Source organism: Ornithorhynchus anatinus, chromosome 11 (genome assembly GCF_004115215.2).
Source record: "Ornithorhynchus anatinus isolate Pmale09 chromosome 11, mOrnAna1.pri.v4, whole genome shotgun sequence".
Lineage (NCBI taxonomy): Eukaryota > Metazoa > Chordata > Mammalia > Monotremata > Ornithorhynchidae > Ornithorhynchus > Ornithorhynchus anatinus.
The window spans coordinates 53,893,162-54,025,382 of record NC_041738.1 but is presented as its reverse complement, the minus strand read 5'-3'; the positions used below and the strand labels follow the sequence as shown (position 1 = coordinate 54,025,382).

Below are 132,221 nucleotides of genomic sequence, written 5' to 3'. Positions count from 1 at the left end.
CCTGACTCTGTGACCCTTAGGGCAGGGTTGGGGGATGGGCCGCCAGGAGGGAGTCTTGGCTGTGGAATTAGACCCCGTCCCACCGTGCCCGTGTCCCCGGCAGGTGCTCCTGGCGGCTGCGGTCTGCACAAAGGCCGGCAAGGCCATCGTCTCGCGGCAGTTTGTGGAGATGACCCGGACCCGGATCGAGGGGCTGCTGGCTGCTTTTCCGAAGCTGATGAACACTGGAAAGCAGCACACGTTCGTGGAGACGGAGAGCGTGCGATACGTATACCAGCCCATGGAGAAACTGTACATGGTCCTGATCACCACCAAGAACAGTAACATCCTGGAAGACCTGGAGACCCTCCGGCTCTTCTCCAGAGTGGTAAGCCCCCGCCCACCCCCAAGGGGGTGAATTAAGGGGTCTCCTGCTCTCTGAGGGGGTGGTGGAAGAGAGTGGGGCCGGGTAAACCAGCCGATATACCAGATCCGCTTCGTGATTTATTTATTTTTTAAGCGGTATGGTATTTTTTAAGCACTTATTGCGTGCCTGGCACTGTACTAAGCGCTGGGGTAGGTAAAAGCTAATAAGGTTGGACACAGTCCCTCTCCCTCATGGAGCTCACAGTGTTAATCACCATGTTACAGATGAGGTAACTGAAGTACAGAGAAGTGAAGTGTGACTTACCCAGAGTCACACAGCAGACAAGTGGTCGATCTGGGATTAGGCACCAGGTTCTCCTGACTCCCTGGCCCGGGCTCTACCCACCAAGCCACACTGCTTCTCATCCTTGACATCTGACTGCGATTTGTAGGGTGGTGCTCCAAGGCTGTAATTTCTTCCTGGGCTGGACGGGATTTTGTCTGTGAAGTCATCTGTGGAGCAAAAACCCAGCTGTAATAACGTCAGCCGATTAAGTGCCAGAGCTTGGGGTTTCGGAGTTTTTTTGTGGTTTTTTTTTTTTAATCTTGGTCTCGGCTCTCGCTGCCTGCACAATCCATACAGCCAGGGGTTCCAGGAAAATTTCTCTGGCTGTCCCTTAAATGATCTTACCTGGCAATTGTATTAGCAGTCATCAGAACCCGCTCAGCCCTGTGAGGGCCTCGACCACTCGTATCACCCCGACTATTTCTTAACGTCGGCCCTGGGCCTGCAGTCTTCCAAGAGCAAGTGATAACTTGCCAGGCGGTTGGACCAGTAGTGAGCCAGAGCAATCCTGATGGAAAGCAGAGGGAGCCGACCGGGACCGGTCCCTGCCCCTTACTGTGTGCCCCTGCTGTTCGGACCCAGATCCCGGAGTACTGCCGGGCCCTGGAGGAGAATGAGATCTCCGAACACTGCTTCGACCTGATCTTTGCCTTTGACGAGATCGTGGCCCTGGGCTACCGGGAAAACGTCAACCTGGCGCAGATCCGCACATTCACCGAGATGGACAGTCACGAGGAGAAGGTGTTCCGGGCAGTCCGAGAGGTGAGTTAGGCGGGAGGGCCATCCTGTCAGGCGGGGGGACTGGGGCCAGCCCCGTCGGTGTTGCCCCTGGGCGTTTCCGGGGACGATCTGGCATCGGTTTCTGTCTCCCGCAGACTCAAGAACGAGAGGCCAAGGCCGAGATGCGGCGCAAGGCCAAGGAGTTGCAGCAGGCCCGGAGAGATGCCGAGAGACAGGGCAAGAAAGCCCCAGGCTTTGGGGGATTCGGAAGCTCGGCCGTCTCCGGCGGGAGCACAGCAGCCCTCATCACGGAGACCATCATCGAGACGGAAAAGCCCAAGGTGGCTCCTGCACCATCCAGGTAAGAGCCCTCTGAGAGCCCAGCAGGCCGAGAGAGACCGAAGCAGAGGCTGCCGAGGGGGCCTGGCTTCTAGCTCAAAGCAGTGACAAGGTAGGTGAGGGACAGAATAAAAGCCATGCCCCAGCCGGGCAGAGGGGCCAGAGGAGAGTCCGGAGAGCCAGTCAGGCCTGGTGGAGAACGAGCTGGAGGCAGTCGGGACGATGAGGTGGTGGCGCCTTTATAAAGCCACCGTGGGGTAGTCACTTCTGGACAGTAGAGCTCGGGCACAGGAGGCATCTTCTCCGAAAGAGGTGGTTCCTCTATCGATTAGAGGGATGGGCCTGCCCCGATCTCCCCCCAAAGGTGGCTGCTGCTCCTGTGGCCCACCAGAGAAATCTCAGGGTCCACGTAGGGGCCGGCTGGATTCGTGGAATGCTCCCCACCTGTGTCTTTTCCTTTTGTTGGGGGGTTGGTCTCCCATCCTGGAGCCCTTGCCCAAGTGTCAGGCACCCCTGGAGGGTTTGAGTGGAGGAAGCGTGCTGAGATCCCCCGAGTGGGTGCTGCTGGGATGGCAGAGCTGCAACCAAGTTCCACCCAGATGTTGCTGCTGCTTTTCTCTCTCTCTCTCTCTATCTCACTCTCTCTCACTCTGTCTCTCCCGATCCCTCATTTTCTTCCCCTCAGGCCTTCAGGCCCCAGTAAGGCCCTGAAGCTCGGCGCCAAAGGGAAAGAAGTGGACAACTTTGTGGACAAGCTGAAATCTGAAGGCGAAACCGTCATGTCGTCAGCAGTAGGCAAGCGGGTGTCCGAAGCAGCCAGAGTTTTAGCTCCTCCTATTAACACGGAGAGGTGGGTATTGGGTATGTAAATCTGAAACACATAAGTGGTAAGCGTTGACTCATGGCAGCTGTCATTCAGCATCATTAATACTAAATTGGGTGACTACTATTGGCCCAGTAGAAAAAGCCTGGCTTGGGGAATCAGGGCTCTCGTCCCAGTTCCACCTGCTGGGGCGGTGCCAAAGTTTCTAACCGAAGGACCACCCAGGGCCTTCTGGGGAGATGGACAGGCCCTGTAGGAATCCCGAGAAACAGCCGACTGATGTGCTACGGCCGAGACTGCGCCTGCTTCCTGGCGCGTCGGCTCTAGGCCGCAATCAGCTTGGCCGCCACTGGCCTTAGCAGAATCATTTGGCAGTGGTCTCAGCAATCAGTGGTATTTACTGAGTCCTTACTGTGTGCAGAGCACCATACTAAGTGCTCACTCGCTAAGCTTTACTCACACCGTACCCTCATGCCCCCCAGGAGCACAGTTGGCTGCAGGGCCGGGAGAGCATGAGTGGAATCATTCCATCCAGCCAGCGCTCTCTCATTAGTTCCTGCGCCGTGAAAGTCTCAGGGCTGACTCCATCTTGTTGGCTGGGGGAAGAAATCTTAAAATGTCTCCCCCTGAATTCCAGAGTAGCACATGGAGTCATTCCCCCCCCCCCCCCGACACCTCCATCCCATCAGCCCTTTCACATCTGGGAGAGCCAAAGTGACTTCAGAACCTTAATTTTCCTGGCAGGCGGGTTGCCTGTCTGGTGGGGGCCGACTCTCGATGGGTCGAGGGCTGACCGAGGGGCCCGGTGGATCTGGCGGCCCTGGGGTGGAGGGGCTTACGGCCTCCTGCTGTTCTCGGCTGACTGGCGGAAAACCTCTACTCCATCCAGAGTTCAAAATTACCCAGAGCTCAGATTCCAGGCATTCGGTTTACTTGTGAAGTTTTGCACTGAAGGGAAAATACTTTGATCGGTCTGCTCCCAAAGCTGGCTGGACAAACTATGACATACAGATAGAGTCCACACGTTCACGGCTCAGATTTCTCGTGTTCCAGCCCAGAGCCTCTCACCATTTGAGGTCAAGTGAAAGAGGAGACTCGGGGACATTCTTTTGGTGCGCGGGAGGCAAGCCGGGGTCCAATCCTTGAGGTTCTGCTCTGGAGGAAGGAGAGCAAGGACAGAGCCAGGTGGGGCACTGGACTCGCCCATCTGGTGACCAGCTGAAGGAGATTAATAATAATAACTCTGGTATTTGCTAATCACTTACTATGTGCCAAACACTGTAACTAAACCCTGAGGTAGATGCAAGATAATCAGATCCCACATTCATTCATTCATTCAATAGTATTTATTGAGCGCTTGCTATGTGCTGAGCACTGTACTAAGCACTTGGAATGGACAGTTTGGCAACAGAGACAATCCCTCCCCAGTGATGGGCACATGGGGCTCACAGCCTAAATAAATAGGAGGGAGAACAGGTATTGACTGAGCCCCCATTTTGCAGATGAGGGAACTGAGGCACAGAGAATTTAAATGACTTGGCCAAGATCACCCATCAGATAAGTGGCAGAACCAGAATTAGAACCCAGTTCCTCTGACTCCCAGGCCCAGTCCCCTTCCACTAGGCCACATTGCTTTTCAAGAAGTTTCCCTCTTGCCTTAGAAGCCCATTCTGGGTGAGGCTTTCCAGGCCCACGGTTGTCGAGGTACAGCGGGGCGCTCCTTGGTTGGGGCAACGACCAGGTGTCATTGAGCATCTGGGGGAACGGAGAGGAGGGGAAAACTGACCCAGCCTTCGGGTCTGGAGAGCTTGGGACCGAATCAGGCATCCTCTCCTTAGCCAAGACCACCTGCTCGGCACCACTCAGATCTCCTTCCCATCGGCATCAGTCAGCTGCCCTCAAACTTGAACGCCTCATCTTTTATCCCCTGACTCAGTCCTGCCTCTTCCGCTGCAGTACACTCTGCCCTCTCCTCCTTCAAATTGCAATTCAGGGCCCCCTCCTCCAGGTAGCCTTCCCCGATGAACTCCACCCACGGTCCAACCTGTCAGCCCAATCCACTCCCTCCTCCTGCTGCCGGCTCGTGTTTACAGGTCCGGTGGCAAGTTAACACGCCACCGGTGACCTGCAGGACGCCAACCTTGTTCATGGAAGTTGGATAGCGGGGGTTGGGGCAAGGACGGAAGTCCAGCATAAAGGCATAAAGGCGTGGGTGCAGTTGGTTAAGGGAAGTTAAGGTAGAATTTTTCCCGGAAGTATCACCATTCCACATCGGCCTTCTTTCCCCCCCCGGCATTCTATGACACCTCTTACTGGAGTTAAAAATAATAATAATTGTAGTATTTGGTAAGCGCTTACTATGTGTGAGAAGCAGTGTGATTTGGATTCAGAAGGACCTGGGTTCTAATCCCAGCTCTGCCCCTTGTCTGCTGCCTGACTTTGGGCTAAGTACTTCAACTGTTACCTCAACTGCAAGATGGGGATTAAGACCGCGAGCCCCGTGTGGGGCAGGGACTGTGTCTAACCTGCTTAGCTTGTATTTTAGAACAGGGCTTGGCACGCAGTAAGTGCTTAACACCATTTTAAGCGCTTCCCTGAGATATTCTCGAGAACAGACGGGCAGTTTTGGACATGGGTGGTGGCCTATTGACCTTGACTCCCAGAAGCTTAAGCCCCCCAAGATCAGGGACCATCGCTAGTGGTGACCAAGACCGCAAGCTCGTTTTGGGGAAGGAATGTATGTGTTCTACTGTCCTCTCCCGAGCGCCCAGGACAGTTCTCTGCACACAGTAAGTGCTCAGTAAATACGATTGACTGACTGGCCTGACGGACGGTCGGGGAGGGGAGCGCTCGGGAGTGACGGTGCTCTCCTCTGCAGCGTGCACATGAAGATCGAGGAGAAGATCACGCTGACCTGTGGACGGGACGGGGGGCTGCAGACCATGGAGCTGCACGGCATGATCATGCTGAGGATCTCCGACGAGAAGTTCGGCCGCATCCGCCTGCACGTCGAGAACGAAGACAAGAAGGGAGTGCAACTCCAGGTGAGAGGGTGGGCCGGCTGGAGAGAGGTCTCCGGTTCAGGGCATCACAGAAGATTGCATTTCCCAAATCCCCCTCCACGGCAATCCACCGAACCGGCAAAACCGCTGCAGGCAGAAAAGCGGGATCAGTCAGTTGGTGGTATTGACTGAGCACTTTTGCCCTGAGCAGAGCACTGCACTGTGGCTTGGGAGAGTACAGTAGAGTTGGTCGATCCCATCCCTGCCCTCCAGAAGCTTACCATCTAGCGGGGCACACAGATCTCAGGATCACTTGTGTGTGTTTATTATTATAGAATAAACAAAGAACAGAGAAGCAGCGTGGCTCAGTGGCAAGAACACAGGCTGGGGAGTCAGAGATCATGGGTTCAAATCCTGGCTCTGCTGCTTGTCTGCTGTGTGACTTTGGGCAAGTCACTTAACCTCTCTGGGTCTCAGCTACTTCATCTGTAAAATGGGCATTAAGACTGTGAGCCCCATGTGGGACAACCTGATCACCTTGTATCCTCCCCAGCACTTAGAACAGTGCTTTGCACATAGTAAGCGCTTAACAAATGCCATCATTATTATTATTATAGTGTACTCTCCCAAGCGCTTAGTACAGTGTTCTGCACACAGAGAAACAGTGTGGCTTAATGGGTAGAGCCCGGACCCGGGAGTCAGAAAGACGTGCGTTCTAATCCTGGTTCCACCACTTGTCTGCTTTGTGACCTTGGGCAAGTCACTTAACTTCTCTGGACTTCAGTTGCTTCATCTGTAAAATGATTAAGAGTGTGAGCCCTGTGTAGGACAGGGTCTGCGTCCAACGTGATTAACTCGTATCAACCCCAGCGCTTAGAACAGTGCTTGGCACATACTAAGCGCTTAACAGGTACCATAATCATCATTATTACAGTAAGCACTCAGTAAATACCATTGAATGAATCAATCGCCCTTTCCCATTAGGACCCCATATTTAGGGCATTAATAGGGTGGAGAGAGGCATGTCCAGCCAGCTGTTGGTCATTCCAGTTACCCCTGGTCGTTGTCCCACAGAGCCTAGGGCCTGTTGCACTGTGATTTTACTGTGATTAAAGCCCGATCCTGCTTATTGTGTGAGCACCACCTCTACAAGAAAGAGGGTATTGTCCCCAGCTGTGGCTTCTCAGCCCAGGGGAATGTAAATTGTCCCCAGCCATCTGTCCCTCCCCTACCGCCAGTCAAGATGCCCACTCAGCAGCCCCAGCTGCCCACCAGAGCATCTATCTGAGCTCTCCTGTAGCATGGCAGGGAGTTTCTCTCATCGGGGCCCACGAACCTTGCCGGTGCCTCTGCGGTGCCGGTGTTGCCCTGTCCCTCCCTTCCTCCTCCAATCGTCGGGCCATGCCCCCCTGACCCAAATTGCCAGGCTAAGCCAGACCCTCCTCCCATTTGGTGGTTTGGGCCTGCCGCGAGACGGCGCTCAGAAAAATCCACCTTGGAAAGGTCTGCGGCCCTGTGGCCATCGGTCTTTCCCTTCTTTGTACATTTTTTTTCCACCCACGCTACGTCGCCCGTCTGGAGGTCGGCCAGTCCTGTTTCTGGGAGGGGCCGGAAGAGGAGGGGCAGCAACAGAAGAAGTTGCGGAGCCGGGAAGCTTCTGTCCCAGTTGGGAGGGGATTCAAGTCCGGGATTTTCTCTCACTCCTTTGTGGGACGTGGCCCGTGGAAGTCCAGGGCCCAAAGGGGATGTTCCTCCTGCCACCCCTCCTCCTTGCCCTGCTGCGGTGGTCTGGATCTTAGGGTCTCCCTCTCTCTCTCTCCCCCCATTCCCTGCTGTTTCAGACCCACCCGAATGTCGACAAGAAACTTTTCACCGCTGATTCTCTAATTGGCCTGAAGAACCCCGAGAAGTCGTTCCCGGTGAATAGTGACGTCGGGGTGCTGAAGTGGCGGCTACAGACCACGGAGGAGTCTTTCATTCCCCTGACCAGTGAGTGCGGCTGCCAGCTAGAGACCCCAACTCGGGTGGGAGGAGAGCTGGAGTAGGACCCCAGAGTCCAAGCTCCAGGCCCCCTGATCCACCTCCTTAAACCCGACAGTGTGATCTAGAAAATGGGCGGGCCTTAGAATGAGCTTTTAGGCAGGATGGAGTAGCCACGGCTGCCCTGTGAAACTGGAAAGGGATCAAAAGGGAAGCCCAAATGTTGTCCACCCGTGTCCCCGTGACCTTTTCCCCTTTCTCCTTCCATTTCTCCCTCCTTCCCTCCATCTGTCTCCCCCCTCGCCACACCTCCAGCATTCTACCCCAAATTTAAAATGAAGCATTTCTAGCAGTATCATCCGCCGGAAAGTGGCTGACGTTGGACAGGGCCTGTGAGGGCTGACTGATCCAGTCAGTTATGATTGCCATCCCAAGATCCCCCAGTCCTGACGCGCCAGTGTGCCCTGCTTGTGTGCCCCCAGTTAACTGCTGGCCGTCGGAGAGTGGAAACGGTTGTGACGTCAACATAGAGTATGAGCTGCAGGAGGAGAGCCTGGAGCTGAACGACGTGGTCATCACCATCCCACTCCCGTACGTGCCACCCCGCCCCTTCCCTCCCCCAGTCCTCATCCCTGCCTCCCTGCCCAAAGTAGTCCTCCGTAGTAGGATCCGGGGTTGACTTCAGAGACACGGCTCTGGGCCCACCCCCCGGAGAGCCGGCCTCGAGGGGGCGAGTCAAGAGGCTCGCCATTGCCATGGCATTCTTCCAGCCGACGGGGTTGGACTCTGCTGCTGTTGGGAAGGGGGAGCCCCCGTTGACCCCTCTCCACCATCCCACCCCCCAACAACCTGGGTCCTCTTCCTCCTTTTTGCCTTTGGTCTTCCAAGCACCAGGGATGAGCAGTGCTGCAGGGGGAGGACCCGTCACCCGCCAGCCTCTCTCACCAGCCAGGGTTTCGGTGGGCTTAGATGGGGCCATGTCTCCAGGGGTTCCTTGCCAAGGAGATATCTCCAAGACCCTCCAACCACGCTCTGCGGGGCGCGGAGGGGCAGGGGCCGCCTGTCCGGGACCATACGTTGTTTCCCAGCCCCAGCAAACACTAGTCTCCGCCAGATGGCGTGGATACCGAGGGACCCTGCGGTGGCGGATCAGGGGGTGGAGGGAGGTGTCTCCCTGACAGCTGTCACCACTGGAAACCTTCCCAGCCGCTCGGCGTGAGTCCTTCTGACTTCACCCCTCCACCTTTGAGAAGTTCAGCTCTCCGCTGCCCGAATGGAGCTTCCCACTGCCCACGGCCGTGTACTCGGGGCCTCCGTTTCCCACCCTGCTCTGCCCCCTGAGCCTCAGCCCCAGCCTCCCTCTGACGTGTCCCCATCATCCGTGTTCTGCTCGGCCTGTTTACTGCCTCCTAGGGAACAATAGGTGGCTGCCTTGAGCCAGTGCGGACTGGGGCCGGAGTGATGGGTGTGGGTTTTTGTTTGTCAAGATTTACTTTACTGGACTATTTTTAGGATGCCCTGGGTTTTTTTTTTTTCAGTCTCCCGGTCTGCCCTGCAATTGTGGTTCTAGTGGTTTTCTGTGTCTTAAATCAGTTTTGCAATTGTCTCCGCCAGAGACCCTCACGCCCTCCCCTTTACTCCTCTCCTAGAGCGGCTGGGGTCCCGGTCGGTCCTCAGGGGGTCCTTGGGTTTGGGGCTGTCGGCGAGGGAGGTGGCTTGTCGAGAGTGTCGTATGTTGCCCTTGAGGGTGATGGTTGAGTTTGCCCCATCTCCCCCACATTTGCTGCCCCTAATAAGCACTGGGTCCCTCAGAGGGAGGCAGAGGGTCAATTTAGAGGCCAGAGGAGCAGATGCACCCAGGAACGGGGATAGGCAGAGGAGGCCCAGCTAGCTGTTGTCGATTTGCTTGAAAATTAAGGGCAACTAAATAGCTTCTCATGGTCCCCTCCCCAGTCCCCAGGGTAGTGGGGCGCGGCGATCTTGGTGACCAGTAGCCAAGAGGAGCCCTCGTCCCAGAGTGGACATTCCTGGCTCTCCGGCCACGTTCACCTGCGCGAAACTCAAAGGGGCCAGCTCGGCCAGGGCGGGAGGCGGGTGAGTTGATACCAGGGATCTGTTGGCTGGCGCAGATCGGGCGTGGGCGCCCCTGTGATCGGCGAGATCGACGGCGAGTACCGCCACGACAGCCGGCGAAATACTCTGGAGTGGTGCCTGCCGGTGATAGATGCCAAAAACAAGAGCGGCAGCCTGGAGTTCAGCATCGCCGGTCAGCCCAACGATTTCTTCCCGGTGCAAGTCACCTTCGTCTCCAAAAAGAACTATTGCAACATACAGGTATCCGACTCGTGGTCCGAGGGGCAGTTGGGAGCCTGGGGATGGGCCCGGACCGGGGTTCAGGTCGGAAGGAGGCGAGGCCGGCTTCCCACCCCGCAGCTTCCAGCACTCTGGTTGACCTTGACCAGATCCTTCCCCCTCTCTGGACTTGTCTTCCCCTGCAGGATGGGGGGACCATCAGACCCCATTTTTGCCACCACCCCCGAGGTTGAGGGTGAGCTTGATGCCAGGGGCCGGAGCTCTGTGTTTTTCAGTGGTCAACAGGCTGACTCTGATGCCTCGGTCGGTCCTTCCTTGCAAGACCCTGGGAACCAGCTAGGGCAGGAGGTCAAAGAGACGGGCTGTACTTCTAGGACAGAGCCTAAACTTCCCGACTTCCTGCCTGGGCAGCTGGGCCACAGGGACTAGGTCACGCAGTGGTGTCTCGCTCTTACTTCCCTTCCATTAGCCGTCTGTCTTGGCAGCCTTCCGCTCTCCGCTCCCCCCTCCCAAACTGGAATCCATCTCATGAGAGAAGTGGTTGGGAAGTTCCAGTTTCCTGTGCTGGTCATTCCCTAGGAGTAGTCCCCTTGGCGGGACTCCTTGTTATCACTGACCAACTCCATCTCTGGCAAGCGTGCTGCCAGCCTGCTTGCCAACCAGGAGTAGTTCCCACTCGACTCACTACCCGGCCTGGGTCGTAGGGGCTACAAAACCTGGGGATGGTCCCAGACCCGGGAACAGCTCTGCTGGGTCTCAGGCCCCAAACAGCTGGAAGTATCCCAGGACACTTCGGGCAAGAAAGGTCAATGGTCCAGAGTGACGCATTCTGGACAACCAGACAGGAGAAAGCAGAGGGGGAATAAGGAGGCTGGCTGGAAGGCTGCCCACCAGCTGGGATGGGCTCCCCCTGCCATGCGAGCTCCTCCCAACCAGATCATCGCGCTGCCTCCCCCATTCCCACCCAGCCGGCTGGAGGTTGGGTGGAACATTCATCGACCTCTGCCTTTTCACCCGGACGTGAGGGAGGCTGGGCAGCAAGGGAAGTGGAGGAGATGGGTGTGGAATGAGGACGGGGACCGCAGCAGCAGGGCTTACTTATCCTTCTGGATTCCTCCACGGCTCGGAGACACCATCCTGAGATGCCAGGCGGTGGGAGAGAAGTGGATCCCGTGAGGGCAGGACCCTGACCTCATGGGCCGTCCCCCGACCCCTGAAACGAATTGGAGTGATGCCCTTGCCCTCACCCGTCCTCGTCCTTGTCTCCTCAGGTTACCAAAGTGACCCAGGTGGAGGGGAACAGCCCGGTGAGGTTTTCCACAGAGACCACTTTCCTCGTGGAGAAGTACGAAATCCTGTAAGGCTGGAAGAGGGGACCCAGGTGGAGATTTTGCAATGAATGAAAGAGAAGCCCATCAGGACCGAAGATTTCTCCCAAATCTCCAGGCCACCCAAGACCTTTTTTTTCTGACGATGCTGTATGCTCAAGGACCCCACCCTTCACCCCTGTGGTCCAGGGTCCCGACGCCTCATTCTTTGGCAAAGAATTGACAAACGGTGAAGGGAAGGGCAGCTCCCTTCTTTGGCAGATCCTCTCAGTGGCAGAGAGGCCCCCGGTTTCCCTCCCGCCCCCGCCCCGACTTCACCCCAGCCACCATCGCACCTCCTTGTTCCCTCCTGATTTTAAAACAGTTTGCTCCGCTGAAGGTGGCTTCGGTTTCGGTTGGGTTTCCCCTTGCCTCTCCGGTCTTCAGCTTCGCCAACTTGGACGGGCGACAGGAGCCCCTCCGGCATAGGCATTTAGTTTGGCACTCCCGGACCCACCCCGAGAAGCAGATCACACCGGGGATCTGGCCTTGATTTTAAAGGAATATGAATGGGGTGTGGGAGCTAGGGCTCTTTTTTTTAAGAGGGGAGGGTGTCTGGGATCCCCATCTCCTCCCCCTTTCCCCACCCCATCCTTGCCCACCCCCCCTTGTCCCTCAGTCTGTCCCCTAGAGTGGCTCCTTGGCCCAGAATGACGGGCACTTGGGGACCAGCTCCAGGTGCAACAGGATAACGATTGTGTGACGGTTGGGGCCAGTCCACCAGCATAATCATGTCCACCTACCCTCCTGCACCTGCCCTCAACTAAAATCCGATCAATCCAGGTTCCTAATTACTCCTTCCTGTCGGCCCTGGATATCCCGCACCCTTCCCAGCGGCTTCCTGCCGGGCAGGGAAGGTGGCCCCGGGTAGGTGGGCCCTTGACCCATGTACCAAGAAGGAGGCCGCCTAGTCACCTCTGAGATCCAGGGCCCAACCAGGCCAGGGAAGAGTTTTAGAGTTGGCCCCAAAGGGACAGGTACCAGGGACCCTGTCTGGTCTGGGTTAAGACCTGAGCTGCCTCATCTCTCCAGTCCCCCACACTCTCCCCCAGTCCCCAGCCCTGATTGCCCATCACACCACCACACCTGAGAGGAGACCCCAGCTGGCCCAATGTCTACTCTGTGACCTTTGAACTTTTCCAGGGCTGGCAGTGGGCATCCTCTTCTCAGCTGGCATCATCCCAGGTGGCAGCTGAAGGGAAAAGTGATTCCCGTGGCTGCTGTCAACAAGGAAACAGCCCTTTCTGTACACCAAGGGCAATGGGAGCGGCTGCCAAGAAAGTGACTGGCTTTTTCCTTTTTTCACAGAGACCTTGTGGCATCATTCCCTCAGGCCTGGTTCCCCCAGGAGGGCCTGTATGGGAGGAGAGTGGGGACAGACCCCTCGTCATGTAGTTATATAGGCAAGAAAACCTATTAATCCAGTTTTGTTCGAGAAATGCTTGTCCATACGATTTTTTAATGGAGTCAGGTTTAGTTCCAAACATCAACAGGAGCCCTTTTTTTTTTCCTGAAATTACTTCTGGGGTAATATTTAAAATGAGAGAAGTTTTGTAACCCTGTAAATTAATTACATAGGGAATATGACATTCCAGTGTACACACAGAATACGAATTCTTTAATCAAATAAAAGAGTATTGTAAAATTGAGCCACCGGAGAGTTTGCCACGTCGACTGCCTGGTACTCTCATCTTTCCCCACGGCCTGGGGGAACCTGATGAAGGTGAGCAAAGAGCCACGGCTGTGGGACTTTGATTTGAACTCTGGGCAGAAGGTGGAGTGGATTGGCTGCTCTGAGTCTCACTCGGGCTGGGGGTCCCGGAGGCTGAGTGGAAGGCTTTGTCGGTCCGTGAGTCGGCGGGGAAAAAGCAGCCTCCGGTCCCGTGGGAGCGGCTCCAATCTGAGGGAAAGCTGGGACCAGGTGGATCCCAGCTGCTCCTGGTTTTCATTTTTTCATTCTCTTGTATTTGAGTGCTTATGGTGTGCAGAGCACTGTACTAAGTGCTTGGGAAAGTAGAACTACTATAAACAGGGACATTCCCTGCCCACAGTGAGGTCACAGTTTGGGAAGGGGCCAAGGGGAGATAGCGGTACAAAGAAATAAAAAGATATGTACATAAATGCTGTGGGACTGGGGGGAAGAGCAAGAGGAGCAGCAAGTGAGGGTGACACAGAAGGGAGTGGGAGATGAGAAAAAGTGGGACTTAGTCTGGGAAGGCCTCTTGGAGGAGATATGCCTTCAGTAAGGCTTTGAATTCGGGGAGAGTGAGTGTCGGGTGTGAGGAGGAAGGGCACTCCAGGCCAATGGGAGGACTTGGGCCAGGGGTCGGTGGCAGGATGGGCGAGATGGGGGCACAGTGAGAAGGTTAGCACCAGAAATGTGTGGGCTGAGTTGGAGAGAAGGGAGGTGAGGTAGGAAGGTACCAGGTGATGGACTGCTTTAAAGCTAATGGTGAGGAGTTTCTGTTTAATACACAGATGGGTGGGTAACCACTGGAGTCTTTTGAGGACTGGAGTGGGGAGAGACGGGAGGTTGGGTGGTCGTCAGTTAGGAGGCTGATGCAGTAATTCAGGCCGGGTAGGACGAATGATTGTATTAACGTGATAGCAGTTTGGATGGAGAGGAAAGGGAGGATTTTAGCAATGCCGTGAAGGTGAGAATGTCGGGATTTAGTGAAGGATTGACTCTTGACAGGAGTCATGGCTAACACCAAGGTTACAGGCTCGTTAGACACGAAGGATGGTGGTGCCGTCTATAATGAGGGGAAAGACAGGTTTTGGGTGGGAAAAAGAGCTCTGTTTTGGACACGTTAGGTTTTAGGGGACGTTAGAACATCCAAGTGGGAATGTCTTGAAGGCAGGAGGAGATGCGAGACTGGAGAGACAGAGATCAGGGCTGGGGATGTAGATTTGGGTGTCATCCTCAGAGAGGTGGTAGTTGAAGCCATGGGAGCGAATGAGTTCTCCAAGGGAGTGGGTGTAGGTGGGGAATAGAAGAGGACCCAGGACAGAACCGTTATGGACCCCCACAGGTTAGGGAATGGGAGGCAGAGGAGAAGCCCGTGAAGGAGACTGAGAATGAACGGTCAGAGAGATACGAAGAGAAGCAGGAGAGGACAGGATCAGTGAAGCCAAAGTTGGATAACGTTTGCTAGGAGAAGGGAGCTAAGAGGTCGAGGGGGATTAGGCTGGAGTAGAGGCTGTTGGATTTGGCAAGATCATCGGCGACCTTTGAGAGGGCAGTTTCTGTGCAGTGAAAGGGGCAGAAGCCAGATTGGAGGTGGTCAAGGAGAGTATTGGAGGAGAGGAATTTGAGACAGCAGGTGTAGACAACTCGCTCAAGGAGTTTGGAGAGGAATGGTAAAACAGAGATGGGGCGATAACTGGAGGGAGCCGTGGGGGTAAGGGAGGGTTTTTTTTTAGGATGGGGGAAGCATGGGCATGTTTGAAAGCAGTGGACTTCCCATCACTGTAGTTAGCAGCGCCCATCCTCCATCTCGCAAGACCATAACCTTGGCAACATCCTCCTTGACTCATCCCTTGTTCCACCCACGTATTCAGTCTCACCAAATCCTGTCTGCTCTACCCTCACACCACTAAAATCTGTCGTTTCCATCCGATCGACTACCACCTTGATATCCTATCCCGCTTTCTCCTTATCCACTCATCCTAGCCCACCTTGACTACTATCAGCCTCCTTTCTGAACTCCCTGCCTCCTGTCTCTCCCGGCTTTAGTTCGTAGTTCACTCTGCTGCTCAGAGAAGCAGCGTGGCGCAGTGGAAAGAGCACGGGCTTTGGAGTCAGGGCTCATGAGTTCGAATCCCAGCTCTGCCACTTGTCAGCTGTGTGACTGTGGGCAAGTCACTTAACTTATCTGTGCCTCAGTTCCCTCATCTGTAAAATGAGGAATAAGACTGTGAGCCCCATGTGGGACAGACAACCTGATTCCCCTGTGTTTACCCCAGCGCTTAGAACAGTGCTCTGCACATAGTAAGCGCTTAACAAATACCAACATTATTATTATTAATTCAGTGTTTCCCCTCCTCAAAAGCCCATCCACCTCTGTATCAAACAGAAACTCCTTACCGTTGGCTTTGAAGCACTTAATCAGCTTGTCCCCTCCTCTCTTACCTCCCTGATTTCCTACTACGACCTAGCACCCTCACTTCACTCTTCTAGCTACTCACACTCTGACCCCTCACCGACACCCTTCTCTGGCCTGGAACTCCCTCTTCATAACCGAAAGATATCCCCATCTTCAAAGCCTCATAAAAATCCCATCTCTAAGAGGTCTTTCCTGACTAAATCCTCATTTCCCCTTCCCCCTCTCCTTTCTGAGTCACTCTTGTACTTGGATTGGATTTGTACGCTTTATTCACCTCATCCTCAGCCCCAGAGCACATATGTTAATATCCATTATTTGTATTTGTGTCTATCCTCCCCCAGACTGTAAATTCTTTGTGGGCAGGGAACAGGTATACCAATTGTTATCCTCTCCCAATTGCTTAGTACAGTACTCCGCACGCAGTAAATGCTCAATAAATAAGATTGATTAATTGATTGAAGCGGCAGGGCCAGCTTTAGAAGCCAGATCCTTTGACTCCGGAGCTCTTTCCACTAGTCCACGTTGCTTCTCTCTCTCTGGCTTTGGATAGAGCTGGCACAGCCTCGTCTGTCTGCGAGTCTTTCTCGGATGGGTCCGGTTTCCCCTCTGGGAGTGTGGCTCTGTTCCTTCAGAGAGGGATGGCTCTGAACCCTGTGGGCCCTTCTGCCCAGCTGCCCAAGTGGCCACTGAATAAGTTTTGACCAGTCCCTCTATGAAAACGGGATGGGGTTTAGACTTGTGCTGGGGTGATGCATCTGGCCCTGAGCGGCTTTGTGGGGGGCCGACCGTGATCCCCCTTGCCTCCGGAGGCCCGGGAGTAGAAAAGCATCACCCCAGGGTCCCGCACCAGGCCCTGAGGGGGTGCTGCTCTGGACCCGGGGCAGGTACGGGCCTGGCATGGGGCAGGCCGACCGGGGCCCCAGACCCGCAGGCCTGACGTGCCCTGGCTCTCTCCTGGCAACCGCCTCAGGCCAGAGCCAGAGGCGGAGCAGCTGAGCTGGAACTCTTTCCGAGTTGGCAGGCCGAGAAGGGTGGCAGAGCCAGGGTGGCAGAGGAGGGGGGGAGGCCCGGAGCTGCCTTAGGCCGCCGGCTGGGGCCGCCCCTCATCCCAGCCGGGGCTGAAGGCCGGACAGGAGTTGGGCGGTTTCTCCGGACGTCTCTGGGGGCTCCCCTCTCTCTCCCCCCGCCGTTCTTCCGCTTCGGAAAGTCTGAAGTGTCTGGAGAGCGGCAGCCCCCCGCCCCCGGGCCCGGCCCGCCCCCCGCCCCCAGTCTCCCCAGCTGCGCGGCCTCTTGTGCAATTCCAGTGACGGCTCCAGATGTGGGGCTTGGCAGGGGTGAGGAGGAAGAGGAGGGGGGCGGCTCCCACTGTGGGAACCAGGAGCCTCGGCCCTGCGTGGGAGAGGGGAGGGGGTCCTGAGGGAAGAGGGTCTTTGGGGGGCAGGCCCTGGTCGGTCCCCACCACCCCAAATCAGACCCGGGAGGGGAGGTTGGGGTGGGAACTGCTTCGATTTCCCTGGGGGGGGCTATGTGTGGCACTGCCCCCCGCCCTCCCTTCTGTGAGCCCCCACCGGCTCCACCCTCCTCGTCACCCCTGCATCGACTGGGGCTCGATCTTCTGGGTTCTCTCTGTCGGGCGGGAGATCGCAGTGGAGGGCCAAGTCGCAGTTTTGAAGCCGGGGGGCGTGAGCGATTGGGTTCGGCCTAATAATAATAATGATAATGATATTTGTTAAGTGCTTACTGTGTGCCAGGCACTGTACCAAGCGCTGGGGTGGACACAAGCAAATTAGGTTGGATACAGTCCCTGTCCCGTGTGGGGTTCACATTCTTAATCCCCAGTGGGAGCAACCTCCCCCAACCCCAACCCTCCGCCTCCCCAAGACAGCCAGGCTGTGGGGGAGGAGCAGTGAGTTCCTCAGGGGAGAGTCCCCTCCCTGTCTGGGCATGGCACGGTGGGCACGGGCCCCGATGTTTGGCCGTGGTGCGGGGAGGACGGCTTCTCTGTTCGGTTCAATCAATCAATCAATTCATCAATCGTATTTATCGAGTGCTTACTGTGTGCAGAAAACTATGCTAAGCACTCTGGAAAGTAGCGTAACATTCCCTGCCCACGATAGGCTTAGAGTCTAGAGGGAGCGACAGACATTAATATAGTTTAATATTGATGAGCAGCGTAGCCTCATGAGTAATAATGATACTGTTGGTATTTGTTAAGCGCTTACTATATGCCAAGCACTGTTCTAAGCGCTGGGGTAGATACAAGGTCATCAGGTTGTCCCACGTAGGGCTCACAGTTTTCATCCCCATTTTACAGATGAGGTAACTGAGGCGCAGAGAAGTTAGGTGACTTGCCCAAGGTCACACAGCTGACAGGTGGCAGAGCGGAATTAGAACCCATGACCTCTGACTCCAAAGCCCGGGCTCTTTCCAATGAGCCACGCCGAGTAGAGCGCGGACCTGGAAGTCGGAAGGATATGGATTCTAATCCCGGCTCTGCCACTTGTCTGCTCCGTGATATTAGTTCATTCATTCATTCAATTGTGTTTATTGAGCGCTTACTCTGTGCAGAGCACTGTACTAAGCGCTTGGAATGTACAATTCGGCAACAGATAGAGACAATCCCTACGCAACAATGGGCTCGTGGTCTAGAAGGGTGAGACAGACAACAAAACAAAGCAAGTAGATAGGCATCAATAGCATCAAAGTAGATAAATAGAATTATAGATCTATACACATCATTAATAAAATAAGTAGAATAATAAATATGTACAAATATACACAAGTGCTGTGGGGCGGGGAAGGGGGTAGAGCAGAGGGAGGGAGTCGGGGCGATGGGGAGGGGAGGAGGAGCAGAGGAAAAGGGGGGCTCAGTCTGGGAAGGCCTCCTGGAGGAGGTAAGCTCTCAAGTCACTTCTCTGTGCCTCAGTTCCCTCATCTGTAAAATGGGGGTTAAGACGGTGAGCCCCATGTGGGACAGGGACTGTGTCCAACTCGATTAACTCGTATCTGCCCCAGCGCTTAGCAGAGTGCCTGGCTCGTTGTAAGCCCTTATCAAATACCCTAAAAATCTTAAAGAAATAAGTGACGGATATGGACCTAAGTGCTGCGGGGCTGAGGGAGGGGTGAATAAAGGGAGCAAATTCAAGTGCAGCTTCGGTCAGCTTGGGCCCAGCGAGGTCCCCTTGCTGCCCAGCTGCCCCTGGCCCTGTCAATGAGTGACCAGGAGCCCGGCCAGCTGACCCGCCTCTCCTGGCTGGAGGAGATGGAGGCACAGGCCCGGAACGATGACCCGAACGCACCGAGGATTCTCAAGGACTCCCTGACCCTCTCTCTTCTACCGGTCCTTCCTGCCCCCGCCCCCCCCCAGGGAAGGGACAAAGTCTTCGCCCCGACCCCACTCCCCGAGGGGGCCCGAGGGCCCTCGGGGTAGGAGAGGAAACTGAGGCACGAAGGAGGTCTTCCCGAAGCAGGAAGCTCCCGGTTGAGCCGGGGAGCCGGGAGTGGACTCTGGAGTTTCTGGCCCCGGAGCCCACCTCGTGCCCAGACCCAGTGCCCGCAGCTCCGGGGCAAGTAACGGTGGCATCTGTCGAGCCCTTACTTAGTGCCAAGCTCCGTACTAAGCGCTGGGGTGGGTACAAGCAACTGAGGCTGGGCACAATCCCTGTCCCACATGGGGCTTCCAGTCTCGATCCCCACTTTCCAGATGGGGGAACTGAGGCCCCGAGTAGCGAAGAGACTGGCCCGAGGTCACCCAGTAGACAAGTGGCAGAGTCGGGATTGGAACCCATGACCTCAGCCCCAGGCCCGGGCTCCACCCGCTAGGCCGTGCTGATAAAGCGAGGCCGTGGGGCTTCGACACGGGGCCGGGGTTCAGTTGGGTCGCGGGAGAGGGTCCACAGGGGACTCGGGAGTCCGGGGGGCTTCGCAGCCCCGATCACCTGGAGGGAGGGGACGGGGGACGAGGCAGCTGCGGAGGGGAACAATGCAGCGCTGTGAGCGAGGTGGAGGAGGAGGAGGGGGAGACCAGGTCCTTCACCAAGGGCGGCTTCAGTGGCGGGCCGGGGGGCGGGGTCCAGCTCAGACCCTCCCCTTCCCCTCCCTCGGCCGGCTCCGGGGGTGGGGGGGAGGCCCAGCCGGGTGGGTCATCTAGGAGCGGACCCGGCGGCCACGGAGGGAAGGGGCAGCCGCCCCCCGAGGTAAAGACCTGGCTCCGGGGGCAGGGGGGGCAGGGGGCTCAGGGGGCTCAGGGGGCTCAGGGGGCAGGGGGCTCCGGGTGGCAGGAAGCAGGAGGAGGGGGCTTCCCGGGGGAGAAGGTTATCTCAACCCCCTCATAGTGGGGTTAGGTGGGCGGGAGGGGGCTCGATGTCCTGCAGCCGACTGGGGTCCCTGGGGTCAGAGAGCCTGTAGGCCCAGGGCCCCGGGGGAGGACCCCCAGAGGAGACCTCCGAGGGGCGGCCACTCCTCTCACCCCGGACCCCGGGGGCTCTGGGGAGGGGGGCCCCGGGCAGAGGGGAAGGGTCGTGGAAGTTGACCCCCCTCCCCGACCCTCTCGCCGGGGCCGGGCGACCAGAAGAACCCCCGGAGCCCCCGGCTGGGGAACCGGGCAGCGCTGGACTTTCCGACGTGCGGGGCCTCAGCCCCGGGAGTCAGGAGCGCCCGATCCTGGGTTCGAGTCCTGCCCGCGGCCCCCCTCCCCGGAGCGGGGGAAGCCGGGCCGGGCCGGGGGCGGCCCCTGGAGCTGGGCCAGGTTGACTCACCCGGGGCTCCCCTGAGGAAGGGGTCGAGGGGACGAGGGCCGCGGAACAGGGAGCCCAGAGGGATTCTGCGACTGCCGGGGGGAGGGCAGAGGGTTCTCTGTATGTCTCTGTGTGTGTCCGTGTCTGTGTGTGTGTCTGTGTGTCTGTGCTTGTCTGTGTGTCTGCGTGTACGTGTCTGTGAGTGTTGGCTGTGTTTGTGCTTGTGTGTCTGCGTGTGCGTGCGTGTGTGTGTGTTGTGTCTGTGTGTGTACCTGTGTGTCTGAGTGTGGATGTATGTGTGTGTCTGTGTACGTGTGTGTGCATGTGTGCGTCGGGGAAGTGAGCGCTCCGCTACTTTCCGACGTGGCCCGGGGGCGGGGACCGGATTGAAGGTGCGGGAGGGGAGCGGGTGTGGGTGTGGGTGTGTGGGTGTCCCCGCCGCCGGGGCCCGCCTGTCCCTTCTCCCGCTGCGGGGCCAGGAATGCGGGGGCCGTGCGGGACCGCGGCCGGAGCCGTCCCAGGCGGGGGTCAGCGAAGCGGGGGCCGGGCCGGGCCCGGCGGGGAGGGGCCGCATTCTGGCCCCGTTAGATCAGCGGTTCCGATGACTCACGGAGGGAGGGAGGGAGGGAGGGACACAGACACAAACACTCACATACACTCTCTAGGTTTACACACGGTGTCACACGTACAGCATCACGCATGAGACAAGGACTGGGTCCAACCCAATTTGCTCGTATCCACCTCAGTGCTCAGTACAGCGCCCGGAGCATAGTAAAGGCCTAACATATGCTACAATTATTATTACTCGTACACGCGGTCACGTCTACACACACTCCACACATACACTCAACATCACACGTTCAGCATCATTCATCCACACGATCACACCTGCACACAGTCTACCACCCCATATCACGCCAACAGCATCAAACCTACACAAGGTCACACGTACACGTCGTCACGTACGCCGAGCGACACGTTTAGACCATCACCCGTGCCCTCACAGTACACCTAATGTCCCACGCACTCACCCCCACCCAATCACTCGGCACACCCACCCAAGCGGGGCTCCACATTGCCACGCACACCGAGTCACCCACCACACAGAGCGGCCCAGATCGCCCTTTCCCACCCCCAGGGCGTGAGACAGGCCAACCCCGAGGCCGTGGGGTCACTTTCCCTCTGGGATTCGCTCTGGATGACCCTTCTGGGAAGCAGCCTGGCCTAGTAGCAAGAGCACGGTCTTGGGAGTCCGAGGATGTGGGTTCTAATCCCGACTCCGCCATTTGTCTGCTGGGTGACCTTGGGTAAGTCACCTCGCTTCCCTGGGCCTCCTCTGTAAAATGAGGGTGAAGACTGTGAGCCCCGCTTAGGACAACCCTGCATCCACCCCAGCTTTTAGAACAGTGCTTGACACATAGTAACGGATATCATTGTTATTATTATTATTTTGTAGACTTGGTGAGACTCTGGCAGCGTGTGTGTGGGTGTGTGCGCGCTGTAGCGGTCTTCCCGCAGGGGGAGTCTCTTGGGACCCCTCTTCCCCGGCCCCCGGCGTCCCCGCCCTCCCGCCCTCGGCCCGAACAAGCGGCTCCTTCTCCGGCCCGGCCCGACCCGAAGAAAGGACACTTGTCCGCCGGGAGGGAGGGGCCGGGGAGCTGAGGCTGCCGCTCCAACACAGAGGCCTTGTCCGGCTGGGAAGGAGGGCGGGGGGCGACAGGGGAGGAGGAGGGGGCACTCCCCAACTCTAGAATCCCTCCTCCAAATCTGGACTCCCCTCCTGCTGCCTCAGTGTCCCCCCCACTCCCGCCCTCTTCCTCCGTCTCCTCCTCTGAGTCCCATCCCTCCCCCCGCAACTCCCCAAGGCCTCAGTTTCCTTCCTCCCGGGCAAGGCCGGACCTTGGCGGGCGGGGGAGCGGATGTGTCCTGGGATTGCGGGTCCAGCTGCAGGATTGAAGGGCTGGTGAGAGGCGGGAGACCCCGGGGAGCAGAGAGACCCGAGCTCGGAGCTGGAGGGGGACCCATCTCTCTCCTCCCCCGCTTCCCGGCCTCCTCCTCCAGCCTCAGTTTCTCCAGAGGCCGGGATGCTTGGAGATCTAAGGGGCCGGCGCCGAGCCGTGGGTCATTACCGTGGCCAGTCGCGGGTGGGGAGGAGGGACGGACGTCTCCCTGTGTGATCTTCGTTGGGTTTTGAGCTTTGATCTTTACTGAGTGTTATCTTGAGGTTTGGGGGTCTGGATTTTGGGGATCCCAAACCAATGGCTCTTTCAGGGTCTTTCTGGGGTCTTCCCGGCTCAGACCCCCAGATCCTCTCTCCCATCTTCCACCACCACCACCCCCGCGTCCCCTCGACTCTCTCCCTTTGCTCTCCCCCATCCCTCCCCACAGCACTTATGTATATATGTTTATATTAATAATTCTGTTTATTTCTATTGATGCCTATTTACTTGTTTTGCTGTCTACCTCCCCCTCTCTAGACTGTAAGCCCATTGCGGACAGGGATTGTCTCTCTTTATGGCTGAATTCTACTTTCCAAGCACTTAGTACAGTGCTCTGCACACAGTAAGCGCTCAGTAAATACGATTGAATGAATAAATGGAAGGATGAATAGGCAGTGAGCGACCTCTCCTGAGACCGAAGGGGTGACAGACCCGGTGGGTCCCTCGTCCTTCCTCTCCCATTCACCCCCTTGACCTGAGTCACCCGGTTTGAGGGAGGAACCTGGAATGATTGAGATGGAGGTGAGAGTAGGTGTAGGGGGTGGTCTTCTCCTGCTTGCTGGGAACCCCACCCCTTTCCCCCCCTTCCCCGCTTCAAATGGAATCCCCAGTCTCCCGGTCCCAGGAGAGAAAATCGCGACCCCAATTAAGCCCCCTTTTCCCCAGCTCCATCTCCCTTCCACGTGCTCTAGGCATTTCATTCTGTGTGATTTTGGGCCACTTTTTTTTTTTAATGGTATTTGCTTTATGGTATTTTTTATGGTATTTGTAAGTAACGCTTATTATGTTCCAGGCACTATTCTCAGTGCTGGGGTAGAAACAAGACCATCAGGTTGGAAACAGTCCCTTGTCCCACATGGGGCTCACAATCTTAATCCCCATTTTACAGATGAGGTAACTGAGGCACAGAGAAATCAAGTGGTTTGCCCAAGGTTACTCAGCAGACAAGTGGGGCCAGGATTAGAACCCAGGTCCTTCCGACTCCCAGCCCCGTGCTCTATCCACTAGTCCATGCTGCTTCTCTACTACTCGCCCCACCCCTAACCGCACAGTATTTATGTACGTATCTTTAAATTATATATTATAAATCATTCATTCATATTAATGTCTCCCCTCTAGATTATAAACTCGTTATGGGCAAAGGATGTTCCTGCTAATTCTGTTGTATTGCCCTTTCTCAAGTGCTTAGTACAGCTCTCTGCACATAGTAAGTGCTTAATAAATATGATTGATTGACCTTGGTTCCCCTGTCACCTCTGGGAGACCCGGTTTCCTATCCACCAGGCCACACTGCTTCTCTATTGCTTGTTCCGTTCCTAGCCTGACAGCATTTATATACGTATCTTTAAAATATATATTATAAATTATTTATTCATAGTAATGCGTCTCCCCCTCTAGATTGAATACTCATTATAGGCAAAGAAAGTGTCCGCTAATTCCGTAGTGCTGTCCTCTCTCAAGCGCTTAGTACAGTGCTCTGCACATAGTAAGCGCTTAATAAACATGATTGATTGACCCTGGTTCCCCTCTCGCCTCTGGGAGATCCAGTTTCCTCAACTGAGGAGCAACGAGGAAGCAAGCCTAGACTCGCTCCCCTATCCTCTCCTCATCTCAAATCCCACTGACTGCCTTGCACACAGTAAGCGCTCAATAAATACCATTGATCGATTGATTGATGGATGGATCTGCCTAACGGGCCTCTTTATCTCTCTCCCCATCTCCCTCTTTCCTCTCCACAACCTTTATCTTCCTCTTAATTTTCACCAGGCCTCTCCTCTCACCCTCTCCACTCTCCCTTATCTCTCTCTCTCTCTCAAGCTCCTTATCGCTCTCCTTTTACACCTCTCTCCATCTCTCCTTTCTCTCCCTCTCTTTGCCTCCTGCCCCAGAAGCTGGTGCTCTGCCCACTGGGCTCTGAGGCCTGGCACCTTCCCCGAGGCCGGCCTACCTGGGGCCCACGGCGTCGCTCTGGGCACTTCCGGTCAGCTGAGGGTGGGAGAGAGGCCAGAGCGAGGGCTCCACTCCAGGCCGGAAGGGCGGGAACTGAGATCTGGAGTAAAATTAGTAACACCACCGATTCCACTCAGACTCCACTCCCTGCTGGCCGGTCCGTTGCCCACCAGAGTCCTGGATCCCGCCCCTGTTTCCTCTCAGAATCAGCAGGAACGAAGGGGAGGTCTCTGAAACCGGCACCCGTGGCGACTCAGAGACCCCTGAGGTGTGGGGGCTAGGGGGTTCCTGCAGGAAAAGAGGTTCCATCTGGTCCTAACTTGGGTCCCGAGTGCAGGTGTTAGCACGCGTGGGTGCACTCGGCAGGACAGTGGACCCCGTGACTTTTTTTTTAATGGTATTTGTTCAGCACTTTATGCCGGGCGCAGTACTAAGTGTTAGGGTAGATACAAGATTATCGGTTTGGACCCAGTCCCTTTCCCACATGGTGCTCACTGTCTTAATCCTCACTTTAAAGATGAGGGAACTGAGGCACTAAGAAGGGAAAGTGACTTGCCCAGGGTCATACAGCAGGTAAATAGCAGAGCTGGAATTAGAACCCAAGTCCTTCTGACTCCCAGGCCCGTCCTCTATCTACTAGACCATACTCAAAGGTGTGTGCAGCTGTGGTGTTCTTGGAGGAAAGTGGGCTCCCCTTCCCCTAGGGTCTTGGTCCCTAGAGCCCCTCCCTCACTAAATCCCACAGCTGATGAAGAGGAGAAAATGGAATAGTGGGGAGGGGGGACAGGAGGCAGGAGAAACAGAACCCAGTCTAGTCTGGTTTAAGAGAAGCAGCATGACTTAGTAGATAGAGCGTGGGTCTGGGAGTCAGAAGGATCTGGGTTCTAATCCCAGATCCACCACATATCTGCTGTGTGACCTTGAGCCAATCACTTTACTTCTCTGGACCTCAGTTACATCATCTGTCAAATGGGGATTGGGACTGTGAATCCCACGTGCAAAAGAGACTGCAAAAGAGACTGTGTCCAACCTGATATGCTTGATCCACTCCAGCGCTTAGTAGTGCCTGGCACATAGTAAGTGCTTAACAAATACCATCTTGATTATTATTACATAATAATAATAAAATCCCAGGGAGAGGAGGGGAAGTTAGTTGGGGGCTGGGAATCCAATGGGCTGTCCCAGCTCTGCCAACCACCCTGGCACCCTCTATCTTCCAGGATTTCTTGACCCCTCCTCCCCCAGGAAGCTGGGCCATGGCTGTTGGGCACATCAGCGGGCACTGGGCAGACTTTCCCTGTCCATGAAGCTGCGTGGCCTAGTGGAAAAAGCACAGACCTTTGAGTCAGAAGACCTGGATTCTAATTTTGGCTCTGCCATTTGCCTGCTGTGTGCAACCTTGGGTAAATCACCTACCTTCTCTGGGCCTCAGTTTCCTCATCTGTAAAATGGGCATTCAATACCATTCCCTTCTACCTGAACTGTGAGCCTCAAGTGGAACAGGGACCGTGTCCAACTTGATTATCTTACATTTACCCCAGAACTTGGTATTAATGTTTGGCACATAGTAATCACTTAACAAATATAATAATAATAATAATAATAATAATAATAATGAAAAAAATAGCTTGTCTGGGCAGGAGGGGACACAAGGAAGGGACAAGGTGTCCAGGCTGCAGATTTCCCACTAGGGCCTCTACACCCAGTCTAGAGTAGCAACTTTGCAGGAAAAAAAACCTCTAAAATATATTCTATGCACAATCCCAACACCTTGTATGTGTATTTTCAGTTGTGCTTGGAACTCTGCCTGCCTTTTGAACCCATTTCACCCTCTGACTAAGGTGAGCCACTGGAGCAAAATAGCAGGTTCTCAGAAGGAAATACCAAGTGCCCCAAAGACAGAAATGTCCCTGCTACTCAGGTGGAGAGGAACAGAGGGGCAGCCTGTACCCTGGGCTGTCGGTTTGGCTCTGCCCATTTGCCCTCTGGAGGTGGTCACCCCTGAATCTGTCCTATCCATAGAGGTGAGAGGATGGACACCCCCTCTAGACTGTAAGCTTTACCCTCTAGGCTGTAAGCTCGTCGTGGGCAGGGAATGTATCTGTTTGTTGTTATATTGTACTCTCCCAAGCACAGAGTAAGCGCTCGATAAATACAACTGAATGAATGAATGAATGGGCATGGGGCAAGGCTGTCTGAAATGTCTTGGTTACTTCATCATTCCCAGAGGTGGGCAGTGGGCATTAAGCCCCACTCCTGCCTTTACCGTCCAGCCCTGACCTCCTCCTCCTCCACTTCCTCCTGTTCCCTCCCCAGGAACTCCAGGGCCCCAAGACTATGGAGGCTTTCAACAGGAATATGGCAGGTTCTGGACGCAAGATTCAGGCCATCATCCAGGTGAGCTGTGCCCAGCGCCGGGCATAAGGCGCAGGTGGCAGGCTCTTCTCCTTTCCTCGGTCCCTGTCTCCTCCTTGCCTCCAGGAGCGACAGTTGACTCAGCAATCACCTCTTCTCCATCCCATCCAATCCCATTAGCAAAGGTTCCTCAATCCAATTAGACTAATGGGTTCTCTTCGGAATCCTGTTCAAAAGTTCTGGGGCTCTGTTCCTCTATACCTGGGGCGGTCCCAGGTGGGAGAACTGGGCCTGGAGTTTCCACCGCCCAGGTCATGCCCCCTAGTGACCCAGACCCGTTGGACTCAGTCTCACCTTCCCCTCTAAACTGTAAACTCAATGGGGACTGGGAATGTGTCTGTTGTTCTATCATCCTCTCCCGAGTGCTTAGTCCAGTGCTCTGCACACAGTAAGCACTCAATAAATATGACTGACTTATGGCACCAATGAGTTGATTCCTTGGAAAGGCACCCCTAACCGGCCATCCCCTCAGCCCCCTGACCCCTCCCCCCCTTTACCCGATGCTGCCACAGAAGGGGCCCCTGGACCTGATCGAGACGGGGAAAGGGCTGAAAGTCCAGACGGACAAGCCCCACCTGGTGAGCCTGGGCAGTGGACGGCTCAGCACAGCGATCACCCTGCTGCCCCTGGAGGAAGGTGAGTTGAGCCCTCTCTGGGGTCAGAGGACTGTCCACCCTCTGTAGACACCTAGCAGGTCTTTCCTATGCCCTAGATGAATGGGCAAGATCTGGGCTCTCGGGGGAACCTGGGTTCCCACAATCTGACCAGAGGTGGGTGATACCCACCCCTGCCACTCTCTCTCCCTCTCTCCTCATCCCTTCCCCTTCCCTTTAGAAAGGTCTGTCCCCACCCCCTTGACTCCCCTTCCCTCCCAGGGAGCTGATCCAGACTCCGGCCTGCCCTGGCTGGATTAGAGATGAGATTAGAACGGGAGGGAAGCTGAGGGGAGAAGGGGAGGCGGGAGTGGAAGGGAGGCAGAAGGCGAGAACCGAGAGCCGAGGGGAAAAGGACCAGGGGGGTGGGGGGAGAAGGCTTCGTTGCTCTTGGCAACCAGTTTGTGCCCCTAGTCTGGAAGGAGGAGTGGAGGCGGGGGTGAGGGAGGAAGAGGTCTAGCCCCAGCAGTGACACCAGCTGGGTACCCAGGGAACGGGCTAAGGCAGCGGGGATCCCCGAGGTGAGTTCCCTCACCCCGTGCCCCTCTCCCCATGCCCCTCGCCCCCTCAACCCATCCCTCCCGCGGCACTGGCTGGCTTGAGGAGTCGCATTCCTGGCATTCTCCAGATACCAGCCCTGAGGCTCTGCCAGGGTTGGGGAGGCGGAAATGGAGAAGGGGAGGGAGAAGGTGGAGGGATAGGATGAAAGGGGACGAAGTAGCCAGAAGCCCTTGCCTTGGGTCTCAGTTTCCCCTCCTGCTAGAGAGTGTCTCACTGGGGAGGGTCAGGAACAGCTCTGGGCCCCCCGCATTGCCAGTTGTAGCCCAATGCAGGTTATGGGCCCACCGGCTCTCTCCCCTCTCAAGGGATGAAATGGTGAGGTTCGGAGGGCAGGTGTCTCTGCTTCTTGTTGCTCCCTGAGCTTGGGCCAGGCCACTGCCCCTTGACCTCTCCTCTCTGCCCATCCGCTGACCTTTACTCTTTGTCCACCCCCCCCAGGGAGGACGGTGATCGGTTCGGCCGCCAAGGACATCTCGCTGCAGGGCCCTGGCCTGGAGGGGGAACACTGCTACATTGAGAACGTGCAGGGTACACTCACCCTGCACCCTTGTGGCAACCCCTGTGCCATCGACGGTCTTCCAGTCCGACAGCCCACCCGCCTCACACAAGGTATTATTATTATTATTATTATTATTATTCATTCAATAGTATTACTATTATTAATAGTAATGGTATTTATTAAGTGCTTATTATGTGCCAAGCACTGTTCTAAGTGTTGGGGTAGATATGAGATAATCAGGTTGGACACAGTCCCTGTCCCACATAGGGTTCACAGACTGAATCCCCATTTTATAGATGAGGGAACTGAGGCCCAGAGAAGTTAAGCGACTTGCCCAAGGTCACACAGCAAGCAAGTGGTGGAGCCGGGCTTAGAACCCAGGTCCTTCTGACTCCCAAGCCTATGCTCTATCCACTAGACCACCCTGCCCCGCTCCGAGGCCCCTCATGTCAGAGACTGGTGGTCCCAAGCATCATGGCCCACCCTCCTAGTTCTCATGGTAACCACCCGAAAAGCCATATTGGCCAGGCAACAGGGTGCAGTCATCTTTCCCCGTTTGTGTACGTGCATGTGTGGTGTGTAGACACATGTACATGTGGACACGCAAGTTCCTCCATGCTGGCCCTATGAGGGGAGAATCGCTCTCCCCCCGTGAGCCCCGGAGAAGATTACACCACCAGCTCTCAAAGGGCATCGCGGGGCAGTGGCGTGACAGCTGTGGCGGGAGGTGGCGGGAGGCCGAGGGAGGCCAGGAACAATGGGGCTGTTTGTGTGAGGCAGGGAACTGGGGGAGCTGGCCGCTTAGAAACACGCAGAGCTGGGATCCTGGGTCCTCCCTGATCCCAGGAGGGGAGGTGGGGGTGGCCAAGGGGAGTTTTAGTCTTGGGAGGGGTGCCTGGGAGGAGGGAAGGGAGGAGAAGGAGGGAAGGAAGGAGGGAGAGGGAGAAGAAGCCAGGGAAAGACGGACAGAAAGTGTGAGGAGAGGGAGGGAGGGAGGGAAAAAGGGAGGGACAAACTGAGGGATAGAGAATGTGTGTCTGTGTGTGAGAGGGAGGGAGTTGCCATGGCAATATTCCCATCACAGTGTTGTAGAACCATCTGGGCCAAAGTGCCTTGGTTGTTGTGGCAACAGGCCCCCAGCCTGCTCTTAAGGTAGCTGTTCAAGTTGCCGTGGAGACAGACAGGGCGGGAACTGGGCCTAGTGGTTATAGGGTGAAACGTCCTCGGTGCCAGGTCCCCTGGTTGCTATGGAAATGCCTCTCCTCACCCCACATTTCAAGCACAAGCTCGGGAGAGCTTGTCCCTAGAGCTGTGAACCAGGTTTGGTAGCTGTGGGAACGGGGGTCCGGCTGTCACTCCTGGGCTGGCAGAGCGACTGCATCCTGTCTGTGGAAGGGAGCCAGCTCTGGGGGAGGAGGAGAAGGAGGGCACGAGGTGGCAATGCCAGACCTGGGGCAGGAGCTCCACATCACCCCACCCCGAGGCTCCAGCCCGCAGGAACCCCACCCACTCCCTCAGTCTCCGCTTGCTCTGACACCCATGCTCCCCTTCCTCTCACGCCCAAGGTGGGATCACCGATGATATCACTTTAAGATTTCCAAGGGACGACTAGGAGGGAGGGCCTGGGTGGTGACATACAAGTGTGCCCTTCTTTCATCTCCCAGGCCCATTGTGAAAGGAATCCAAGAGGTATCCGAAGCCTGGCAGAAGGGTGTTGTCACGAGGAGCCTGGGCATGCTGGAGTCAAGTGGGCGACCAAATGTCCAGGGAATTGGGGGAGTACCTCATGGTTTCCCCTCTGTGGCTCCCCAGGAGGGGACATCTACAGAACCCGCTCCTCCTGCCCTCCGCCCGCTCACACGTGCGAAACCAGATGAAGCCAGGGTTCCTCCGGCCCCCGAGACCACGTACAATGCCCCCATTCAGCCGCCCTCCTGGGTGTTTCGCCCCATTAATTAGGTCTCGTTAGGTATTTCCTGAGTTCCTAGAGCTCCGTACCCTTCTCAAGCCCCCAGCGGCCCCCACCCCCGGACCAACCTCGGTCCCGGACCCAGATGCCCCCGACACGCTCCCTGTTCAGGCCCATCCACCTCCGGGGAGCTCGGCAGTCTGCGTGGGTGGGAAGGAGAGACACAAAGGAGCCGTGTTCTCCCTCCACCCTCTCGGCCCCTTTTCTCCTGCTCCTCCCTGGGGGCTCTGGGAGCTGAGGATCTTGTCTCGTCGCTCCAGCAAGGCAATCGAGCTGGACATTCTTGGAGTATGTCTCCATGGAGACTGCACGTGTGAGTGAATGTGTGTGCATGTGCTTGTGTGTCGGAGTGTTTACCCTCCTGTGTCTGTGAGGGTGTATGTACCTGTGATTATGTGTTCAGTGTGTTTGCCACTCTGGATGTTTATGGAACTTGTATTTTTCTCTGTTCGTATATATGCTACAATGCGTTTGTGGCCCTGAAAGTTTATACACGGGTGTTAGGCCAGATCCAGTGGTTGCATAAATGCTATGGATTCATCCAGGTACCCATGAAAATAGGAGTCCATTTGTGCAGTTGGTTGTGTGTGAGTGTGTAAGTGGACAATTCTCTCCAGCTTCTCACTCTTGCCTTAGGCTGCTCAGCCATTCTGGAAGGAACCAGCAATAATAATAATGTTGGTATTTGTTAAGCGTTTACTATGTGCAGAGCACTGTTCTAAGCGCTGGGGTAGATACAGGGTAATCAGGTTGTCCCACATGAGGCTCACAGCCTTAATCCCCATTTTACAGATGAGGTAACTGAGGCACAGAGAAGTTAAGTGACTTGCCCAAGGTCACACAGCTGACAAGGGGGGGAGCCGGGATTCAAACCCATGACCTCTGACTCCCAAGCCCGTGCTCTTTCCACTGAGCCACGCTACAGGGCATTGGCGTCTGTAGACTGTAAGGTCCACAAGAAGCAGTGTGGCTTAGTGGAAAGAGCCGGGGGTTGGGAGTCAGAGGTCATGGGTTCTAATTCCGGCTCCGCCACTTAGCAGCTGTGCAACTTTAGGCAAGTCACTTAACTTCTCTGGGCCTCAGTCCCCTTATCTGTAAAATGGGGATGAAGACTGTGAGCCCCACGAGACAACCTGATGACCTTGTATCTACCCCAGCGCTTAGAACAGTGCTTTGCACATAGTAAGTGCTTAACAAATACCATTATTATTATTATTATTATTGTTATTAAGGGCAGGGGTTACATCTACCAACTCTATCATATTGTACGTTCCCAAAGGCTTTGTGTTCGTGTCTGTATCCCTGCCCTCTAGACTGTAAGTTTGTTGTGGGCAGGGAATATGTCTGTTCATTGTTGTATAGTACTCTCCCAAGGGCTTAATACAGTGCTCTGCACACAGTAAGCACTCGATGAATATGGTTGAAGTGCTCCGTACAGTGCTCTGCACACAGTAGCGCTCAGTAAATACCATTGAATGATTGATTGGCAAGGGAGTAAGTGCCAGCTGGGCCAACTGTGATTGAGAAGTCCTCATGTGGGTCCTAGTGCCCAACAATTGTGGTATTCGTTAAGTACTTACTATGTGCCAAGCACTACAGCAGCGTGGCTCAGTGGAAAGGGCATGGGCTTTGGAGTCAGGGCTCATGAGTTCGAATCCCAGCTCTGCCACTTGTCGGCTGTGTGACTGTGGGCAAGTCACTTAACTTCTCTGTGCCTCAGTTCCCTCATCTGTAAAATGGGGATTAAGACTGTGAGCCCCATGTGGGACAACCTGATTCCCCTATGTCTACCCCAGCGCTTAGAACAGTGCTCGGCACATAGTAAGCGCTTAACAAATACCAACACTGTACTAAGTTCTGGGGTTGATAGAAGCTAATCAGCTCAGACACAGTTTCTGTCCCATGTAGAGCTCACAGTCCGAGTGGGAGGGAGAACAGATATTGAATCCCCATTTTACAGAGGAGGGAACCGGGGCACAGAAAAGTTAAGCATCTTGCTCAAGGTCACACAGCAGGCCTGTGCTCTCTCCATTAGGCCATACTGCCTACTTGGGGTGGCAGTGACTGACTCCTCAGGCATCCTCCTGGCACTTTGGTGGGGATGGTGGGGGCTCCCTACTCCTCCCCATTCTCTTCTGACAACCCCCCAGGCTTCCACCCTCCTTTTTAGGTGGGGGGTTGACAGGGGTAGGGGATGGACCCTGAGGGGATGGAAGAGAATCTGAGAAAGGTCCCAAGGCCTTCAGTTTGGACTGGCATCCCAAAGCCATAGCCCACGACCCCAACCCTATGATCAATCAATCAATCCGTTGTATTTACTGAGCACTTACTATGTGCAGAGCACTCTTCTAAGCACTCGGGAGAGTAAAATACAAGAGAATTAGCAGACACGTTCCCTGTCCATATGGATATGTACAAAAAGGTTCTGGGGCTGAGGGTGGAATGAATGAAGGGTACAAATCCACGTGCACAGGTGATGCAGAAGGAACAGGGAGTAGGGGAAATGAGGGGTTAGTCCAGGAAGGCTTCTCGGAGGAGGTGGGATTTTAATAAGGCTTTGAAGGTGGGGCGAGTGATCGTCTGTGGGCTATGAAGAGGGAGGGAATTCCAGGCCAGAGGCAGAGTGATGAGAAACATCAGCTGGAGATAGAGTGAGCAGGTTAGCATTAAATGAGCCAAGTGAGCAGACTGTGTTGTAGTAGGAAATCAGCCAGATGAGATAGAAGGGAGTGAGCTAATCCAGTGCTTTAAAGCAGATGGTAAAGAGATGGATGGGCAACCACCGGAGGTTCTTGAGGAGTGGGGAATCATGTGTTCTTTAAGAAAAATGATCTGAGCGGCGGAATGAAATATGGACTGTAGTGAGGATATGATGTGGAGTAGGGCGGGCCAACCCCGTTTTAAGAGGACAAACCGGGCTCAGTCTGTCCTCTTCTTAAAACCGGGTGGGGCTCTTTAGGCAGAGGAGGGAGGTTAGAGGGTTAGCTCTCTGTCACAGAACTGTTAGCTAGATGTGGGCAGGGAATGTGTCTATTATTGTATTGTCCTCTCCCAGGCGCTTAGTATACAGTGCTCTACACACAGTAAGTGCTCAATAAATTTGATTAAATGAATGAATGACCCTGTGCTAGATGACCTGCTTCAAGGGAGGTTGTTGGGGGCGGTGGGTAGGGGAGGAAGAAAAGAGGGAAAAGGAGTGGTGGGGGGCTCGGCTTCTCATTCCACCCTCCTGTCGGGCTTAAAGTGGAGGACGCCCCCAGCCCGCCCACCCCCAGTGCAGTGAATGAGAGCAGTGAGAGCAGTTCCGTCCGGAGGGTCACAGCTTCCACTGCCGCTGAATCACTCTCTTCCTGAGGAACCCCGACCTTAATGTCTATTGCTTCGCTTGGCTTCTGTGAGCTCCTCCCCCGCTTAGGGAGGTTAACGGGGATGGAAAATAAACTGGGCTGTTCTCTGGAAAGTTGACTCAACCTCATACCTCCATTCTCCTAAGGCTCTGGGGTGAGTGTGGGTTTGAATGGGTCTGGGGTAGAGGGGCCTGTGTGTGTTTCTGTGTGCCGGTGTGTTTTTTGGGTCTGTGCCCCTACCTCCTTTTCCCCTCCCTCACAGCACAACCGCAGCTAATTGGGGAGTGTGTGTGTATGGGGGCCCTCAGAGATGTTCAATCAAATAGTATTGATCTGATTGACCTGTATATCCCTCAGAATTTATCACAACGCTTTTCACGTAGCGGGCATTTAAATATTATTATTCAATGTTAATAAAGCAGGACTTTTCCTCCAAGCTAGGTAGCCATCCCCCCACACCCACCCCAAATTGACTGTAAACAGAAGAGGGAGCTTCCAGGTGGAGTTCCTCTGGGGATGGGCTCTGGGGTAGGGATTTGGGGGTGGTGATTCGGGGGGCTGGATGTTCCCCAAGGCGGTGTGGGGAGGCTCAAGACCAGGGCCGGTCACCTTTCCGAACGGATAAGGAAACAACGGACCGTAAGGGGGGGGGGGGGGGTCCTAGGGCTGCCCCGATCCCCCCACCCCATTTTCATTCAGCTGGCCTCCCCCTCACCCCCACACCCAGCCGGCTGCCAACCTCCTCCTCCCCCCGGCTCCAGTCTCTCGCCCATCTCTCTCCCTCCAGTCTCCTTGCGGCCTCTCTCCTCCCAGTCTCTTTCTCCAGTCTCTCCCCCTCCAGTGTCTCCCCCTCCCGCCTCTCTCCTTCCAGTCTCTCCTTCTCCAGTCTCTTTCCCTCCCATCTCTCTCCTCCCAGTCTCTTTATCCACTCTCTCTCCCTCTCCAGTGTCTCCCCCTCTAGTGTCTCTCCCTTCCATCTCTCTTCCCTCCAGTCTCTCTCCCTGCAGCCTCTCCTCCCAGTCTCTCCCCCTCCAGTGTCTCTCTCTCCTGTCTCTCTTCCCTCCAGTCTCTCTCCCTGCAGCCTCTCTCCCCCTCCAGTGTCTTCCATCTCTCCTCCCTCCAGTCTCTCCCCCTGCAGCCTCTCTCCTCCCGGTCTCTCCCCCTCCCGTCTCTCTTCCTCCAGTCCCTCCCTGCAGCCTCTCTCCTCCCAGTCTCTCCCCCCCGCCCCCAGTGTCTCTCTTCCCTCCAGTGTGTCTCCCCCATCTCTCTTCCCCCCAGTGTCTCTCTTTCTCTCCCTCTTCCATCACTTCCTCTTCCCTCCCGCCGCCTCTTGGTCGCCGGGCTCTTCTTTGTCCCCCGCCCCCGACCCCCGACCCCCGACCCCCGGGCCCGCCCCCTGCCCCAGGCCCCGCCCCCGTCCCGCCCCCGATCGTTTCCTGCGCTCCCATTGGGTCCGGGCACAGCAGCGCAGCGGGCGGGAGGTCGGCCACGCCCCCTCAATAGGCCCCGGGGCCGGGACAGGACCGGACAGGACGGGCCGGGCCGGGCCGGGAGGGAGCCGGCCACCGGCCACCGGGCACCCAGCCGGCCTCCGCGGGGTGAGTCACCGGGCCCCGGCTTGGGGGTCCTGGGGGCTCCCTGCTCCGGGACGGTTGTGTGTCCTGGCCGGGGGGGCTCTGTGGGATCGAGTGTATTTGTGTGTGTGCCCGAGGTGGGAGAGTGGGGACCGTGTACGTGGTGGTGCGATGGAGGAGAGTTGTGTGGGGTTGTGGGCCTGGGTGCGGGGGAGAAGGCTGTATGTGTGGTGGTGTGATGGAGGAGAGTTGTGTGGGGCTGTGGGCCTGGGCGGGGGAGGGCTGTATGTGTGGTTGTGTGATGGAGGAGAGGGAGAGTCGTGTGTGGTTGTGGGCCTGGGGTGGGGGGAGGGCTGTATGTGTGGTTGTGTGATGGAAGAGAGTTCGTGTGTGGTTGTGGGTCCGGGAGCGGAGGCCCCCCCCCTCCCCCCCCCGCAATGTCAGTGTGATCTGCGTTTTGACCGAGTGGGGGGCGGCGCCTAGCTGTGAGTCGCCGGAGGGAGCTGTATGTGTGATTGTGTGTTTGTCCAAGGTGTGTGTGTTTGTGTATGTGTGGTGGTGATGTGGGGGTGGGGGGGATTGGTGTTTCTCCGGGCGTCGTGTCGGGGCTTTTGTTTCGTCCGAAGGAGAGCCCTTGTTCGTGTGTGGATGTAGGTGCCCATGTAAGTGAGTGTGTGATGTGTGACCCTGGAGGGGAGACCCCTTTCCCCGTGGGGTACTCAGAAGCCCCCAATCCAGGGTGGGGGTGACTCTGTGTGTGTGTGTGTGTGTTGTCCGTCCCTGGAGGAGGGGCCTTCAGGCTCCCTCTCTCTCTTTCACACCCACGTGTCCCGCCCGCCCTGGGGAAGCCCCAATTTTTCCAGCTGTACCCCTGCTTCACCCCACCTCTCCCCGCCACCCCCCCCCACTCCTTCACCCCACCTCGCCCCGCACTCCCCTGTCCCATCCCCCTCCACCCCCTCGTCCAGAGGTGGAGCCGCTCGGCTGGAGGCCTGGACCCCTGGGTCCCCCCCAGGCGGCAGGCCTTCGAGTGGAAATAGAAAGTTAATTTGGGGCGGGAGCCGGCCAGGCGGAGCCACAGTCGCCGGCCCCTCTATTAATACGGCCACCCGGCTGCCCACCCGGCTGCCCACCCGCCCGGCCCGGCCTATTTATAGTAGGAGGAGGCGGAGCGGGCCCAGCCCGGCTCCCCTCTCCCCGGGGCCGCCCTGGGTGGGCCGGGGAGCCTCGTCCTGTCCCTCTCCTTCTCCCTCCCAGCCCGGGCCGAAATCCTAATTAATTAGCTTGTTAATTAGCCGAGGGGGAGAGGCCGGGCGCCCACTTGGCCATCAGCCCCCACCCACCCTCCCTCCCACTCTCCAGCAGCCGCATCCGCTTGGCTCTGGCCACCAACCCGTCATTTGACTTCTCTGTGCCAGTCGGCCGTGGGCACTAGAGGTCCCAAGGGCGTATCTGAATTGGGGGAGGTGGGCAGGCACTTGGCCGTCGCTCAATGCCGAGGGTAGTGGGGAGGACATCTTGTGAGCCCCGGGAAGTGGTAAGGGCCCCACAGATGCCCATCCAGCGTTCTGCCCGGGGACTAGGCAGCTGGGTATATCCTCAGCCACCCATTTGCCCCTCCAGCGTGCCCCCACCTGGCCCCGAATGGCCCTTGCCCGCGCTCCCCGACCGAGCCGAGCCGTGTCTCAGCGTCCAGGAATGCGGCCTTCCCCGCCAGCCGTGACTCGGTTGGCTCGGAGTCCGGGGCGTTGGGTGGCCTCAGGCTGGGCAGTCCCAGGGGGAAGGTTGTGGGCACATCCGGGGGTTGGAGGCAAGTCTGGGGGTCAGTGCCAGCCCTTTCCCCTGCCTGCCCCCTCCTCTCGGCACTCCCCGTGGGCTCCTTTGGGGCCCACGCGCCTGCTGGCACCGGTAGAGTGGTGGAGGCCTGCCAGGATGTGCCCACGGCGCCCGCGGGCACAGCTGCTGCCTTACACACTCCCCATACCCCCAGGTCACATTCCCTGGCTTGGGCCCCGCCTTCTCCCCCCTCTCCCAGGCAGGACCAGGCTTGTGCTGCCCAATTAGGCACATGCAGGCTCCCGAAGCCGGGGACCCGCACTGGGTCCGTCCCCGGCTCTGGGGGCCCCCGGAGCGGAAAGACTCGCACCCGGGTCCTTAAAGTGCTCAAAGTTGGGGTCCTTTCCTGCTTTCCTTCCCACAGCCCCCACCAACTTTTCCGAGGAGCAAAATATCCCTTTCAAAGCCAGTCTCCTTACCTGAATAGTGTCGTCCTTGAGATTGCGGAGATGCTGCTGACGGTGTGATTGTATCTAGGGTGTGAATGACTCTGGCACCCTGTGCCCATGACAACCCAGCCAGGCACCTTTTCTGGCCCCCCAGCCGTTCGGGGTGAGCATTGCTCAGACACGCCAGTGGTTGAGCAGGAGAAGGTTATCTGGTACCACATGGGCTTGAGTTCCTTTGCAATAGTGGGGACGGTCTGTGCTGAGCCATCCTCACTCCCCTGGTCCCCCTATGTCCAGGGACACACATTGCCAGCTGACCGGCAGGGGTGGCGGCTGCGACACCCACTCTGGGGGTACGGGTGATTCCTGCTCCAGGGAGAAACTGAGGCTCAGAGAGGGTAATGCAGCAGTTTGGGAATAGAATCCAGGGGATGCCGGCTCCCAGGACGGCATTCTCTGTGAGGAGGGGGAGAGAGGAGGAGAAGAAGTCCCCCAGATTGGAGAGGGATGGGGGCGTTCTGTGTGCGGTTGTCCGGGATTATACGTGTGATGGGTTGAGAAAGGGTGGGCACTTGTGGTTCCTGGCTGCCCGCCCCACACACCCCTAGCTCACTCCCTGCCCTTCTGTCTCTCCCGCCTTCTGCAGGCTGCATGCTGTGCCTTGGGCAGTCCACCTTTCTTCGCTTTAACCACCCGGCAGAAGCTAAGTGGATGAAAAGTATGATCCCAGCAGGGGCACGGGGCCCTGAAGCACCCTACAGCCCGACCCAAGGTACGTGCCTGTGTGCCAGCCTCCAGAACAAATACCCAGCCGTCGGAAGGCTGGGGCGAGAGGTCCACTGACTCCACGGGCTGCATCAGTCAACCAGTGGTATTTATTGACCGCTTTCTTATGTGCAGAGCACTGTACTAAGCGCCTGGGAGATACAGTACAAAAGAATTAGGGGAGGCAGTCCCTGCCCATAAGGAGCTTACAGTCCAGCGCTCGCTTTTGGCAGCTTCCTGTGGACTCCGGGGCAGGCTGGGAGTGCTAGGAATGGACAAGGCTGAGGATTTGACTCCCTGGGCTGAGGGCCCGGCAGGCAGGTGTAGCGGGGGTGGATCTAGGGCACTGCCATTCAGTGTTGGGTTTCCCCAGTTCTCAAGTGACTCCTGGGTCCCCTGGGGGATGTGGGTTCTCCGCCAGCTCCTCTCCCTGAAGTACCCGGAAAGGGCCAGGGGCTGAAGCCTCACCCCTCATCACGTCGATGAGATTTCTGGAGCAGTTCTCTGCTCCTCGAGGAAGAGCTCACATTAGCCCTCACCCCAGCTGGACTAGGGTTCTACCCACCAGCGGGCATCGCCCCTGCCGTTCCCCCAACACACACTTTTGGGGCACCACTGGCTGATTGATTTTTTTTTCTTTTAATGGAATTTGTTAAGCGTTTACTATGTGCCAGGCACTATTCTAAGTGCTGGGTTAGACATCAGGTAATCCGGTAGGACAGTCCCTGTCCCACATGTGGCTTACAGTCTTAATCCCCATTTTACAGATGAGGTAACCGAGACCCAGAGAAGTGAAGTGACTTGCCCGAGGTCACACAGCAGACAAGTAGCAGAGCCAGGACTAGATTCCAGGTCCTTCTGACACTCAGGCCCGGGCTCGATCCACTAGGCCACGGTAGGCTGAGCTCATGGCGGTGGCTTGTTTTAAATGAATGATCCACCAGAGAGAAACTGAATTGTCCCCAAGTCAGGTGAAGTCCTAAACTAGGCATGCCCTCTTTGCCCTGCTGGGAACCCTGGAGCCGTGACCCATGGCCATGGTCGTGGATTCTAATCCACAGATGAGGCAACTGAGGCACAGAGAAGTGAATTGACTTCCCCGAGGTCACAGAGCAGACGGGTGGCAGAGGCGGGATTAGAACCTGTGACCTCCTGATTCCCAGTCCCGAGCTCTCTCCGATACGCCATGCAGTGCTTGGCACATTGTAAACGCCTATCAAATGCCGTTATTATTATTATTAGTGGTTGGGGATGGTGAATGGGAAATGGGCAGAGGGTGATGGTGTTTTCCCCAACCTTGCCCAGAAAAATGCCCACTCCCTGTTGCCTGCTGGAACTTAATGTTTCCCAGCCCTTCACCTGAACCTCTAAACTCGTGATGTGGATGGTCCCCCAATCCCCCGAGGCCTAGGACACCTGGGTTCCAGCCACTTGGGAGCCGAGCCTCCCCCCAGACCCCCACCTGGTGGACTCAGGCCTTGGGTCTGGGCCGGATGTGGGCAGTGGTTCTGGAGCAGTCTGGCCCGAGGAAAGGGAGAGGGGCTGGCAGCTTAATGGAGATAATTGGAGTGGAGCTGCTCCCCAGACAGCCGACCTGCAGCCCGGCTTCCAGGAACCGGCCATTAGCTCCGGCCCTTCCTCCCCCTCCCCGCCCAGCCCACCGCCAAGTGGCTCCTGATTGGTTGTGGGCCCTGCCCGCTCCTCCTGACCCCACAGGTTGGGTTTCTCCTTCCTGGGCCCAAGTGGGAAGAGGATTCAGAGACCGCCTGAGCCGTGTCTGCCCGGCGGTGCCAGTCGGAGTGCCTGGCACTGGGCATCCCCCTCCCCCCACCCCCCGCGGGAGATTCTGGGACCCAGGCCGCTCTCTCCCTCTCCCCTCCCACCCTGCCTCTGGGCAAGGTAAGCGAAGGTGATGTCTGTCCCTAGCAGAGAAACTGAGGCAGAAAACGTGGGAAGGATGGGCCCAGGAATCTCCGGCTCCTACGTCTCTACCGTCTACCCAGTGGGAGTGATGCGGGGGTGACGGTCGGTCAGGGCATGAGAAAGGGCAGAGAGGTTGTGAATCCCGGTTCCTGATGTGAGTCCATTCTCTCTCCTGTCCACCCCACCGTCTCCGCAGTCGAGTCGGAGAGCCTGGTGAATGGAAACCACCTCCCCCGGCCTGCCAGCCGGGGGCGTCCAGCCTGTGCCAGCCACAGCTCCCTGGTCAGCTCCATCGAGAAGGACCTGCAGGACATCATGGACTCACTGGTGCTGGAGGAGCCGGCCGGGCCCTCCAAGAAGCCGCCCGCCACCTCCCCGCTCTCCCCTCTGCCCAACGGCGGGCGCTACCCGCTGTCGCCGCCCACCAGCCCCGGGGCCATGTCCGTGGGCTCCAGCTACGAGAACACATCGCCCCCGTTTTCCCCTCTCTCCTCGCCCGCCAGCAGTGGCAGCTGCGCCAGCCCCTCACCCAGCGGGCTCGAGCAGGGCCCCGCCATGCCCCCCTTGGTGCCCGCCCGCTCCTCTAGTTACCACCTGGCCCTGCAGCCCCCTCAGTCCCATCCCCCCGGGGCTGGCGCCCGCCCGACCGAGAGCCCCCAGCCGGGCAGGAGGGGGTTGCCCGACGGACCCTCCGTCCCCGGCCTCCGGGCTCTGCTGACCGACAGCCCCGCGGCCACCGTCCTGGCCGAGGCCCGCAAGGCCTCCGAGAGCCCGCGGTTCGGCGTGCCGGTGCCCCCGACCGTGGCCGTCGGCCTGAGCGAGCGCCCCGCCGGGGGTGCCCGCTGCCAGCCCTCCAGCGTGCCCGGAAGCCCACGCTCGACCCCCAAGTTCCAGCCGCCGGTTCCCGCCCCCCGCGGCAAAACCGGCGGCCTCCAGGAACGTCCACCCAGCCCCTTCCGGGAGCCCCCGGGCGCTGACCGAGCCATGCCCGCTGGGCCCTCCCGCCAGCCGCTGGGCAGAACCTACTCCGAGGGGACCGGGGCGGGGCCCGGCCCCCAGACCCGCTCCCTGCAGCCTCCAGAGAGCCCCCGCCCGGGGCGCAAGGGGCTGGACAGCCTGCGGGACCGACCGCCCCTGAGCCCGGCCCTGTCCCGCCGGGCCCTGCCCCTCTCCCCCGTGCCCTCCCGGGCACCTCAAGATGCCAGTCCGGACGGCCCCCGGGCCCGGCGCTGGGCGGGCCCGCCCGAGGACCCGGCCTGGACGCTGGGGGGACGTGTCCGGCGGGCCCGGAGCCCCTCGCCCACCCTCGGGGAGGCGGCGGGCGCCCGCAGGGCCGCCTTCGGGCCCGGGCTGAGTCCCGCATACAGCCTGGGCTCTCTGAGCGGGCCCTCGCCCCGCCAGAGCCCGCGGGCGCGAAGGAAGCTGTCAGCGGGCGAGCCGGGGGTGCCCATTGCCAGGGAGCGCAAGAACAGCGTCCCGGAGCTGAGGGTCGAGGGGGACCTGCTGGACTACCACCGGCACCAGAGGCAGGAGCGCCTGCGGGACCAGGAGATGGAGCGCCTGGTCAGTGGGTCACCTCGCCCTCACCCTTCCCTTGTTCCACTGCCCGGGGCCATGTGGGCGGCTTGCGGGACTGGAGCCCCTTCGCGTCTTCCGCCCGGGACGGTTCCCTTTAAGAGCCCAGCTCTCCCCTCCTCCCCTTCCCCTTCCCCTTCCCCCCACACCCCCCACTTCTCCTCCTCCTCCTCCTCCTCCCTGCCCCGCCCCACCCCGGCAGCTGTCCGGCCGGGGCCCAGGGCCCAGCCACGGCCGCCTGCCACCGCCACCACCGCAGGCTGCCGTGGGGGGTGAGGCCACCCTAGGGCCACCGTGGGGCCGGAGCGACTCCGCTCCCGGCTTCCGGCCCAGCCAGGTAGGCCTTCTCCTTCTCCCTTCCCACCTCTTAGCCTCCCTTCCCCCCCTTACGCTTCCTCAGTCTTTCCTGTCACCACTCTTTCTTCCCTTTCCCCCTCTTAACCTCCCTTCCCCCTTAACCTGCCCTCCCCCCTTTTCTCCCTTCCCCCAGCCTCCCTTCTCAGCCTCCCTTCCCGGCCAACCTCCCTTCCTCCTCTCTTAACCTCTCCCCACCGTTCTTTCCCCCCTTAACCTCCCTTTCCCCCCCTTAACCTCCCTTTCCCCCACTTAACCTCCCTTTCCCCCCAACCTCCCTTCCCCCTTAACCTCCCTCCCCCTCCAACCTTCCCTCCCCCACCTTTCCTCCCTTCCCCCAACCTCCCTTCTTCCCTATCAACCTCCTTCCCCCCTTAACCTCCCTTTCCCCCCTCCTTTCTCCCTCCAAACATCCCGTCCCCCCTCTTTTGTCCCTTCCCTTCGCCCCTCACCCATCTCTTCTCCTGCCACCCTCTTCCTCTTCTGTCTCTTCTCCCCCATCCCTCTTTCGTCTCTTCTCCCTTTTTCGACCTCCCTCCCCACCTTTCTCCCCTCTCCCCTCCCGTTCGTCCTTTGGGAAACAGGGGCCGTCCGGCGGTGCCACCCGGTGGTGCCACCCGGACGGGGTCTGAGGGTGCAGCGAGGGGGACCTGGAGGTTGGCCACTATGTGCGTGTCCGTTTGTGTCCGTGTGTCCGTGTGCGTGTGTTCTTTCGAGGGGCGGGGTCTTGGGCTGGGCAGCTGCAGGGGGCACTTGAAAGGGCAGGATTCCCAAGATGGCTGGGGGAACGGGACAGGGGAGACTTCCCCGTCCCTACGGACCCGTCCGTCCCTGCGGACCCAGGAGACTCGGTGATCCGCAGCTGGACCCCCCGGGGAAGAAGGGAGGAGGAGGAAGAGGCCGGCCACCCGACACCCGGGCAAGGGAAGCCAAAAGAGGCTATGGTCACCAGGTGGGGTGAGCAGGCCGAGCCCCTTCCTCGCCTGCCTGGCACGAGGCGGGGGGCTTGGGGGACCCTGGTGTTCTCAAAGGCAGCCCCATCCCCCACACCTGCCCCGGCCTGTCTCCACCTGCCCCTTGAGGGCTTTGAAGCCTCCCGCCCTGCCCCTCCCTCCTGGCAGCTGCTTATCTGTGCCCTGGGGCCCGTGGCGGGGGAAGATCCGGCCTGGGGAGGAGGGAAAGCCACCGAGTCAGGGCCTGCTGTGGGCTATGGGTGGGCGATGTTGGGGAACTGGGCACCCCTGGAGTCAAAGAGGTGGGGAAAGACAGAGAAATACCCTCAGTCCCTTACCCTGGGCTACTACCCACCTCTGAGCCAGCTGATTGTGGCTGGGAGGGGTTGGGGGAAGGAGGGAAGAGACCTCTGAGCAGAGATGGGGATCTGGGCTGGGCAACCGTTCATTCATTCATTCATTCATTTATTCAATTGTATTTATTGAGCGCTTACTGTGTGCAGAGCACTGTACTAAACTCTGGGAAAGCACAGTCTAACAGTAAACAGACACGTTCCCTGCCCAAAATGAGCATACATTCTAGAGGGGGAGACCAGCCAGACTCCTCCTCGGGTCAGGAAACGGGACCAAGGGGCAAGGGAAGAGAAGTAGGGCTGGGGTGTGTGTTTGTGTGGCTGAGCGGGTGTGTCTGTGTTCCTCCATAAATCCCGGGTCAGAAAGGAAAGTGAAAGCCCGAGAGGTGCCTGGCCACTGTGCCCCCACGTGCCCTGCCATGGGTCATCTTGGTCTCTCTGGGGGGCCCGAGGCAGCCGGTTTCCCCGGCTCAAGATGGAGTGAGATTCCTGCAGTTAAGGAGTGGGCAGGGGCGCTGTCGGGCCCAGCCCAGTTCAGTCCCTGTCTCCTCCGCCACGCCCTACCCCGGTCCCTCTTCCCCCCAGGAACGCCAACGTCTCGAGACCATCCTGAGCCTGTGTGCCGAGTACAGCCGGGCAGACGGGGGCACCGAGGCTGGTGAGCTGCCCAGCATCGGCGAAGCAGCGGCGGCCCTGTCCCTGGTGGGCAGGAGGCCCTCGCGGGGCCTGACAGGAGGGTCTGGGCCCCCCGGCCGGGGGGGCGAAGAGTCGAGCGGCGCTGCCCAGCGTCTCTGGGAGCCCATGGAGCGCTCGGACGAGGAAAACCTCAAGGAGGAGTGCAGCAGCACCGAGAGCACCCACCAGGAGGTGATGGGCGGGTGGGGGGTGGGAGTCTCTCTGCAGGCCTTCCATTCCTCTGTGGGGGTTGGGGAGGCTTCCTCCCTCCCTGACAGAGGCTCCCCTCACCCCTCAGCATGAAGAAGGCCCTGGCGCGTTGATACAGGGAGAAGCCCTGGCCTTGGAGGAAGAGCAGGCTCGCGTGCTGGGCCGTGTGGACCAACTCAAGGGCCGGGTGAAGGAGCTCGACCAGCAGCTGCAGGAGGCCACCAGGGAGGTGAGCCCCTCTCGGAGGGCCAGGGGAGAGGGGGCACAGGAAGTGGGCAGGCCAGCGTGATCACTGGTGCGGCGGACTGACGATCCTGCCTTCAGGTCCTCCCGGGCGCTTAGTCGATTGATGGTGTTTATGGAGCATTTATTGCCCTTGCAGAGCGCTGTACTAAGCGCTAGGGAGAGTACAACATAATAATAATTAGGGTACTTGTTAAGCACTTACTACTTGCGAAATACTGTTCTAAGCGCTAGGATAGATATGAGCTGATCAGGTTGGATACAGTCCCTGTCCCACGTGGGGCTCAAACTCTTATTGCCTATTTTACAGATGAGGTAACTGAGGCCCAGAGAAACGAATTGACTTGCCAAAGGTCACACAGCAGATAGGTGGCGGATCCGGGATTAGAACCCAGGTCCTTCTGACTCCCACGCCCGTGCTCTGTCCACTAAGTCAGGCTGCTTTTCATAGACACGTTCTCTGCCCGCAAGTAGCTTAGTCTAAAGGGAGACCTTATAGTCCAGGGCTTTGCACACAGTAAGCATTCAATAAATGCCACCCACTGATGGATTGACTGAGGCGGGGACATAATGGAGTCAATCAACTTGATTGATTGGGCCCGGGGCTGCTGTGCCCACAGGCGGAGATGGAGCGGGCCCTGTTGCAAGGGGAGCGTGAGGCAGAGCTGGAACAGATGCAGAAGGAGCAGAAGGCAGTGGAGCAGGTGCAGGAGAAGCTGGTGGCGCTGGAGACGGGCATCCAGAAGGAGAGGGACAAGGTAACCCTGCAGCTGGCTCCCCACCACCTGTAGGGATTCCACGTACGGGGTGTCAGCTGTCCTAGGTAGACTGGAGAGCTCTCTCTGAGGTCACAGCACCCGTCGACCCTCTCCCCCCTCATCTGGAGGGTACCAGCTTGGGTAGGGACGCTGCCAAGGTGCGGGTGTCTGGGCCTCTGCTCTCTGGATTGCTCTCCCTGCTGCCTCTGGGTGCCAGGGTCTCTGCCATGCTCGGTTTCCCTGGGCACTCGCTCGGCGTCTGGGCCAGGGCCTTGGGGGAGCGTCTTCTCAAGCGGGCACATCAGGCACGCAGAATCCCATCCCGGGGGTCGGTATCCGAGGCCCGTCTGGATGGTCAGTTTGCCCAGTGCCTGGCTGTCATTCAGCAGGGTCTTATTCCACCAAACCTCCAAGACGGGGAGACAGGGTCCCCCGGGAGGGGCCCACTCAGTGTGCCCTCCCCCTCCACCTGGCCACCAGCTGTCCACGACCCTCAGTTTCTCCAGGACCAGGACCCCCCCACCACCTCTGATCCCTTTTGGGTCCTTGTCCCCTGGCTGCAGGGGGCGCTCCGGGCCCTTTGACCCACGGTGCCCAAGGAGACGGCGCTCGGCACAGGCACCGAAGAGAAGAGGGTTTTTCCCGATTGGACGGCATGGTCTTCCCGGTTGATTTTTCTCATGTTTTAGAGGCTTCTTTTCTCCTGCCTCCGTCGGTGGAGACGTTTTCCTTCATTTTTCTTTTTGGAGTCTTGGGCTCTGGTCCCCACTCCTCCCAAAACACACTTCCCAAATCCGTGCCAATCTAACTCCGCTTGCCAATCAGGTCTGCACTAATGCCCCCCCCCCCATGTTCTAACAACCACCCTGGGCTCTCCGCATGCCCTCTAACTACCAGGGCTGGCTAGGTAGGGGCTATGCCCCTTGCTGTGAGCCGCCTACAACCCTGTCCGTCTCTGCATTAACCCCGTGGGCACGTAAGTGCCCGAGTCTCTTCCTACTGATGTTGCCTCCTTTCGTTCTCCGTGTTGACACATGGGCACTGATCAAGGGACTGGGGGGATAGGGTGGAGAGACCGGGAGCCTAGGTCAAGGACTTGGGGCTGGGAAGAGGACAATGAGAGGGACTTCTCAAAGTCTCTCAGGCACCTGGGCACACTTGGCTTTGGAAGAGCCCTGGCACCCATGATGCCCAAGAGGGTTCTAGAGGTTGGGTTAGTTCCAGGCCTCTGGGCCCCAGCTAGGAGACTCCCTGAGCTCAGTGGGTAAGAGCAGCCTCTCTGTGATCTGTTCCCGAGCCAAGGGCGAGGGTGGCACAGTGTGGCACAGAGCGGACTCTGCTCCAGATCACTCAGGCAAGGGGGGAAGGGGAAGAGGGAATGAGACAGATGAGTCAGGAGGGGAGATGCTCAAACTCCACCCACCTCCCACCCCGGGGGACAGAGTCGATCGAGTTTTTTCCGGGCCCCTCTGCCAGGCCCAGTGGTTCTGGGTTCTTGAACCCATTGGACGCTCGCAAAACCCTGGCATGGGCAGGAAAGCCGGGTCCTTCCAGATGTTTGCATGGCATCTCTGGCACCCCTGGAAGCTGGTCAGCACCCCCCTCTGCCCCATCCCTGCCCTCCAGGAAATCAGAAATAACTGATGCCCCCACCCACCCTTTGGCTGCAGGGGTGACTCACCGGGCTCCCCCCTCCCTCCTGAGGTGTCATCTCGCCCCAGACGGAGCTGCTCTGTCCCTCCCCCTTCCCCGTTGCCTCGACAACGGCCTTGGTAATTGCAGGCCTGGGCCCTGCCTGTGGTTGAGATTCAGGTTCGGCCTGGCTGGACTGGGCTGGTGCTGGGAGGGGGGTCGAGGTGGGGAGGGTGGATGGGGAAGGGGTGTGCCCAAGTGCCTTGTCTGTCTGCCTCACTAACCCTCCCCCCACCCCCTTGCTGCCCCTCCAGAATGGACTGCCCCCTTCCTCCCTCACACTCCAGGCTTGGGCTTTGGTTTGGGGGCCAGTGAGAGGGCAGGGAGGTAAAAGAGTCGGCCACCGCTCTCCTTAGGAGGGGTGGGGCCCCTTGGGATCTGGCTCGCCCCCCCTCTGTGGGTAGCTTGCCCGACCCCACCCCCAGCTCCCGACTCTTTCCACGTCCATGAACCCGACTGGGCGGAGAGGGAGATTCTGGTGGGTCTGGGCCATGGGGAAACTGCCTGCACAATCAAGACCAAACCACAGCCCAAGATGGGGACAGCCCACTCCCCTCCCTACCTACTTGCTTGATCCCCTGCCTGCCTCCTTCTCAGCTCCCCTCCCCACTCCCCCCAGTCTTCAGCTGCCCTTCTGCCCCCTGCCCCAAGCACCAGTCCTACCTTCCCGCCTCCTTCCCCCATTCCTTCCCTCTCCCCATCCCCGCCCGTCCCCTGACTCTGTTTGTGGCTGTCTCCCCTCCTAGTCGTCCGTCCCCCCCCACATTCCTTCCCTCCCTTCCCAGCTCCATCCGCCTGCCCCCACCCCAGGCCTGGGTTTGAGCAGTGTGTGTTCTGTTTTTTCCCCCCCTTTTTTGTTGGTCTCTGCCCCTCCCCCTCCCCCAGGAGAGGGCCAAGCTGGCCGTGGGCCGCCTGGAGCTGGAGGCGCAGCAGGCGATGTACGCGGAGCTGAAGACCCAGTTAGATAACTGCCCCGAGTCCGGGCGGGAGCAGTTACAGGAGCAGCTGAGGAGGGTCAGTCCTGCCCCCCGCGGCGCCGCCCCCCCGCCTCCCTGCCGTGGAGCCGCCAGGACTGCGGGGCCGGGTCGGCAGGTGGAGGAAGGCCGGCGCTGAGGACGGAGCGCCTCTCCCCGGGGGGACCGGACCCTGCCTCCGCCCACCCTCGACCCCCCCGGGTTCTCCCTGAAACGATACTCTCTGGTGACTGGCAGGGGCAGAGGGGCTGAGCTGGACCGTGGGGATGAGGCACGGGGAGGGGGGAACCACTCGTTCTCCGCTCTTGGAGTTGCCCGAGTTTCCTTCCCCTCCCGAAGGTCGACCCGAGCCCTCAGCTGAGCCCCCCGAACCCTCTCCCCCCCCGGCTGTCGTTGAAGGAGGCCGAGGCGCTGGAGACGGAGACGAGGCTGTTTGAAGACCTGGAGTTCCAGCAGCTGGAGAAGGAGAGCCGGCTGGAGGAGGAGCGGGAGCTGGCAGGACAGAGCCTACTGCACAGCAAAGCTCAGCTCCATCGAAGCATCGCCGAGAGGAAGGTGAGGCCGCGGGTGGGTGGGCTGGTGGACCTGGGTGCTCAGAAGCTGAGGAGAGGTGGCCTAGTGGCCAGGTGGAAAGATCAGGGACTTGGCAGTCCGAGGACCTAGGTTCTGATTCCAGCTTGGCCGTTTGCCTTGGGCAGGTCGCTTAACTTCTCTGGGCCTCAGTTACCCTGCATGTAAAATACCAGTTCTCCCTGTGAGCCCCATGTCTGGTCTGGTTATCTTATACCAACATCAGCACTTAGTAGAGTGTGCTTGGCGTGCAGTGAGCACCTAACATACCCCACAGTTGTTGCTAGTATATCCCGTTCCTCAGACTGAGCCCTTTCTGCCCCCACCTGTCTTCTTCCTGCCTCCCTCAGGCCAGGGTAAGGGGAGGAGAGCCCTTAGAGCTCCTCAGGTTACTTTTGGTGAAGGGGAGGATGGGTGCTATTAGAGAAAATGGAGTCTTTGTCTTCTTTGCCAATTTCAGTTATCCACCCCCATCTCCGGCGGTGGAGGTAGACATTTAAAGGCTCGCACATGGCCTAGTGCAAAGAGCACAAGTCTGGGAGCCAGAAGGGCCTGGGTTCTTATCCCAGCTCTGCCACTTGTCTGCGGTGTGACCTGGGGAAAGTCATTTTACTTCTGTGTGACTCAGTTACCTCATCTGTAAAATGGGGACTTAAGACTGTGAGCCCCGCACAGGACAGGGACTGTTTTCAACCCAATTTTACTGTATCCACCTCAGCACTTATACATAGTAAGTGCTTAACAAATACTAGAATTCTGAACTAAGCACTTGGGAAAGTGCAAGGGAAGCATAAGACGTGCTTCCTACCCACAAAGAGCTTCCAGTCTAACAAGGGAGACAGTCGATCTAGATGAGGTTAAAAAAAAATACACAGGAACTAGGTGGGGCCAGTGGGGTGATATGACTCTGAGTGCTGGGAGGAATTCAGAGAAGGCTCGTTGGAGGAGGAGGTGAGATTTTAGGAAGGCTTTGAGGGCCAGAAGGGCTGTGGCCTGTCCAATATGGGAAGGTAGGGATTTCAGGCCAGGAGAAATGTAGGATCGAAAAGATGGGGATGAGAGAGGTCAGAGAGAGGGGCAATTAGAAAGTTGGCTGGGGAGGAACGACTGGAGGAAGGCCCGCGGATCCACGGCTGCAATCGAGGCAGAGTCTGGACCGAGTCCCCCGGCGCCCCGGCTCTGAACTTGTGAGAGACCCGACCCATCCGACTGGGAATGCCGGAAGACCCACAGACCCCCGTCATGAGTCAGGAGGGACAGAGGGACCAGATGGAGGGAGAGGGTTGGGTCTCGGTTGCTGCCAGGGCCTGGGGTGATGATGATAATGGTATTTATTAAGTGCTTACTATGTGCCAACACCATAAATTCCAAGCGCTTAGTACAGTGCTCTGCACATGGAAAGCGCTCAATAAATACGATTGAATGAATGAATGAATGAATGCTTAGTGCCGGGGTCAGACATAGCCCCTGCCCACCTGGGCTCATGATCTAAGTCAGGGAGGCCTTCTTGGGGGCAGTGGCCCTGAGGGGGGACAGGTGGGAGCAGGGGGGTCGGCAGGAAGCGAGGTGTGGGGTGCGGGCCGGTGGGGGCCAGGCAGTGGGCCAAGCTGATCTGGGTTGGAGAAGCGGGTGGGTGGAGGCAGGTGGGAAGACGTCATGGCTTTCCCCACTGACCACGGTATTACTAAGAGGGCAGTTACAAGGCCAAAGCCGACCTCTGCCCCGTCCCCACCGGCCCCTTGCAGGAGCGCCTGGCGGTGTTGGAGAGCCAAGCGGGCCAGATCCGGATTCAGGCCATGCAGGAGTCGGAGCGGCTGGTCCGGGACAAGAGCTCTGCCCTGCAGCAGCTGCACAAGGTGGGCCTGGGAGCCGGGCAGGGCCGGGAGAGGGGACCCATGCCCTCCCCTGGCCCAGCTGACCCCCTTCCCTCCCCTCCCCTCCCCGGTGCAGGAGAAGGAGAAGCTGGCAGCCCTGGAGAGACGCTACCACTCGCTCACCGGCGGCCGCCCCTTCCCCAAATCGCCCTCCGCACTCAAGGAGGTAATCTTGGGGTGGGGCTGGGAGAGGGAGAAGGATTTGGGGGCCTCCTGGCTCCCAGACACACTGGCTTGGATTCTTGCTCGATGCTTCGAGTCCCGCTGGATGCCCTCCTTGGCGCCAGGCATCCCAGTGCCTCGCTTGCCCTGTTGGTTGGCAGCACCCACTATGGCCTAGGCTCGGGAGGCTCTTGGTGGCGGGGGAAGGGGACTTCAGGGTGTTGGAGCCTCAGAGGCAGGGGGATTCAGACCCTGACCGGGATCACTGGGAGTCCATAACCTGTTTCCTGCCCGGGGAATCCCCGGGAACTGACGTCACTGGGCGGGGGAGGTGGAAGGGGTCAGGCTGCTCTCCCCCAGGAGGCTGGAGAGGACCGTTGCACTGACACAGGTGCTGATATGGGAGCTGACATGGGCACTGAGGTCTTGTGTCATTGCCATTTCTGTGGTGTGCCTGGCAAGGGCAAGGAGTCTGTGGCAACATGCCCAGGGAAGGGGCAATCTCTGGGCCCCGGCAAGGCGGGCAAAACCTGATCCATAGCTAAAACGAGTGTCCCGGGGGGCCGACACAGTGCCAGCTGGAACCGGGGAGGGGGAACAACTCACCTGCCCCCTCTCCTCAGGATGTGCTGCCCATCTCCGAGCCCACCCCCCTAACCCCGCCTGCCTCTGCCCAGCCATGCCCCAGGATGCAAGAGGTAATCTCTACTAACCGCCTGGCTACTGCATGCTTGCCGCCCCACCCCCGGGCCCAGAGACCAGTGGCAGGGGGGCGGGAGAAGGGGGCAGACCCCAGTGTGCACCCCCTAGCCCGTGTGCATGCATGGGTGTGCTTGTGTGTATGCTTGCATGCCCGCGTCCGCTCGCAGGGAGGTAGCCGGTGTTGCCGCTCAGTTCTGCAGGGAAAGTAATAGCTGGTAGTTGGCATGGAGGTCTGCATATCGTCTGCCTGAGGTTCACTGCCTGGCATTCTCTGCCTGGCATGTATCGCCTGGTATCACAGATGGTCCAGATGTTCAGAAACCCCCGCTCCTCCCTCCCCTCTGGCTCTGCCCAGGCTGGTCCAGGAGGACTCGCTTTGGTGTGCCAGCCTGGTCTCGCCTACAGTCTCTGCGGGCACCCTGCCCACTATCCCTCCCAGGGCCTCTGGCAGACCACTGTTCTTCGAAGTCTTATCTGTTTATCCATCCTGGGGATGCCTCACTCCCCAGCAGGATCTGCGGGAATCTGCCCTCAGCCCCAGGATATATGGGCTTGAGTCAGACGCCCAGGGATACACCCTGACCTGGGCAAACCAGGGCCCCGGCATGGCAGGAGGTGTGTGCCCGTGGGGGCTGAGTCTATCTCAGAGTCGAGCCAGCAAGTTGAAAGTGGTGCTGTCCAGTGCTGTCCAGTCCGGGTAGCTGTGGGCGGTTGGCAGGGCACCTCAGGGTAGAGGAGACAGCAGCCACCCTGGAGCTGTGGTCCTGCCCCTCCCTGGCACCCCTTTGCTCCCGCCCCGCCCCCTGGCTCTGGTTTTCTGTTGGTGTGCATGGGCATGCTTGTCTGGGGGACTGGGCGCCTGGCCCTGCCCGGAAACATGCTCTCCCCCACCCCCGCCCGGGCTCTAGGAATACGTCAGGTTGGCCGACGCTCTCCGCCTCTGCCCCCGCCTGGACCCGCGTGCTTCCTCTGCCTCCCCCCGGGGGCACCTGCTCGCTCTGCCTCCGCCTGCCCATGAGGTACCCGCCGCTGCTAGATGGGCCCCCTGCTGCCTGTGTGTCCCCCCCTCAGGCCTTGCCCGTGAGGCTCTGGAACCCGCTGGCCATGGCGGGAGACCCGTTAAACCCCGGCTCCGGAGGTGGGGAGACGAGACCGGCCTTTTCTCCCCGCCACCCCAGCCCTCCTTAGAGCCATGAGGGAGATGATGTGTCTCCTGCCGCTGGTGGCACAGGGGTTGGAGGTGGAAGTGGGGGGTCTCAGCTGATGAGGGGCCTGGACACCCCACGGAGCCCAGATGCGGGCAGACATCAATAGACTGGGCCTGGGCCCTCTGCTCTTATTCCCCTGCCCAGGCTCTTCCCTGCCCGGGCATCTCCTAGGCACCCTCGCCCTCTGACCTGCCGCTTTCCTTTCTGCCCACCCCTGTCTCTTCCCTCCCCCCAGTATGTGACCCTTGAGCAGCTAAAAGAGATCTGGGGCTCCAAGCTGGCCCCCCCGGTACCCCCACCCGGTACCTCCCTCCCAGGGTCCGCCTTCCGGGCCATCACTGCCGCCGCCACCCGCCCGCCCTGCTCTTCCTCTTCCTCCTCCTCTTCCTCTTCCTCGTCCATCTGGCCAGAGGTTCGTGGCCTGAGTGATCCCTGCCCCCTGCACGCGTGTGCTTGTCCGTGTGCGTGGGTCTGGATGTGTGGGTCTGCGTACGTGTCTCCCACCAGCCTTTGCGGGGCTTCAGCGTGCCAGGCTGGGGTGGGCAATTGCATGGCTGGGGGCTGCCCGAGGGGTGCGGCTGGCAGCAGTGCAGCGCTGGGACCACCCCTGTGTCTCCTCTTTGCCCTCTGCTCCCATCCCTCGACACCGGGGTGGTCAAATCTTACTGTCTCTCTTCTCTGCCTCCCTCCGGCCTCCCCCTCCTCCTCTCCCTCTCTCTCCTCTTTCTTCCCCCTTCCCTCTCTCCCTCTCCCACTCCCCTTCTTTCTCCCTTCGTTGTTCCTCTTCTCCCTTCTTCCCCTCCCTCTCCCTCTCCCTTTCTCTCCTGCTCCACTCGATCTCCGTACCCGCCCGCCCCATCCCCTCCAGATGGAGTCACTGCTCCCTGCCCTTGACTTAGAGCAGTGGTATCAGCAGCTCATGGCAGGGCTGGAAGGGGGTCCGGCCGCCTCCCCCCGCTCCTCCCCTCCGCCTCTGCCCGCCAAAGCTTCTCGCAAGCTGCAGGTAATGGTGCCCTCCCCCGACCGGCTCTGGTCCTCCCAGGGTGCTAATAATAACGTTAATAATACTAATAATATTATGGTTTCTGTTAAGCACTTACTCTGTGCTGAACACTATACTAAGAGCTGACCCACCAGGGCCTCACAGTCTAAAAGGGAGGGAGAACAGGGGTTGGATCCCCATTGATTGATGAGGAGACCGAGGCACAGAGCTGTTAAGTGGCTTGCCCAAGATCACACAGCAGGCAACTGGCAGAGCCGGGGTGAGAACCCAGGTCCCCTCCTGGACGTCAGGCCTGTGCTCCTTCCCCTAGGTCGCATCGCTTCTCTGACGCGGGGCTGGGGCACTCTGGGAAGGGATGGCAGGCTCCATCCAGGGGCTCCTGGGTCCTTGGGAGCTGGGCGACTGTCCTGGGAGGTAGTGCCCGGCGCCGTGGGTGGTTGAAATGGATTTCCCGAGGGACGTGTGGTCTGCAGCGATGCCTGCTTGGCTTTGACCTCAGACTGGGACTTCTTGCCCCGTTCATTTCCGCTCTTGCAGGCCCTTCAAACTGGTTTGCTTGGCAGGGTCTGAGCTTGCCAAGCAGAGGCTGCCCTCGGTCTGCCTCACCCTGCCGGGCTCGTGGGCAAAACCGGTGCCTTCTGCCCACGGTGCTCAGGTGCGGGGGTGTTGGAGGTAGGGGCAGGACAGAGGGCATCCAGGCCCGGCCCCCTGTGCCCAAGGGCAGGGGAATGGGCAGGGCGGCCCGGTGTGGGGTGGTTTCTGTGGCACCTGCCTGGCTCCCGTTCCCAGTGTGACCCTGGTTGGGTCCAGCCTTTCAGGCACCCGGCTTCCGGGCTCGATCCCATCCCCGCCCACCTCTGTGGAAATGCTGACGGGGGCGGTTTGTCCTCCACACCAGGTGTTCCGCTCCAAGATGGAGGGAGACGGCGGCGGGTCCCTCTGCGGCCCTGCGCCACCCCCTTCTTCCTCTTCCTCCGGCTCCTCCTCCTCCTCCCAGCTCAGCGTCGCCACCCTGGGCCGCAGTCCCTCCCCCAAGGTCTGGACGCCAGGTCTTCGCCGGCGGGGCAGGGAGGGAGAGGGGTGACCCAGGGGCTGGGGGATAAAATGCCTGGATGGCTCAGGGCAGCAGGGTTTGGGAACCCTTCTTCCCTGTGGGGAAACTGGGGAGACTGTCCTGGGGTCCCATCGGAGGAGAGAGGGGGCTGACTCCCCAGATCACAGATACCCCGTGAGAGCCCTCCCGTCTCCCGGAGCAGCCCCATCAGTCTTCCCCACGATCAGGAAGCCCCCAGATCTCTCCCCTCTGCCCTCTCCCCACCAACCCCCAAGGACTGACTCCTTCCCTCCCAGCTCCCCCAGGTCCCTGACCCCCACTTCCCCCCGATTCCCTCCGCCAGAGTCCTCCCCTCTCTCAGAGCAGCCCCAGCAGTCTCCCCCACAACCTGGCGGCCACCCTGCAGGACATTGAGACCAAGCGGCAGCTGGCCCTGCAGCAGAAAGGTGAGTGTCCCCCGTGCCCCCTCCCCTAGGTCTCTGCCTCCGAGTTCAGATGGGCGCCCGCCCCACTCGCCGCTCGAGCCTGGGATCAGATCTGCAGCAGGAGGGATTTGCATTTGACCTTCCTGTCAGTGAGGGTTGAGAGACCCCAGGCTGCTACCTACTACAAAAGCAGGGAAGGTTGGGAATAGGGAGAAGGGGAGAGGAGTGCTTCTGTGAGACTCCCTGGGGTTGGGGCGACCCTCCTGCTCTCTACCCTGCCCCCCCTCCCTGCCCCCATCTTCTGCTTTGATGTTGCTAGCACCCAGGAATATGCATTTTTGTTTCTCTGTTTTCTACACCACGGGGTGGGTCTCCCCACCTCCCCCTCACCCCTCCCACTTCTGCCATGGCGGGTGAGTCCCTCCTCCCCCCGGAGCCCCGCCGGCTGCCAACACACCGAGCGGCACAACGATGTGGCAAAAATGGCTCTGAGCCTCAGACCCCCGGCCTCCGGCCCAAGTGCCTGCCACATGGCACAAAGTAGAAATAGCTTGGCCTAATGGCAAGAGCATGGACTTTGAAGTCAGAGGACTTGAGTTCTAATCCCAGCTCCCTCGCTTGTCTGCCGTGTGACCTTGCACAAGTCACTTCATTTCCCTAGGTCTCAGTTACCTCATCTGTAAAATGGGGATTAAGACTGAGAGCCACATGTGGGACAGGGACTGTCCCCAACCTGATTACCTTATATCTACCCCAGTGCTTAGCGTTTAGAACAATACTTGGCACATAGTAAGTGTAACAAATACCATAATTATTATTATAATTATGACATGACTGCTACCCCTTCTGTAACCCCCTCAGCCCCAGCTCCTACCTACCTCTCCTGCCCGATGCCAGGGGCCCCTCCTGATCCAAATGGGCTCTCTGGGGACCTGCCCCACTTTCTCCCCTTGCCCTTCCCCTTGTCCCTACTCCTTGGCTTCTCCTCCTCCTTCTCTGGCTCTGCCACCATGACTCCTGCCATCTCTTGGATGGGTCGGCCAGTCCGAGACACCCCACCCCCACTCCCATCCCGGGCACCACGTGCCCATGTTCCCGGCAGGTAGGCCGGATGGAGTGTGGAGTGAGGTGAGATGAGAGGCAACCTCCCCCATGTCGGGTGCCATGATGGGCTCCTAAGGGGAGTCACCCTCCTGGGTGGGCACAGGATTGGGGGCCGGGGCAGACTGGGTAATACGGGCAACTGAAGCAGTCTAGAGGACCGGGTGTCGATGCCCACCGGTCTGGCTGTACAGCTGCTAACCAGCACCCACACGGGCAGCCCTCCCCGGCCATGGGAGCCAGGGAGGAGGGCAGCCCCGTGACATCAATCCTCCCTCTCTGCCCTCCATAGGGCAGCAGGTAATTGAGCAGCAGCGCCGGCGGCTGGCAGAGCTGAAGCAGAAGGCGGCGGCCGAGGCCCAGTGCCAGTGGGAAGCTCTGCACGGGCCCCCCGTGTACCCCACGGCCCCCACCGGCTACCCCCCGCTTATGCACCACTCCATCTTGCACCACCTACCCGGGCCCCGGGAGCGGGCGGAGGACGGGGACCACGCCTACGACACGCTGAGCCTCGAGAGCTCGGACAGCATGGACACCAGCATCTCCACCGGGGCCAACTCCGCCTGCTCTCCGGACAACATGTCCAGGTGCCGCCCGCTGCCAAGTCCAGCCCCCGGCTGGCGCCCGGCCCCAGGGAGGGGAGGAGAGAGGGGAGTGGCAGAGGAGCGGGCAGAGGGAGGAGATCAGAGCTCCCACATGGTGGAGGCGGGAGTAAGTATGAGAGGAGAGCTGAAGTTGGGTCAGGGCAATCCAGGAAGGTTGCCTGGAAGAGGGGAGGCTTTTGAAGAGGAGGAGGAAGAGGGGCAATCCAGGCTGGGGGACTGGTAGTAATTGCAATATTTGTCAAGCACTTACTCTGTGTCAAGCACTGTCCTAAGCACTGGGGTAGTTCCAGGATAATTAGGTCAGGCACAGACCCTGTCCCACAAGGGGCTCCTGGTGTAAGTAAAGTAGACGGTGGCTTGGAAGTGGTGGGGAGCCAAAGAGGAAGTAAGTGGGGCCAGGGAAGATGCGAGAAAGGCGGGGAGGGTGCGTGGAGGACAGGACTGGAGTTCAGATTGGATAATAATTATGATACGTGTTACGCGCTATGTGCCAGGCACATAAGTGCTGGATGTGGGCAGCCTGGGGAGGTTGGCAGGAATGGGGGGGCGGGGTGGCACACGGGTGGCCGTGGGTCTGTTTATTGTTATTCTGTACTCTCCCAAGTGCTTAGTACAGCGCTCTGCAGAAAGTAAGCGCTCAATAAATATGAATGAGGAGGAGAGGCCAGAGTGTCAGCGCCAGGAGGGAGGGAGAGGTTGCCCGTGGGCCTGAAGAGGGAGGGGAGCGAGGCTGCAAGCGACTCCTTGGGAGGGTCAGTGCAGCACGCTGACAGAATACTGAATCCTTCTCTCTCTGCCTCCCGCAGTGCCAGCGGCTTGGATGCGGGCAAGATTGAGGAGATGGAGAAGATGCTGAAGGAGGCACACGCAGAGAAGACCAGGCTCATGGAGTCCAGGGTGAGGCCTGGGGTGAGGCCGAGGGGGCACGCAGGGCAAGGTGGAGGGACCTCCCGGGTCGGTGGACGGGGGCGCCTGGGAGATGCCGACGGCAACGCCAGTGGGGTGGCCGTCGCTGTTTCGAGCGGGTTTCGCCCAGCCAGCTCCGGCAGCCCCTGAGGCCATGCCCGTCCCCGTGTCCGGCAGGAGCGGGAGATGGAGCTGCGGCGGCGGGCGCTGGAGGAAGAGCGGCAGCGGAGGGAGCAGGTGGAGCGGAGGCTGCACAGCGAGGGTGCCCGGCGGCAGCAGCTGGTGGAGAAGGAGGTCAAGCTGCGGGAGAAGAATTTCTCCCAGGTCAGGAGCCGGGGGCAAGCGGGCCGGGCCGGGGAGGCATCCACCTCCCTGTTCTGCGGAGTGGGAGACGGAGGCCCGGACAGCAGGGACGGGGGCAGGGGCAGGAGGGTGACCCGGCCATCTCCGCTGCGCCCCGCAGGCCAGGCCCCTGACCCGCTACCTGCCCATCCGGAAGGAAGACTTGGACCTGAAGACGCACATCGAGTCTTCCGGGCACAGCGTGGACACGTGCCTGCACGTGGTGCTGGGCAGTAAAGTGTGCCGCGGCTACCTGGTCAAGATGGGCGGCAAGATCAAGTCCTGGAAGAAGCGCTGGTTCGTCTTCGATCGGCTCAAGCGCACCCTCTCCTACTACGTGGGTGCGTTTTCTGTCGGGAGTCACCGGCGCCCTCCCTTCGGCGGGGGCCAGCCTTGCCCACGGAGCCCAGGGAGGACCAGGGGCGGGCACCGCCTGGAGGGACCCGGCCAGCTGATCCAGTGCCTGGGAGGGGGCGGTTGCCCAGTCGACGGGGGCGGGGTTCAACTGGCAGAGGGGAGGAAGGGTCGCGATAGGTGAGCCGGGTTGGCACCGTTAGTCCCTGTAGCTGCCTGGGCTTCACCTTCTCTCCCCGCCACCACACTGGCTCTCCCCTCCACTCAGATGGAGAAAGAGCGGAGGTCTGCTGGGTGGAGGGGGGCAGGGCTAGGGGTCCCCCTGACTCGCGGCCCCCCGGGGAACTCACTCACCCGTCCCCTCTGCTTCGCAGACAAGCACGAGACGAAGCTGAAGGGAGTCGTCTACTTCCAGGCCATTGAGGAAGTGTATTATGACCACGTGCGCAGTGCGGCCAAGGTGGGTGAGGCTGCACGAGGGCTGGGGAGAGGTTCGGGGGAGGGGAGACCGCACCCGCTGGGCTGCCCAGCCTCTCCCGCTGACCTTCACCCTTCTCTTTCTCCTCCTCCTCCCTGTCCCGGCTCCCCTTGTCCCCCCACCCCCAGAAGAGATTGTTCAGCTGCAGCCTGGTGACTGTAGGTACCCCAGCAGTGCTTTAACCAGCCCTGCCCACCCCGCTCCTAACCAGCGCTGCCTCCCCGACTCCCCCCGTTCCCGTTAACCTCTCCCTAGAGAGGAAGGAGAGCCGGCAGAGCGGCCCCCAGGCCGGGATGCTCGGGAGGGCCGTCCCAGGGTGGGCCGGCAGCTCGTCAGACACCCCCCCCAGCCGAGGGGGCAGAACTGAATTTGGCTGCCGGCCGTGGGGATCCCCGTTGCCTGGCGCCAGCTGTTAGCCCCCCTGCTCCTCTCTGCAGCCTCCGACAGTCCCCGTATCTAACCCCCTGTTCTGTGCTGTCCCCCTCCGGGGGTCTAACTGCAGGGGGTGGGGGCTGTCCTGTCTCCCCTCCCGCTCCTACTTGGTTCTGACTCCCCACCTTCCCATGGCTCTGACTAATGCCTCTGGGAGGGGGATGGATGGGGGGGCTGGCCTGGGAGGAGTAGGAGGGGCTCGGTGCCCATGTGGATCGGGGATGGGGGCCCGGCTGGCTCTGGCGCCTCCCCATCCCGCGGTGCCTGCGTTCAGCCCCTCCCCCTCCCGCAGAGCCCCAACCCGGCCCTGACCTTCTGCGTCAAGACCCACGACCGACTTTACTACCTGGTGGCGCCTTCGGCGGAGGCCATGCGCATCTGGATGGACGTCATCGTGACGGGGGCCGAGGGCTACACCCAGTTCATGAACTGAGCGGGGGCCGCCCCCTCCCCACCCCACGCCTGGGCCCGGGGCCCACCCTCCGAGGGCATCGAGCAAAGCGGGCCTCCAGCCAAGACCGGCCCCAGCCACACGGGCCCAGGATGGGGGCCAGAAGGGCGGCGAGGGACCGACTGCGACCAGTCCGCCCCCCGCGGGGCCACCCCCGGCTCTGACGCTACCCTGGCCGGGGGCGTGGGTACGGCAGGAGTGGACCCTTCTCTCGTGGCCGAGGAGCGGGTGAACCTCCGGCCAGAGCAGGGGCCTGGGGAGGAGGCCGGGCAGCCGGACCCGCCGTCTCTGCCCTGGAAGGACGGTGCCGGGGCTGTATCCCTGCCAGGGATGCTACCGCACTCTGCCAAAGATCTCCCTTCATCTCCTCTCCCCGGCCCCTTGGCAGCTGAACCAGGATGCCCCCCTCCCCCTCCGGCCCCTCACCCTTCAAGCTCCAGTTCACTCCCACGAGAGGGGCACCGACCTAATGCTCCCCATCACCTTGGTTACAGCTCCATCACCAGTGTGGGGGGACCCGTGGCCTGTGTGCCGCCTCCCACCTCTCCACTTGTGCCTTGACCGACACCAGAGGTGCCTGGATGCCATGGGGGGAGGAGCCAAGGGGGAGGACCTGGCTGGACTGGAGGTGCCTGGATGCTGGACTCCCCCCTCCCTCTCCCCTCCTCCACCTGAATCCCCCACCCTTCCCTCATTTGACCTCAAAGTCAGAGGCGGCTGACAAAGGGGCTGGCGGTGGTGGGGAGGTCCCTAGCTGCCAGGGCTGAGCGAGTAGCGGCTCGGACCCCTCGCCTCTCCCGCCACTCGGCCCACACCCCTGGACTATAACACTAACACCCCCTGCCCCCCTCCGCGTTTATAAGCGGTGTCTGTGGCCGGCGGTTAAACCATTTGGAGTAGTAAACCACTGCGTCCACTTTTTCTTCCTCTGGGTTGCCAACATTGGCCTTGGGCAGTGGATTCTGCCCCGGCTGAACCACGCCCGGTGGTGGACGCCGCTTACTGGGAAGGGGGCTCAGGCCCAGGGTACTAAGGGAGATGAAGCAGTGTGGTTTAGTGGACAGAGCACGGGGCTGGGAGTCCAACGGACCAAGGGTCTAATCGTGGCTCTGCCACCCATCTGCTGTGCGAACTTAGGCAAGTCACTTCCCTTCTCTGGGCCTCAGTTACCTCACCTGTAAAATGGGGATGAAGACTGCAAGGCCATGCTGGACAGAGACTGTGTCCAAACTGTTCAGCTTGCATCTACCCACACATTTAGAACGGTACTTGACACATAGTAAGTGCTTAACAGATACCATCATTATTATGTGCATGTACAGTGTTCAGAAAACTGTACTAATTGTTTGGGAGAGTACAGTAGAGAGTTGGTAAGCAAGTTCCCTGCCCACAAAGAGCTTAGAGTCTAGAGGGGGAGATAGACATGCATATAAATTACAGATAGGGAAATTGGCGGTGGGTAAGGTTATGGACATTAAGTGGTGTGGGAAGGCATTAATAAATGCTTATGGTGTGTAAGATATGCGGAAGGGAGGATGAATAGGAGAAATGAGGGCTAAGGGAAGGCCCCTTAGAGGAGATGAGATTTTTAGGAGGGCTCTGAAATGGAGGGGAGCGGTGATCTGTCAGATATGGAGTGGGAGCTCCAGGCCCGAAGGAGAATGTGGGCGAGGATAGGTGAGACTGAAGTACAACATTGATGTTAGAGGGGTGAAGTGCGTGGGCTGGGTCGGACTACATTAGCGAGGTAAGGTAGGAGAAGGAGACCTGATTTTAAGTGCCTTAAAGCAGATGGTATGGAGCTTCAGTTGGATGTGGCAGTGGATTGGTGAGGAGAGGTGGACCGAATGGATTTTGTTAGAAAAATGACCCGGCCAGTGGAGTGAAGTACAAACCGGAGAGGGGAGAGGCGGGAAGTCAGAGAGGAAGCTGATGCAGTGATCAAGGCGAGATGTAAGTACTTGGATCGACATAGTAGCAGTCTGGATGGAAAGGAACGGTGTTGTGAAGGTTGAACCAACAGGAGGTGGTGGCAGATTGAATTATGTGAGTCACGTGAGAAAGATGAATAATGCCAATGTTATGGGCTTGTACTCCGGGGTCGATAATGGTGTTGTCTACAGTGGTAGGGAAGTCGGGGAGGACAGGGTTTAGATGGGAAGGTGAGGAGTTCAGTTTTGGATATGTTAAGTTTGAGATGTCGCTGAGACACCCAAAACGTCATAAAGGCAGGCGGTAAATGCAAAACTGCAGAGGAGAAAAGTCAGGGCCGGAGAGGTAGATTTGGAAATCATCCACAAAGAGATCACAGTTGAAATCATGGGAGTGCATGAGTTCTCCAAGGTAGTGAGTGCAGCCGGAGAATAGATGGGGACCCAGAACTGAGCCTTGAGGGACCCCCATTGGTAGAGGATGGGAGGCAGAGGAGAAGCCTACGAAAGAGACTGAGAATGAGTGGCCTGAGAAATAGAAGGAGAACCGGGAGAGGACAGTGTTAGTGAAGCCAAGATGGGAGAATGTTTCCAGGAAAAGGAGGTGGTGTACGATGTAGAGGGCAGCGGAGGATTAGGATGGAGTAGAGGCTGTTGGATCTGGCAAGGAGGAGGTCATTGGTGACCTTAGGGCCTTTTCCATGGTGTGAAGGGGGCAGAAGTCAGAACGCAGCGAGGTGGAGGAGAGGAAATGCAGGCGGCAGCTGAGGCCAACTCGTTCAACGAGTTGGGAGAGGAATAGTAGGAAGGAGATGGGGTCAGAACTGGAGCAAACTGGAGGTCTAGGAGGGTTTTTTTTAGAATGGGGAGGCATGGGCATGGTTGAGAGCAGTGTGGTGGCAGCTGAAGGAAGGAGAGGAAGGGGGAGGGGAAGGGAGGAGCTCTTCAGCGCAGCAGGTAGAGGAGCGGGCAGAGGTTCAGGGCCACTGGGGGTAGGGCCAGCTGCCCCGTCCCCGATGTCAGGCGGTCGCCGTAGCGAGCCAGGAGCTGCAGAGCCACCCCGTTGGTCCAACCGAAGCCCACCTGAGGGGAGGGCAGAAGGAAATGGCGAGGTAGAGAGGAGACCCCATCCCTCCATCCTCTTTGCCCTTTGCCCTCTTCCCTCATCTCGCCCCTCACTCCTCCAGCCCGCCCCCCTTCTTTCCCTTCCCCATCCCCCTTCCTTCCCTCCTCCTCTTCCCCATCCCCCTTCTTTCCCTTAATTTCCCCATCCTCCTTCTTTTCCTCCATTTCCCCATCCCCCCTTTCCCTCCATTTCCCCAACCTCCCTTTCCTTCCCTCCATTTCCCCATCCTCCCTTTCCTTCCCTTCCCTCCCTTCCTCCCCCCTTCTTTCCCCCCGCTTCCTTCCCTCCCCCTCTTCTCCATCCCTTTCTTTCCCTCCATTCCCCCTTCTTCCCCTTTCCTTCCCCCTTCCCTCCCTCCGCCCCGACCCCCACTCACCTGCACATCGTATTCCCCTCCCCCCCCGGGCTCCCCGTCGCCGCTCACGTCGTACTGAGGGGCAGAAGGGAAGGCAGGAGCGGTTGGCCGGGCCACAACCGCCCACTGGGGCCCCTCGTCCCGTCCCCGGCTCTGGGCAGGGTGGGCACTGCCAGCCGGGCCGGGCAAGGCGGTGCCCCTGCAGTACTGCGCGGCGGCAGCGGAGGGCGCTGTCGGGCCCCGGGGGGCGCGCGGGGCGGGGGCGCGCGGGGCGGGGGCGCGCGGGGCGGGGGCGCGCGGGGCGGGGGCGCGCCCTTACCTTCTCGAACATATGCTTGTGGCGCTTGTAGGTGGCCAGGTTGGTCCTGATCCAGTTCTGGGCCAGCGTGAAGGCCACGTCCTGGGCCCGGTCTGACCCCGATTCAGCCAGACCTGAACCCACCCCCAAAACAGCTCTGAGCCCCTGGAGGAAGGGGGGTGGTCTCTGCCCCCCTCGCCGTCCCCCTTCTCCCTCCCTTACCGGTGATGACCAGCTCCTGCAGGGGGGCCCAGGCGTTGGGATAGTCCCACTGCTCCCCACTCCGCTTCAACGAGGTGGGGATCCCCTTCCCGAACTTCAGGATACCGCTGTCCTGGGGGTGGGAGGGGACGGGGGGGGGGGGCCCGGTCAGCCCTCCGAAGGAGGGGCCGGGCCGGAGAGGATCCAGCTTTCCCTAAACACACAGAACAATGGGTGTGGACCCAGACGACCCCCTCCCCAGCCTCCCAGGCCCCGCACCTGCAGGTATTTGACTGCTCTGTCCCCTTCCACCGGGCCTGGGGCGCAGCCGGCCCAGAGCGGAGCCAAGTTGGAGGGGAAGAAGGCCTGGTGCCGCTGCCTCTCGACCAGGTTGTAGTCGAACCAGGTGCCAGCCTGCGGATCCCACAGCACAGCGCTCAGGGCCGCCTGGCATTGGGCCCGCTCATCCTGATAGGCCTGGGCCTGCATCTCGTTCCCTAGCAGAGGGTCAAGGGCAGGCTGGCGTAAGAGCGGGCAACGCTAACTCCTGCTGGAGCAATAATATCAGCTCCACCGCTTCTCTGCTGTGGTGGCCTTGGGCAAGCCACCTCACTTCTCTATGCCACAATTACCTCATCTGTGAAATGGTAATGGAGACTGGGAGCCCCAATCTGATTACCTTGTATTTACCCAGTGCTAAGAACAGTGCTTGGCACATAGTCAACGCTTAACAAATACCAAAAAAAACCCAAGCCCCTTCTCCCGGGACCTGGGCGGAAGGGGCACTGCCGCCTTCTCTCTCAGCCCCTTACCCAACATGGTGTGGAATTTGGCCAGCAGGCCCATGGCCTGGCACAGGAAGGCGTTGAGATCCACAGGCACCACGTGGCTGGTCCTCGTGTCCCGAAGGGTGTGGGCCTCCCGGCTCGGGTCAAACCAGCGTGAGGAGAAGTCCCAGCCCGACTCGGCCCCGGCCTTCAGCTCCGACCACAGCTCCTCCCGATCCGCTGCCCGGGAACGGGAATGGGAGCGAGCCGGTCGGACACCTCCGGGGGTCAGGAGGAGGCCAAGGACCCCGGGAAGGAAGGAGGGAGGGAGGGCGGGACTGCTGGGAAGGAGGGAGAGAATAAGGGCAGGGATCCTGGGAAGGAGGACGGGACGGCGGGGACTCCGGGAAGGACGTAGGGGAGGGCGGACGGGGACTCATTCATTTATTCAATCGCATTTATTCAACGCTTACAGTGGGCAGAGCACTGTACTAAGCACTAGGGAGAGTACACTACAACAATACACAGACACATTCCCTGCCCACAGTGAGCTTACGGTTTAGAGGACTCTGGGAAGGAAGTTAGGGAGGGACAGAGGGAGGGCGGGGACTCAGGCCACAGACCTACGGGCTTCCCAGAGCTGGGCAGAGCGTGTTGGGGAACGTTACAACCTCCCCTGGGCCCAGCTCTCCCTGCCCCACTGCCGTTTACCTTGGCCCAGAGGCTCGGCCAGCTCCGCGTCTTTGCTGTACGACTCCGGCCTGTGGAAGGAAAGGGCCGGCTGGCTGCCCGGTGGAGGAGGGGAAACGTGGAGGGCTTCGGTGTCAGTGCCAAGCAGGGTGGGGAGCGGAGGAAGGGAGGGGCAGTGGCTCACCTGGGTCCCCCAAAGGGGACGTAATAGCGGAACATCCTGTAAGACCACGAGCCCAGGGGTACCGTCACGGTCGGTTCTGTCTCCAGAAGTCCAGTTCCTTCTCCAGGAGATGGATGTTGGCCCTGGGCAGAGAAGGGAAGGAAGGGAAGAGAGGTAGCAGGAGCCATCTTGTTCACCCCCAACATCTCCCAGTCCGGGCAGCACCTCCTCCATCTCACTGCCAATCTCTTGCCCACGTCCTGCCTCTGGCCTGTAACTCGCTCCCTCTTTTTATCCGACTGAGAATCACTCTCCCCACCTTCAAAGTCTTATTAAAAGTGTATCTCCTCCAGGAGCCTTCCCCAACTAAACCCTCACTTCCTCTTCAACCACTCCCTTCTGCATCACCCTTGCCCTGGATATGCTCACTTTATTCACCCCACCCTCAGCTCCACAGCACTTATGTCCATGATTTATTAATGTCTGTTTCCCCTTCTAGGCTCTAAACCCACTGGGGGTAGGAAATGGGGGTAGGAAATAACGTGTCTACCAAGGCTGTTGTATTGTTCTCTCCCAAGCTCTTAGTACAGTGCTCTGCACACAGTAAGTGCTCAATAAATGCAACATTGATTGAGAGGGCTGCACATTTAAAGGGGAGAGGGGGAAAAGGGTGGGGAGCCGTGTTCGCGGATCCTACCGTAGGAAGGCCATGTCCCGGGTGCGGGCGACGTAGCGGTCCATCATGAGCGCCAGGAGTGGGGGCTGACTCCGCTGCAGGTAGTACACGCGGCCTCCGTTGGGGACGTGACCGTAACTGCGTCAGAGAATGCGCTGTGATGTCACCCGCCCGACCCCCGACCCCCAAGGAGGGAGGCTGGAGGTGCTCGGTCGGTCCCAGCCTCACCCCCGCCCACCCTGTCGCCTCACTCTTTGACCAGGTCCAAGAAGTTTTGCAGCATGCCCTTGACCATGCCTGGCATCTCAGACAGGAGCAACCCCTGGATCACCCAGTACGAGTCCCTGAGAGATGAAAAAAATGAGGGGAGAGGAGGGGGGGTCCTGGGTCGGGTTGGGTCCCGACCCCTCCCAGGCCCCCCCATATCCACCTAACTTCTCTGAACCTCAGTTACCTCATCCGTAAAATGGGATTAACACTGTGAACCCCAAGTGGGACAACCTGATTACCTGGTATTCACCCCAGATCTTAGAACAGTGCTTGGCACTTAGTATGCACTTAACAAATATCATAATTATAATTATTATTATCCCCCCACATTCCCCCAAGCTCACCAGTAGTAAAACTCAGCAAAACGGCCTCCTGGCACGATGAATGGCTGCTTGGCGGGAAGGAGGGAATAACGCTCCGGCCGGACTTTCACTTCGTCCTTCATCTGGGGGAGGGGGAAAGGCAGCGGCCCCACCGCTCAGCAAGAGTGGGGGGCCGTGCCTGGTCTCCCCCTCACCTTCTCTTCCCTCTCCCCCACACCTTTCTCCCTAGTATCTTCCACAGCCCATGCAGGGACCTGGCCCAGGCCCTCAACTCAGGGTCAGAGATGTTCTGCAGCAGCGGGAGGCTGGAAGACAGAACCAACACAGGTCTGGTCCGATCAGCGTCGGCCCTAGACCATCCCCAGCGCCCCACACCTCCGCTCTCACCATTTCCAACACTTCCCGGTCAGCTTGATACCTGTCCTTCCAGTCTTCTGGCACCCAGGTTTCCAGCTCCTGCCTGGCAGGTTCGAAGTGTTTACTCAGAAATGCTCTCAGCTGGGCCTGGGTCAGGTTGGCTCCTTCCCTCTCCTCCAGCTGTTTAAAGTCTTGCAGCACTTCACCTGGGGCAGGAAGGTCAAGTCGTCCTTAGAGTCCCAGGGAAGAGGAAAAAGCTGCCCTCTTCATGAACATACCCCCGCTTGGGTCGGAAGACCCCTCCCCATCCCTGGTCCTGGTCTAGGAGCTGGTATATGTCAATGTGGCGGTTGTCCCGAGCCTCCTGGAAAGGTGAGGAGGGGGAGGGCGAGGTGCGGCCCCAGCTCCAGCCCGCCCCGGGCCCCCCTGCCCCCTTCACTCACTGGGCGCCTTGTTCAGTGGCATGTCCACAAACTCCTTGTCATCCGGGAAGAGTTTGGCCATCTGTACCTGCCGCAGGAGCGACCCGAAGCAGAATATCTCACTGTGGGGAGAGATGAGAATGGGGTCACCGCTGGGACCCCGCCCCTTGGGCCTCTGCAGAGCGGTGCCCAAAGGGTGGGGAGGGTCAGCACACCCCTCCATGCCCCCCATCCCGGCCCGTCTCCCACCCCGGGCCCAGTCTGGGTACCTGGGGCACGGAGGGGGCAGCGTTGCTCCGAGGCCTAGCCACGCGAGGAGGCCCAAGCCCAGCCACCAGCCCGAACTCCACATGGCTGCGACTGAGGGAGCCGGGCGGGGCCCAGTGGGGAAGAGAGAGAGAACCTGTACCCCCCCCCACAAACGGCCCTCTGACAAAGTCCAGGTGGTGACGCCCCAGGTTCCATACAGGTCACGTGACCTGAGCAAGGCAGGGCCTGGAGCCAAGTAAATCCCTTGGGCTTCGGATCGATCAATTAGTGCTCCCCCAGGGTGGAGGGTCAATGTCCCCCCGGAAATGGAGCCCATCCCCACCCCCCATCCCTCTCATCCAGAGTGCTGGACTCTGCCCTGGAGGAGACCAACGCCTCGCCCTGGAGAGGGCTTTCCGTCTGCCCTGGAGGAGACCCGCTCCTTGCTCTGGAGAGGGCTACTGAAGCGGGGGGGGGGGGGGGGTAGGAGGGTTTTGAAAAGGGGGAGAATTTTGCTCTGCCCCGTATGAACAGGGAGGTCGTTCCAGACCAGAGGGAGGATGTGGGCCAGGGGTCAGTGGCGAGATGGAGGTACAGAGAGTTGGTTGGCTTTGGAGAGGTGTGAAGGGGCAAACAGATCAAGTGCCTTAGTGTCGATGGTAAGGAACTTCTGTTTGATGTGGAGGAGGTTGGGCAACGAATGGAGGTTCTTGAGAAGAGGAGAGACAAGGATTGAACTGTTCTGTAGAAATGATCCAGGCAGTGGAGTGAAGGAAGGTCTGGAGTGAGGAGACAGGAGGCAGGGAGGTCAGCGAGGAGGCTGATGCGGTAGTCAAGGCGGGAGATAAATTGTTCAGAGGGCAGCGGGCCTGTAGGAGGCAGGGGGGAGGATCCTGTTCATTCATTCATTCATTCATTCATTCATGCCACTGTATTTAATGAGTGCTTACTATGTGTAGAGCACTATACTAAGCGCTTGGGAGAGTGAAATTTAACAATAAACACATTACCTGCCTGCAATGAGCTTTCAGTGTAGAGGAGACAGACACTAATATAAATAAATTAATTACAGATTATGGACGTAAGTGCTGTGGAGCTGGGAAGGGGGATGAGTTCATTCAATCGTATTTACTGAGTGCTTACTGTGTGCAGAGCACTGTACTAAGCGCTTGAATAAAGGGAGCAAGCCAGGGTGATGCAAAAGGGAGTGAGAGAAGAAAAGAGGGCTTCTGGCTCTCCCCACCCCCCGTGAATACCTCCTTCCAACCCTGATCAATCATATTTGAGTGCTTACTTTGTGCAGAGCACTGTACTAAGCGCTTAGGATCTGTTTACCCGAGGTATTGATATCCAAGCTGTGAATGTGGCGATAAACCTCGACTTTCCAAAGCTGGCTGAGATCTATCTCTGCTGGATGGGCAGATCAGGTGAGGGAAAGGCGGGAGAGGGGAGGTTGTTTGCTTGGCCGAGAGAAATTGCTACATTTTGTGATGTAACTGAGAGCGATTAGAGGTGACGGCGTAGTCATAGTAATCGCTTAATACAGTGCTCTGCACATGGTAAACACTCAATCAGTACCACTGATTGATACTAGTAGGGATGTTTAATAGTAGAAATAGTAGTTGACACATTTACTGGGTGAACAGTGTAAAGCACTACGTTGAGGGCTTGGTAGTTTTGGATTTTTGGGGTTTTTTTTTAAAGACCTGTTTTGGGTTCCAGTAAACACTAAACCAGCCTCTAGACTGTAAACTCCCTATAGACTGTATGCTCGTTGTGGACAACGAATGTGTCCCCTAATTCATTGCTGTATTGTACTTTCCCAAGTGCTTAGTACAGTGCTCTGCAAGGTAAGCACTCATTAAATACCATTGATTGATTACGCTCTCCTGCCCCTGGTTCCTCTGGGCTTTTGCTAGGGGTTAGCTCAGTTGGGGGGTGGGCATGGGGTGAGGGGAGGGGGGGAAGGGTCCTGCAGGGCAGATCCGGCCTCAGGGAGATCCGGGCCCTGCCTCATCCACCACCCTGGGTGCTCCGCTCTGGGTCACCGCCACTGGAGACTCTGGCCCCATTAGAGTTTGGACCTTGAGGCAGGGACGGCCTCGAAGGCCTATGGAATGGGGAAGGCACTGACCGCTTTGCTTCCCACCCGTTTCTCCCACTTCTCCCCAGCTGGGCAGGGGTATGCAAGCTGAGGGTGGAGGAGGAGGAGGATAGTCCCATTAGCAGGAGACTGGGGGTAAGGGTGGGAGGGGAATTACTCCCACCATCCACGACTCTGCTTAACTAGGGTCCAGGAACTGACCCTCCCCACCATACCCCGACTAGAAGGTCAAGGGTCACGTCCAGGGGCTGGCCGGAACTCCTCTGCCCTCTTTAAACTAAGGGGTCTCACCCCGTGACCGGGAAACTTAGATCAGGCCACTTTCCTCCGGGGTGGGGGGTGGTGAGTGCTAACTAAAGACTAGGTGTGGGGATCATTTGAAGATTTCTGTCGCGGTAGTTTTCTCCCTAGGCCCCTCAATCAATGGTATTTATTGAGTGCTTATTATGTGCAGAGCACCATACTAAGTGTTCAGTAATAGAATTAGCAGATACAATCCCTGCCCAGAATGAGTTTACAGTCTCTAGGGGACTTTCCACAGCCAGACTAAGCAGCGGCCCTCGACTTCCTCGTGAAACGACATAGGGCAAGGGATAAGGCAGAACGGGATGGGTCTGACAGCAAGACCCTGACCCACAGAAATCTTTACCTGGTGGAAGATTATGCGGTAGTCCAGGAAGAGGGAGAAGGGCCTCTCAGAGACAGGATCCCAGCAGGGCTGGAGGGCTGAATTTTGCTTCAAACCGTGTCTCGAAGAGCTCGTACAACCTTCATGGTCAAGACTGTGTTAGAATGTAGGCTGACCTAGAGGCAGGGCATGGTTTAGAAGAACTCTTCAGGTCCCTCCTCCCCCAAAAGGCTCCATCTTGGCCAATAGGCTGACACCGTGGCCATGGAGATGGCCCCAGGGCCAGCCAACACAAGATGAGAACTGATGAAGAAAAATAATTTCCTCCCCTCATCTCAGGCAGGGATTGGGGCTGAGTGCCCCAAAGCGGTAAATGAGTCTAGCGTTCCCTTTCTCATCACCTGAGGAAGGCAGGGATCCTGGGACCGAGTCTTAGGCCCAAACACCCGTCGTCCCTCTTGGGCGTTCAGGAGGCCCACTCACCACAGAAACACACATACACCAAGGCTGGAGTTCCAGTGGGCTTTTATTGAGTTAAAGCAACAAAAAAGTCAAGATTTTACCAACCAGCTCATCTGAATTTTTATCACATCCTCAGCAGAATCCCACAATTCTGCATGCCTGTACACATACACACTTCCCAACTGAAACGTGGCCCACTGGACTGCTTGCCAATTGACAGAAAGCCAATTCTTCCCTCCCCCAATGTTTCCAAATTTGAGTCCCCACTGTTCACTTTGCAGTGGAACTTAGTCCCTTGGGGCTAGGGACCTTGGATTTTAAATTCTCCCATTTGCAATGAACAAAAAAATAGTTTTTTTTCCTTTGAATCCAATTCCAGTTTGGTTTCGATAAAGGGAACAGTGACTTTGCGCTCCAGACACCCCTCCCCCACAATCACTGGTTAAAATACAGTAGAAACCTGTATCTTAATTCCCCATCCCTCCCCCCACCCTCCCCCGGTACCACCCGTAGAAGGATTTAAATACACTTCCGATGTATGCATCAGCTGGGGGGTGGCATAGATGGCAGAGGCAGGTCAGCCCAGCCTAGCCACCTCTGGCCCCCCGCTTCCCATGATTCCGATTTGGAAGGGAACGGGTTTGGGGAGGGATCGCTCCCGGGGTCCTGTACAAGCTGCAAAGGGCCTCTGGTTTAGGACCCCACAGGACTGAACTGCCCACTACTGTTCGCCAGAAGCTCCTCCTCTTTGCCAGAACTGGGGGCTCCTGGCGAGGTTCCACCCTTGCCAGAGCTGGACCCCTGTTGGGACAGGGCCGAAAGGCCAAGCGGGGCATTAAGGAAGGGAAACAGGTGAAGCAGGGACTTCACATTGAGGAACTCCCCGGCTTTGGATGACTCAGTGGCCAGGGGCAGTCCCTGATGAGGAACCAGCTTGGAAGTGTTTCTAAATCCTTCTCTTGAGTCCCCCCACCCCCTATTAAAAAAAAAAAGAAAAAAAAAAGAAATTAATGCCCAGAATGAGATGTTTTGACTCCGTGTTTTTCTGAGGGCTTTGTGGCTTCCCCTCACCACCACTTGATGGTCACGCACACAAAGCCAACACCAGGGAAAGATGCTCCAATCTCATTCCGCAAAAACATATGGACGACCAACCCACCCCCAAACCCTCAGGGCCAACCCACTTTGAGACACTGGGACCAAATTTGGTGAGACTTGTAGTCAAGTCTGAGCATTTCTCTTTCCTTCGTTTGCCCTTCCCTGCAAGGTCACTTCCAGGTCAATTGAGACAATTTCTGCAGGAGGCAGAAGGAAGGAGGCTGCTTTTTGACTTTTGGGGGGAACGGGAATAAAAAGGGAGGGGGAGTGGGCAGAGGTTGTTATGCCCAAAGGCTAGGTCCTGCCCCTCTCCCCCTGCCCCCCAACCACCATGCCGGTGCAGCCTCCCATCTGGACCGGACAGCAGCTTGGGTAACTAACTAGAGGTCTTGTTCCACGCACAGGATTTAGCGGAACCGTTGACACAGCCTCTTTTTTTTTTTTTTAAACAAAGCTGGATTTGAAGACTACCCTCCAGAAGGTTACACTTGTCACTGTGAGGGGATTAAAAACAAAAAAACCCAAATGGACCAGGCTTTTGCCTGGTCATGTAGAGCATCTTTCCTTTTGCTATTCCTATGAGAACTGGGGGGGGGGGGTAGTGGGAGAGGGAGAAAGACGGAGAAAGGGAGGGAGAATGGAAAGAGAGGGAAGAAAGATGGAGAAAGGAAGGGAGAAGAGAATGGAAAGAAGGGATTTTTTCTGAAAGAAGTAGAAAAGAGAAAGGAGACACACAAATGGAATTGGGGTGGGAGGGAGATGACAGAGAGACACAGAGGAACACAGAGAGACAGAGTGTCGAGCACCAGAACTGGACGCTGCCCACAGGGCTGGCAGCTGGGCAGGGTGCCCCACAGGGTCTAAGTGCCAATCCTCCGCGGAGGCTGAGCTCAGTAATACTTTCAGTTTAAAAAGTCTGTGCTTCAAGAGGGACCCTGCGCTTCGCTGGCACTGGGTCCCAGCCGAACGCTCAGTCCAAGGCGGGGGGCGGAGGGGTGCGGGAGGGACTGCCCTGCTCGCTTTGCTCACGCGCATGCTCTGGCGCAAGATACAAACTTGTATTTACACTTGGTTTTCTTTTTTTAAATCCCTGTCTTTGCTGAACTAAATATCCCCTCTTGCTTGCTAGAGGGAAGGAAAAAATCGAGAGCTGCTACAGTACAAGAGCAGGAGTTTTTGTGTTTGGTCAAAATTCGCCTGGAAATTCCCTCCCCCCACCCCAACCCACAGACAAGACAAATTAAAAAAAGAAAAAAACAAAAAACAACAACAAAAACCCAAATAGTAATCGCTCCCAGATGATAGGGGTCCATTGCATCCCGGGCTTGGGATGGTGTGGATTCATGTGGGTCTTTTAGCCCGGGCGACTGCTCTTTGAATAATCTGTACTGTGCCGGGCAGCTCTGCCTTCAGCTGGTGAGGGGCCCTGTGGAGCGGGGAGCGGTGTTTGTCTGGGAGGACCCCCTCTTTGCTTCTGATCCATTGGGGAGCTCGGGGAGGGCATGACCCAGCCACTAGCTCGGCTCCCGAATCATTTTGCTTTGAACTGAGAAAAGGTGGGGGCAAACAAAAAAAAAAATACAAAACAAAACAAAAAAAAAACCAGAAATACCCCCCCACAAAAATCCCCAAGTTCTCCCCACCGCCAAAGAAAAAAAAAAAAACCCACCAAAAAAAAAAAAAAAAGGCCAAAACCCACAACCCTTCCCTTCCCCAAGGATGGTGCCTTTATCTGGGGAGCCTCACTGGGAAGAGAATGCAGCATAGGTTTAGAACATTCAAGGATAACCAAATCAAAGAAAAAAAAAAGAATATTCAACCAATTGCTTTTTGGACGGCTGGGATTTGGAGGCACCTCCCTACCGACCCTGGTTTGTCGGGCTAAAAGGAGAATTAAAAACGGGGGCGGGGAAGAGAAAAAGAAGAAAAAAACAAAAAAACAATTACTGGTTTGGATTCAACTCACTCCTTGTGCCTGGAGATCAGGCCAAACGTCAAGCATGTTGGGAGGGGCACAATTTAGAGCAACACTACGCAACCGAAAAGCCAGAGCCGGCCCCGTTTGAAGCGCCAGAGCGGGCAACTCGGGGCGAGAGCGTCCAAGATGGTGAGCGGCTTTTCTGCTGCCTCCGGGTCAGAACGGGCCTCAGCAGGGCCCCCGCTCCGACAGTCTACGAGGATCAAGGTGGTGTTGGGCAGCGGGTGGGCGGCGACCCGCTGGCTCCACAACCGTCACGTGATGCCAACGGGTGTATCCTAGGCTTCAGAGATCCGCGTCCGAGCCCTAAAGCTTCCGCGCGGCCACAACGCCGCCCGTGCGGATCACCCACGTTGCCGAGTGGTCCTCGGCCCACCTCCCCCGCCTCCCCTCTCTCAGTCTGTAGTTTCTGGAGGTTTGGTGGTTGTTGTTCTCCCAGGTGGGGGAGAGCTGGGTTGGGGGTGAGGGGAGCGTGTGGAGCGGGGCGGAGGGGGGCGGAAGGGGAAATCAGAGATCATCTCAAAAAACAAAACAAATACGAAACAAAAAATGAGTAAGGGGAGTTTCTGAAGCTTTCTCGCCCTCACCGGCAGGTCCTCCGCAGCTCCCGGGTAAGACGGCATGGTGGCAGCAAAAGCTGGAGCCAACTACCCCTTCCCCGCCCCGCGCCCCAGGATTCTCCCAGAGGCCGGCGCTCTAAGTTCCAGGGCAACGCGCTTTTCAGAGTTTAGTGTTGCGGAAAAATGAGCCCCTCTCATCTTTAGCTGCTCCCATAATCAGTCTAATCCCCTTAAACCCAGCAACCTTCATAAGAAAAAAAAGTTATATATGAACCCGGAAAAAAAAAAAAGAATCCTATTTACAAAGTCTATACAAGTATACACATCCGCTTTTCTATGGGACACGCTTTGCCAGAGAAGAAAGAGGGTCATGGCTCTGACGTACCTCCACACCAAGTGCCGTGACTGCTAATGGAGGCTTATGGAAACCAGTCTTTAGTGTTCCGTGCTCGAGCACGGTGGGTCCGGCACAGTGGCTCCTGCAATGAGAAAACCGCTCATCCCTTCGCCGCCTTCTACTCAGCCCAGATGGTTTTTTTTTTTCCGTTGGGGAATTTTTTTTTTTCTTTTAAATACATGTATTTACAGCGTGGGTCAACTGCAGGTGCATCTCAACTCCTCCAATTTCAAAACCAAAACAGAGTGTTAGACGTTACGGCTAAGGTTGCCTCCCAGGCCTACGCTTGAGCGTTCGGGTAGGCTGGGGGACGGGTGGGGGACGGGCGGTGGGGGGGAGATGCGGGTCAGAGGAAGGGAACTTTGACCTGAAACAAAAATGAAAACGAAATCAAAATACCAAAAAAACAAACCAAAGTAAAACTGCAGTTGTCGGGTCCTTGGGCTGGGTCTGACGGATGATTTTTCTGAATGGTCTCATAGCATAAGGCACTTCGCACAAATAAGTAACAAAGCTTTTTAGGCTTCAAAACGGATGGGTAACCAAGGAGAAGTTGAAATGCACTCAGAAGTCGGCTGTTGCGAGAATGTTGAAATCGTAGACAAGCTTGTGTGTTCGTCAAGATTCTTCTCTTTTCAGGGTCTCTCCCCTCCTCCTCCTCCTTCCTTTGCCCCCAGAAGAAAATTTTTTTTTTTTTAAAACCAGCAGTTAGTGCAACTAATGTTCAGTCAGCACACAGTGCAAACAAGTGGAAAAAACAAAAAGGTATATTCCTTCTTTTTCAGCTTTTCGCTCCTCTCCGCCAGATTAAAAAAAGAAAAACAAAAGTCTGAGCTCGTTTTAAGTCTTCATAGTTCCAAAATGAAAAACCCACCAAGAGAAGAGCATTCCCAAAGAAACGATGTGTCGCGGATCCGGATCAGAGGGTTTCAGCTTCGGAAGTTGTAATCAAAGCCTGGGGAGAGGGGAGAAGCGGAAATGAGCAGTTTGGAGAGCAGGAGCTGAACGGCGCCACATGGGCCGGCGCTGGCCCCGACGACCCTTTCCCCCAGTTTCTGCCCTGTCCCCTGGGGTCCACCAGACAGTCAGAGAAGGGGAGGAAGTTCCCCCGATGGCCCAGCGGGACATAGATCAATGGGACAGGAGCCCCTGGGACTTCTCACAAAAGCCATCGGCAGCTTTGCTCTGGGGGGATCGTCCCTCCGGGATGAGTGTGAGGCTGTCTCTGAGCCTGCTCCTTCCCCGAGCTCTTAGCACGTGGCACTGTCCTCGGCGGGCGCTCGATGGACACCGTTTCTCCGGCTACTCCTCGGTAAGGTTTATTATGGCAGTAGGCGCTTGCTATGGGCCACCCGCTGGGGAGGGCAAGGCTGAGGAGTTACCACGTAATCAGTCAGACGCAGCCCCCATCCCACCCGGGGCTCACGGTCTAAGAGACGGGAACGGCTGGGAGTAGATGAGGAAACTGGGACACAGTGTGGTTAAGTGACTTGTCCCCGCTACTTTCCACTAGGCCAGCTGCCTTTTGATGCTTGCCGCTTTGAGGGCGACCGAGCAGACGAGCAGCTTTCTGCGGCGTTTCTGTGGATCAACTTTGCCACTTGAATGCCCCAGGAAGGATGAGGTCTCTCAAAGTTCGCCGCCTGGGGCGGGAGGAAGGTCAAAGTGAGAATGCGGTGACTTAGCCGCCAAAGGCTCCCGGTGATTCTAACCGGTGATCTCCCCACAATCTTCCCCTCTTCCTTCTCGGGAGGTCCTCAATTCTCTTTAGGCCTTGCAAAGATGACCCCCGTTTCTGCTGGCCGGCAGCAAGTGCCCCAGGGACCTGAGGAAGGGCAGGAAATGAGGGGCCAGACAGCGCTAGGAAGCGAGGGGGAAATCATTCAGCCCAGTTTGATAATGCACAAGGCAGCAGCACCAGCCTTTCAGAGAGTGAAGGTGGGGATGCTGCCCAGATGTGCTGGAGGTGAAGTGAAAGAGGGAGGCAGAGAGGAGAAAGTTGGCTCCCTCCCAGGACTGCATCTTTCTTTCCGGTTTCACAACACCTGCTCTTGCATTCTGCTAAGGCAGGGCACAACCAAGCTACATGGTGGAGCAGAATTCACCGATCCCCGATAAGATCGGCCCCGGCTCGGGAGATGTCAGAAGAGCCAGCTTTTTGCTCTCTCATTTATTCTTGGTGGGACTCTCTCCTCGCAGGGCCGCTCGGAAAATGGAAAGGGGGGGGGGGGGGAGGCAGCAGTCCGGGACGCACGTGCTAGTTACGGTTTCTCGTCTTCTACAGGTTCGCTGTGGTATTCTGCCACATACAGGCTCTTGTCGATGTTGCTCGGGATAGGTTTAATCTCGGTTCCCAGCTGCTCCTCAATACTTTTCAGGTTGAATCGATCGTCGTAGGTGATCAAGTTGATGGCCAGCCCCAGGTGGCCAAAGCGACCTGCACCCGGAGAAAGAAGGGTGAGTGAAGAACAAGGAAGAGAGAGCACCCAAGCTGAAACGTGCAGCGGGGGCCTGTGCGCGAGTTCCTAGGTGGTTTCGGTTCTGCACGGGGCCGAGCTTCTGTAACCGCCTCTCACCTCCTCAGAAGTTTCGAGTCTCACCTCCCGGAGCAGGGCTCGGTCTTACCTCACTCTGAGGGGCAGGGTGGGCCCCCCCAATTCATTCCCAGGGCCAAGAGGGGCTTCTACTTACAGCTGCCCAGCGTGCTGTTGGCTCAGCCTGAGCCAAGGCCTCCTCACCTGCTAAACTATTCGGGGTTCCCGAGGTGCAGAGGGGTGGGAGCTGCATCCAACAGCAGCAGGGTGGCTCAGGGCCTTTTTCAGCAAAATGGTTCAATTCAATCCAATCGGTGGTATTTATTGAGCGCTTACTGCGTGCAAAGCACTTTACTAAGCGCTTGGGAAAGTATGATACAACAAGAGAATTAGCAGACACATTTGCTGTCCACAAGCATGCAAGTCTACAGGGAGGGTGGTTTAGTGTTGACTGGAACCCAAAGCAGGTGTCAAAAAAAAAAAAGTCCTAAAACTTAACCATGCCCTCAATATAGTACTTTACACCCAGTAATCATCTGCTACTAAGCATCCCTACTATTGCTATCAGTCAGTGGCACAGATTGTTTACCACGTGCACATCACTGTACTAAGTGCTTACTACCACCACACCACCTCCCCTAATTCGCTCTCAGCTAAGATCATGAAATGTAACAACTTCCCCTCTCCCTCCCTTCCCTCACCTGATCTGCCAATCCGATGGAGATAGGTCTCTGCCAGCTTTGGAAAGTCGAAGTTTATCACCACATTCACAGCTTGGATATCAATACCTCGGGTAAACAGATCTGAAAAACACACCCACCCAGTCAGTTTCGCTTCAGAACCGGGGCCCGGCATTACACACCCAACATACTCCCCCTCAGCCTCTTCTCATTCATTCCCAAGGGCTGGATTAAACGTTGGAGCCCAGGCCGCCTTCTGACACTGCCGGCCAGGGCCGCAAGTCCGGGGATCGATGAACTGTGGTTGTCTGTTGAGGATGTGCTGAGACAGGCCCCCGGGGCAGTTCTCCTACACGGCTTTACTCAGAACTGATCCTCCAGCATGACCCGAGGGCCCCTCTTTGAGGGCCAGTATATTCCAACGGAGTTTCCAACAGACCTATGAGCAGTACTGGGCTCCCCACAATTAAACTCTCAGAACTCAAATCCAAGGTGACTGTGACCTTGGGAGAGTCACTTCAGTTCTCTGGGCCTCAGTTCCTTCATCTGTAAAATGGAGTTGAGACTGCCAGCCCCATATGGGACAGGGACTGTGTCCAACCCAATTTGCTTGTACCCACCCCAGCACTTAGTACAGTGCTTGGCACGCAATAAGCACTTAACAAATACCATTATTATTAAGGTGGCAGGTCAAAGAAAGCCATTTTATTTTTTTCCAACCCAATTTAAGAGGTCTGCAAAGGGAGGTCAAATTCTAGAAGACTGGAGTCAATCTGCCAGACATCCATCAAGTTGGATGTCTACCCCCCCAAACCAACGGCTTGTTCTAAGATAGAGAAAGAATCTACTTCCATTTTATTCTTCAGAAAACGAAAGCAAGGCATGGATATTACTCACCAACTTGATTTAAATTCACCAGCTCAGCCACCCTGGAGAAGGACCTATGCCTTCCCACAACTCAGGGGCTAGATTTTCCTCAACCCAGGCTATCAGAAGCACCCAAGTAAAACCCCAAACCCTCACCTGGCCTTCAATTCTCTGTGCCATTCCATCTTCCCATCTGACCCACCAGGTTAACAGCACCTGAGGAGGCTGGCTTGGACTGTGTGTGGGGGGGGGAGGTCCCCAAACTTTCTTCCCATATAGGACAACTGGGACGCTGCAGGCCGATAATCTTTCTCAGAAAAAGCCACGTCCTGAAGCTTCCCAAACAGAGACATACCACCAAGCTATCGGCTAGATGCTCAGTGAATTTGGGCAGAAGTGGATCTCATGTTTCTAATTCGGGCCTGAATTCCAGGCTTTAGTGTGGCCCCTTCTCTAGTTCAGAGACGGGGTGGGGGGGCAGGGACAGGAAATGCAAAGTTCAGCAAGGGAGGAAAAGGAGAAAGAGGAAGGAGCAGAACACTCACCAGTGCAAACAAGATTGCGGCATAAGCCATTTCGGAAATCATGGAACACACGATTCCGATGTTCCTGGGGACACAAACGCAGACAGTGGGTTAAAATTCACCAGAGGTCCGGACCCCCATCGGCCGCACCTCATGTACAAATGTTCCTCCTGATCCAGGCCGGGAGATCTCAGCAAAAGCCGCTTCGAGTCAGCCGGGGGCCCCCAGCTTCAAACCTCAGAAGTCTTGATCAAATGCATTTTCTTCAGAGGTGAGGAAAAACAAGCTTTCTTTTCCATTTGGACCACTTGACTAGTCCCCTCTAGAATGTAAGCTCCTTGTGGGCAGGGAATATGGCTGTCATATTGTTGCACTGTACTCTCCCAAGCACTTAGTACAGTGCTCTGTACAGAGTAGGTGCTCAAATAAGACTGACTAGATAAACGTCCACGAAAATGCTCTTTCCAGAGGCACTGCTACTTACAGTCCAGCTGCGCGTTTTGGGAGTCTGTGCTATCCCCTTGTAGGAATAAGGATCCCAATTTTTTAAATTTGGTATTTGTTAAGCACTTGCTAAGTGCCAGGCACTGTACTAAGCACTGGGTAGACACAAGCTACTCAAGTTGGACACAGTCCATATCCCACATGGGACACACAGTCTTAATCCCCATTTTAGAAATGAGGTAACTGAGGCACAAAGAAGTTATGTGACTTTCTCAAGGTCACATGGTAGACAAGTGGCAGAGCTAGAATTAGAATTCAGATGTTCTCTGCACCTCATTTGGGAAGAAGTCACATGCCTTTTACCTTTCCAATTTGAAAAGCATAACTTCCTTCTCAGTACATTTCTAATGCCTTCAGAGCCCAGAGACAAAATTGTCAGAGGACCAGTTTTGGCTCCAAGGGGATTTCCCACCCCGTGCTGAACGAGGAAAAAATGAGCCTTCTAAGATTTACGTGTTTCCTTCTGGGGAAGACAGTCTTACTACCCAACGCCGAGCTCCTTGCGTGCTCACAGATGGTGCACCGTTATTGGGCCACAATATGCCAACTGCCGATTAGGTTCATTTTCAGACACATCTCACAGTTTCTACATCAACCGCTTCCCCCAGAATGTCGCACCGCTAGAACCACGGGTGTCTGGACTCCTGTTTGGTTTTCAGAGATTGTGAGTCCCTCGAGGGGCAGGGCCCCTGTCTAATTTCCTCCAGTGTAGTCTTTCCCAGCGCTTAGCCCAGTGTTCTGCACACAGTAAGCGCTTAATTTGTACTAGTTCTACCCCTCTGAAAGTTAGAGGAGTTGAGATGGAGGAGAGGTAGGCCCTGCAGGAAGGTGGAAGGGGGAGAAAGGAGGTGGATACTTTCAAAACCACGAATGCACTAGTCTCACCTGTCCTCCAGATTGTAAGCTCCCTGTGGGCAGGGAATGTGTCTATTATACTGTACTCTTCGAAGTGCTTAGGACAGGGCTCTGCATACAGTATGCACTCAATAAATACAACTGACTGGCTGGCAGAACACAAGGAAGCAAAAGTCTGCGGTGGTAACAGGGCATCTTTCGAGGGCCACATCAGAAATACCAGCCACGGCTTGTGAAGGAGATGACCGGGCCCGCCATTTACTATACCACACTCACCTGCCTCATTTTAGCGTGGATATAGAAGCAGGAATAGCCCAGTTGGGAAATCTTCTTGGCTAGCAGTTCAACCCGCTGAGAGGAGTTGCAGAAAATGATCGACTGGTTTATCTGGAGCTAAACAGAAGACAGGGGCACTGACCAAGGGGGAAAAACCCACTCCCAAATCCTTCAGAGTCAGTTGCCCAGACCACGGCCCCGTCTTAACTATCCAGAGGGCCGCCTCCCTACCGGGTGCGTGATTGGGTTCCCGCTTTAGAACCAGTAGAAAAGCATTTAAGAGAAAAACCCACCCTTCCCTTTTCAGGAATGACTCTCTGCACCCTTAAGAGGAAGCCAAGATGGCAGTGATGGGTGTGGAGTCAGATCAACTGACCGGAGAGGCGAGTGCCACTCATTCAGTGAATAACACTGTACCAAATTAATAGCTGAGACCGTCCCTCTCCCACAAGCCTAGGCAACCCTAGGAGGCATGACACACTAAACGAGGCTGGGTAGTACACACCCATGACACAAGTTAATAAGAACTAGGGTACCTGTTAAGCATTTACTATGTGCCAAGCACTGCGCTAAGCGCTGGGATAGATACAAGATCTTTGGGTTGGACAGAGTCCCTGCCCCGTACAGGGCTCACAGTCTAAGTAGGAGGGAGTAGGATTTAATCCCCATTGACCAGATGCAGAAAACTCAACCCTGAGAATTGATTTGCCCAAGGTCACACAGAGCAGGCAGAGTCACAATTGGAACCTAGGACTTCTGACTCCTAGGTTCGGGCTCTGGCCACTAGGCCGTTCCACTTTCCCCACTGCCTGGGGGGTTGCGGAAGGGAGGCTGGAGGGCCTCTCAGCTGGAGGGCCCTGCTCCTTACCCTGGAGAAGAGGGTGTTGAGGCAGTGTACTTTCTGGCGCTCGGTTACGTAGGCGTAGTACTGGGTTACTCCCTTCAGAGTCAGCTCCTCCATCAGGTTAATTTCATAGGGTTTCTGCAAATGGGAATTCTGCAAACGAAGAATGACCCCCCACAAAACCCAGATCACACATGTTCTCATCGCCCGTCAAAAACCCTGCTCCCCAGCTAACCAACAGCAAGAAATAGTGTGACAAGAAGGCCACAGAGGGCTTGGCTACAATTGACGGAGAAGAGTAATGTATGAGCACAAGTCAGAAGTCACCTGGACCTACAGACTCAGTTGCAGAGGTGAACTGTGCCCCTCGCTAGCACTGGGTCAATTTAATTACCACCATAATTAATAACTGTGGTACGTGCCAAGTGCCAGGGTAGACACAGGCTGGTCGGGTCAGACACAGTTCCTGTCTGCTATTGGGCTTCCCGGCTAAGGGGGAGGGAGGGCAGTTAATTCCCATTCACAGGTGAGGTGACAGCCACAAAGAAGGTAAGGGACTTGTCCAGGATCACCCAGCAGGTAAGCGGCAGAGCCAGAATGAGAACCCAAGTCCCGACTCCCAGCTCTTTCCTTTTGGCCCCTGCTGCTTCTCTGATTTGCATACAGGACTGTGCCCGATCAACTTGGAGCAAAACCCCGAACGTGGCAAAACCCAAAGCAGGGCCAGTGGCAGATCCACTTTAATCACGTGGACAGGATGGTAAGGCTTCCGGGAACACCAGTTTGTACTCACCATGAATTTCTGTACACTAAGAGGGAAAGTGGCTGAGTAGAGCAAAATCTGCCTGTTCTTAGGTAGCGTGAGGATAATGTCCTCCATTATCTGTACAAAATCCTGAGACAGCAACTTATCTGCCTGAAACACAGGAAGGGAAAATGAGAAATCAGGCAAGCGCATTCTAGGCCCTTTGGTCGACATGAAGTTGGAGGGAGGTGGCATCATCCCAACTAGTCCCGGAACGCCCTGGGCTTGTTCTCTGTCCCACAGTCAGCCCTGACCACACCGGACCGGTTCGACTTGCTCCGCGTTCTCCAGAGCAAGGAGTGATGTTTGCTAAGCAATTGGTGGCTCCCGGAGGGGGAACACTCAGGCAAAAAAATGGAGTGGAGTAGCGGGGTGCTTCATGGCACCAATGCAAAATCCCCCATGTTTTTCTCGAGGTGTTTTGTAGAGGGGAGAAATGGGACCCACCCCTACCCAAAACCATCAAGGAGGAACTCCTCAAAAACCCTCCATCCACCAAGATGGGCCACCACTTGTCCGCTCTTCAACTCTGAATGTGGCATCATCAAATGAGCCGCGAGGCAGGGGGAATGGATATAGCCCAGGTTGTCATTTACACCTGTCACCTTAAATACAAGCCAAACAGGAATATTTACCCTTCTTCAACCTGGCCCTTTAAGCCCAGGGTAACTCACTCAGCAAAGAGAATTCATGCCCCAAACCTGTCCCAGAGGTGCGGGGGGAGGAAATCTTGGAGACTGAAATTCTGGCATCTCTTGCCCTTGGAGGGTAGAGACCACTCGCTCTGCAAGGAAGCCAATCTGGTCTGCCCGGACCGAGCAGGTTAGTAGCCAGTGGCCACCCCCCCTCACTGTTCCCATCGCCGTCAATGCAACCACCACCGTCCCAAAATCAGATGTTACCTCATCCAATACTATCATCTGGACATGATCGACCTTCGCTACTCCTTTCTTGATGAGATCCAGAATTCTCCCAGGGGTAGCGATCACCACGTGCACTGCACAAGAGGGAGAAAAAAGCCAAGTCCCTCAGGAGCACTGCGCCTCAGGAAGTCACACTGGAGATCTGCGGCCGGGACAGGCCTTGCAGCATTTAACAAGGACAGAGTATGGAGAGGGAACCAGTGTGCTATTTCTTTTGTATTGTACTCTCCAAAGTGCTTAGTACAGTGCTCTGCACATACTAAGTGCTCGATACATACCATTGATTGACATGGGGAGAGACCCCTCCCAAGCTTTTCACCCACCCCCCTTCGCTCTTTTTCCCCGAAATGGGAGGGGAAGCAAAGGGCCCCACAGCTGCGCGCCCCCTCCTCCCCGCCCGCCAGGGGGTCCAGGCCCTTGCGGAGCTTCCTACCTGTGTCGTCGAGCCTCATTATATCATCGCGCAGGTTGGTTCCTCCCGTCGTTGCCATCACTTTGGCCCCTCCCATGTGTTTGCTGACCTGGATGCAGATTTGACTGACCTGCAGGGCTAGTTCTCGAGTGGGAACGATCACCATTGCTGCCGAGTGGAAGAGGGGGGAAGGCCAGCATCAGAAAGCAAGTACCAAAAAAAAAAAAAGGGGGGGAGGGGGGATGGAAGGCAGAAAAAAAGAGTACATCACTTTTCAGGCTGCATTTTATCTTTTCAACTTCACCGCCTCAAAGGCGTTACCAGCTGCCCCGGTTCAACAAAAGGCTAAAACGGTGCTAGGCTTAATGAGTTGGACCAGTCCTCAGATTTGGAGTGAATGTTCTTTATGCTAACGGCAGCCCAGCCGTCTGAATAAAGGTTGCAAAAACCCTGATGATCGAGCGTAGCTTTCCTCAAAACCGGCGGTGTATTAAAGAGGTGGGGACTCGTCATCACACGGGGTCTGGGGGACTTCCCTTCAGCCCCATCCTCCACGGGCTCCCTCTGAGCGGTACTACAAAGCCAGGGGCCTGTTTGGTACTTATCGCCGTGGGGCCTCCGTGTTCAAAGAGGCCCATCGGATCAGAACAGAGAGAAGGTCAGGTTCTGCTCCGGGGGAGGCTGGGAAAAACCCACCAATCGGGAGATTTCCCGGTTTCCTGAGCTACCGCTAACGGACACCGAGGTGGAATCGCTCGATCGGTCTTCCCACCCCTATAGCTGTTGGTATTTGTTAAGCGCTTACTATGTGCCGAGCAGGGCCACAGAATGAAGGGGCATCTTCGGACATATCGAACCCCGCCCCCAGCCAGGGACCTCCTTCAACGGACCTCTCCAAGAGGGACCCTGGGGTCACACGGCTGCATGGGGGTCATGGGGGCCGGAGGGGACCGTCGCTGGATCCCAAGTAGAAGAGGACGGCCCCTCCTGCACCCCAAGGGTGCTCCGAGCCCCGAGCGGCCATTTCACGGCTTTAGATGAGCAAGACGGTTAACTGTGTCTCAACAGCCTAAACCATTTTCCTCATCAGGGTATTAAACGGAGGCAACCAGCACTTTTCCGCCTCCCTGGCACCAGTCATTTCTCCACCTGGGCCCGGCTGGCAGGTGGATTTCCCGAGCAGGGGAGAGGTGAAAGCCTAAAATGGAATCAGTACCGAGCTCCCGAGCGAATTTCTAGAAGCGCCAATCCACCCACACGGCAAAGAGGTGATTTTGTCGAGCTGACCGAAGGAGAAGCTGTGAGTCACCCGCCCCCGGCGCCTACCATCTTTTCACACTGCCCGGTGGTCCCGCAAAAAACCGTGACCACTCGGACCCTCTTCTTCGACTCACCTTGTATATTGTCCTTCTTCAGGTCTAGCCGTTCAAGTAAGGGGATGAGGTAGGCACCACTCTTGCCGGTCCCGTTTTTAGCTCTTGCCAAGATATCCCTACCAGATAAAGCAATGGGAATGCTCTCCTCCTGCAAAAAGACCACAAGATGATGTAAAATGGCTTCCGCACGTGGGACATCACTTTTGTTTTTTAATGGTGTTTGGTAAGTATTTACTATGTGCCAGGCACTGTAGATAAAAGCTACTCAAGTTGGACACAGTCCACATCTCATGTGGGACACGCAGTCTTAATCCCCATTTTACAGATGAGGTAACCGAGGTACAGAGAAGCTAAATGACTTGCCCAAGGTCTCGCTGTCCAAAGTGGCAACCCGGAGTCACTGGAACTCAGACAGCAGTGTGGGCCACATACAGGCAGGTGAATGGGGAGACAATAGGGACTGTGTCTGCACTGGTCTTACTGGTACGCTCCCAGTGCTTTGCACATTGCTCAGCCCACCGCAAGGGCTTAATGGACACAATAATCCACCCTTGGTGGGGCTCGACACCCTGTTGGAGGGATGGTTGGCTGGCAGAAATTCTGTGTGTAATTAGCAGGCAGCAGAAGCCAGAGGGGAGATAGATAAAACAGACCAAAACATAGATGAGTCCAAGGGGGTATTGGAAAGACAGAAGAAAACATGTAGATAAGCCAGGAGTGCGGAGGCACCAAATAAACCGTTCACCCTTGCTAAACCTCCTCGCATGTCCTCATGACTACCATCGGGCATCTCTTTAGTGGGATGGAGGAATCATCACGCGCAACAATAAAGCCCATTAATTCAACAGGGCAGGGGATAAAATGGCTATGGACAGATTGGGTGGCTCTGATGCAAATTAAATACTGTTTTAAGTGCTGGGGTGGGTACAAGTTAATTAGGTTGGGTACAGTCCCTGTCACTCTTGGGCCTAAGTAGGAAGGAGAACAGGATCTTCATTCTACAGCTGAGGAAACTGAGGCCCAGAGAAGAGACGTGATTTGCCCCATGTCACAAATGGCGTACCGGAATTAGAACCCAGGTCCTTCTAACTCCCAGGCCCATGCTGCCTCCGCTAGGCCATGCTGCTCCTTAACTTCATCCTTTAAGAAGAGGTGAGGGCTTAGTTCTCTTTTACTCCCCAAGCAGCTTTACCTTGCAGGTAAGGCTGGAGGGGAATTACTATGTATGTCATTCCTCAGTGCCACAATCTGCGAACCAGAATTTCCTCTCTGGAGGCCCACAGCTACAATTTTGATCCGAAACAGCTTTCCGCAGATACGCCGACCACCAACCAAGTTGCCCCCAGAGGCCCCGTTTCCTTTCATCTTTAAGAAATCTTGTCAGTTTAGGTTCAAGCAGCACGCCAAGTCTCTTGTGACCTACTTAGTGAACTTTCACAAAAAGATACCAGACTACGTGGCCTCAAATACTACATACTGTGCTACCTGAGTGCCCGGGCTCAATAAAATGTTGTGCACACTGATGAAAAGAACACTCGACATCTTAACTTGTATTTTAGGTTGACACGTTTGAGCCTTAACGTCCTTTAGAGAAGTTCTTAACGTCCTTTAGAGAGGTACCCAACAAAAACAAGAGTCAAAATCTGATTCTAAAGATGGTTGATTTGTACCGAAAGGGTATCCAGCTGAAAGCCAGGAGCTTCTCAACCAAGGCCCTCAACGGGACAGATTCAAATGAGTTGCATTTTTGCCAAAATTTGAACCCGCAACCACAAGTGTGGCATTCTAGCTCATGCTCCCAGATCACTTGACTTCAGCCTGCCGCGCCTGACCTGTAGGGGAGTCCAGAAAAGAGTCCCCCTCTGGGTTATAAGCTTGTTGTGGGGAGGGAATGTGCCTACCAATTCTGATGTATCGTTCTCTCCCAAGTGCTTAGTATAGTGCTCTGTAAATACCACTCATGTAAGAGTCACCCTTCTTCTATCAACAACTGCTAGAGACAGAAAATGTCATCTTACAGTAGGTGTTAATCAATCACTGGTATTTACTGAGAGCTTATTGTGTAGAGAGAACTGTAGTAAGTGCTTGAGAGTGTACAATACAACCGAGTTGGCAGATGCCACCCCACCCTCAGGAATCATACAATCCTGTGTGAGAGACAGACACTGTGATGTACGTACATACTTTTAACTGGTACGTAGTGTTTACTGTGTGCCACGCACTGTACTAAGCGCTGGGGTAGACACAAGATAATCGGGTCGCACACAATCCCGGTCCCACATAGGGCTCCCAGTCTTAATCTCCATTTTACAGATGAGGTAACTGAGGCCCAGCAAAATCAAGTGACTTGCCCAACGTGACCCAGAAGACAAGTTTGTTGTTACAATGTCCTCTCCCAAGCACTGAATAGTGTTCTGCACACAGTAAGCGCTCAGTAAATTCGGCTGAAAGTGGTGGAGCCAGGACTAGAACCCAGGTCCTGACTCCCAGGCCCACGCTCTTTCCTGTAGGCCATGTTGCTTCGCTAAATTAAAATTACGGATGGGGAGACGCAGCAGGGCATATGGATCTGATTATAAGTGCTGTGGGATGGGGTGAAGGTGCTGAAGCATCAATTCCCCAACCCACCCCTCGAGGTGGAAGTCGGGGGGCAGAGGTGAGGGAGGTGGCTATCGGGAGGGAAGGAGAGAAGTGAGAAGAAGCAAGCAGCAGCACCACCACCTTGTGTTGAGACACCTTCCTTGGGGGGGTTGCAAAAATCACCAGCCCTGACAGCTCTTGCTTCCGCTCCTGCTATGCCAGGGAGGCTCAGCAGAAAGACAAGGCCACGGTTCCACCCCGCTGAGCATAGCTCGAGTTCCCAGAACCCTTTGTGCCATTCCCAGGGCGTTACCCGATGCCTTGGCCGAGCACCGGCCCTACTAATTATATTCTCTGCCTCCCTGAATTCCGCCGGTTCGGGCTGAGAGGCCTTCCTCCCTCCCGTTCCGACCGCCAGCGCGGCTGCTCAACAGTAGCTGCTGGGCTCGAGCCCAGAGGTGTTTCCACTCCAGAGGTGGATGGGGTGGCTCCCCATACCAGCTCCGAGGGCTCGCTTCGCCGTCCCAGGGCGCCACCGGGAAGACCATGTCTTTTCGGGCGAGGGAAGTTGGCTCTCTCACCCTGACACAAGTGGAAACCAAAGTGGGTCCCAGGAGGATGGCCCGCCCCCGCGAGGCCTCTCTCTGAGTTGGAGAACAGTTGCCTTCTTACTTGCCACTCGAGTGTAAAACCGCAGTCTCGCTGATGGTGATAGCTGACAGCAGGAAAGTCCCTCTATGGCAAGGTGCTTCATCTAGGAGTGAAGCCCACCCCCAACCCTCCCCCCCGTTCACACTACGGTGCTTTGAAGGGATAAACATCACCGGGCTTGACAACTTACAAAAATCTGGGAAGGAGGCAGCCCTTCCCCGTCCCACGCACCAGGCCGAGCTGTCCACAAAATCCCCATCTTAGAAACCAGGTGGAAAACCTATTTAAGTACTCACCTTACCTCAATCTCGGCTCACCGCCGACTCCTCACCCAAATCTTGCCTCTCCCCTCCTTCAAACCCTTATCACAATCACATCTCCTCCAAGAGATCTTCCCCGACTAAGCCCTCATTTGCTCTACTCCCTCTCTTCTGCCTCACCCTTGCACTTTATTCACCTACCCTCAGCCTCACAGTGCTTATGTCCATATCCATACCTATTTTCGTGCCCCCTTCTCCCCCAGACTCTAAAGAGTATGTGAGCAGGGAACACGTCTACCAACTCTGTTATACTGTACACTCCCAAGGGCTTTAGTACCATCCCATGCACACTGTAAGCACTCGATAAACACCACTGATGGATTGAAAACAAGCCTAATGAGAGGGAGAAGGTGCTTCCCACACGGAACTTCAAACGATCTCGGTGCCTGCTTCCGACACCGGAATGAATCGGTGGTATTTACTGAGCGTTTACTATGTGCAGAGCACTGTTGTAAGCCCTTAGTAGAGTAGAATAAAAGACACGTCCCCTGCCTATAGCAGGCTTACAGTCTAAAGGCTCGACGTCTAGTTAAAGGCAACCGGGGCGCTCCTCTCCAGGAGTCAGAAAATCCACTCACCCAAGCCAGACTCCAGGGTGCCCCATTAGATGGTGAGTGAATCCCACAGGGGCGGAGTCCGCTTCCGACCTGATGAATCTCACACCTACACCAGCGCTTCGTCCAGTGCCTGGCACGCGGTAAGCGCTGAACACGCACCGCACACAATTATGATCATCATTATTAGTGCGGAGGAGCAAAAAATCAGAAACCTCACCTTGCCTTGCAGACAGGCTCAGGATTCACCTGCCAGGCCCACAGTAGCTCCAGCCTCGAGGCTGAAGGTCGGGCTCCCGGGCTCACATCTGATATCAGCCTGAAAGAGTGCACTGGCCTGACCACATTTACCACAATCTCTCTTCTCGCCACATGGGCTCACACCTTTATCTCTCCAAATCACATGGAGAGACTGCGAGGTCAAACTCCTGCCTGCAAGAAGTGCCGCCAACAGGTCCCCCCTCAGATGCAAGGTGCCATCAAACTTCACAAAGAAACCAAGAAAACAGAGCAGCCCCAAGTCATTCCCCTTTCTTCAGGGCCTGGGCTAATCCTAATGGCCACCACTGACTTGACCTTTGGGCACCAGCTCCTCGGACAGTCCGCCCGGGCTACTTTATTGGGTTGAATTTGGGCTGGAGTGGCAAATTTAGGAATCCTAATCTCATCACTATGGTACTGGAGAATTTCACAATAAAGGCCTTTTCTTTTCTCCAAACTGACTTATCGGCGGAGGTGATTGCAACAATCCTTCTGGGCTCGCCTCAGTTTCTACCACCAATCACAATGTTCCTATCATGTGTGTGTCTCGCACACCTCACGGGCCTCTAGTCACCACACACTTTCCACGTTAACTCAGAAGGAAGGTTTGCTGGGAGCGAAAAACGCACAGGAGATAAGTGAACTCCAAATTTTTTTTCAGCCCTGCCGGTCGGCCCGGTCAAACAGGTGCGGAAAAGGAAAGCGCATGGGCCTGGGAGTCGGAGGACCTGAGTTCTAATCCCAGCTCCGCCACTTGTCTGCTGTGTGACTGGAGGCAAGTCAGTCTAACTTCTCTGTACCTCATCTGTAAAATGGAGATTAAATCCACCTCTGTCCACCACAGACTGGGAGCCTTATGTGGCTCAAGGATTGTGTCCAACCTGATTACCACGAATCTTCTTCAGTGTTTAACACAGCGCCTGGCACCTATTAAGTACTTAACAAGTGCCGCAACTATTAGTTAGGCAAAAAAACATTCCAAGAGTGGAATTACGATGGACCTGGTGACCCCGTATTCGAACAGCAACAAAATACTTCAAAAAAACAGATCTCAAAAATACTTTGAACAGATACCGCCAAAGGGAGGAGACAGAGAGAGAGAGAGAGAGAGAGAGAGAGAGAGAAAAAGAAAGAGACAGAGAAAGGGGGGATGGGGGAGAAGGCAACCAGGGCCCCCCAGGCGACAAACCTGAATAGGAGATGGCTTTTCCCAGCCCATTTCAAAAATTCCCATCAGCAACTCCCGCTTCAAACAGTAATCTTCAAATTCATTTCCTTTTGTGGAGGTCACGTCCTAGCAAAAAAGGAGGAGGAACGGAGAGACCGCTTCAGGCTAGCGTCCCAAGGGATCCAGTTGCTTAGCTGAAACAGGAAAGTCTTGACCCCTTCACCTTCTCAACCCCCACCATTAAGAGTGTAAGTTTCTTGTGGACAGGAAATGTGCCAACTTATTCTTCTGCACTTCCCAGACCCAGTTCCCAGCCCAGATTTGCCCTGAACCTGTGGCTCAATCAGCCTTTCCCAAGTTCCTTCTCAAGTGACTTTCTGATTAAGAACGATCCGAGGCCTATTCCTACTGAACCAATGGAGAGTCTGAAAAAATTCAGGCATCCCGCCGGGAAAAGAAACAAAGTATTTCTTGCAGCTACTTGTCACTTTTAATTCGCAAGTTAATCAAGTATATTTTTACCAAAGCACACATAACGTCCCATTCTTGAAATGAATGCCACTGCTCTCTCACCACTGCTCTCCCAAAGTTTTAAAACACACTCACCGAAGTTTTGATTCGCAGATCTTTTGGCGGGAGTTTTAAAGTCTTCTTCCAGTCATCACCAGGTCTACAGGAGGAAAACCTGGAAGTTAAACACTGCCATGTGCGCCATAAACTTACTCACCTGCAAATCTGTGCGCTCTGGAGTCGTCAGCTTGCCTCACCCGGAGGTGGGGGGGCTGGGAGCAAAGACCCTCAACTCTCTGCTCAACAGCAGTTGCTGCTGCTCTACTGGGTTTATTTCGGGCTTTGCTCGGTGCAGAGCACCTCACTGGGCACCTGAGAAATTGCACAAAAAAGGGGAGAACACAAAGCATGGCACCTGCCCTCAAGGAGCTTACAATCTAACGGGGGACCAAGAAGACATGCATTTAAAGACCGAGATAAAGGACATGAAAGATACATAAGTACAAGAAACATTTTTACCAAATAGATTAAAGGTATTTACTGAGACTTCTGTGTGCAGAGCAGTGCTACATGTTTACGGAGGGCAACAAGAATTAGAGAAGCTGGAGTGCTGAAATCCTGAGAAAAGGGCTCTCCTACAGGACAGTATAGTCTCATTCATGGACATCCTGAGAAGCAGCGTGGCCTGATGGAAAGAGCAAGGGCCTGGGAGTCAGAGGACCTGGCTTCTAAATCCAACACCTCTTCTGTGACCTTGGGCAAGTCACTTCTCTTCTTTGTGCCTTAGGTTCCTCGCCTATAAAATGGGGGTTCAATACTTGTTCTCCATCCTACTAGACTGTGAGCCCCATGAGGCACAGGGCCTGTGTTCGACCTCATTAGCCTGTATCTTCCCCAGCGCTCAGAACAGTGCTTGACAAGTTATAAGCGCTTAAGAAATACCATATGTCCCCTTAAGTCTCACTTTCCCAGTTCTTCCCATACATTCCTTGTTGAGGAAGAGAGAAATTCAGAAAAGGAACACTTCAAGAAAAACAGTCTTGGAACAACTCCAGCTAACAAAATTAGTTAAGGCCTAATAATAAGGACAGCCGGGATACAAAATTGTGCAGACCAACATGAACGAAAGAAAGACATCCTGCTAAATTTACAGGGGTTATACCCCCTTGTTACGGCTCACACGCAGAATCTCAGGCAAGTATCTTGCTGGAAGGGTACAGCTAAGTCCCAGACTTTGAGTACAGGGCTCTGCACGCAGTAAGCACTCAATAAATACCATTCATTGACTTAGAACTCTTTCGAGTTACGTCAGATGGTATTTTACAACACTTCTAAATTCACAGCCTGTTTCAGCTAGACAACACGCCAGTTTCGGCTTTTACATCCTTCTTCTTTACGGCAGCAAGGTCCAGGGCAAGAGTCCTGGGAGCCAGAAGTCCTGGGTTCTAATCCGAGCTCTGCCATTTGCCTGCTGTGTGACCCTAGGCAAGCTGCTTAACTTCTCTGGGCCTCAGTTACCTAATCTGTAAAACAGAAATTCAGTACTGGTTCTCCCTCCTATTTAGACTGTTAGCCCCATGAACAGTCTGAAAAACTTGTATACGCCCCAGTGCTTAGTACAGCATGTGGCACACAGTGAACATTTAACAAAAACCACAGATATTATTATGGCACTACTTCCGTAGGTCGGGGGGACAGACTAGGGGTAGGGGACTAGGGAGGAAGGTGCTCCACGGAAGCCCGGGAAAATATTTTTAAAGGTCTGGGGGGGTGGGGGCGAAAATGTTTCAAGTGGACAAAAGGGACAGAGCGGGGAAGAGGCTGCGGGGCAGGGGCTGGATATTGTCACAAGGGAGGGCTGCAGCGCCCGATAGATTCCTGACAAAGTAAAAGTTGACTACTCAAACTCGGAACCTCCCCGACTCAAAAGACACATGATGATGTAGTTAAATCACTTATCTATAGGTTCACTGAGTTCAGAACTCTGGGTAATTTTGGCAAAGATCGGGTCTCCGACCTTGGTCCAGGAACTGATCCTGAAACAATACAATTCTTGTGAGAAAATTCTGACTTGGTATTTCAACGTGATATGCAGTTTTCAGGAACCAATTAGGCCGTAAGTCTGAGGACATACTGTAATCACTGTAACCCTGTATTTATTGAGCGCTTACTCGTGGGAGAGTATTATACTAGGCGCTTGGGAGAACACAACAGAGTTAGAAGGCACAATCTCTGCCCTTAAGCAGTTTCCAGTCTAGGCTGGAGTTGGTTTACACTGCAGTTTTCATTTTAGGTCATCCCAAGGCCCTTTCACTCTCTCTCTCTCTCTCTCTCTCTCTCTGAAAGACTGGCAGGCGACCCAACACTTTAAAAAAAAAAAAGATATTTGTTAAGCACTTACTATGTGCCAGGCACTGTATTAAGCACCCGCATAGATACAAGCTAAACAGATTAGACACAGTTCACGTCCCTCATGGGAGTTGGAGTCTTAATCCCTATTTTACGGACGTGGAAAGGACAGGGCCTGGGAGTCAGAGGAGCTGGGCTCTAATTCTGGCTGCGCCAGGTTCTTTGCTGTGTGACCTGGGGCAAGTCACTTAACTACTCTGGGCCTTAGTTCCCTCATCTGCAAAATGGGGGATTCAATATCTGTTCTCCCTCCTACTTAAGATTAAGTCTCCCATCTGGGACCTGGTTATTTTGTACCTACCCCAGTGCTTAGTACAGTGCTTGGCACATAGTGAGCACTTAACAAATCCCACAATTATATAATAATAATAAGAAGAAGCCAATGATCCACCTAATTCAGAACTTCATTTCCTACATAGTTATATCTACTATTGGAGATGGGCAGCCAAAGCATCTCCACCATCCCAGGGTATGACACGACTGTGCAAAGAAGTTGAAAAAGTGTTCCAATTCAGCTAGGCCTCTCGCTTCCTGCCCTCTCCCAAAGGGTACCCAGGGAAGACACTGAAAAAAAATTCCCATTATTTCCACTAGCCTGGGGGAAATAGCGACTCTCCTTGGGTGAAAACCCAACTCCCAAACCTCCAGATTCCCTTAGGGAGAGTGAGCCTGTAAGAGTTAATGTTTGCCTCCCAAAAAAGCAAGCTATGCCCCTTTGCTCCAGGAATTTCCCAGGCATGCCCTCCTGGCCTACCAGTCTACATCTCTCAATCCGCAGAGAAGAGTTTGGGCCAGTGTGGCCTGACCACTAGCTCAATAGGCATGTGACATACAGGTCGCTTTAATGGCCTTCAACCCTCAAAGCTAATGAGAGCTCCCCTCCTCCAGGAGGCCTTCCCAGACTGAGCCGTCCCTTTCCCTCTGCTCCTCCTCCCCATTCTCCCTTCTCCCGCCCTCTGCTCTTCCCCCTTCCCCTCCCCACAGCACTGCGCATACTGGTACATATTTCTCTATTTATTTTGTTAATGATGTGTATATATCTATGATTCTATTTATCTTGATGGTATTTATGCCAGACCACTTGATTTTGTTTTGTTCTGTTTTGTTTTGTTTCGTTCTGTTTTGTTTTGTTGTCTGTCTCCCCCATTTAAACTGTGAGCCCGTCGTTGGGCAGGGATTGTCTCTATCTGTTGCCGAATTGTATATTCCAAGTGCTTAGTCCAGTGCTCTGCGCTCAATAAATACGATTGAATGAATGAAAGCTGTTTCCCTCCGTCTCTGGGCCACTCCCGACCCTCAATACCAGAAGTCCAGGGAGAGCAGAAGCAGCTTGGCCTAGTGGAAAGAGTCTGGGCATCAGAGGACCTGGGTTCTAATCCTGATTCCACCGCTTGTTTTGCATAACCTTGGGCAAATCACTTCATTTCTCGGGCCTCAGCTACCTCATCTGTAAAATGGGCATCAAGACCGTGAGCCCCATGTGGGACATGGACAGTTTCCAGCCTGATAGCTTGCATCTCCTTCAGTGGTTAGTAAAGTGCTTGGCATATACTAAGCGTTTAACAAACACCATTATAAAAAAGGTACTTAAGTGCTTACACTATACTAGGTCCTGTGCTAAGCACTGGGTTAGACACAAGATAGTCAGGTCAGACACAGTCCCTGTCCCACCTGGGGCTCAGAGTCTTAATCCCCATTTTATAGCTGTGGTACCTGAGGCCCAGAAGTGAGGTGACTTGCCCAAGGACACACAGACAGGAGCCTGGATTAGAATCCAGGCCCTTCTGATTCCCAGACCTGTGCTCTATTAGGCCACACTGTTTATCTTTAAAAAATAAAACGGTAAAAATTTAAAAAATTTAAAAGGGAAGGGTTTTCTCCACCCAGGGGAAGAGGCAACCTAGATGGTCAAGAAGAAACCCTCCTTTTCCAGTTCTGCATCCCACCGACCCTCCACAGGACTTCCAGAATCATTTCTGAATGTGTCTGGGAATTGGTCCTGGATCTGGAGGCTACCTAAACCAAGGGCAGGGAGGGGATCCCCCCCGACCCTGCTCAAGCTGCAGACCCCACTGGAGTTCCACAAGAAACTGCAAGCCTCACGAGGGTCCGGGACAACATCTCACCTGATGATCTTTGCATCTAACCCGGTGCTTAGTACCGTCCTTGACACATAGTAAATGCTTCACCAATACCAAGCTCCATCCTGATTTTGACCTCGGGAAGATCTGGGCTCCTACTGAACCTAGTTCACCGGGGCGAGGGGAAGAACCAGTGACAACAGACTTCACCTGAAACAGTTAATGCTCTGAAAAACTGCAGTTATTGGGATTTCTCAGAGACGACTCATGGTCTTCCGAAGATATCCTGAAGCTGAATTCCCCAAGTTCAGCGTTCTAGCCTGTTAGTACTCAGTAAGTACTTGTTGACTGACTCCAATACGCACTTCTTCCCGCCCAACGAAAACAAATAGGACCAGTGAAAGGACACTTAGGTTCAAGGCCTAGAAAATGCATTCCTTTGCAAAACTGCCCGTCACCACTGCAAATGCTCATTTTACTTAAAGCGTCTATTCAAGAGCAAAAAAAAGTGGAGTCGCCCTTTGGCTCTTTGCAGTTTTCCCTTTTAAAGACAAAGCACGTCTCCGGAGCTTTGCAAAGCGATTCAGAGCTCTGGGACTACTGCGGAAACGGTCGCCAAGACTCTCCATCACCCGGCGTCTTCGTTCCGAAAAAAATATCGATACGAAATGCAAGAGTAAAAACGTTTTCCTCGACAGTAGGGCCGCGGGAAATTTACACTTCCTCTACCATTCACTCACAGGACTTTCCCAGCAGAGCGTCCGAGAAGGGCGGCGTCTGAACCCGTGGACCAACGGAGGCCGAGAGGGTGAGGGAACCGGACCGAGACTCAGGCCCAGAGCAGGGCAAGGCTCTGGGCTCTGCGTTTCCACCGAGCGAACAGACCTCCCTTGAAGAAATCAACACGACCCACGGTTCGGGAAAAGGGGTCCGGGGATCAACGCAAACGGCCAAACAATCCTGGGCCCGCTTAGGCCTCACACCAACCAGAGCAGAAATACCTCTGGGCTGTCCAAGAGGGTGCTTAAAACACTGTGGGTTCCTCCAGGCACACGCCACGGAGAAATCACACTTCGAAACTCCACCTGGAGGTGAGCGGGCCCAAGAGGAGACCCCTCCCACCTCCCGGAGAGGGATCTCCCTCTGACTCCAGTCACCCATTCCACATCTCGGCTGGTACTTACTTAATAGTGGTGGTCAGACTCTGTGCTTGCTGTTGAGTGCCGTTGTTGATTGTGTTGGTATTTTTCAGCTGATTCATCTGTTGCTGTGTCGGTGTGCCCCCTCCTCCAGGGCCACCACTGGGCTTCACAGGGCCCCTCAGCTGTCCGTTCTGACTGGAGAGACCCATTATAACAGGGTTCTCTGTTCTGGCCGTGCTCATGCTGGGTTGTTTCGAAAGGTGTCTGTCTCTTTTTAGACTTCAAAAACGTTTGAAAGTCAGTACAGAAACTGTAATAACAGTTTATTAGACTCTCCGAAATGAAGAGATAAATATAAGTCTTGCTCAATAGATGAGTCCTTTATTGCAATGCAGGCAAGCACCTGTAAGTCTCTGAACGGTCAAGCAGTAGTCACTTGCTCTGATGCACTGAAATAACTTTTTTTAAAAAAGCCCTAACAAAGTTGAGTTCTAGCTGAATTCACTCATTCAATCTGAAAGAGAGAGAGAGAGAAGTTAATCAACACTTGTTGATGTGATGGGTCACAGGCCTATGCTCTCTACTTCCTAAGAGCCCCTGAGCCGAGAATTTTTCCAACAGGCACAAAAGGAGATCGGAATCCAAGGGCAAAACAGGGCAAAGAATACCGTGAAAATCATGTAATTGTAGGCCGCCTTCAAAACCCAACCGACACCCAGATCTAACGTGTGGAGAAGCAGCACGGCCTCGTGGAAAGAACCCAGCTCTGCGACCTGGACTCGAATCCTGGCTCCGCCACCTAGCTGCTGTGTGACCCTGGGTAAGTAATGTCACTTCTCTGTACCTCAGTTCCCTCCTCTGCAAAATGGGGATTCAATACCTATTCGCCCTTCTTCTTAGGCTGTGAGCCCCTCGCCCGGTGGGACCTGATGATCTTGTTTTCACCCCCCCCACCCCCTCCCCACCAGGGCTTAGTACAGGGCTTGGCATGTAGTATGTGTTTAACAAACAATACCGCAGCAACTGCGTGGATGCCACGATTACAAATCGACTGATTTTAACTCAAGGGCATAACCTGAACCCCGGGTGAGTTTAGGTCAAAACAGATCCTGGACGAATCCACCTTATCTCTACCTACACACCCACAGCGTACCACACAAGCCATCGACTACACACACCAACTACACACACCGACTTGGGACAAACGCCATATTTGTGCTGGGGTTCTGTGGGTTTCCAAAAATAGTGCTTGATGGGTTTTGAAGAATTAGGCACGTTTCAAGTTTCTGCTCTGCGCCATATGGAAAAATATTCTCCTGCCCATGAAACTGGAAAGCCCGGCTATCGTGGCTTCGGGACTCGCATTCCACAGAAAGAAGTTTATTTTTTATATTGCGCTTTTGGCCCTCTTAAATTGCTTCCCCCAACGTTTCATAAAAAGGCCCAGAAAAATAACAAGCTTTGGATTTTAAAAGTCGCACTTGCAAAATGAGACCTTTTTTTCAGCGCCGTAAAGGTAGGCCCAATTTGAAAGTGTCCAAGTTACGTAAAAAGCAAACAAGAAGAATGAAAACAAAAACCTTTCCCTTTAGTAAAAAGAAAAACAAACCGAAGGCCCTCGTTCCGTACATACACAGCCAAGTTCAAAGCAGGCCCGGCACTTACAAGGAAAAAAAAATAAAATCCACCCGGCTACCCTCAAGTATTCTAAACCAATTAAGTACATCTCCATCTCCCCTCAAAAAAACAGATCTGTCTTGAAGCTCTACTACCCAAAAGGTCAAATCTCTGTTTAAAGAAACGAAGTTCTTCCAGGACAGACAAAACAAAGGCCCAACTTGGCTTCCTCTCCTGCATATATGTAGAAGAGATGCATTTCAGAGAGGCGGTCGGCGCGCATTAGAAACCTCGGCTTTTAAAAGGGGAATCTTCCCCCTTTGGGGGGAGGGCAGGGGGTCTGTCTCCCCCCCACCCAAATCCTCAAAAGCAAACTGGCAAGAGGCTCCTAATCCCCTCCGGCTCGGCCCCATCCGGCCTCGAAGAAGGGTCCTGGCCGGGCAGGATGATGAAGGTGAAGCCGCGGAAGGGGTGAGGAGGGGGTGCCAGCCAGAGGCGCTGCCCACGGTGCCCCCCTCGGTGCCCCCCCTGCAACCACCCACCCCTCGGGCTCCAGAGGCCCGAGGACCTGCACTGCAGCTGTGCCCAACCTCCTCCTCTCCCCCAAACACAACCACCCCGGGTGCCCCCCGGGTTTGGCAAATTTCTGCACCAACCCCCACTCCCTCCCTTGGGTTTGGTCCATTTCTTCCCCCATCCCTCTCCTCCCCCAAAACAAACACCACCCCCCTCCTCCCTCCCCGGCTCGGGGGTTGGCAAATATCTGCACCCCTCTTCCCCCAACACAGACAATACCCTGCCTCTCTCCACCCCCGTCCACGCCGCCGCCACCACCCCCACCCCTTCCTACCTACCTCGTCCGTCCATCCCCCCCCCCCCCCCGCCCCCGTTTGGGGGTTGGCAAATTTCTGCTTTTTCAACCCAACGAACGAAACGTAAGGAGGGCGGGGAGGGGCCGCGCGCGGAGTTCATTACAACATTTCCTCCGGGGGAATGGGCCAACGACGCCACCGCCATCACCGCCGGGAGCTTTTGTCCACCCGCCGCCGTGTCCCGCGCAGCTCGGGGTGAGGGTGGCCGGGGGGCGACGAGGGGAGGACGAGGGAGACGAGGCGGTTTCCCTCCGAACAAAAGAGGCCGGGGCGGGGAGGGGGGCGCCCGCCATCTGCGCCACACGGGGCGGACGATGCGGCCTCCCCGGGGCGGCGGGGTCCCCCCGAAAGCGGCGGGCCGGTCCCCCCCACGGCACGGCTTCGGCACCCCTCGGAGGCCTTCCTGGCGCGGCTGCTCGCCCGGCCCGGGAGGACCGGACTAGGCCTCGGGCCTCCGCCCCTCGGGCCCGCTGTGGCCTCCCTCCCCCGGTGGGTGGGTGGTGGGCGTCCGGCCGGCTCCGTGCCCTCGGCCCGCCCCCCGCCGCCTCACCCCTGTCCTCAGAGCGGAGCGCCAAGGCCGCGTTGGCCGTGAGGCGGCTCCCCGAAGGCCCTTTATTGTTGACTCGAAGCGCCCAAGATGGCGGCGGCTTCTTCCTCCCCGAAACCCTCCGCCCGTCCTTCCGTCCGTCCGGCCGGCCGGTCCTCGGCCCCGACGGGCCCCGAGGCTCCCCCGCGGGCCCCCGTCGGCCCCGGCCCGGCCGCTTCTCCCCTCCGGGCCCGGCCCCCGGCCCGCCGGCCCTACCTCCGCCGCTCCCCGCTCTCATGGCGCCGCTGAAGCCACCGACCGGGCCGAGCCGACTCCGCTCCTCTGCCCCCTCCTTCCTTTGCTCCCTCCCTCCTTCCCTGCCTCCCCGCATGGCGGCGACCTCGGCTCCTCCTCCTCCTCCTCCCTCAAGATGGCGAGAGCTGGGGCCTGCCCTCCCTCCGCCTCCGGAGAAACGGCAGGGGACGGAGCTGCCCCCTGAGGGGGATGATGATGATCATCATCATCATAATGATATTTGTTAAGCGCTTACTATGTGCCAAGCACTGTTCCAAGCGCTAGGAGGAGACAAGGTCATCAGGTTGCCCCCCCCCGGGGGCCTCTCACTCTTCATCCCCATTTTTCCAGATGAGGTCACTGAGGCCCAGGGAAGTGACTTGCCCACAGTCACCCAGCTGACAAGCGGAGGAGTCGGCATTAGAACCCACGACTTCTGACTCCCCAGCCCCGGCTCTTGCCACTGAGCCACGCTGTGTCTCCTGGAGGGATAATAATAATAGTAGTGGTATTTGTTAAGCACTTACTATGTGCCAAGGGAGACAAGGTCGCCACGTTGACCCCCGGGGGGCTCCCAGTCTTCATCCCCGTTTTTCCAGTTGAGGTGACTGAGGCCCAGGGAAGTGACTTGCCCACAGTCACCCAGCTGACAAGCGGCAGAGCCGGGATTAGAACCCACGACTTCTGACTCCCCAGCCCTGACTCTTGCCACTGAGCCACGCTGCATCTCCTGAAGGGATAATAATAATGTTGGCCTTTGTTAAGCGCTTACTATGTGCCAAGCACTGTTCCAAGCGCTGGGAGGGAGACAAGGTCACCAGATTGCCCCCCCTGGGGAGCTCCCAGTCTTCATCCCCATTTTTACAGATGAGGTGACTGAGGCCCATTCATTCAATAGTATTTATTGAGCACTTACTATGTGCAGAGCACTGTACTAAGCACTTGGAATGGACAATGCGGCAATCCCTGCCCATTGACAGGCTTACAGTCTAATCGGGGGAGATAGATGGACAAAAACAAGACAATTTAATCACGATAAATAGAAGTGAAGTGACGCCCAGAGTCACCCAGCTGACGGGCGGCGGAGTCAGGATTAGAACCCAAGACTTCTGACTCCCCAGCCCCGGCTCTTGCCATTGAGCCATGCGGCGTCTCTTGAAGGGATAATAATAATGTTGGTATTTGTTAAGTGCTTCCTATGTACAGTGCACTGGTCTAAGCAGTGGGCTAGATACAGGGTCATCAGGTTGTCCCTCGTGAGGCTCACAGTCTTAATCCCCATTTGACAGATGAGGTAGCTGAGGCACAGAGAAGTTAAGTGACTTGCCTAGTCACACAGCTGACAGGCGGCGGATCCGGGGTTAGAACCCATGACCTCTGACTCCCAAGCCCGGTCTCTTTCCGTGGAGCCACGCTAATGGGGGTGTCGGGGCTCTCCCCGAAGGGGTGCCTATAGAGTTCCCATTCCCTGCCCACCACGACCTTATAATCCAGAGGGGAGTGGGAAATGGAGCAGAAGAAGAAGAAAGAGATTTTTGTTGGGGTTCCCACTGAGAGGGAGAGTGGGGTTTCTGGCTGAGGGGGAAATGGGGGACCCTCCCTGAGGGGGAGAGTGGGGACTAGGTTTCCTCACCCAAGGGAAGAATGAGGGCCGGGTTCCTCAGGGAGGAGGGAAATGGGGTGGTGGGGCTCCCTTATAGGGAAATAGCCTCCAGTAATAATAATAATAATGTTGGTATTTGTTAAGCGTTTACTATGTGCCAAGCACTGTTCTGTATGCTGAGGAGATGCAAGAAAATCAGGTTGTCCCCCATGGGGCTCCCAGTCTTCATCCCCATTTTACAGATGAGGTAATTTAGGCCCAGAGAAGTGAAGTGACTTGCCCAAACTCACACAGCTGATAAGTGGCAGAGCAGGGATTAGAACCCACGACCTCTGACTCCCAGGCCCGTGCTCTTTCCACTAAGTCACATGCCTTCTCCTGTACTGGGGCTCCCTGTGAGGGGAAAAAGCCCTGTCAGTACTGGGGGCAAAGGTGGTAACTAAGCCCCTTCTAAAGGGAAAGGGGCCCGAGGTGCTCGCCCATTCGGGAGGAAGGGGCAAGGCAGTGTCCCTGCCTCTGGTGAAAATAGGGGGCTGTGACTTAAATGAACACCTTCCCGGAGGAAATGAGGGATTTAGAAATCCTCTCCCCAAGACCACACAGAGGACTCACCTAACTCCCCCGAAAGGGTGTGGGGCAGGCTGAACCTCATGAAAAAAAGGGGGGCTGACAGTCTCCTTGGATGAGGGCCTGAGGAATTAGAGGAACAGAAGCTCACTTCTCCCCTCAGAAAAATCATAGCCTGTGCCCTTGTCAGCTGACTCAAAGCAGGAGAAAAGCAGAACCCACCTCACCTCTCACTTGAGGGAGGTAATGAGGAAGAGGTGTTGTGGGTCTAAAAACACCCAGTCAGGGACCGTACAGCCTGATAGATACAATAACTATTAGATCCCAGGTTTCAGAGTGATGAGTGCTAAGCCATGCCGGGGAGACCTTCACCCCTAATGCTCCCCCATAAAGAGGTGGAAACTTGCTTCAACCTTAAAGTGGGGAATGTTGAAGGCAGATCTGGAAAGGCAGTTTGAACACCTGATGGAAGATCTTAAACTCACCCCCACTCCCAGCATGTGAAGTCTGCCAAGCTCATTCTGTCCTTTTTTATTTACCCAAAAATAATTACAGCAGAGAGATATAAATCATTGGCTTACTGCATTTTTGAGAAATCTCATTTTCATTCCACGTTTTGGTCCCGTTTAGGTTTCGAAACATCGAGCCTCAACCAGTATCCCCCTGGGTGATGAGCATTTTTTTAATTTTTGAGTTTTCGAGTTAAAGTTCCATATGAGAAATAGCGAAGGGCTGGGATTGTAAAAAATCTCCAGGTGCAGCCAACTGAATCCTTTCAAAATGGGAGAGAAATATTTCTAAACTTCTCAAAAGAAGTGAAGTTAACAGACCGTTAAAATCAGAACAACTGAGGCTGGAAGATAGGGGACGAAAACAACTTTGTCCTTTCTGAAAAGTACGGGGGCTGCTTAAGCTTCTCCGGCCAGTCAGGAGATGACGCTTGACCAGAGCGCTCCCCTGAGTGCAGGAAAGTTCTCCATGAAAGTGCCCGGCCACATTTCCAAAGCCGCTGTGCCAGCCTAAGGGTTAGCAAAGCATAGAGAGGCGGAACTTTTTGGTCCAGGTCCCAGCCGGAAGAAATCGCTTATTCCCTTTGGAAACGGCATCAAGAATTTCAGGTCAGACTGAAGTACCTCTCTGAGGTTAACATCCTCCGTGAAGTTAATCGGGGAACAGGAGCCTGTAATCATTCAGGGATTACGTATGGTACATTCTGCGCTGGGAAAGTTTTTTTTCTTGTTAAATGCAAACTGCCAGGCAGGAAAGCAACTTTGCAGAAGGGGGGAAATTTAAGGTTCCCCAAATGGTTCAGGTTTAAATTGTGAGGTTTCTCTTCCCTTTAACTCTTTTTCCCTCTTAAAACAGACCCACTTTCTCTGCCTTTTCGGCCCTCCAATTGTCTTCAATGAATCAGTCCTATGGATTGAGCGCTTACTCTGTAGGAAGCGCTTGGAAGTGTACAGTGTAACAGACCCATTCCCTGTCATCCTCATCAGTACTCAAGCCTACATCTGTTCTGGTCATCAGTGCCTGGGGAGAGGTGGGGGGCGGGGAGGAGAGTAGCAGCCCCTTCCTCCCTCCAGTCTACTTTCCTCCAGCTAGGAATTAACCCCTTACTCTACACTGTGGGCAAAGAGAAGCAGCATGGCCTCATGGATCGAGCGCAGGCTTGGGAGTCAGAAGGACCTGTGTTCTAATCCCAGCTCCTCCACATAATAATAATATTAATGGTATTTGTTCAGTGTTTACTATGCGCCAGGCTAAGCGCTGGGGTGGATTCAAGCAAATTGGGTTGGATGCAGTCCCTGTCCCACGTGGGGCTCCCAGTCTCAATCTCCATTTTACATATGAGGTCACTGAGACACAGAGAAGTTAAATGACTTGCCCAAGGTTGCACAGCAGACAAGTGGAGGAGCCCGGGATTAGAACCCATGACCTGACTCCCAGGCCTGTGCTCTGTCTGACCTCGGGCAAGTCATCCCACTTCTCCATGCCTCAGTTCCGTCATCTCTAAAGTGGGAATTAAGACTGAGCTCCACGTGAGACAGGGACGGTGCCCAACCTGATGATCTTGTATCTTCCCCAGCACTTAGTATAGTGCCTGGCACATAGTAAGCGCTTAACAGATACCATCAAACAGAAAAACCTGCTGCTGCAGTACAGTGAGCCAAGTCCTGAATCCAACAGTGAGCGTGGTGGGAATTTGCTCTGCCAGAAATTGAAGACCATCAGACTTATCCTGATTCCAAACTCCCTATCGGTCTGGGTCTGAACCCAGGTCATTTGTTCAATTGTATTTTTTGAGCGCTTACAGTCTGCAGAGCACTGTACTAAGTGCTTGGAATGTACAATTCGGTAATAGGTGTCTTTCTAAGGATAGTTTAGAGAGGTAGGTAAGTGATTGGTGACCCTGAGCAGTAAGTGGGAGTTATTTATTTGGAGAACCTTGACTAGGATCTTGTCTATCTCACCTCCAACTTCTCACCCACATCCTGCCTCTGGTCTGGAACATCCTTCCTCCTCATATCCTACAGACAATTACTCTCCCCACTTCAAAGCTTTAATTGAAGGCACATGTCCTCCAAGAGACTTTCCCTGATTAAGTCCTCCTTTCCTCTTCTCCCACTCCCTTCTGCGTCGTCGCCCTGACTTGCTCCCTTTATTCATCCCTGCCTCCCACTTATACTCTCACAGCACTTAAGTACATATCTATAATTTATTTATTTCTATTAATGTCTGTCTCCCCCCTAGACTGTAAGCTCGCTGTGGGCAGGGAATGTGTCTGTTTACTATTGTGGTGTCCTCTCCCAAGGGCTTAGTCCAGTGCTCTGCACACTGTAATTGCTCAATAAATTCGATTGACTGGCTGACTTTATTTCTGCTGAATCATGTACCTAAAGTTATTCACCAATCTCTACGGTTTCTGATGTTGGGAAATGTGGTAGAGTCTCCCTACAGGAAAAATGGATGAACCTCAGTCTTGAGACTTCAGCATTTAGAAGCCGCACGGAAGAATCGATTCCAGTACGGTGCCTTGCGGGGTGTCCCCCGCCATTCACGTTCCACCGGGCCCAGAGGGCCACGAGTGAGTAGGGGCACAGCAGGTTACAAAGTCTGCTGACGTTTGCCAGCTACAGGCAGAGCCAGGGCTGAAAACCAGGAATCCTGCATCCCAGAGCATTGGTCTTTCCACTGGACCATCAGCAGGGTTCCTGGTGACATATATCAGTAAGTAATAATAATAATTATGGTATTTATTAAGCTCTAAGCTCTGTTGTAAGCGCTCAGGTAGATACAAGGTAATCAGGTTGTCCCACGTGGGGCTCACAGTCTTAATCCCCATTTTCTAGATGAGGTCACTGAGGCACAGAGAAGTTAAGTGGCTTGCGCAAGGTCATACAGCAGACAAGTGGCGGAGGCAGGATTAGAACCCACCTCCTCTGACTCCCAAGGCCGTGCTCCTTCTGCTGAGCCACAGTAGTACTAGAAATAGTACTTACTAGGTGCTTACTTTGTGCGGGGCGCTGAACTAAACACTGGGAAAGAGTACATAAGTGGGAATTACGAGTAAACACACCTGGGGAAGCAGCATGACCCAAGGGATGGAGCACAGGCCTGGGAGTCAGAAGGAACTGGGTTCTAATCCTGGCTCTGCCTCTTGTCTATTGTGTGACCTGGGCAAGTCATTTCACTTTTCTGTGCCTCAGTTACCTCATCTGTAAAATGGGCATTAAGACTGTGTGCTCCATGTGGGACAGGGACTGTGTCCAACCTGATTAGCTTGTGTCTGCCCCAGCACTAGAACAGTGCTTGACACATAGAAGGTGCTTAAAAAATCATGATCACTCCGTGACTCTCCAAAAACAACAGATTCTACTGGATAGAGCATGGGCCTGGGAGTCAGAAGGACCCAAGTTCTAGTCCTGGCTGCCGTGTGATCTTGGACCAGTCACTTCACTTCTCTGTGCCTCACTTACCTCATCTGTAAAATGGGGATTAAGACTGTGAACCCCAAGTGGGACAGAGACCGTGTCCAACTTGATTGATTTGTATCTATCCAAGTGCTCAGTACAGTGCCTGGCACTGTCTGGAAAGTTTAACTCCTCTCCGAGAGTATGAGCCCTCCATCAGATCTATAATCGCACTGCCTTTTGGGAACCCACCGGCTTCTGTGCGTGGGTCAGTGTTCCTTGCAGGAGAGGAATGCGATCAGGCTGCCCAATCAGTGCTTTGAGGAGGGTTTTGCCTCTTTAACAGACACCACCTCCTGCATGGTGTGCCTGACCAATTCCTACTCCCCCAGGGAACAAATCCAGAAAGAAACCAGTTTCCAGAAGCCCATTATCAAGCCTCTTTCCCCACCCTACCTCCCCTCCCCCCAGGTAAATGTTTTTTGTTTTCTATTTCCAGCCTAGTTTATATCTCACATGGGTCTCCTTGCTGACTTTAGAGGGTCTCAATTTTGCACTGCTCTCTGTCTGAATTCTACGTCCGTTATGGTTCCTCTCGGCCTTTTATCTGCCTTTTGCGGCCCCACCCAAACAGACCAGAAACTCCTTCCCAAACTCCATGTATTTGTTTTTATTGCCAATTGTTTTTATTGTTATTATTGGATTTATTTGGTCTTGTTATTGTTGTTCCCCAAGCACCTTACCAGTGGGAATTACGCCAAGAAGAGAGTGGCTATCAACTACTGTAAGCTCACTGTGGGCAGGGAATGTGTCTAGCAACTACTCTCCTAAGCGCTTAACACAAGTGCTCTGCACACAGTAAGTGCTCAATAAATACCATTGATTGAACTATTATTCTGAAGCTACCAGTTGGATTCTAAAGAATCTAGATTCTAGAGAAGCGGCGTGACTGAGTGGAAAGAGCCCAGGCTTGGGAGTCAGAGATCATGGGTTCTAATCCTGGGTCCGCTGCTTGTCAGCTGTGTGACTTTGGGCAAGTCACTTAACTTCTCTGGGCCTTAATTACCTCATCTGTAAAATGGGGATGAAGTCTGTGAGCCCCACGTGGGACAACCTGATCACCTTGTATCCCCCCCAGTGCTTAGAACAGTGCTTGGCACATAGTAAGTGCTTAACAAATACCATCATCATCATCATTATTATTAAAGCTGGAAAAGACCTCGACAGGTCATTTATTCATTCATTCAATCGTATTAAGTGAGTGATTGCTGTGTGCTGAGCACTGTACTAAGCACTTGGGAAGTACAATTCAGCAACAAATAGAGACGATCCCTGCCCACAACAGGCTCACAGTCTAGAAGGGGGGAGACAGACATCAAAACAAGTAAACAGTCATCTGTAGAATCATTATAAATAGATTTATAGATACATACATATCATTAATAAAAATAGAGTTATAAATATGTACATATATACACACATGCTGTGGGGCAGGGAGGGAGGATGAGCAAAGGGAGGAAATCGGGGTGATGGGGAGAGGACGGGGAGCAAAGGAAAAGGGGGGCTTAGTCTGGGAAGACCTCCTGGAGGAGGTGAGCTTTCAGTAGGGCTTTGAGGTGTGCGAGTTTGGTGGATTTGAGGAGAGAGGGCATTCCAGGCCAGAGGTAGGATTTGGGCCAAGGGGTCGACAGCGGGACAGGAGAGAACAAGGCACAGTGAGAAGGTTAGCGGCAGAGGAGCAGGGTGTGTGGGCTGGGATGGAGAAGGAGAGATGGGAGATGAGGTAAGAAGGGGCAAGGTGATGGAGAGCTTTGAAGCCAATAGTGACTTAATCCCTTGCTCTACCTCCATTCTGGAAGATTAACCAAAAACTGTATTTATTAAGCATTTTCTGTGTGCAGAGCACTGTACTAAGCACTTAGGAGAGTACAATCTAAAAGAGTCAGCAGACGTGTTCCCTCCCCACAAGGAGCTTACAGTCTAGAGGAGGAACAGATTGCAAGATCCCAGTAGATTGTAAACTACCAGCATGAAAGATAGTTGAGGGCAGGGATCATGTCTAGCAACGGTAATGTACTCTCCCAAGCCTTTAGCACAGTGCTCTGCACACAGTAAGTGCTCCATAAATATCACTGGAAGTTGAGAGAGGGAAGGATTATCTCCCTATGGTCTTTCTCCAGTCCATACCTCACTCTGCTGTCCAAATCATTTTTCTAAAATAGCATCCCACACACATCTTCTCTCTTAAAGAAGCAGCACGATGTAGTGTATAGAGCACAGGCCTGGGAGTCAGAAGGTCATGGGTTCTAATCCCAGCTTCTCCACATGTCTGCTGTGTGACCTTGAGCAAGTCACTTCACTTCTCTGTGCCTCAGTTACCTCATCTGTAAAATGGGGATTGAGACTCTGAACCCCATATGGGACAGAGTCCGTGTCCAATCCAATTTGCTGTATCCACCCCAATGCTTAGTACAGTGCCTGACACTTAATAAATACCATAATCAATCATCTCTCATACCTCCAAAATCTTCAACGCTTATCCATTCCTCACCACATCAAACAAAAACACCTGACCATTTGCTTCCAGGTCAGTCCGTCAGTTCTCCCTCTTTCTTATCCACTCTCTTCTCCCACTACACCCTAGTTCACAGTCTTCGTTCCCCTCAAACCAGCCTACTCACTGTGCCTCATTCATCTCTCCCACTTCACATCGCTTCCTCCTTCCTGGAATTCCCTCATCCTTCAAATCAGGCTGGCAGCCCTTGAAGGGCAGGCATGGAGTCTCTGCCCCCTGCCCTATCGCTTTCAAGTGCCCAGTCTAGGGTTTGTCCTCACTGAGAGACCTCAGTGAAGTCATCTTGCCCCTTGGGACCATCAGAGCTGGTGATCTTTGATACCTGATAGCCAAGTTACCTGGTTCCATCTGGGTATCTCGTCTGAACTGCTCTGAAAGCCCCTTCAGCGTAGAGATGGCTTTCAACCCAGGCCCTCCCCAGCTTTAAGGGACCCTCTCTCTTCAGTGGATTGATTAATGGATAGATTGATTGCTTGATTGATTGCATACCTCTGTGCCAAGCCCTCCGGACACTCATTAAGGGGTTTCCTTCCACGCTTCCAAAGGAATCTTTCTCTGCAGCCTGCAAACCACACAGACTGTAATCTTGTTGTGGCGAGGGAATGTGCCTGTTATATTGCTATAGGGTACTCTCCCAAGCGTTTAGTGCAATGTTCTGCACATAGTAAGCACTCGATTAATATGACTGATTGACGGACAAGCATGAGGCCCAGATCTGGAATCATCTGGGAGTTTCTTTTCAGAGGGTCACCAGCTGATGAAGGAGTAGCCCACCATCTGGGTAGATCTCTGCAGCCTGGACCTTCATCCAGGGGAGGGGAGAACCAGGAGCCTGGTGTAGAACCGTGTCCAATCCGATATGCTCGTATCTACCCCAATACAGTGTCTGACACAGAGTAAGCACTTAATAAATACTATTATTATTATTATTAGATTGGTCTAGTGGATCGAACACAAGCCTGGGATTCAGAAGGACCTGGATACAAATTCCGGCTACTCCCCTTGTCTGCTGTGTGACCGTGGACAAGTTGCTTTGCTTCTCTGGGCCTCAGCTACCTCAACTGTAATAATAATAATAATAGTAATTATGGTACTTGTTAGACCCTTAATGTGCCCCAGGGACTGTACTAAACGCTGGGGTGGATACAAGCAAATCAAGCTGGATGCAGTCCCTGTCCCATGGGGAGCTCTCGGTCTTAATCCCCATTTTATGGATGAGGTAACTGAGACCCAGAGAAGTTAAGTGACTTGCCCAAGGGGACACAGCAGGCAAGTGGTGGAGCCAGGATTAGAAGCCATGACCTTCTGACTCCCAGGCCCCAATGGGGATTAATAATAATGTTGGTATTTGTGAAGTGCTTGCTATGTGCAGAGCACTGTTCTAAGCGCTGGGGTAGATATAGGATTATCAGGTTGTCCCATGTGAAGCTCTCAGTCTTCATCCCCATTTTCCAGATGAGGTAACTGAGGCACAGAGAAGTTAAGTGACTTGCCCACAGTCACACAACTGACAAGGGGCAGAGCAGGGATTCGAACCCATGACCTCTGACTCCCAAGCCTGTGCTCTTTCCACTGAGCCACGATTAAGACTGTGAGCCCCATGTGGGACAGGGACTGTGTCCAACCTGATTATCTGGTATCCACCCCAGCGGCTAGGACAGTGCCTGGCACATAATAAGCACTTAAGAAATACCACAATTATCATAATGATTATTTGGGGCCGGCTAGGAGCTCTCCGTCTCCCCTGCCGTCAGGGCTCAGGGTCCTGTGGTGATGCAGACCGCAGGGTGCCGGTGGGCAGCATGCCAAGTGGAGGCGGAGACAGCTCACAGCCGGGCAGAGAATGCCAGGGTTGGAGCTGCAGGGCAGAGTGCGGCAGCTCTTCAGCTTCTCAAGCTGGCAAGGGGCTGCCACAATAATCATAGTCATTCATTCAGTCAGTCAGTCAGTTGTATTTATTGAGCGCTTACTGTGTGCAGAGCACTGTACTAAGCCCTTGGGAGAGTACACTATAACAATCAACAGACACATTCCCCGCCCACAATGAGCTTACAGTCTAGAGGGGGGAACAGACATTAATGTATTCAATTATATTTCATTTAATCATATTTATGAGTGCTTACTGTGTGCAAAGCACTGTACTAAGCACTTGGGAGAGTACAATATAATAATAAATGGACACATTCCCTGCCCACAGCGAACCTTGGGGATGCTTAGGCTGTAACCAGACTCTGGATGATTTGTCGCCCGCTAATGCCCTCCCCAATCCTCTCTCCGAGTTTTGCCTTCCATGTTGTTTTGGCATTTATATTATTTCATTTCTCCTATTGGATCCTTTGTCACACTCTTCCCCACCTTAATAACAATAAGAGTAGTGGAATTTGTTAAGCACTTACTATATGGAACCTGTATGACAAACAGGAGGCTACAAAAAGAACAGAATATGGAGAAACATTGCTTTCCCATCAGCGCTTAGAACAGTGCTTAGCAAATAGTAAGCTCTTAAATGCCATGATTATTATTAGTAGTAGTAAGGGTGTAAGACAAGGATGTATCTTATTTCCTTATAATAATAATAATAGTATTTGTTAAGCTCTCACTATGTGCCAAGCATTGTTCTAAGCACAGGGGTAAATAGAAGTAATCAGGTTATCCCATGTGGGGCTTACAGTCTTAATCCCCATTTTACAGATGAAGTAACTGAGGCACAGAGAAGTGAAGTGACTTGCCCAAGGTCACACAGCAGACAAGTGGCGGAGGCAGGATCTGTTCATCCTGTACAGCAAATATCTAATGAGAGAACCCAGATTGGATGAAGACGAACGGAGAGTAAAGATTGGAGGGAGAAATAGAAACAACCTTCGTTATGCTGATGATACAACCCTACTAGCAGAAAGTGAAGAAGATTTGAAGGGCTTATTATTAAAAGTTAAGGAACAGAGCAAAAAGATGGCCCTCCAGTTGAATGTCAAGAAAACAAAGATCATGACAACTGGAAGTTTTAACACATTTGTAGTGGACGGAGAGAAGAGTGAAATAGTTGACCATTTTTCTCTCCCGGAATTGATAATCAATAATAAAGGAACTAGTAGTCAAGAAATATGCCGAAGTAAAGCTATGAAGAACCCGGAAAAAGTCATGAAATGTGCTGATGTAATGATTACCACAAAAATACAAATTGTCAATTCTATAGTGTTTCCAGTCACAATGTATGGATCCAAAAGCTGGACAGAGAAAAAACAGGATAGAAAAGCATCGATTCTTTTGAAATGGGGTGTTGGAGAAGACTTTTGCAAATACCATGGATTGCCCGAGAAACAAATGGCTTTTAGAACCAATTAAGGCAAAGTGGTCTTTGGAAAGCCAAATAACTTGATTTAGATTAGCATATTTTGGACACACAATCAAGAGGACTAATTTTCTGGAGAAGACGCTAATGCTAGGAAAAGTCCAGGGAAAACGAGGAAGAGGCAGACTGGCTGCTAGATGGGTAGAGACCGTAACAACGATAACGGAGGAGCCTTTAGAAAGGTTGTGGATTATGGCAGAGGACAGGACATTCTGGAGAAGGTATATCCATGGAGTGCCTATGAATCAGAAACGACTTGATGGCACTTAATAATAATAATAATAATAATGATAAATGTGTCAGGCACTGTACTAAACACGATAATAAATTACAGATAATAATAATCGTAATAATTGTGGTATTTGTTAAGTGCTTTCTTTGTCCCAGGGACTGTACTAAGCACATGGAGCCAGAGTGGGTGATAGCCTGCGGTGGGGAAAAGGTAGAGGACACTGATTCCCCCAGGCAAGATCCAGCCCAGATCTTGCTCCGTTCCAGCCTCAGCTCACTAGGCCCCTGACCCCTTTGCCGTTTTGTTGTGGTTTTTTTTCATGGTATTTGTTAAGCGCTTACTATATGCCAGGCACTGTATTAAGCACTGAGACAGATATGAGCGAATCAGTCTGGACACAGTCCATGTCCCGCATGGGGCCCACAGGCTTAATCTCTGTTTTACAGTTGCAAGATCATCAGGTCCCACATGGGACTCACATTATCAGTAGGAGGGAGAACAGGGATGAATCCCCATTTTGCAGATAAGGTAACTGAAGCACAGAGAAGTGAAGTGACTCGCCCGTGGTCACACAGCAGACAAGTGGCAGAGCCAGGATAAGAACCCAGATCCTTCTGAATAACAATAATAATAATAATAACTAGTATTTTTAAGAGCTTTCTACGTGCCAGGCACTACATTCATTCAATTGTATTTATTGAGCGCTTACTCTGTGCACAGCACTGTACTAAGTGCTTGGAATGTACAATTCGGCAACAGATAGAGACAATCCCTGCCCAATAACAGGCTCACAGTCTACTAATCACCGGAATAGATACAAGCTATTGGGATGGACACAATCCCTGACCCATGTGGGGTTCACAGTCTCAATCCCCGTTTTTCCAGATGAGGTAACTGAGTCCCAGAGAAGTGAAGTGACTTTTCCAAGGCCCAAGAGCAGACAAGAGGTGGAGTTGGGATTAGTATCCCCGCCCCCAGGCGCTTCCCACTGGGCCACCCCGCTTCTCACAGTTCTGCCCCCCTCACCGTGCCCCTTGATTCCGGTTTGGCTCAGTGCCTCCTGTGAAACAAAGACTGCCCCCCTCTACTTTGCATGCTGACTTGGCCTCCCCCTTTCAGTTCTCTTTTTTGGGAGACGAGTCGTAGTCCTTCTCGTCCAAGGAGTACTTTGAAATGTCAGGCTCCAGCTGGGTGTTTCCCCGCCACGCAGATTCACCCAGCTCATCATTCTGGGTCTTCCCAGAACATTCACATGCCCCCCAGGCAAAACCCCCAAATTCTCGTAGGTGGGGGTGTCACCATTCAGGTCCCAAGTGATCTGATGTTTTCATTCCGATCAGTCAATTGGTAGTAATAATTATAATTATGGTATTTGTTAAGTGCTTACTCTGGGCCAAGCACTGTTCTAAAAATAATAATAATAATGTTGGTATTTGTTAAGCGCTTACTATGTGCAGAGCACTGTTCTAAGCGCTGGGGTAGATACAGGGTCTTGAGGTTGTCCCAAGTGAGCCTCACAGGCTTAATCCCCATTTTACAGATGAGGGAACTGAGACACAGAGAAGTTAAGTGACTTGCCCATGGTCACACAGCTGACAAGTGGCAGAGTGGGGATTCAAACCTGTGACATCTGACTCCCAAGCCCGTGCTTGTTCCACTGAGCCACGCTGCCCATGACATCTGACTCCCAAGCCTGAGCTCTTTCCAATGAGCCACCCTGCTTGCACTGGGGTGGATACAAGGTAATCAAATTTTCTCACATGGGGCTCACAGTCTTAATCCCCATTTTCCGATAAGGTAACTGAGGTGCAGAGAAGTTAAGTGACTTGCCCAAGGTCATACAGCAGACAAGTGGCAGAGCCGGGATGATAATAATAATAATGGTATTGGTTAAGTGCTTACTATGTGCCAAGCACTGTTATAAGCGCTGGGATAGATACAAGATCACCTTGCTCACCTCCTCCAAGAGGCCTCCTCCAAGAGGCCTTCCCAGACTGAGCTCCCCTTTTCCCTCTGCTCCCTCTACCCCCCCTTACCTCTCCGCAGCTAAACCCTCTTCTCCCCCCCACTTCCCTCTGCTCCTCCCCCTCTCCCATCCCATCCCCTCAGCACTGTACTCATCCGCTCAACTGTATATATCTTCATCACCCTATTTATTTTGTTAATGAGATGTACATCACCTTGATTCTATTTATTTGCTATTGTTTTCATGAGATGTTCTTCCCCTCGATTCTATTTACTGCCATTGTTCTTGTCTGTCCGTCTCCCCCGATTAGACTGTAAACCCGTCAAAGGGCAGCGACTGTCTCTATCTGGTACCGATTTGTACATTCCAAGCGCTCAGTACAGTGCTCTGCACATAGTAAGCGCTCAATTAATATGAATGAATGAATGAATGAATGAATACAAGATAATCAGGTTAGACACAGTTCCTGTCCCGCATGGGGCTCACAGTCTTAATCCCCATTTTACCAATGAGGTAACTGAGGCACAGAGACGGTAAGCGGCTTGCTCATGGTCGCACAGCAGAAAATTGGCCTAGTCGGGATTGGAACCCATATCCTCCAACTCCCAAGCCCTTGCTCTTGCCCCTAAGCCATGCTGCTTATCTGAGTACCTACTTTGTACAGAGCACTGTGCTGGGCGCTCGGGAGAGTACAATAGAATTAGTAGACCTGAACCCTGGCCTCAAGGAGCTTACAGTCTGGCGAGTTTACACTGTAGCTCCCTCAACTCTCGAGGAGGGGTCCCAGAGGACTTGGGCTGGCAGGATGTTCATCAGGTCATTTAGTCCATTCCCCTGCCACTGTGTAGGGCTTCCCCTCTGCTCTACCAATCAGGTTGTTTTCATTCCTGTTCCCTTTAGACTGTAAGCTCACTGTCAGCAGGAAACATATTTACCAAAACTGTTAAATTCTAATAATAATAGTAATGATAATAATAACTGTGGCATTTGTTCAGTGCTTACTACGGGCCAAACACTGTATTTAAGTGCTGGGGGAGATACAAGATAATCACATCTCATATGGGGCTCACATTCTAAGTAGGAGGGAGAACAGATACTGAATCCCCATCTTGTAGAAGAGGGAACTGAGGCACAGAGAAGTGAAGTGACTTGCCCAAGGTCACCCAGTAAGTGAGTGGTAGAGCCAGGATTAGAACCCAGGTCCCCTGACTCCCTAGCCCGTGCTCTTTCCACTAGGCAACGCTGCTCCTCCAAGCGCTTAATACAGTGCTCTGCACACAGTAAGCACTCAATAAATATGATTGATAGATTCGTACGTCTTTCCAGAGACGGAAATCCCACCACCTCCCCGGAGAATCAGAGAGTGCCTCAGAAGTCGGAGGAGGAAGAGGAGCAGCAATGGCATTTATTGAGCACTCGACCTGGCACAGAGAATGGTAATAGGTGCCTGGGATGTACAGAAAAACCAAGTGACAAGTTCCCTGCCCACGAGGAGCTTACTTTTTAATGGGGGGGACAGATACAAAATATTCACAACTCAGAAGGTCAAAAGTAAATTAAGTGGACATACGTACCTGAGTCCTAAGGAGGGTGTAAATAAGTACCTAAGTGCTGGCGTTGGCTCCATCAATCAATGGTATTTACTGAACGCTAAATGGGTGCAGAACTCTGTTGGGAGGATACAGCTCAGGGTTCTTGGAAACTAATCGAGGAAAGCTGGTTGGAGGAGGTGGGATTCTTGGAGGATTTTGAATGTGGAGAGAGCTGTGGGCTGTCCCATCTGGAAAAGAAGGGAGGTTCTAATCCGGGCCCCGCCACTTGTCTGCCACATGACCTTGGGCAAGTCACTTCACTTCTCTGCGCCTCAGTCACCTCATCTGTAAAATGGCTATTAAGACTGAACTCCGTGTGGGCAACTGGATTTGCTTGTATCTACCCCAGCGCTTAGTACAGTGCCTGGAACATAGTAAGGGATTAACAAAAACCACAATTATTATACCACAAATATAATGATAACAATAATTTTAAAAAACTGGGGGAACAAGGTAAACGAGGGGATGGATGGGGAAGAACGAGGGCGAGGTACACTTAGAAGGTTAGCTTGGGAGTAGTGAAGACAGAGGGTTGGGGTAGAGTGAGAGAAGAGAACCGAGAGGTGAGGTGGAACCAGGAGGTGGAGAGCCTTCAAGCCCATCGGGAAAAGAGGTTGTTTGATGTGACAATACACCGGAAGCCAGTGGAGGATTTTGAGAGGAGAGGAGTGGGCTGAGCGATGTTTCAGGACGAGGGTCTGGGCCGCATAGATCGATGCAGAGAGAAGCGGGTAGCAGGGAGACCGGAGACGAGGCTGTTGCCATAACCTGGCCATGGCAAGTCCGGAGTTTGTAATAGGTTGGCAGCACTTCGAGTGGAAAGGAAAGGGTGGATCCAGGAGAGGCTATGAATGTCAAACCTCAACCCCTCCTGCTGCAGTTTCAGGTTTTGCTATTCCCCACTGGCAATTCCTATCCTGTCTGTCACTCTGGCCAGGGAAGGGCCTTTGAAATAATGACATTAACAAAAACTGTGGTATATGTTAAGCACTTGCTATATGCTAAGTGCTGGGGTGGATGCAAGGTCATCACGTCCCACATGGGGCTCAAATTCTAATTAGGAGGGAGAACAGGGATGGAATCCCTATTTTGCAGATGAGGGAACTGAGGCCCAGAGAAATGAAATACTTGCCCCAGGTCACATAGCGGACAAGTGTCAGAGCTGGGGTTAGAACCCAGTTCCTCTGACTCCCAGGCCTGGGCTCTTTCCATTAGGCCATGCTGCTTGAAAGTTCTGAACTATGTGGTCTCTAGAGGAAGAGAAGATTCAACCAACTCTTCCTCTCAGATCCTCCCCCATCTGGACTAAAGAGGTGGAGAAAACACTGTGACCTGGTGGATAGAGCACCGGCCTGGGAGCCAGGAGGACCCGAGTTCTAATCCTGACTCCGCCACTTGTCTGCTGTGTGACCTCGGGCAAATCACTTCACTTCTCCAGGCCTCAATTACCTTATCTGTAAAATGGGGATTAAGGCTGTGAACCCTATGTGAGATAGGGACTGTGTTCAACCTGATTAGCTTGTATCTAATACTTAGAGTACTGCCTGACACATAGTAAGTGCTTAATAAATACCATTAGAAAAAGCAGGGGGGCAGTCAAGCTGCTTAGGAGACATGGGCAGTGGAGACGTGGACAGTGACAGGACATCCGGGCTAGACGGTAGAAGAGCTGTAACTGCAGTGGGGCTCGGAAAGGGAAAGAGGAACCAAGTTGGAGGTGGGTGGGAGGCCGCAGCTCACTTGGTTATCACCGTCAGTGACGACTCTTCTTTTTTTTTTTGGTATTCATTAAGCACTTACTCTACGCCAAGCACTGTACTAAGCACTGGGGTAGGTAGAAAAGCAGCGAGGCTCAGTGGAAAGAGCACGGGCTTGGGAGTCAGAGGTCATGGGTTCTCATCCTGGCTCTGCCGTTTGTCAGCTGTGTGACTTTGGGCAAGTCACTTAACTTCTTTGGGCCTCAGTCACCTCATCTATAAAATGATGAAGACTGTGAGCCCCACGTGGGACAACCTTATCACCTTCTATCCCCCCCAGTGCTTAGAACAGTGCTTTGCACATAGCAAGCGCTTAACAAATACCACCATTATTATTATTATTACAAGCTAATCAGATTGGACACAGTCCATGTCCCACATAGCCTTACCCCTCACTTTACATTCATTCATTCATTCAATCGTATTTATTGAGCACTTACTGTGTGCAGAGCACTGTACTAAGCACTTGGGAAGTACAATTCAGCCACATAGAGAGACAATCCCTGCCCACAACGGGCTCACAGTCTAGAAGGAGGGAGACAGACATCAAAACAAGTAAACAGGCAACAGTAGCATCATTATAAATAGAATGATAGATATATACACATCATTAATAAAAATAAATAGAAATATAATTATAAATATTTGCATATATATGCAAGTGCTGTGGGGCGGGGAAGGGGGGTAGAGCGAAGGGAGCGGGTCAGGGGAATGGCAGGAAGCAGAGGAAAAGGGGAGCTTAGTCTGGAAAGGCCTCCTGGAGGAGGTGAGCTTTCAGATGAGGTAACTGAGGCACAGATAAGTAAAGTGATTTGACCAAGGTCATATAGCAGACAAGTGGTGGAGCTGGGATTAGAACCTGGGTCCTTCTGGCTCCCAGGCCTGGGCCTTATCTATTGAGCCATGCTGCTTCTAACAGACCAGGTAACACCAACATCCGGGAGCTTCTGGGAGGCCTGAGTGAAAAGTGGGGGCTTTCTGATCTGGGGGGCAATAATTGAGGCCCAGAGAGGTGAAGTGATTTGCCCGAGGTCACACAGCTTGGGAGAGTGCAATAGAACAATATAACAGGCAGGTTCCTTACCCACAATGAGCTTACAGTTTGGAGGGGGAGACAGACATTAATATAAATAAATTACGGGTATGTACATAAGTGCTGTGAGTCTGGGAGGGGGGAAGAGTAAATGGAGCTAGTCAGGGTAATGCAGAAGGGAGGGTTTAGTCAGGGAAGGCTCCTTGGAGGAGGTGTGTCTGAGGGAAGAAGAATCCAGGTTGCACGTACTATTTAATGATCATGACATTCATCAAGCATGTATGATCATCATCAATGGTATTTATTGAGCATTTACTATGTGCAGAGCACTGAACTAACCAGTTGGGAGAGTGTACGACAGTGTTCTCAGCACCAATACTAAACACTAGGGTAGATTTAAGACAATCAGATAGCATCCAATCTGTGTCCTCTACAGGGCTCACAGCCTAAGAGAAAGCAGATTTTTTTACTCCATTTACAAATAATAATAATAATAATAATAATAATGTTGGTATTTGTTAAGCGCTTCCTATGTGCAGAGCATTGTTCTAAGCGCTGGGGTAGATACAGGGTAATCAGGTTGTCCCACGTAGGGCTCACAGTCTTCATCCCCATTTTACAGATGAGGGAACTGAGGCACCGAGAAGTGAAGTGACTTGCCCACAGTCACATAGCTGACAAGTGGCAGAGTCAGGATTCGAACTCATGACCTCTGACTCTTCCCCTCTCTTCCCCTCTTCAAAGCCGTACTGACAACTCACCTCCTCCAAGACGCCTTTCCACACTGAGCTTCCCTTTTCCCTCTACTCCCTCTGCTGCCTCTCTGCCCCCGCCTTCACCTCCCCTCAGCTAAGCCCCCTTTCCCTCCCTTTCCCTCTGCTCCTCCCCCTCTCCCTTCCCCTCCCCTCAGCACTGTGCTCATCTGCTCATTTGTGTATATTTTTATTACCCTATTTATTTTGTTAATGAGATGTACATCCTCTTGATTCTATTTATTGCTATTGCTTTTGTCTGTCTCCCCCGATTACACTGTAGGCCCGTCAATGGACAGGGATTGTCTCTATCTGTTGCCGAATTGTACATTCCAAGCGCTTAGTACAGTGCTCTGCACATAGTAAGTGCTCAATAAATACTAATGAATGAATGAATGAATGAATGAATGAATGACTCCCAAGCCCAGGCTCTTTCCACGCATGACTGAGGCCCAAGGAGGCCAAGTGAATGGCCCAAGGTCACACAGAAAACCAGTGGCAGAGTTGGGAGATTAAAACCGGGGTCTTCAGCATAGTGTAGTGGATAGAGTACAGGCCTGGGAGTCAGCAAGACATGAGTTCTAATCCCAGCTCTGTCACTTGACTGCTGTGTGACCTTGGGAAGTCACTTCACTTCTCTGTGTCTCTGTTACCTCATCTGGAAAATGGGGATTGAGACTGTGAGCTCCACATGGGACAGGGAATGTGTCCAACTTGATGTACTTGTATCCACCCCAATGCTCAGCACAGTGCCTGGCCTATAGTAAGCGCTTAACAAATACCATCATTATTATTACTAACTTTGCAGCGGAAATAGACGCGGAAGGGAGGCGGGGCAGGTGGGAATGATGTCGGAGGCGGAGAGAGCTGCCGGGGGTAGAAGTGAATGGAAGGACATCTCTTCCTGGGCGAGAATCCACACCCTCACACCGACTCAGGCAGTCGGTCAGTCAATCCTATTTACTGAGCGCTTACTTCGTGCAGAACACTAAGCGCTTGGGAGAGTGTAATATAATAACAGACACGTCCTTGCCCGTAATGAGTTTACAGTCTAGAGGGGGAGACAGACATTAATAGAAATAAATTACAGATATGTACATAAGTGCTGTGAGGCTGGAAAGGGGGAAGAGTAAAGGGAACAAGTCAGGGTGATGCAAAAGGGAGGGGGAGAAGAGGAAAAGAGAGCTTAGTCAGGGAAGGCCTCTTGGAGAAGATGTGCCTTACACACACTTACCCACACATAGTGAGATTTGTTTAGGTGCCTTACTAGGTGACATGCGCTGTACTAAGTGCTGGGGTAACTACGAACTAATCAATCAATGGTATTTATTTATTTATTTATTAAATGGGATTTATTAAGCACTTACTATGTTTCAGACACTGAACTAAGCGCTGGGGTAGATACATGATAATCAGATTGGACATAGGCCATGTCCCACATGGGGCTCACAGCTTTAATCGCCATTTGGCAAATGCGGTAACTGAGGCACAGAGAAGTGAAGTAACTTGCCTAAGGTCACACAGCAGATAAGTGGCGGAGCTGGGAGCCGAGAACTCAGGTCCTCTCACCCCTCAAGCCCGTGTTCTTTCCACTAGGCCATGCTGCTTCTTTTGAGGGCTTCCTGCATGAAGAGCACTGTACTAAGCGATTAAACATCAGCCGATTCTGGTGGGAATAGACGCCACAACCTTCGAATGGTTTCCACCAAGCCAGAAGTCCAATTCGATAAACAGAACCTGTCCCTTATGGGAGTTCATTTTGGGCGGGGAATTTGTCCATTTATTGTTATATTGTACTCTCTCAAGCGCTTAATACAGGGTTCTGTACACAGAAAGCACTCAGTAAATACAATTGACTAAATGACTCACACACACATTCACACACACGCACACCCGTAAACATTTACCCATATTCCCACACAAACACAACATGCACACATATTAATTCACAGACATCTACCCCTATTCACCCCCACCCAAAAGACACACATTCACTCCCCCGCTTGCACATATTCACACACACTTACACAAATCAGTTTCCGTACATACCACCCACGCTGAGCCGCCCACAGTTAACACTTCTTCACCCACAATACCTTTTCTGTTCAAACACGATGCTGCTGAAGGAGAGATTTTTTTCGGCCACGCATGAAGAGTGGCTGGGAAGTGGTCTCCTCCACAAACTGGAGAGAAGCAGCATGGCCTAATAGACAGAGCACGGACCCGGAAATCAGAAGGAACTGGGTTCTAATCCTGACTCTGCCACATGTCTGCTGTGTGACCTTGGGTGAGTCACTTCACTTCTCTGGGCCTACTTCCCTTATCTATAAAATGGGGATTTAGACTGTGAGCCACATGTGGGAAAGGGACTGTGTCCAATCTTACTAACTCATACCTACCCAGCACTTAGAATAGTGCCTGGCACATAATAAAAACTTAAAAAATGCCACAATTATTATAATTGTTATTATTATTATTATTAACTGGTCATCTAACGATTCCCCTTTACTGAGCTGGGACATTCGCTATTTTCACTCCCCAGCGCTGTTCTTCATTTTGTCTCTATTTTGTTTATTATAAATCTATCCTTGTCCTTTATATTTTAGTGTTTTTTCTTTCTCGTTTTTAATAGTATTTGTACTATGAGTCAAGCAGCTTTCTAAGCGCTGGAGTAGATGCCAGTTTATCAGGTCAGATATGGTCCCTGACCTACACAGGGCTCACAGATTAAGTAGGAAGGACAATAGGTATTGAATCCCCATTTTACAGTTGAGGAAACTGAGGCACCAGGAAGTGAAGTGACTTGCCCAAGGTCACACAGCAGACCCTTGGTGGAGCCGGGATCAGAACCTAGGTTCTCTGGTTCCCAGGCCCATGTTCTATCCATTGGACCACATTGCTTCCCTGGTGTTGAAGCAGCATGGCTCAGTGGAAAGAGCACGGGCTTGGGAGTCAGAGGTCATGAGTTTGAATCCTGACTCTGCCACTTGTCAGTTCTGTGACTGTGGGCAAGTCACTTAACTTCTCTGTGTCTCAGTTACCTCATCTGAAAATGGGGATTAAGATTGTGAGCCTCACATGGAACAACCTGATGACCCTGTATCTACCCCAGCGCTTAGAACAGTGCTCTGCACATAGTAAGCACTTAACAAATACCAACATTATTATTTTTAAAGGGAGGGGAGAACAGGAGTTGAATCCCCATTTTACAGACAAGATTACTGAGGCACAGGGAAGCAGCATGGCTATGGGAAGCAGTGTGGCTCAGTGGAAAGAGCCCGGGCTTGGGAGTCAGAGGTCATGGGTTCGAATTCCTGCTCTGCCACTTGTCAGCTGTGTGACTTTGGGCAAGTCACTTAACTTCTCTGTGCCTCAATTACCTCATCTCTAAAATGGGGATGAAGACTGTGAGCCTCACGTGGGACAACCTGATTACCCTGTGTCTACCCCAGCGCTTAGAACAGTGCTCTGCACATAGTAAACGCTTAACAAATACCAACATTATTAATATTATTATTATTTGCCAAGCTCACCCAGCAGACAACCGGTAGATCTGAGATTAGAATCCAGTTCCTCTGACTCCCAGACCCGGGCTCTTTCCACTAGGCCATGAGGCTTCCGCTGTTTATTGAGCACTTGCTTTGTGCATACCCCGTCGTAGTAGAGTTGGTAGCCACAATCCCTGCCCTCAAGGAGCTTATCACCTAAGAGGGGAGACAAAAGTTAAAATAAATTGCAGAGAGGGGAAGGGGCGGAGTGTAAGGACAGGGACACAAACGCTGGCACCATGCCAGGGCTGGAGGGTGGCCACCTGCAGTTCGGAGGAACAGCTTTCAAAGCTCCCTTCACTCGACGAGAGCAGAGACACTGAGGCCCGGCTCGCAGGTACAACGAGGCAAGAGGGGCAGGGAAGGGCAGCCGAGTGGAAGCAGCCGAGTGGAAGCAGCAGTGGAAAGAGCACCGCCCTGAGAGTCCGGGGACCTGGGTTCCAATTCTGGATCCCCCGCTTATCTGCTCTGTGACAAGTCACTTGACTTAATAATAATAATTATGGCATTTGTTAGGGGCTCACTACATGCCAGACATTGTACTAAGCACTGGGGCACCTTACTAAGCCCTGGATTTCTCTAGGTCTCAGTTTCCTCATCCTTAAAATGGGGATTTGATTCCTGTTCTCCCCCCACACCCTTAGACTGTCAGCCCCATGCGAGACAGGGACTGTGTCTGGTCTGACTGTATTGCGTCCACCTCAAAGCCCAGGTCCTGTGCTGGGCCCATAGGAACTTCTTGAGAAGCAGTGTGGTCTGATGGTTAGAGCGCAAGCCTGGGAGTCAGAAGGACCTGGGTTCTAATCCCAGCTCTGCCGCCTGTCTGCTGTGTGACTCCGGGCACATCACTTCTCTGTGACTCAGTTACCTCGTCAGTAAAATGGGGATGAAGACTGTGAGCCCCATGTGGAACAGGGATTGCATCCAACTTGATTAGCCTCTATCTACCCCAGCTTGGCACCTAGGAAGGGCTTCACAAACACCATTAAAAAATCTGCTTAACTAACACCACTGCCGTTATTATTATTTATTATTAACATTAGAGAATCCCAGACAGTCCCGTGCCTGTGGCTGGAGACTCACAGGAAAGATGTTCCTCAGACTTTCCGCCTCCTCAACTTTCCCCTTGAAGTCGAGCAGGTTCTAGCTCACCAGCCTAGGAGAATTCTCAGAAATTTACAGAAGGTAATTTACAAAGAGCAGGGGGGAGGAAACGGAGGTTATCACGGTCTCCTTTGTGTTATCTGAAGAAATTAGAGGCCCGGGAAGTGGGCTAGCGAGAGAAGCTGTGTCAGCTTCTGCCCTCGGCCTTCTCTTCTGCGCAGAGTCACCCCCGCCCCCTTGCCCTGGTTCCAGGACCTTTCACTCTCTCGGGGCCCACCCCTACAACCCGGCCCAGCTCCCGTGTGACGGCACCGGCTGCCAACTTTCATCCTTTTCCGCTCCCCTCTGTAGGAAGTTCCTCCAGCAAACTCACTTCAATCCCTCCTGCTGCAGTATAAGTGGATCAGCCTTGCCTTCCCGGGAGAGGGAGTTTCACAGGCTCCGGAATGGATCTTTTGCTTCTAATAATGATGATAATGGTATCTGTTAAGCATTTACTATGTGTCTGGCACTGTACTAAGCGCTGGGGGAGATGCAAGATAAGCAGGTTCCAGTGGGGCTCACAGTCTAAGTAGGAGGGAGAACAGGGAGCGATTGACTCTCCATTTGGCAAATGAGGGAGCGGAGGCACAGTGAAGCTAAGAGACTTGCCCAAGTCAAAGCAGCACGGCTTAGTGGAAAGAACATGGGCTTGGGATTCAGAGGACGTGGGTTCTAATCCTGCCTCCGCCACTCATCTGCTGTGTGACCTTGGGCAAACCACTTAACTTCTCTCTGCTTCAGTTACGTCATCTGTAAAATGGGGACCAAGACTGTGAGGCCCACGTGTGACAACTTGATTACCCTGTATCTACCCCAGCGCTTAGAACAGTGCTTGGCACATAATAAGCCCTTAACAAATACCATTATTATTATTATTATTATTATTAGATAAGTGCTGGAGCAGGGATTAGAACCCAGATCTTCTGATTCCTAAACTCATGTTCTTTCCATGAGGCTTTTGTTCTATTTTTCCAAGTGCTTAGTACAATAGGCACTCAGTGGACTACTCAATAAATAAATTCTACTATTGTTACTATTATCAGTCCAAGATATTGAGTGCTTACTGCGTGCAGAGTACTGCGTACTAAGTGCTTGGGAGAGTACGATACACCAGATTGATAGACATGTTCCCTGCCCTCAGGGAGTTTACAGTCTAAAGGGATCTTAAAGTCTAAAGAGACTACTCTTACTTCTATTGCTATTATCAATCAGTTAATAGTACATATCAAGCACTTACTATGTGCGGAGCACTATATTAATTGCTTGGGAGAGTTCAGTGTAACAGAGTAGATAGATACTTTCCCTGTGAAGCAGGGAGGCCTAGTGGAAAGAGCACGGGCCTGGGAGTCAAAGGACCTGGGTTCTAATCCCTGCTCTGCCTCTTGCCTGCTGTGTGACCTTGGGCAAATCACTTAAATTCTCTTTTACCTCAGTTACCTCATCTGTAAAATGGGGATTAGGACCATACGCCCCACGTGGGACAGGGATGCCGTCCAACTGACAACCTGGTGTCTACCCCAGTGCTTAGAACAGTGTTTGACACATAGTAAGCGCTTAACAAATACCATCACTGTTATTATTATTGTTATTCCCTGCCCATGGCGACATACTACTACGCTGAGGCAGGACGAGAAACCTCCTTGGGTCCAAAACCCCTGGAGTTTCAAGGTGGGGCAGTCCAGGGGCAGGGGGTGGTCCCAGATGACTCCCTGTCGTTTGCTAGAAAGCCCACAGTAGCTCTGAAACTTCCCCGGGAGATTCCCGACCAGCCCGATGCCTCAAAATTTGAGTCCAAGAAGCTGCAGGCCGGATGGTCGCACTGTCCCAGTTAGATGCTCCTCTCCCCCGGGCACCCCCTGGTCAGCCCCCTTGCCCCCCTAGTCACCCACCAAGGACAAACCCCTGACTGACCCTTCTCCAAGCACCTATGTATCCCAATGTCTTGTGTCTCCCGCTAGACTGTAACCTCACTGTGGGCAGGGAATATGTCCACCAACTCGGTTATGTTGTCCTCTCCCAAGTGCTTAGCATGTTGCTCTGCAAGTAGTAAGCGCTCAATAAATATCCCGGCTAGACTACTGTGTCAGCCTTCTCTCTGACCTCCCTTCCTCCTCTCTCGCCCCGCTCCGGTCTATTCTTCACTCCGCCGCCCGGCTCATCTTCCTGCAGAAACGATCTGGGCATGTCACTCCCCTTCTTAAACAACTCCAGTGGTTGCCCATCGACCTCCGCTCCAAACAAAAACTCCTCACTCTAGGCTTCGAGGCTCTCCGTCACCTCGCCCCTTCCTACCTCTCCTCCCTTCTCTCTTTCTACCGCCCACCCCGCACGCTCCGCTCCTCTGCCGCCCACCTCCTCACCGTCCCTCGGTCTCGCCCGTCCCGCCGTCGACCCCTGGGTCACGTCCTCCCACGGTCCCGGAACGCCCTCCCTCCTCACCTCCGCCAAACTGATTCTCTTTCCCTCTTCAAAACCTTACTTAAAAATCACCTCCTCCAAGAGGCGTTCCCAGACTGAGCTCCTCTTCCCCCTCTACTCCCTCTGCCGTCCCCCCTTTACCTCTCTGCAGCTAAAGCCTCATTTTCCCCTTTTCCCTCTGCTCCTCCACCTCTCCCTTCCCATACCCACAGCACCGTACTCGTCCGCTCAACTGTATATATTTTCGTTACCCTATTTATTTTGTTAATGAATTGTACATCGCCTTGATTCTATTTAGTTGCCATCGGTTTTTATGAGATGTTCTTCCCCTTGATGCTGTTTAGTGCCATTGTTCTTGTCTGTCCGTCTCCCCCGATTAGACTGTAAGCCCGTCAAACGGCAGGGACCGTCTCTATCTGTTGCCGACTTGTTCATCCCAAGCGCTTAGTACAGTGCTCTGCACATAGTAAGCGCTCAATAAATACTATTGAATGAATGAAAATATGATTGATTGCCTGGTTGATTAATTGATTCCCTCAGGGCAGCCATCCTTGGCCATCCCCAAGTGTCCCCACAGCCCCCCAACACAGCAAATGATGATGATGATGGTATTGGTGAAGTATTTACTATGTGTCAGACACTGTACTAAGCGCTGGTGTGGATGCAAGCAAATCAGGTTGGACACAGTCCCTGTCCCACGTGGGGCTCGCAGTCTCAATCCCTATTTTACAGACGAGGTACCTGAGCCCAGAGAAGTGAAGCGACTTGCCCAAGATAATAATAATAATAATGTTGGTATTTATTAACTGCTTACTACGCACCAAGCATTGTTCTAAGCGCTAGGGGATATACATAATAATCAGGTTGTCCCACGTGAGGCTCACAGTCTTAATCTACATTTTACAGATGACGTAACTGAGGCACCGAGAAGTCAAGCGACTTGCCCAAAGTCACACAGCTGACAAGTGGCACAGGTGGGATTAGAACCCATGACCTTCGGACTGCCAGACACGTGCTCCATCCACTACACCATGCTGCTTCTCAAATAGCAGCTGGGTGGACAATCCGGAGAGGGGTCCTGGCAATCCGGAGAGGGGTCCTGATGAGGGGACCCTCTCAGGTGGTCAGACATCTCAAGAACCCTGGCTCCTCCTCCCTGCTACTCCCAGGCCTCCCCCGGCCTTCCCCCCAATCTCTTGGCTAACCCTCCCAGCTGGGGTGGTTTTAACAGGAAATGATGAGGATTCATTTGTCTACTAATTTACATACTATATACAAGGGAGTCATCCATTGACCAAATGCTTCCCCCAGAATTCAGTCTGTGGTATTTATTGAGCACTTACTGTGTGCAGAGCACTGTGCTAGGTGCCTGGGAGAGCGCAATACAACCAAGTAGGGAAAACTCACTCTCTCTGCCCATCTGCTAACTGATCTCATCCACCCAACTGTATGTGGTTAGAGCCAGTGTTATATTGTACTCTACCAAGTGCTTAGTCCAGTGCCTCGCACACAGTAAGCGCTCAATAAATACGATCAAATAAATGAAAGAGAGCTCAGTTTCCTCTCGTCTGCCTCCCCCAGAGTCCCCTCTCCACCACTTCTCCCTCTCCCACCCGCTCGCCCGCTCCTTCTGAGCCTAACGCCGCTCCGAGCCGCCCCGGACAGGCCTCCCCGTTTCAATAGGGTGGATTTTCAGATTCCATGACCCTGTCCTCCCCGTCTCCCCACCCCCAACGGGTTCGTTAAAGCAGAGCTTACTGCAGCGTCAGTCATTTCACAACGCTTTGGCTCAAAACCATCTCCCCAAGGCTGCCCTGGGAACGTTTCCTTCCTGAGAAAGCGTGGGTTTACTCATTTGGAAACCATCCACACCCAAAGTGAACCCTCTGCCGTTTGGGGGGTCCGTGCCCCGAGCCCCATTCCACGCCCCAAGGTCAACCTGGTGGAAGTTTCGGAAGCCCCAGAGCCACCTTGTCTGAGGGCGGAATCACTTTCGCTGCCCGAAAGCCGTGTAGCGACTTTCACTCTCCCTCCTCACCCTGTCCCTCTGCCCCTCTGCTTTCCAGCAGGGCTCCCCTTCCCCCTTCCCCTCTGGACACCTAACTTTGGGTCGTACCTGGGGAGCAGCGTGGTCCAGCGGAAAGAGTATGGGCTCAGGAGTCAGAGGACCTGGGTTCTAATCCAGCTCTGCCGCTCGTCTGCTGTGTGACCTTGAGCCAGTCGCTTAATTTCTCTGCGCATCTGTTTCCTCATCTGTAAAATGGGGATTAATGATAACAATAATAACAATTATGACATTTGTTAAGTGATTACTATGTGCCGAGCACCGTTCTAAGCACTAGGGTAAACACAAGGTAATCAGGTTGTCCCACGTGGGGCTCACAGTCTTAATCCCCACTGAAAAAGGAGCTGAGTCCAACCCGATTATCTTGTGTCTACCCCAGCGCTTAGTACAGTGCCTGAAACATAGTAAGCGCTTAACAAATACCACAATCCCCAGTACCCCTGCCCCTTGCAGTTGATGCCTCGGCCAGTAACAGGGTTGCCCGTTTCCCTGCTCTGCCCTTCCAGGCCACCGAGAAGGGGTCAATCAATCAACCAGAGAAGCAGCAAGGTAGACTGGCTAAAGTCCAGGCCTGGGAGTCAGAAGGTCATGGGTTCTAATCCCAGTTCTGCCCATCTGCCTTGTGACGCTGAGCAAGTCACTTCACTTCTCTGGGCCTTCATTACCTCATCTGTAAAATGGGGATCGAGACTGTGAGCTCCATGTGGGACATGGACGGCGTCCAACCCCCTCTCCCCGACCCCACAACACTTGTGTATATATGTATACATATATATATACATATCTATAATTCTATTTATTTATATTAATGCCTGGTTACTTGTTTTGATGTGCATAAATATTTCTATAATTCTGTTTTTTCCACTGATGCTATTGATGCCTGTTCACTTGTTTTGATGTCTACCTCCTCGCTTTTAAGCCTGTGAGCTCATTGTGGGCAGGAATTGTCTCTCTCTGTTGCTGACTTGTACTTTCCAAGCGCTTAGTACAGTGCTCTGCACACAGTGTGCTCAATAAATAAGACTGAATGAACGAACGAATGAATTCATGACGCGGTTGTACCCCCCGCCAGAGTTTAGTATAGATCCTGGCACATAGTCAGCACTTAACAAATAATATTATTATTATTAACTATCAATAATAATAATAATAACCAAACAATCTGTGACCTGCTGCTCCTGGCGGCAGGCAGCTCGGGCTGATGGAGCCCAAATGGGACAGACTGAAAATGCAGGTCCTCATCTTGGACCCCCATTTGCAGCAAAAGCTCTTTGAGGGCAGGAAATGCGTCTTCTGCTTCCGATGTGTCTCCCGCACACTTAGCCCGGCGCCTTGCATTCAGGAGACCCTCAATAAATAAATTAAATAAATACCACTACCACAGATTCTACCACTGTGTGACTTTGGGCAAGTCGCTTAACCTCTCTGGGCCTCAGCGACCTCCTCTGCAGAATGGGGATGGGAGTCAGAGGTCATGGGTTCGAATCCCTGCTCCGCCGCTTGTCAGCTGGGTAACTGTGGGCAAGTCACAACTTCTCTGTGCCTCAGTTACCTCATCTGTAAAATGGAAATTAAGACTGTGAGCCTCACGTGGGACAACCTGATTACCCTGTATCTACCCCAGCCCTTAAAACAGTGCTTTGCACATAGTAAGCGTTTAAAATTTTTAAGTGACTTGCCCATGGTCACACAGCAGACAAGTGGCAGAGCCGGGACTAGAACTCAGGTCTCTCTGACTCCCAGACCCAGGCTCTATCCACTAGGACACGCTACTTCCCACTAAGTACCCGGAACAACCTGGATCCTTCCCTGGGGCCTCCCAGAGACCATTTTCCTCCTTGGGGCTGGTTTATTCCTAACCCAAGTAAAGAGAGACAGCCTTTACCTTTCTGCTTCCTGCTTCAATGAGAATGCCAACAAGCCAGCTTAAACCCCTTCCCCCACCAACCGGAGAGGGGAAACTGATGGGAGGCTGGAGCCTGGAGGACAATCTGAACCTATGATTTCATTTATTAAGCACCTACTGGGCCAAGCACTAGTCCAGGTAATCAGGTTGGGCCCAGTTCCTATCCTGTATGGGTATAACCTAAAAAGGAGGGAGAATAGGTATCCTATCCCCATTTTTACAGATGAGGAGACAGAGACACAGAGAAGTTGAGTGACTTGCCCAAGGTCACCCAGCAGGCAAGTGGCAGAGCTGAAGGTGACCCTGGGGAATTGGGCCTGGGAGGGGACCTCTCCCCTTCTCCTTAGGGAGGCAGTGTGGCCAAGTGGGGCCAACACAGGTCTGGAAGTCAATAAAGCTGTGTTTTTCGTTGTCGTTGTTGGGGGTTTTTTGTATTTGTTAAGCACTTACCATGTGTCAAGCACTGTTCTAAATGTTAGGGTAGATACAAGTTAATCAGTCTAGATGCAGTCCCTCGGTCTAAGTAGGAGGGAGAACAGGTATTGAATTCCCATTTTGCAGTTGAGAAAACTGAGGCACAGAGAAATTAAGTGATTAGCCCAAGCCACCCAGCAGACAACTGGCAGAGCCAGGATTAGAACCCAGGTCCTCTGGCTCCCAGGACCGAGCTATATCCTCCAAGCCACGCTGCTTTCTACATTCTGCCCCGTCTCTGTCGCTCGCTTCCAGGGCGACCTTGGATGAGTCACTTTAACTTTTCTGTACCTCAGTTTATTCGTCCATAAAATGGAGATATTTTCCTGGCTTTTAGCTAACGAGTCCCACATGAAGCAGAGATTTGTCTGATCCAATTATCCCGGGCCTGCCCCAAGTTAGTAAGAGAGTAAACTCAATACCATAACACCATACCATAACGATGCCGTAATAACAATTCTCCCCACTGAGCTGGGGCACCTCCTCAGTCTTATCTATCTTGTCCAGGAAATAAACCCCAGGAAATGAAAACATCCAGATCGATCACTCAGACGATCATCAATTGGGGGTACTAAACACCTACTGACTACGAAGCAGCGCTCTAACCGAAGTTAGATCATGCTCCTTGTCCTTCAAGAACAGACAACAATCCTCTACTTAAAAATAAAGTGCGTAGGGAGATATGAGGAAGTAGTTCAAGTAGATCAGCGTAGGTAATAGAATGTACAAATGAAAGCCCATATATAGAGATATGTATGTACTTAGGTACCGAGGGTCAGAATAAAATAAGATACAAACATGCTTAGGATTCCCCTGGCACGCAGGGAGGTTGCTGAAGGGGTACAAATGGAAGGTGAAATCATTGACCCTGAACTCCAGAGGCTTGGATGACCTCCAGCTCCAGGGTCCAAACCCAGCCCAGGGTTGATCGCTCACCTGACTCTGGGCCCGTGCGGGTGGGTGGGTAGGGCGCGGAAGACAGGCTGCTTCCTCCGGGCTCCGGAAATCCCCCAGCCCCGCTGAGCTGGGGCACCTCGTCCGTCAAATCTGTCCATC

At 54.5% G+C, this 132,221-nt stretch overlaps 4 protein-coding genes across 16 annotated transcripts in view; 2 read left to right on the top strand and 2 right to left on the bottom strand.

Moving 5' to 3' along the window:
- ARCN1 (archain 1) overlaps window positions 1-12,884 on the top strand; it is a 22,655-nt gene extending 9,771 nt beyond the window's left edge. The window contains exons 2-10 of the mRNA XM_029075438.2: window positions 104-367; window positions 1,274-1,453; window positions 1,567-1,772; window positions 2,436-2,600; window positions 5,452-5,617; window positions 7,417-7,564; window positions 8,038-8,146; window positions 9,685-9,889; window positions 11,140-12,884. Of these exons, the coding sequence (XP_028931271.1) occupies window positions 104-367; window positions 1,274-1,453; window positions 1,567-1,772; window positions 2,436-2,600; window positions 5,452-5,617; window positions 7,417-7,564; window positions 8,038-8,146; window positions 9,685-9,889; window positions 11,140-11,229 (1,533 nt within the window). The 3' untranslated portion in view covers window positions 11,230-12,884. The remainder of the gene's footprint in view (window positions 1-103; window positions 368-1,273; window positions 1,454-1,566; window positions 1,773-2,435; window positions 2,601-5,451; window positions 5,618-7,416; window positions 7,565-8,037; window positions 8,147-9,684; window positions 9,890-11,139) is intronic.
- Window positions 12,885-19,468: 6,584 nt separating this feature from the next.
- Window positions 19,469-60,552, top strand: PHLDB1 (pleckstrin homology like domain family B member 1). Of its 11 annotated transcripts, none has more exons than XM_029075551.1 (24): window positions 19,469-19,537; window positions 26,563-26,643; window positions 27,174-27,297; window positions 28,314-28,484; window positions 38,136-38,261; window positions 40,374-41,740; window positions 43,998-44,279; window positions 44,386-44,526; window positions 45,161-45,298; window positions 47,876-48,004; window positions 48,364-48,519; window positions 50,280-50,390; window positions 50,485-50,574; window positions 51,194-51,268; window positions 53,349-53,483; window positions 54,382-54,519; window positions 54,881-54,983; window positions 56,356-56,650; window positions 57,475-57,565; window positions 57,752-57,898; window positions 58,038-58,257; window positions 58,645-58,730; window positions 58,877-58,906; window positions 59,473-60,552. In XM_029075551.1, the coding sequence occupies exons 2-24, from the start codon at window positions 26,584-26,586 to the stop codon at window positions 59,611-59,613; spliced, it is 4,356 nt and encodes a 1,451-aa protein (XP_028931384.1). In that variant the 5' UTR covers window positions 19,469-19,537; window positions 26,563-26,583; the 3' UTR covers window positions 59,614-60,552. The 11 variants fall into 11 exon arrangements, with proteins under 11 accessions (XP_028931384.1, XP_039769416.1, XP_028931386.1 ...); XM_039913480.1 differs by lacking the exon at window positions 19,469-19,537 and adding an exon at window positions 26,043-26,087; XM_039913482.1 differs by lacking the exon at window positions 47,876-48,004.
- Window positions 60,553-61,948: 1,396 nt separating this feature from the next.
- Window positions 61,949-74,352, bottom strand: TREH (trehalase). The gene is given in 17 exon segments (XM_039913636.1): window positions 61,949-62,645; window positions 63,065-63,118; window positions 63,363-63,475; window positions 63,564-63,675; window positions 63,822-64,039; window positions 64,355-64,549; window positions 65,021-65,070; window positions 65,184-65,256; window positions 65,259-65,305; window positions 65,860-65,976; window positions 66,090-66,182; window positions 66,453-66,553; window positions 66,649-66,736; window positions 66,850-66,994; window positions 67,232-67,332; window positions 73,619-73,632; window positions 74,317-74,352. Coding segments are annotated over 17 exon segments (1,695 nt in total). The 3' UTR covers window positions 61,949-62,507.
- On the bottom strand, window positions 72,874-100,358 carry DDX6 (DEAD-box helicase 6). 3 transcript variants are annotated; one of them, XM_029074874.2, is made up of 14 exons: window positions 100,254-100,358; window positions 97,005-97,476; window positions 91,427-91,490; window positions 90,842-90,946; window positions 85,305-85,434; window positions 83,932-84,078; window positions 83,478-83,572; window positions 82,564-82,686; window positions 81,795-81,923; window positions 80,927-81,043; window positions 79,313-79,376; window positions 77,922-78,023; window positions 76,941-77,123; window positions 72,874-75,641 (listed from the first exon to the last, which is right to left on the bottom strand). In XM_029074874.2, the coding sequence occupies exons 2-13, from the start codon at window positions 97,202-97,204 to the stop codon at window positions 76,948-76,950; spliced, it is 1,452 nt and encodes a 483-aa protein (XP_028930707.1). In that variant the 5' UTR covers window positions 97,205-97,476; window positions 100,254-100,358; the 3' UTR covers window positions 72,874-75,641; window positions 76,941-76,947. The 3 variants fall into 3 exon arrangements, with proteins under 3 accessions (XP_028930707.1, XP_039769338.1, XP_039769339.1); XM_039913404.1 differs by lacking the exon at window positions 100,254-100,358 and adding an exon at window positions 100,002-100,054; XM_039913405.1 differs by lacking the exon at window positions 100,254-100,358 and adding an exon at window positions 99,555-99,573.
- Window positions 100,359-132,221: the final 31,863 nt, after the last annotated feature.

Bases quoted from the DNA above. Each gene is read 5' to 3' on its own strand.
- DDX6 (XM_029074874.2), bottom strand. From the start codon at position 97,204: ATGAGCACGGCCAGAACAGAGAACCCTGTTATAATGGGTCTCTCCAGT. The intron at 82,687-83,477 runs GTAACATCTGAT...CCTGTGTTTCAG, and splicing joins AGATGATAGTATTGGATGAG to GCAGATAAGTTGCTGTCTCA. The intron at 77,124-77,921 runs GTGAGGGAAGGG...CTCCGGGTGCAG, and splicing joins CCATCGGATTGGCAGATCAG to GTCGCTTTGGCCACCTGGGG.
- PHLDB1 (XM_029075551.1), top strand. From the start codon at position 26,584: ATGGAGGCTTTCAACAGGAATATGGCAGGTTCTGGACGCAAGATTCAG. The intron at 44,527-45,160 runs GTGAGCCCCTCT...CTGTGCCCACAG, and splicing joins TGCAGGAGGCCACCAGGGAG to GCGGAGATGGAGCGGGCCCT. The intron at 56,651-57,474 runs GTGCCGCCCGCT...TGCCTCCCGCAG, and splicing joins TCTCCGGACAACATGTCCAG to TGCCAGCGGCTTGGATGCGG.